This window comes from Parambassis ranga, chromosome 6 (assembly GCF_900634625.1).
Source record: "Parambassis ranga chromosome 6, fParRan2.1, whole genome shotgun sequence".
Lineage (NCBI taxonomy): Eukaryota > Metazoa > Chordata > Actinopteri > Ambassidae > Parambassis > Parambassis ranga.
In genome coordinates this window covers 10,316,547-10,445,195 of record NC_041027.1, presented here as the reverse complement: position 1 = coordinate 10,445,195, position 128,649 = coordinate 10,316,547, and the positions used below count along the sequence as shown (strand labels likewise).

At 42.3% G+C, this 128,649-nt stretch overlaps 2 protein-coding genes across 3 annotated transcripts; one reads left to right on the top strand and one right to left on the bottom strand.

Annotated features, from left to right (window-relative positions):
• Positions 1-65,090: 65,090 nt before the first annotated feature.
• shisa9a (shisa family member 9a) lies at positions 65,091-100,431 on the bottom strand. The gene is made up of 4 exons (XM_028408408.1): positions 99,917-100,431; positions 99,116-99,222; positions 71,370-71,585; positions 65,091-66,008 (listed from the first exon to the last, which is right to left on the bottom strand). The coding sequence occupies exons 1-4, from the start codon at positions 100,429-100,431 to the stop codon at positions 65,155-65,157; spliced, it is 1,692 nt and encodes a 563-aa protein (XP_028264209.1). The 3' UTR covers positions 65,091-65,154.
• A 1,447-nt stretch (positions 100,432-101,878) lies between these two features.
• cpped1 (calcineurin-like phosphoesterase domain containing 1) lies at positions 101,879-124,803 on the top strand. Of its 2 annotated transcripts, XM_028408476.1 has the most exons (7): positions 101,879-102,095; positions 104,482-104,700; positions 112,078-112,250; positions 112,490-112,615; positions 112,757-112,889; positions 122,165-122,433; positions 122,553-124,803. In XM_028408476.1, exons 1-6 carry the CDS (start codon positions 102,032-102,034, stop codon positions 122,389-122,391), a joined length of 942 nt encoding a protein of 313 aa, XP_028264277.1. In that variant the 5' UTR covers positions 101,879-102,031; the 3' UTR covers positions 122,392-122,433; positions 122,553-124,803. The 2 variants fall into 2 exon arrangements, with proteins under 2 accessions (XP_028264277.1, XP_028264276.1); XM_028408475.1 differs by having other exon boundaries at positions 122,165-124,803.
• The last annotated feature ends 3,846 nt before the right edge of the window (positions 124,804-128,649 follow it).

The following is a 128,649-nucleotide window of genomic DNA, read 5'->3' as shown; positions in this document are numbered from 1 at the left end:
GAGGCCCTTGAATTATGCATAAACTCTACAATTTATTTTAACTTCATAATGAGAGATCATTTAAAACATAACAAAACTTCAATACCTGGTTTCAGGTACACAGAACAGAGGTGTGCACTATATATAAATTGCTAAATCTTGATGGAAAACGAAGTTGAATCTTCTCTCCATCTGTCGCTGTCATTGTTTCTCTTATAGAATACTTTTATTAATCCCAGGGGGAAATTGCTTACATTTAGATTTTTCATCTCTTTCTGTTTAGCTGCTGTGTTTCCTGCTTTCATCCATCACAAAGACACACTTTGCAAATCCAAAGCTGACTTTGATGCACACACACACAGGCTCTCTCTCACTAATACACAGCTATGTGGCTAATGATGGAGAAATGTTAGAAATGCGTTATGTGGCGTGATGTGAGAGGGAGAGACCTTCAAAAGCGTTTTAACTGCACCGTGAATATCTGCTCTGCTGTGGTTCACTCCTGTAAGGATGAAACACACCAGCTGTCAGTGGAGATCAGGTAGCAGGGGAAATGTGCGCACCCCATACTAACTGTATTACACGCCGAGGACTCTCAGTTTCATGCCTGTTAACATGTCTACACACACACACACACACACACACACACTTTTTTAATTGATTGACAGCTCAGAGAGAACACAGCTGAGGTTGTCAGAGAGCATCTGCTGTGCTGTGGATTTATGTTACGAGGGGACTTACACATACCTATCACATGTAGCAGCGGACCTACACACACTAGTGAGATTATCTGTGCTAACACTTGACTGACTTCTAAGGCAGTTTTCATGCCCGTGCTCTGTGGTTGGACTGTTTAGCTAATCTCCTGTTGGGTGTGGACTCATCAGGAAGGTGAATCAGTTAAGCTCACATCAAGGTGTAAGTTTGAACTTCAGCGTTCTCCACATGAACCACAAGTTACATCTGACAAGACAGGAATGTAAACTAGCAGGCCACACATGCTGATCTGTGTATTGTTTTGCTGTGTTTTCTCTGTCAGGAAGCCAACTGTCATAAAGTATAAATATTTTATTTTGTGTTGACGTGTCTGTTTTTCTGGTAACACAAAGAAAGCATCTATTAAGCATCTATCCGGGGATAACTGACTGGTAGTAAATCATCACGGGGTGGTTTTCGGTCCAGACTACAGTCATAAGGCCACAAGTCCATAGCTGAACAAGTGGCAAGATAGATCTCACAGTTCGTGAGGCACATGTTAGCTCCTGACTAACCTGGGTAACATGTGCAGGACAGGAATCTGTAATAGTGTCCTTATCTTAAATTGACATCAGTTCTATATCTGCAATAAACAAATAGAGAGGATAGGAGTCATACATAACAACATATTTTATTTTTATTTAACCTTTATTTAACCAGGTAAAAACCCATTGAGATCCAGATCTCATTTACAAGGGTGACAAAGGTGTATTTGTTGACAGACGATCTGGTGCAGAGAGCGCGCTGAGCTGAGCTACATATAAAACAGTGGCTGGGTCTCAGGTGCAGGCACATTGGAAGCAGGAGTGTTGAACTGAGCACCACCCTCAAAGACAACAAACAGAAGCAACATGAGGGAGAAGCAAAGCCAGGACCACGACAGGACTATTGCTACTGCTACAGACTGTTATTATTCTCTGCAAATAGGAGAAGGTCGCTTGATAAATGCATCCATTTCTATAGGAAGAGAATTCTTTACCTCACGTCGCCTCTTCAGGGTGTATTTCTCAGGACTTTGATAAATCTGAGCACTACTTTCATACCTTGTTATCTCTGCTTTAATGAGGTCACAAGGAGACAGAGAATTTCAGGATTGATGTTACCTCCTGTTCATTCCGAACAGTGAGGCAACATAATGTGAAAACTGTAATTACATTTTTTTTAAACTTCGACTCAAGGTCGATTTTTCCACGGTAGAAATTGTTTAGTTGTGAGTTGAGTTCAGGATAGAGAGAGATTACAGATGGTGAGGATTTAAAATTGACATTCATGTAAAGGCTCACGAGCATCATGTGAGCTCCTGTCACAATAGCCGAGGGCATCGTTGACCCCTGACACCGCTAGCTGTGTCCCTGTGACGCGTCACATCTATGTACATCTGCGTCCCTCCTGTCAATAAGTTAATGAGGCCCTCCCTCTCTGCAAAAGGCTTGAGGCGAAACTGTGCAGCTGTGTAACCTAACAATACACAAGAGGCTACACACACCCTTTAACCAGCTGATTTGTCAAGGGTCAAGCACACAGGCTAAATGTTCCTAAAGGATTAGACAGAACGGGGGCCGGAGTGATGACATCAAGACATGATGTTGTCAGACCTCCAGAGTCCAGCTGTCAGCTTTTCCTCACCTCAATTGGACGTTGCGATTTTTGTCCAAAGGCGCTCGGCTTTTTCCCCCTCTCCTTTCTTTCGCACTTGTGTCACAGACAGGCCTCACTCACTCACTCACCCTGGATTTGATCAGATCACTTTATTTCAAGGCCATGAGTGGAGAATTTACACTGCGGTTTATAGGTGAAACACTGAAGCGCCTTTAACGACGGCTTTAAGTCGCCATTGCTGTTGTTATTAGTCGGTTTTTGCATTCTTTTCTCTCAAATCTAAAGTCAGCCAATCGTGAATATTTGCAGTGATGTATTATTTAAATGACAGAAATTGTTACATAAACATGATGATGTTTACACAAGGGAGAAACTGCAGGATGAGAACAATGGTTAATGGTTGTCTTTGATGCAAGACATTTGATCTTACAACAATGGGACCTGAATGTTTGGATTTTTTATTGTTAGAGTGTCCTGAAAGGTGATCATATTAATAAGAAAACATGGCACTTAAACCAGTACTATATGCCTTTGGCATTCACCACCATCTGTACACACAGAGAGAGTGCTGAGGCTGCCCTGATTAATTAATCAGAAACTACAAAGTGAATTATTAACCAGGCTTAGTATGTTGTGTTCACAAATTATGCAATATACATGTTTTGTGCTTTTAATTATGGCAAGGAGACATTGTGGAGGTCTTGTTTGAGCATTCCTGAATTGCCTGTGATGTTGCATGACCAGGACCCGCAGCTCGGTGAGTGTTGGAGCGCGGCATCCAGAGCGCTGCCTCTTCAGCCCCGCTGTGGTCCGGTGTGGGCTGACTAGGTGGAAAATGTTGACCTTGTTTTTGTGTACCAGTGCTGTCCACTCTCATTTAATTCACTGCAAGTTAAATCAGAGCTCAGGTTGATGTTCATGTTTAATGCGATGACCTAGGAGACTTTTTTTATTTCAACTCTGTATCTTATGCAGTGCAGAGAGTTGTTTCCAAGAAATATTGACTGCACACTTTCCTGCTTCTAATAAGTAACTGAATTGCTGAGACAGCACATTATTATGCAAATGACAAGTGTGACCTGAGGCTTTCATCGCATGATGTCCTTAAGTTTGTCACAGTGGAGACAGGCACCACAGCAGGAGTACATTTCACTGTAAACACACATTTTACAGGCAGGATCAAAGTCTAGGTCAAAATATCGAATTTCTGTTGGGTGTAGATACTTTTTCTGAGCAACATATAGAAGTAGTAGATTTTTTTTCCTCCTCTAGATTAAAGGTAGGGTAGGAGATTTTGTGAGAGTCAGCCAGATTTCAAAAGTAAACACACACCCCTTTTTCCTGGAGTTCACCCCGAAGCCACGCCTCCCAATCACATGGACGCGCATTACCTGAAGACGAGCTGCGGCCTGTGACTTCGGCCATCATGCACGTACCTCTCTGGTGCGCGCAGAGCAGGAAGAGAGTGACAACCAGCCAATACTCCACGCAGGGTCCACCCGGAGGATTGGCTGATGTTTTTAGCATTTTATAGCTTCCACAGATGATTCATATTCTTTGTTTTAAAGCGAAACTGCCGAACTAATCGGTTGCTATCGGATTGTAAAGAGAAGTTACACTCATTTAACAAAAAGTGCATCAGAATGAAATCTCCTACCCTACCTTTAAGCTGGCTGTTGAGCAGTTGTGTGAATCCTGACTGCATATGTGACTACTTAGTGTTTCCCTTCCATTGACAGCTACTCTCTGCTCCTTATCTAAAAAAGTGACATTTAGTTGTGTGTGTGTGCCTGTGCATGTACCGTTCAGTGTATATAAACTGACACAACCATTTCTTGATCCCATATCATGGTCTATTTCATTTCATCACATGAGTAAATATGCAGCTGATAAGCTCGCCTATAGGAATGTGTCTCATCTTGCAGAACATGTATGACCTGTCGAGGTGTAACAGGAGCAGGAATGACACGAGAAGGAGTCCAGAAACCACATATAGAACCCTACAACACTCAGAAACATGGACGAACCTTTTGTTGCCATTTTGATTCTGCTGTGGGAGACTTGTTGAAGCTTGAGTTGCTTTAGCACCTGCCTGTAAAGTAGCCATGCCCTTGATTGTGTGAAATTTTAATTCTTAGTGTCATTAAAATAAATGAGCTAGCAGCAGAATTTAGCATCAGATAAAAACATCATGAATGTATGAATGCACTGCTGAGATCCAGACGTCTCTAACAAAGTTAACTTTCTCCCGACCTTGAGCACCTTTGCTTGGAGCTAGCGTCCCTGGTTGCTTATGATAGGTGGGGCCTGCTCAAGACTTGTAGACTGACCAATCAGAGCTGAATAATGAGCTTTGATTATTGATCATTTTACAGTCAGTTATTCTACAGTGTTGTTATTTCTTTTGTAGAGCTGATGCTGTGTAGGAGACACAGGAGCAAACAGGCATTCACTCAGCTTTATATGATAAATAACAATAGACGTTTTCAGGCTCATGTGATCATAGTGGTGTGGAAAAGAAGACAGGGATAGAGGGAGGGGGCAGTGTGGATATGAGCAGACAGATGTACGAGGACAAGAATCGGCCTTGTACCAGCATCAGTATGCCACAGTGGTTTCTGCTCTGCCCTCTCGTTCCTCTCTGCAAACAAAGCGACAGCACCTGGCCTCTGCAGCCCTTCTCTCTGTCTCCACAAGAGGATGAATCCGTCATGATGTCCATTAGCGTTATTACTGTTCTGACATCCGTGAAAGCAGTCAGGGTGTCCCTTATTGTGTTGACATTGCATGAAACCGGCGCTGGCATGCACAGCCTAATCTGACACATCAGATTTATCCGCTCCTACCCCCATCTGTTTTACCCTGCTTCCTCCCCTGCTCTGTTAAACACACATCCACTACTGCAGTCAACCTCTTCAAACACTCCCTGGACTTTAAAGTCTATTTGACCACCAGTGGACTGGATGTCATCTGGAAACTTTTTCTTTCAGTTTAAATGAGCAAACTGTCCATAAATATGTAGGCAAAGGCGGCTGAAGTTGTTGTCACCACACATTTGGTGACTTTGGGATTCACACACTGAGCCGCAGACTCAGCACAAGGGTTCAACACTGTAAGTGAAAGTGCTAATGGGTGTCTTTAATTAGTCTTAGTCTTGCCACAAGGTAATGTGTGACAGAAGTTTTCTTATTTTCCAGGCAGATCTTGTAAGTTTCTTTTTTTCTGTGTGTCACATTCGAGGATGAATTTACCATTATTTTCTTGCTATTTATTAATCATGTATTGTCAGTGCTTTGATTGGAAATTCCTTTTTGAATTGGTGGAAATCCTAAACGTTCTCATATTCTTCCCATACTTGTACAGAAGAAACAAATGTGTGTTTTAAGGCAGAACAATTAAACTCACTTGGGTCTTGGGATTTTAGATCAAAGAGAAGCTGTAGTTTAAAAACAGAAAAATGTTGGCCTCCTACAACGGCTGTTTGTTCCAGTCCCAAGCATCAGGGAGTAAAACAGAGCATTGCCCAGGCTTTGTTCTGAGCCTTGCTGGATGCTGATTAGCTATGCTGGCCCCAGCCATGTGGCTCTACGCCTCTGCCTCCAGAGACCCTCTGTGGAAGTGGGTCTGAATGCTCAAGATGACTGAGTTTCACCAACATCAGAAACAAAATGACAGTATAAAGAGTATTATTAAATGTGTTATTCCTTAAAAAATACACAGTCTTTTGTCAAAAATCAGAGGAATTTTGATTGTTTATGCTGTACAAACAATAGACACCAATTCTTCGTCTTTTACAAAGTGCTTTTTTAGATTATGTGTGCTGCTATTTCCTATTTTTTTATTGTTAAAGGTAGGGAAGGAGATTTCATTCTGATGCATTTTATGCAATTAGTGTAACTTCTCTTTACAATCCAATAGCAACCGATTAGTTCGGCAGTTTCGCATTAAAACGAAGAATATTAATCATCTGTGGAAGTTATAAAATGCTAAAAACATCATCCAATCCTCCGGGACGACCATGGCGGAGTATTAGCTGGTTGTCACTCTCTTCCTGCTCTGTGCGCACCAGAGAGGTACGTGCATGATGGCCGAAGTCACAGACACAGGCTTGTCTTCAGATAATGCACGTCCATGTGATTGGGAGGCGTGGCTTCGGGGTGAGCTCCGAGAGAAAGGGGCGTGTGTTTACTTTCAAAATCTGGCTGACTCTCACTGAGTTTTCAAAATCTCCTACCCTACCTTTAATGTACAAGAAAATTATGTATACAAAATCAAACACAGCGGGTTAGATTGTTCACTTAAAGCACCAGTTTGTAGAATTTAGTGACATCTAGTGGTGAGGTAGCAGATTGCATCCAGATAAAAAGTGTGTGGGAGAGCCTACAGAGGCCATAAAACACAAAAGGTGTCCTTTGTAGGCTACTGTAGGAATGGTAGCATCAGGCAGCACTAACCCAAAACACTGTTTCATTGTGGGATTATTTCTACCATCAGCCCCTTTTCTCAGACTCAAGCTATCTATGTTTACTGTAAAATATTGATCGTTACAATGCGACAAAAAGAAAACTGCATATTTTGACCTCAGGATTTCAAACTCACTCCTCTCTCTCTCTCTTTCTTCTCACCGTGTCTGCAGGATGCCAAGTTTGTGGAGGAGAGGAGGAAGCAGCTGCAGGGCTACCTTCGCATGGTGATGAACAAACTGATCCAGACGCTGCCAGAGTTCACAGCGCGGCCCACCAAAGAGACCCTGCTGTCTCTGCTGCCTTTCTGCCTGTAAGTGGACACACACGGGCCTGTTCGATACAGAATGACAGCTTTAATGTGAGCGTGTGGAGTAGTGTGCGTAGGTGAGATAGACTCAGGAAAGGGATGCCAGCACATGTGTGCAGGTGCTGTGCAGGGTTGGCTGCAGTGTTACAAGCAGCAGTATTCATAGAAACAGACAGGTGTGCTAGAACAAAAGAAAAACAACAACACATATATATATTTAAATCCTGCCTGTCGGCTTTTGGCATTGGGTTGTGTGTGTTATACCAATTTAATGTACAACATTTTTGGAAAGAATTAGCTGTCATGACTGTTGTTGTGTTGTAGTTATTACAGGATACAAAAAGGGAGGATTAATGTCACTGGAAATGCCAAATCCCTTGTAAACAAACTTCAGTGTTTCCCTGCCTTTTATTCACACACAATGTACCGTATATGTTCTCTCTCTCTCTCACACACACACGCACATTAAGAAAGCGTGAATATGTGTGATTCCTCCACTACCCTCCTACTGACCGGACTACTTCTGAAAATGAGATGTTTTAGTCATTTCCTGTCAATAAGCACATCAGTCTCCACTTGCTGCGATCGGTCACTCGACTGGAATGTTTTAGTTTTTCCCCCCACTGTGTGGTTCACTGTCACTACATGTCTTATTAGCTTCAATGACTAATACGCTGGATGAAAAGGTGTGGTTTATTTATGAAAGCTTAGAGCAGCCTGTTTTGGTGGATTTTTTTTTTTTTATAATAAACTGAATTTATCTGCTGATAGTGGGAGCTGTCAAGGAAGCGATCTCCTTACCAATCTGCATAATTATCCAACACTTTCTTACATTTTCTTACTGTGGTAACCATGGTAACGCATCAGCATGTGATTGCAGGGATTTTCCCAGATGCATCAGACAGAAATTAAGTCCTGTATCTTTTTTTTTCCCTGTGTCTGCCTCGCTGCAGTCTTGATAATCAATAGTTTATATGAGACGATAAATCAGCTCATGAGTAACTTTATAGTAAGTCTTCATGCATGACATCAAAACAATGTCGAGGTGAACCAAATATTTTTAGATAAGCTTTTAAGATATTAAAGGACCAATCTGTAGGACTTTTGCCACCTAGTGGTGAGGCTCCAGATTGCAACTTTACTTTAAATGCAAAAGCCCTCTCAACAGTCAGTGTTTCGTCCTTCCTGTCTGCCTTCCTGGGCCGCTGTGGAAACATGGTGGTCTATCATGGCAGGCTGAGTAAAAGATCCCCTGCAATTCTCTCTTTGCACAGGTAGCAGGTTGACAGGTAAGCCTCCACAGGCAGCATACATTAGAATAGGAGTGGACACTTATTCTGTGTAAACCCCCAAAATACAGACTGCTCATTATTTAGGCGTCCCCGAGAGGCTTAATCATCACCTCTCTCCTTCTCATATCTCTCACCTGAAATAGAAACCTTTCTGAATAGCATGAAATATTACACTGTCAAGCCAGAACAACCTGGAACTTTCTGACTTCACTTTTTTGCTGTTCTTCCTCTGGTTCTACACACATAGTTATGACATTTGTTGTGTGTTTATGTACCAGGAATAGTATTTACAGCAAGGCAACACGCTGATCTAAATCTGACTTGGTGTAAAAAGTTGATCTAGCAACAACAAATGCAACTTGTGAACATGTCTGATGCTTGTTTTAAATCGTAGTGACTCAGACTCAGGAATTTCAGTCCAGATCAATATATCATAACATTCCTGACTCACGAGCGGAGTTCACACAGGTCCTTGACAGCCCTTCAGCCGTGATGTCATGATGTCTGACGGTTTAACATGATGTTCCTTCATTTTCCCTCAGCTCCACAACTGCCTGATCAGACTTCAATTTCTCAAGGCTTATAAAATAGAAATATATTCAAGCGTCTCTTCTCCTTCTCGATGGCTGGTGTTTACTCTCCATTATCTGTATATAGCCAATTATCCTCTGGACTTCCATGATGCCACCAGATGTTATCGCTGGCAGATTTGTGACATAATGGCAAAGCTTATAGAAGGGCGGAGAGACTCAAACACAAGATGACAGATGTTCTGGTGCTTTGCCAGCGCATGAAGAAAATGACAGGAAGTAAGGAAGATAAAGGGGAACTGAACAGTGAGGGATGGACGGAAAGAAAGCTCGCCCGAGGTCAGAGGAAGAGAAGGATAAAAGGAGAAAAGAGGGGAATACAGAGCGGGGCTTGACACTCCAGAGCTCCTGCTGAGGCACTCAAAGACCAGATGGAGCTCAAAACTTCTTAATGCTGCCATCATCATGACCTTATGAGAGTAGAATTTAACCTAAAAATAAGTCTCAGCTTTTAATATGAGTCCCTAGTCCTTCTCTAATGGTTAGGTTTGTTGTAATTAGACTCTCAGGCTGATGAGAGTTGGCAGAAAGAAATGGCTTCACTTTACTTTGACAGAAGCACTGACACCAGACGCTGCTGTTTGATCACACGGATGAGAAATTAAAGGAAGAGTTGTTGTCACCTCGTGTTTTCAGACGATCACATAACCGCTCCCAGGAGGAGACGACGTGGAACTGGAACTGAACCTTATCTAATCTTATCTGTAGTGTATAGAAATTATTCACTTGTATACTACAGCTGTATGTATTTAAATATGTAAAGCATAATGATGGCTATCAAAGAGAGAGTTTAAACATGTCTCGGGTTATATAACAGCTGAAGTAGCTGCAATGAAACACTATCAAAATGTAGATTACACGTGGTGCATTCAAGGACCATTAGAAAGTCTGACGATCAGGCCTGTTTTCACACTTTCTTTCTATGATGAATTTTAATTTATTTATGTTATATTATTATTTAGCATTTAATAATGCATTGTTTTAATGATGAAGAGTAGCTACCTCTATATTTGTGTGATGTTCCAGGTTTGTTCACTGATCTCTGTACAGATCTCTTTTTGTCCCTCCACACACACACACACACGCACGTCTTCGGATTTCTTTGCTGCCACTTTCCTCACTTGTCTGGAACAGTGACGCGGTCACACCTCTGCCTAGATTTGCCACCACTTAGTATGCAGCTCGGCCTCACCACTTTTATGGTTTACTCAGAACACAAAGTACACACACTCAGTCTGAGCTCTCGCCTTATTGACCTGCTGCATCAGAGGCAAAGAAAAGTGCTGTAACACATTCGTGGAGAGCAGTTTGAGGCAGTTACAATAAGGACGTAACCTTTTTATGGTGTGAGTCTGAAATAATTCATCTACCTGTACATATGTGTGTGTGTGAGGTAACCCTACTGTTAGACGATCATTTCGATACATGCCTGCATTTTTGTACCTGTTTACTCTAATTAGTTTCCTCTGGCTTCAAATTATTAATATTCCAACTGTGCCTGGGAAAGTTATTATCCAGCACAAATCAATATCATGGGGGACAAACACATGCTGGGAGACAGAAAAAAAAATCTATAAGCCTAATTAATTTGCTACATTTCAGTACTTTACTCAGTTTGATATGAATAAATGAGGTGGCTTGCAGATTCAACTCTGCACGCTGCCCTCAATTTAGTATGATTTTTTTCCTGATATAACTCCCTGTCGCAGCCCGTTTGGCTAACCTTGGTCGAATTCAAATGGTGTGACGGCATTTGATGGAACCTGCCTGGTGCGGTGGAGATATGAGGATAAGTGGCGCTTGAGCTAAATGTACATTTTGTGCCAGAGGAAAAACGAGAAACGTTCGCCATATTAACTAAACCAAGGCTGGTTGCACCATTCCCACCTCACAACTGTTTGAACTTGATGGTTATGACATAGACACTTAGAAGACATGCATTTTTTATACTTAAGTTTGGATCTGAACTCGTGCTTACAAGGCTGAGTTGTAACTGCCTCTTCCTTTTTTTCTGCCTAGTTTAACATGACAGAGCCTCTTTGCGCTCACACGGCGCTGCTTCAAATGAAAGTTAACCGAAGACGTGATGATGAGCGACCATTTTTTTAGCTCGAATCGTTCAAGTTCAGAATCAAAGTCTCAGAATATTGGACATCAAGCAGAAAAAAAACACACATGCACCTCTGCTGCTGTTTTTAATATTTATTGAAAATCCCTTTGTCAAAGAAGCACTTGAACTCGCTGCTTCATCAGGTTGAGGGGTCACTTCAGGATGAAATCTTTTGAAGCAGAGCAGGGGCAACACGAGACCCTTCACGCAGCAAGAAAGCGTTTAACTCCAGGCATTCAGTGCCCCTGCTTTTCATTTCCGTCCTTTGACAAGTGCCTCTCGTTCATCCTCGTTCATAATCAGATAAGACTCGGGGATCAGCCCGGCTCACATGTTTTGAGGACGGTCGTCACGGTAACTGCGGTGGTGATGTCATCAAGTGCCCAAAATTATTTTTCCCCTGAATAATGGAAAAATCAGATTGACTATAATTTGATTCTGTTTGTCAGAAAGGATGCTTTCCAGATAATTAAATATTACAGATTTTAAAAAATTGATGCCATGTGATATTAAAGCAAAATACGCACTTACTGGAGGCAGTGACGTTTTCGGATTAAAATGTAGCGTGGCTCAGCGTATTTGTTTCCTGTTCCTATGCTGCTTTGACTAATGCCTGCTTTTCCAAGGAAAACTCATCTTGTGGCAGGAGGGAAATGATGCATTTAGGCCAACAGATGTGGCGTCAGTGGCGTGTTTGAATAATAAACTTGCTAATAAACGTCAACAGATGTTCATGTAAAGTCTGTGGCATCTTTCCTTCTCATATAGAGACACGCCCCAGGCCAACGACGGCGGAGCCAAGACACCGCGGTCCAAAACTTCATCCCGCTTCCCTCGACTAGGCCGCAGCCGCCACCAGGAAAGCAGACCAGAACCCCAGAGTGGTGACCTTTAACCTCGACAGCGTTCGAACTGTACACTGAGGATGACTCAGAGGCTCACGGTGTTTGAGGACATTTATGGCGTTTAATAGACGTTACAGAAAAAAAGCCGCAGTCGGGTAATGGAGATGGATAAGTTCACATTGCGGGCCTCTCAAGGAGGATATGTAAATGTTCCTGTGTGCTGCCTGCCTGGCTGAGTGGGGGATAAATGACACCCCTCAGGCTGCCTATAGATGGACCCAATCATACAGCACCTCTTACCTCACCAGGAGACCTACAGACTCTTTATAAACTGCACATGGACTCGCTCGCTCCTGTCTGAGATGATTGGGACATGTTTTTTTTTTCCTGCTCAGTTTTGTAGTCAAAGTGCATCATGGTCACAGTGCCTACAGTGTTTTGTAGCTGCTTTCCTGCTCTGGATTGGGAAGGAGGGGGGTGAAAGCAGAGAGGAGAAAAAAAAATCAGGTTTTCTCCTGGGGAGTGAACAATGTTTTTTTTTCAGTTAATGTGTCAGCAATATGGTGCCATTACATTTTAGACGTGGTTTCACAATCAGTGGCGTGGACCACCAGGCAACGGGCATTCCTATTTGTTACTTCTGTTGTGTTATTATGGATTTTTACGGATAATGTGCAGAGTTTAACATATCGTAACATAAGCAGGGATGCAGTAATTATCGAAAAGGTGCCACCTAATAGTCATTTTAAAGGATTTGGTTCAAACCCAGGAGACTGTGCTAAAAATATTCAGCTTAGCAGGGAGTGAAGAAGCAACACAATCCAAAGTGTTGTACATGTAGTTAAATACAGTGTGTGTGCATTAACAGAGGAATAATGTCTAATTTAGGCTTTTAATATGAAATTTATCATCAAAATACACAATGTTTTTACATAATCTGCCACCTGTGTGTCTGGTTGACACTCAAGTAAATGATAAAATGTGTTATCATGAATTCTTACAGTTACAATAATCATTTGAGGAGAAAGATCAGAACGATAATGATTCTTTTTACTGTGAAAAATTAAAATCTCTCTTTGCCTCCTCCATATTAAGGATGACACAACAACCTGGGTAAGTAAAAATGAAGAAGGCCTTAAAAAATAAAAGAGGAAACGAAGCATATTTCTCTCACTTAATAATGTTGTGGACAGTCTCTTATTGTGAAAGGGCCTGATTTATATCCTGTTTCATGCTGTGATGTATATGATCATTTTCTTTCATAAATCAATGATCAGAAAGGAAGGAAAATATTTGATTACACTTAAAACAGAATGGCAAGCCTGACTCCTTTAATGGTTCTTCATCAGAGGTTTATCGACTGTGCTGAAAATTTCAGTGTTTATTGATCGTTTAGCTCACGTGTCTTTGAATTTAATTCAGCTTTATGTTACAAATGAATGTTTTAAAATGACTAAACTCTTGAAGATAAAGCTGCTTGTTATAGAGTGTAAGGGAAGGGCTGCCGAGCATCAAGTGTGTGTAAAACAGAAGCTCATGCATATGTATGGATTACCCAAGAGTAGTCAGAGACTATGTTCAAACGAGGAGTGATTGTGTTAGAAGGGCTTCTGAAAACTTGAATCAAAGGGTCGGCTCACAAAGTGGTAAACACTGCTCAGCGCTCATGACGGGAGGTGAACAAACAAGGCTTGTGGGTTTTAATTAAGTTGTTGTTCATACTCTGAAATGACCCACACGAGCATCCAGCTACTGGTAAACACCGCACAGAGAATGCCCTCAAATATATAATATATATATATTATTATGGCACCTTTTACACAAATATGATTCTGTCTGAGTTACACGTGGCAAACAAAACACAAAGATACACACTTTTTATCTCAGATTGATAAAAGGCTCTACTGTAGCTTCGTATCCGTAACAAATAATGTAATTTAAACATGGATTACCAGTAGAACTGGTGGTATTTTAGGTGTGCGTGCTGCCTTATCTGCCAAACGGATTACTGCTGTTTCATTCTCACATCATTGTCAGATAATCTCTTCATTACAACAATGAACTAGTAGCCTTTTTAACAGACAACTCTTATACAGTAAGGTTTGGTTTGTCTCTAATGTAGCCTCAAGCTGAGATGAAGGGAGCACCTTTTGATTGTAAAACACGCTATATGAATAAATGTCTGAATTTAAACTGACTCCACGTCCTCAGTTTAGTTTTTACAGCTAGATCAAATTTCATTTTGACTTGGTAGGAAGCAGTAGCTTGGTAAGACTAGCCATGCTAAGCTAGCTAACCATTGCTTGCCATGTTTCCACCATGTTAGCTCTAGCTATCATTGTTTTTAGGGTTTCCATGACTACTTGTCTGTCAAAAATGATTGGCAAGAGATAAACTTTGTAAAAGAATTAGCTCTCTGTGCTGCTGCTTCTGACTTGTCGTCCCATCTTGTGTGACAGAATGTTCACATGCTAACTTCAGTAGAAATCTCTCCAAGACGTATTTGACATGTCAAGTTCTTTAATTTTACAGATTGGCCCTTTAATCTACTGCGTTTCTATGAAGAACTTTTGTTCCTTGGTGCACCATTAAACCTGAAACTTGGCAATGGCAACTTGGCCGTTGCCCTCAAGGGACCTGTTTGTTCAGGAGCATTGTTTAAAAGCATCTCAGGTTCTCAGGTACTCTTAAGAATGCACAAGTAAGTTGTTTATTGATAAGAAAGAGAGGGTGGACGGGTGCTTCATGAAGACATACAGCTGCACGTCTCTGTCTCGGGGTGCAGTGATGATTACAGACATCAGTATTCTTCCAAACGACTGTCCTTCCCCTGTAGTCCTTCAGACATTGGATGAACTGATTTGTACCTTGAGGGTAGTAACCAGTTTGTTGGGATGCCGCCAAAGTGTCCTCTTTCACTGTCTCTTGTTTTTGTGTTTTCTGCCCTTGACTTAGTCTGTCTCCAGGCCTTATCTATCACTGTCACAGCAAAGAGGTGGACAACAATAAAGGACGGTGTGTACAGTAGTTACACTACCATCGCCTGTGTGTTGTCTTTGTTCACCTTGCTGCTTAATGGATGAAGGCAAAAGGCCATTACACAACTGTGCTGCAACAGTAAATGCTTGTCAGAGCACATCATGCATGTGTATGTATGTATGTATGTATACAGATGGTAGGTGTGTGCTAAAGCACACATGTGAAAGTGCTCGTTGTCCATTCACCAGAAAATTCATTACAAGCCCAGTTAGGATATGGATGGCTGCTTTTGTCATGTGTAGAGAATTTAAAACAGGCTGCATGCAAACCGATGCAGGTCTGCACTCAGTTCATCCTTAACCTGGAGAATTTTTGCCCCGAGTTGAGACTCTCAGGCAAAGCTCCATCCCAGGTTTCCCTAATTTTTTGAATGTTTTTGAATTTTGAAATACTTTATTAATCCCATCAGGGATTATTGCTTAAGGCTGCCCAGCAAAGAGCGCCACACACCAGTGAGTGCACTGGAGGCAATGCGGGTAAAGTGCCTTGCCCAAGGACACACAACAATGACTAGGGAGGAGTTGGGATCGAACCACCAACCTTCCGGTTATGTTCACTTCAAGAAATGCCTGAAAATAAGTTGCAAAACAGCAAAGAGAATGAAGTAGTTTGACCCTTTTATTCGCTTTAAATCTGAATTTTATTCTAAAGGGGTGTGTTAAAAAAAATAAATCCTTCCTCATCCTCTCTTTCTTGGACCAGACTGTCCTTGTGGCGGTGTCCACCCGTCAGTGTATGAATAAATGTGCCATGTTTCACCCCCCTAGTGCCTGCCCACTTTTTCTTTGTCCCAGTCTCCTGTCTGTCTTTGAATGTACGGAGGTCCTCCTTGGCTCATTTTACAGAAGTGTATATAATTACCAAGCTCTTACCTTTGTGTGAGGAACATCAAGGAGACAGGGACCCTGGTTTAAGCAAGGTCACTGTATAAGCAGTCCTGCTATCTCTATACAACACACAAAGCCGGCTTGGCATCCGGACGCATGTTTATTATAATGATAAGGAAGAGGCTGACGGCTCAGGCGCCCTATAGACAGAAGGTCCTTCAATAAGGAGCTTCCTAATAGAAACCAAGATTAGCATGTGCTCCATACTGAGGCGCACAAGAAGGGCAACAACAGCAGATGGTCCTCAGAGAGTCGAATCAGCTTTGCTGAGCTGCATCCATCTGAACTGCTTGTGTCAGTAATTACAGTAACTTCAGCCTCTGCCACTGATTGTTGACATTTTGCAACGAATAAGTCAGCAGGGTAAGTTTGCATGTTTGACATGATAACACTGTAATCTCCACCCAAGCATACAGATTTATTTATGGTAGCCTGGAAGTACCAAAAAATTGTATCAATGTACATGTTATATATTATTATCTATTGGTGCATAATTCTTTGCATGAAACTTTTATATTGTATTTATTACATTATCTTCCTCTTTCCTTCATTACACACATGAGCGTGCTGTCATGGGGGTCAACCTGTTTAATAACATTTTTGGTACTCCATACTTGCAACCACGGGGATTAGAGAATGAAAGAGCTCCATCCTGAAGCCTGCCGTTTGTTTTCCTAATTTTTCAGGTTGTCATTATTTGTCAGAAAACAGGACCATGGATCTGAACATGCGATTTTTTTTGTTGCATTCGCAGCCTCCTGTTCTCCAGCTGGCAGAAGCTGAGTTGAGCCTCATTGTATTCCCTGCAGATGGTTCGATCCTCCTTCAACACACATCTTCTCTGTTCCTCAGTGCTTCTCTCTTCTTTGTCTATTCCAGCCCTCTTTATCTCCCCCCTCTTCCATCTTTTCTCTTTTTTTTCATCTCTTTTTTTCCATCTTTCATATTCTCTGCAGGACTATCTCCAGCCTTCTGCTTCCTTTCCTTCCCTGTCTCTCGCTCTGCCTCTCTCACACCCTCATCCTGCCTCTCTCTCTCTCTCTCCATATCTTCTTGCCTCTGAGACTCAGCCTTCTTGGCACATTGTATTTACTCAGCCAGTCACTGGCTGCCACTGTTTATTACCTATTCAGCGATGAGGCAGGAGAGACAGAGAGAACCAGCCCTTCGGAGGATTTTCCGTCTGTCGCTGAATCTTAAAATGCCATGTTGGAAAATTGATTGTTTCAGGGGCTTTTTTTTCCCTTTCATCTTTTTCAATTTATTCTGTATCGAGCGCCAACTCTTGCCTGTTACACCAAACAAAGTTCACCTGCCTATAGTTACAGGGGAGCAAAAGGGGGGGGTGGATGGAGAAAATGGATCACCTAAGGCTCTGAACAGAAGATACATTTCTGTTCTGTATCTTATCTGAATGAAATCCCAAGTTAAGCTGTAATGGATTATGTTAATTAATAGGCTATCAGTTCTGGGAACATGGGAAATAAACTGTGTGTGCTTTATCCCTAAGCTGTTTATAAACTTCTTCAGTGTGAAGCCAACATGCTGCACTGTTAACATCAACTTCATTAGATAAGAGATGTGCTGATTCTCACCATTCTGGGGCCAGATAAGAGCTGAGGAGCAAATAAGTGTGTGACATGGCATGTTCATTTCAAGATAATGGTGCAGATAGACATGTAAGCTGGACTACAGTGTCTCCTCTTTAAAGCTCCAGCATAGGACTGCACAAATATGTTCTTAGATGTCAGCAGGCTTTCCTTTGTTTTTGTCTTTTGACTTTGTTTCCTTTGCCCGCATCCTTCACAGTGCAGTAGGATTCTGAAGTGAGCCGCCTCCTGCCTCTCACAGTCGCCCTCAGTGTTCTTTTGATCAGTCCAGAAGCTTGATCCGAACACCTCAGCTGCTTAAACCACAGCAGGGGAGGAGGTGCAAGGTGAATGGAGGTGTGACGTGGTGGGGAAAGCTCAGAACAAAACGGATTCATTGACATCTGGTACACGTCAGTTCATCACATACTTTTTCTGAAATCTCAGTCCTGCACTGCTCCTGAGTGTTGAGGAATCCTGAAGCGTTTCAGTCTTCATTCAAAAATTTCTCTATCCGTATATAATCCTATCTGGGGTTTAACATGGGCAGGAGCCAATCCCAGCATCCATTGTGCTGAGGGCAGGGAAGCACCCTGCAGGTGGTGACTCCACACAGCCAGGCACACACAGCATGCTCTGGTAAACTGGCTGGATTCACACCTTTGGTTTTCAAGGTCAGACGGAAAGCTTAGAAGATGTAGGAGACGACCCTCGCTGCGTGTACAAGAAAGCATGTGTCCACAAAACCACCACGCCTGCTTCAGGCACTTCCACTTCCAGTGGAAGCGTCACTTCCACTTCATAGTGTAGTTTTTATTTCATCATTTTGCACACAAGCATCTTGCTGATCCGATCACAAGCGGACAGCTTTAAGAATGTGGTTTCACACCTGGTGAAGGATGCTTCACCGCATGCCATTCAAGATCGAATCACACGTTTGCTCTATATGCAAATAAACACTACATCATGTCTGTTTTGCAAAGAGCAAATGTGTTGTTCTTAAACATGCCGCAGTGCAAGTGTCTTGTCTAGTCTTTTAGAAAAAATCCTCTGAGGGCTTTTCAACATGTTCAGACTGATTATAGTTCCTGACATGCTCCTGTGAACATACCAATACCAATGGCCAGGTGTTTGCAATGAGGCACCATGTTCAAGATATCCTGCTTCCACAAAATAACTGCTAAACTCCCATGATGCCCCTCAACAGCTCTGCAAGAAGAGCTGCTCCACTGTTTCCTTACCAGGATGGACTCGGAGGTTTGATAATCAGCGCCTCTTCTTAGGACAGGCCACAGGAAGAAGGCTCTGCAGAACGTTTTAGGGGTTCACATGAATTTTTTTTCCTTCCCATTGGACTTCATCAATGACGAGGTTGAGAGCCGCACAAAGAGCGTGATTTCTGTGTAATGAGCAAAAGGAGGCGTGGGAGGACAATGGGATTGTAATTGGCACTTAATCACAGGAAGTGGTGTTTTACAGCCAGAACTGATGACCCTTAATACAAGTGAGGATTTGGATGTAGTGGTGGAGGAGGAAAGACGAAGAGGAAGACTGTCTGTGATGACCCTTAAGCTGCATGACTGACCATATTAGTTGAAATGTAACAGGCATTGCAAAAGAAAAAAAAACTGACTCCCTGGTGTTACCTGGCTCTGTTTCCTGGCTACAACATGACATTTTTTGTAGTTTGCTCTACACAGAATATGTTGACCCTGGACCGTGACCCCTATCATTACCACTGAGACACCATGTCTGTTCTCTGTTCTACCACAGGAAAGCAAAGGGACTGAATGGAATATGAAGGTAGATGGTAAAGGAGAGGAGAACTGTGAGAAAGGATAAGGAGGAAATGAGTGGAGAGGAGGAAAGTAGGCGGAGGGAGAAAATTGAGATCACTAGAATAGGACAAAAGATGGAAAAGACATGGACATGGAGAGCAGGAGAGCAGCTTCCCACCTACTACGCTCTTCACAAGCGGAAATGGAGCGTACAGATGAGACGGAATTCAAAGCAGCGCCCGGCAAACACGCCGCAGCGGATCTATCTCATGTGCGGCGAATGAAGGTCAGGCTCATTTGTTCTTCGCAGAGACAAGAGGGTCCTTCATGGGATGAAAGGGAGAGAGGAGGAGGAGGAGGAGCATGAAAAGGATGAGAGATGAGACCGTCCGCAATGGGAAACATGAAGGTTGATTCCATCTTGTGTGCTCTCGTCACCAGTAGACACACACACAGTTGACAGAAGAGAACACATTTGACTGTCAAAGAGGTGCTTCTCATGAATGTGTAATGCTGTTGGCTCTACAGGCCTGCATATGTATAGACAGTTTGATCCTGCATAAGTTCTTCCTCCCTGGCACCACAAGCTGTGTTGTTTTCACCTGGCGTTAACTTGTAAATTTTGTTTTTTAGTTACTGTTGGATTTGGTTACATTTTAAGAGACAATTCATTTCGGCTATTATCTGGATAAGCACCTAAAGATGCGACCAGAGTAATACTCGCCTATGTTCTGTTTTCAAGGACTGAAATATTAACCTCATGTTACATTTTCCTGGTGAGGACAGTCTGGCTAAATCCAATAATGTGTTAGTGAAATTGTTAGGATTCACACAGAGGGAGATCCAGGTGCAGGTTAAGTAAACAGTTCTTTAATGATAGATAACAAAAAACAAGCTCTAGGGCGAAGAGTGATGAGTCCAGGAATAAATAACTAAAGGCAACCACGAGGGCGAGGAATTATGAGTCCAAGAAAAACAACAGTCCAGGTCCAGGGCGAGGTACGGCTGGCCGGCGTGGCAGGTGGCCTACAAGAAACAAAAGGTAAGTCAAGGTTTACCTAGGAATAGTGAAGTCAAGGCTGGTTGCTTACAATGTGGATTACGTGAAGAACTGGCGCCGAGGAGAAAGAAGGCGGCACTTAAATAGCAGACGGGGCGACAGGAGATGGAACACAGGTGAGTAGCCGCCACAAATCCACCCAGCAGAACCTGCGCACCTGGAGGGAGCAAAAAGAAGACGAGCCAGGCAGGAAAAACACACAGGAAGATCACAGGAGAAGAGTAGACCACATCACAGAAATGATGATTGCATATGGTAGTAGCACCAGCTGTAGATTTCTCTGCCTTAAAGTTAAGAAATGTCCATTGTCCATCCATCTAGCTTTAACAGATATATCAGCAGACATGCTGTATGTTTCACACATCAAGCATCACTGAATGTTAAGTGTATAATCAGGAGGTATATTTATGCACAGACAGTTACTTTGATGCCTGGACTTGACAGATTTTCCTTTGGGAAGAGCTCTGATGGCAGAAGTTTCCAAAGTACTGAGTCACAGGTGGAATCCTCGTGATTTAGCGCCATGAAAGACGACATGCTAAGCTGTGAAATATCACACTCTTTAATACTGTAGATTTCCTCCTCGCCTACATAAGGGTTCCCTCACATGCCACCTGTGTTTTGCTGGAAGAAGGTGCATCGTTGTGTGTTTTCTGTTGCTGTTTTTTGTTACTTCACTTGTGTGTGCTAATAAAGATTTTATATTGTGTGTCTGGTGCTAATTACCTTTATTTCTCTGTGGTGACTGTGGGCAGCTATTTTAAAACAAGTGCAACAATCACACCATCTCAGGTCGATCAGGCAGCCCGCCTTTTTTTTCACAGGTTATCTGCACATTTTTATTTAGTATGCTAATTTAGCATTAGCATGGCTGACAATTGGCTGCTCAGTTCCATTTTTATCAGGCTGCTTTCTTTCCAAACAGGTGGCATTTTCACACAGACAGGCAGGCGACAGTGCATCTAGCATGCATTAATGCATCTAAATCATGTCATATCCCTCAGCACTCATATATTTTAAGAAAGCTCTATTTGCAAGTCAAACCGCGCTAAAACTTTTTTTATCCCTGCAAAGGCAAAGCTGGGGGGAGGGATTGGAAGCTTTTTTTTTAAAAAAAAAAAGTTTTATTCAAAATACATTATGGACCAGAAAGTTAGAAATCTTAGTGCTGAGAGAAGCAATCACTGGGTGATTTGTATTTTCAATCCCTAAACAGGAGTACTTTTTAAAAGTACAGTAGCTCCACTGTTTAGCCTTGAGTGCACACACCACTCCCCTGTGTGTGGGAAGTTATATAGTTCTGTGTGGTATTGTTTGTCTAGCCCCCCTTTTTTTCTGGTCTTTTAGATTACATAAGACTCTCGCAGTGCTCCAGGAAACCTCCGGGACTCCCAGCGACGCTGTTGTTGTTGTTAGTATGAGGAAATCTGTGCTTGTGTGAGTGTGGACCAACTGGGTCATACGAAACTGAGGGAGCTAGTGTTGTTGTGGTTTATTATTTATGTGTGTGTTTGGTTTGAAGAGAAAAAAAATTGTGGGGGGGTATGGGGTAGTCAGTGAGACTGAAAGAGAAGGCAAATCTCTGGCAGCTTCTCTTGGGATTTTCATCATGGGAGTAATTACATGTGGCCCGGGGCAGAGGGTGTCATCACTTTGTCTGATCTGGGAGACAGCCACCGCTCCACCTACAGCTGGGAGAGGACATTAATGCTCCAACTTTCTACCGTAAAAAACACTCACATGATGCCTGGCTTCTACAAGAACATGAGGTCAACAGTTGAGTCCTTGAAAAGGGACTTATGAGTGTTTTTCTCCAGCCACATTACTATATGTACATAGGGCCTGAGACTGGTGACTCTATGACAGGTGCGGGTTAAAGCTCACCTTAACCCTTTACAAAACAGCTCGCAGTGTTAGTGGATGCGAAGCTCAGACTCCAGAGGGAAAGTGCGCCTCTTTAATACCATTTAACGCCTTACTCTGACCTTCGCAGTTTCATCGGTCTGATATTAGTGGCCAATATAATCACATGTTTCATTAACCATTCATGAAGACACGTTGTGGTAAAGTGGTAAGTTGTGTTTATAACAACCTATTTGAAGTCTGTTTTATTTCTGCCTTGGTCTTTTTTAGTTTCATAATGTGGAAAGAAGAGAAAGAAGCTGCCTGACCACAGTGCATTCTGTACCTCACACATATATATATACTCTTCTCGTGTTGAGTTTCCTCCTCCCACTGATTGGCCGACCCCGTCACCTGGCCGCCCAGCTGGTTCCCATGAGTCATTAGTCACTACAGTGCGTATAGCTGGCAGCTCACACCTGTTGCTCTTTACATCATATGTGTTCGCCCTCTTTGTATTATTAGCATGCCAGCTCTGCTCTTTTATCTCCTGCTCCAGGTCCAGACCTGAACCTGTATAATGTATCAGATGCTCTATAGATACATAGGCTGAGAGTAAATATGAACTGCAGTCTTAAACAAACTTTAATATATTAGCCTTTTTGGTTGTTTAAAAAGTTGTCTAAAATAATTGCTTAGGCTACGTTGACAGATACAGACAGTGGCTGACTAAATAAAATATATATATATAAATATTTGAATTGGTTTTTGGGGGCACAGATTTTAATTTAGTCAGTTCCATTAAAATAAATGTAAAAAAAAAATAAAATAAAGACCTCTCTCAATATTTAAATACAATTTTCTTAATATTTTTCTATTATTTTATCATTTTTTTTAATTCCTTGTATAAAGTAAATTGTTTTGCCCGGTTTCAATAAAGGTAAACAACCACAACAGTGTTTTTAATCAGCTTTCCTTTGTTAGCACACCTCTTGTAATTCTTGCAGCCTGTATATGTGTGTGTCTGACAGAGAGAGAGAGAGAGAGAGAGAGAGAGAAAACCTTCTTGTTGTACCCCAGGAGATCGCTTCTGAGTGTGTTGACAGTGTGTTTAGGGAGCTTTTAACTCAATATACGCCTCAAACCCCATGGCATCCAGTCCTTTTTATTTCTTCACACATCACCATGGTAACGCTGATGTTCATCACATTTCATCCTGTGTTTGGACATATTAAGTCAAAATGAAAAAAGGGGAGCCTATAGTCAAAAAAACAACATGTATCCACCTTCTCATACTGCACATGAATGTCCTGTTGGAGGTTATCAGCTGAATTACACTTAAGTTTTGGGACATCCTGGATCTGCACACACACAGGGAGGGCACAGAGTAGATTATATTGTGTTTGAATCCTGCTCCGCTGTTTCACTGTGGATCCAGCATGACACACATACACATGAGTGAACAGTTAGCCACGGGAACATTATGGTCAAGCAGCTGAAAGGCCGACTGAGATGCCCCCTCGGGAAAATCAATTTCCATATATCTGAAGTGGATGTGGGTTTTGCTGGGCAGATGCATCCTTGTGTTTTTATTCCTTTCCTCTCACTCTCAAAGGAATTGTATTAACTTCTGACAGATGTGGCAACTGCAAGAAAGGACTGTGTATGTGTATGTGTAAAGATGCTTCAATAATTGTATATGGCCAGGAGAGGGATCCTCCACATTCTGTGCACATTCATTTGCATTCATTTGTACAGACATATACTGTAAATACATACATACACCCACGCATGGCTCAACCCACACAGGAGCAGAAATGGTCTCCTCTTCTCAGCTGTCCTCGACTCATTACAGTGAAGCCACACTGCAACTGCAGCTGGGACCCTGGGAAGCCATGTTTATCTAAAAGAGGATAGAGACAGATTGAATATGTAAAGCCAGTAGCCAGAGGAATCCCATCACACTGATTGCCTCAGACCAGCTGAGAGTCTGAGATGAATTCTCTATTGCTTTCTAACTGAGGTTTAGTGGGACAGGAGCAGGGCTGGGGTAAACAGCAGGTGACAGTGTGTGTGTGTGTGTGTGTGTGGAGGTGGTGTTAGAAATTGGCTGGGGAGAATAATTCGTCTGCATTATACCTGCAGCATGTTTGTGGTCACAAAATATAGACAATTGCTGCACAAAGGAGAGCGTCTGAGAGTGGGCAGGAGAAGCTAACCATGTTCCACACTCAATCTGTGGAGCGTTAGTGGGGGGGAATTACACAATAAATGTAATCAGTGCTTACATACATGTTTTATTGTTGCTTCAGTACTGGTAGTAGGAAGTAGGAAGACCTGAGCGTGCAGCTGCTATGGTGAACATCATCATCCCGGGATGAATGTGTGGACAGGAGAGGATGTGAAAGAGTGCAAAAGGCAGAGATAGTGAGCTGGCTGTGAGCCTGAGGAGGTGGGATGATGAGGATTTACTCTTTAGGACATCACAGGGATGCAAAGTGGAAAGCCATCAGAGGAATAACGAGAAATGACAGATGATTTGTTACCCAGGAATATGTAGGAAGTCTATCAAGGGAAGAAATAAGAGGCCACCTTGCTATTCCACAAACTGTTGTCAGTCCGGAAACAGCAGTTTAATAATGTCCAAGGGTTTAAATTGATGCCTTAAAGGTAGGGTAGGAGATTTCATTCTGATGCACTTTTTGTTAAATTAGTGTAACTTCTCTTTACAATCCGATAGCAACCGATTAGTTCGGCAGTTTCGCTTTAAAACAAAGAATATGAATCATATGTGGAAGCTATAAAATGCTAAAAACATCAGCCAATCCTCCGGGTGGACCCTGCGCGGAGTATTGGCTGGTTGTCACTCTCTTCCTTCTCTGCGCGCACCAGTGAGGTACGTGCATGATGGCCGAAGTCACAGACTGGTTGGGAGGCGTGGCTTCGGGGTGAGCTCACTGAGTTTTCAAAATCTCCTACTCTACCTTTAATTTAAACTTGTTAAATTAAAGTGAGAGGATGGTTGAAAACTGGTTTCAGTTGGGGAACAGAGCAGTAATGTTGTAGTCTGAACTTCAGGAGTTGGCTGGAGCAGCAACTTTGATCCTTAATTAGCTGAGGAAATCCTACATCTTTTCCCCCCTTGTTCTCATTATGCATTGTCCATGTACAGTGTTTTCAGTCATATACTGCCACACAGCTAACATTACATGTGCAAGCCTTGCTTAAATTCTATATCATCCTCAATTACAGCCTGAAGCGGATTTCCTTTTGATGTAAACATTGAATTACCCCTGAAAGGAAATGCACACATACATACACATTCTAGGAGCTCTGATTATAATAGGTTTTTTTTTCTTGAATCCTATTTCTAGAGTGAAGAAGCATGAGAATCCCTTCACCATTCATTGAGGCTCGGCCTCTGAAGTATAGTCAACAGCAGCATGCGGTGATTAATTAGAGATTTGTCTCGATGAGGGGAGGTTTGGGAGGCAGAAGGATAAAGCAGGCAAATCTGCTGGCCTAATTAGGGGAATTTAATTTCTCACAGGCTCACATTGACTCAGACCTTGATGAGGCATTTTTTTTGGGATGGAGTGAAGAAAAAGGGAGTGGAGGGAGGAGAGAAAGCAGCTTGTCCCTGATGTTACATGTGGTAATAGACGGGTGATGAGAGATTGCCAAAGGGGAAGTGCGGGACACTGTGAAATCATGTAGTGCCTCGACAGTAGAGCTCATGAGATGTGCTCATGTGCCGTCAGTGAAGGTGTTCTCTGCTCTCTGCAAGGCTGCATGAAGGGATTTTGTTGCAGCTTTTTAGAGAGACAAGAGAAAGTTGTTCACTTGATAAAGACATTGAGTTGTAATGAATTTTATTCAATGATTAAAGGAACTTTTATTGACATGCCAGCTCACATTTACATGTTTATGGTATGAAATTAGGCCTCAGGTCCCGGTTTAAAGTCACAAAAGAGAGCACAGTATGAAAAAGTATGGGCATATATACATCTGTCTTTATAGCCAATGTGGCAGTCCATTAATCTACATTTTGTTTACAGCCTTCAGATTATAGCGAGTAGTTTGATTGGACAGAGCTAGAATTGCTGTTTCTCTTTATGCTAAGCTAGCTGGAGGCTTTAAAGAGACCTCTTTAAAACTTTCAAACTTTAACTTTTTAAATCGTCTTACTTTTGCAATCAGTGTTGTGTTTCCCTTGAGCTGGAACTCTTTTTATTCCTCTTTATCCAGTTTACCAAGCACACCGACATGAATGAGGTTTTAAGAAAAGGAAGACACCAAAGCAGCAGGAGAGCATCTCAGAAGTCAGACTCTGCGCTATCAGGGAGATAGATCTTGATTAGAACCGGAACAAGTGGTTTGTTTGTTGAATTGAGCATGGTGCGGCGGCAGTGGTGGTGGTGGTGGTGGGTGGAGCAGACAGAGATGGAGAGGGGCCAACATCAGCAGCATCAGGAGGAGCCCGTATTTAAGAAAGAAACTTGATTCATCTGTTCTTAAATGTCAACTGGGAAGAAGGCAGCAGCACAGAGAGGTTAATCTGAAGTGACACTAGAGCAGCTGGGCTCTTTTTACTGGAGTAAACAGCTCATACTGCAACAGTTAAAGACTGTAATTAATGCAGGTCCACAAACAGGCCTGACCCTTCTTCACATCATTTGCCCATCTGTGAAGATGAGTCACACTAAGTGTGTGTAAGGAAGCATTAATGTGATGCAGTCAGTCCATATACGCACGACAACAATAGCACCTACGGTACATTCTCTATTAAAGACTATTGGCGTCTTGTGGCCATTTGAAAGGTAACCTAGCATTGCTCTTGCCTTGTCTCATCCTGTCACACACATTTGGAGACACACACACACACACACACACACATATGCAGACTAATGTGTTCTCAGCCTAATAGCTCTTTCATTAGTGCCAATCCAGAGACAAATGGATTCAATAAGCAGCCCAAATCTATCTGTCTGTTTGGGTTTAGAAACACCCCTGCTCCCTCACTCCTCGCCTGGCATTAATGTACTGCAGAGGAGAGAGAGAGAGAGAGAGAGAGAGAGAGAGAGAGAGAGCATGGCAAGAAAAATGGATGAGAAAGTGGTTAGAATAGACATCAGATTGACAAAATTGGGCATAATGATCTAAAGAAGGGCAAAAAGCGACAGCCTAACAGGCTCTATGTCAAGATGTTGTTAACAGGGATATCGACAAAACCATTATGAACAGTCAGATGAGGATTGTGAGCCCTGTTTGGGTGGTGTCCAGGATGATTTTGCAGCCGGAATAACAAGGGATGTTATTTAGTTGAACAAATCGGAAATAATTCTAAGTAATGAATGGCCTCTATATGAAAGGAGCGGTTTAGATGTCCGCGTTCCCATGGCTAGAAATGAATCCGCTAACCTTTGTCCATGGTCGTCAAAGATGAGTATCATTGGTGCGTGTTAATTACAAGCCATAACCACGTGCAGGGCAATGTAGCATATCGGTGACACGCATCCGTGCGCGCCGGCTTGCAGGGTCTCTAATCAAGTCTCCAATTCCAATTTCCTGGCGATGCCCTCTCTTTGAACAGGGGTCAAGTCTTCCTCGCTAATTTGTTTGCCTGCTGGAGCGAGAGGGAGTCTGGCTGGCACAATGCCAGGAGGCGGCCTTGGCAAGTGTCAAATATCAGAGAGTGATGGGTGTGTGTGTGTGTGTGAGAGAGAGATATTCCCTTATCGCTGAATGGCTTTGTGCATCACTTGATCCTTAAAAAGCTGCTAACTGAAAGAGGAATTTCACTAGTCTGAGTCTTAGTGAAGAGTTTCATGTCTTAACACTGATTTGGAGGCTTTCCCAACCTGTCGAGTGAAATTTCTGGAGGATACATTGATTTCTGTGTGCATGTGTGTGAGTGGTGGTGGTGGTGGTGGAGTGGGAAGGATGGTGGGTGGCAGCGTGGGAGAGGGATGATTGGTGTGTGCGTGTGTGTGTGTAGGAGGGTGGTTCGGCTGGTTGGTGGGAGCTCTCTAAATAACAATGGTCTGTCTGAAAGCCTGGAAATGAGATACATTCCGTCTCTCCTCCGTGTGTGTGTGTGTGTCTCTCTCTCTCTCTCTCTCTCTCAGCGTATGATGTGACAAGACATGAACAAAAGGATTTGTTTAGAATTAGTCAAGGATTAGACATCTATTTTAACGTCTTTTGTCAAGTCAAATGTCTTATATACCCAGGAAAAAAAAAAAAAAAAAACACGAAGTGGGCCAAGCCGCCGTGCTGCATACCAAGCGTTCTTCGGTCTAGTGAAAAAGCTGAAAAAGCTAATGCATGCCTTTCAAAGCAAACGCCCCACCTTAGAGGGAAATCAAATAAACTTATTCATGACTAGTTGATGGCATCAAATAACAAACTGCTTACTTGTTTCTTTTCTGATACAGCTTTTTTTTCCTGCAAGTCAGAACCTCTCATAGCATTCATTTTATTTTATTTTTTTCGCATCCGTCAAAACTCTTTGCCCCTTTTGAGGGCCTTGTTTCTATAGCAACAAGGGATGGGTGTGTGTGTGTGTGTGTGTGTCCAGCTCGACTGATGCTCACAAGCACTAAGCTGTGCCTCAGAGGATATATACATATATATATATATATATATATATATATGTATACACACAGCTTCCACTGTAGACAATAAACACGTGTTAATACTCATTTACAGCTTCAGTTCAGCCCGTTCAGTTGGTGTTTTCTTGGCTTTCACCTTGTGATTTTATTTTCTCAGTGATCAATGCAACAGCAGCTTTGTTCTGCTGAGCATCATGTTTACACACCACACTCAGTAATTTGGAGGCAGAACAACATCGCTCTCATCCTGCCAGTTATCACAGTTTACTGAGCAGAGCATCTCTTGCTGCTCGTCTTCCCCCTCCTTCTCTGAGCACTCTCCTTTTTAATCTCTATTTCCAGTCAACGTGCAATCCTTCACATGTCCGTCCAGTAGTGGTCAAACTGTCCTTAAATGGGCACTTGAGGCTGGCTTTGAACATGATGAAATCCCCTTAGACTCCCATGTTAATATGTCCTACTTAAGAGCAGATTTAGACAATTTACTGAAGCAGTTTTGATGCCTAGAAATTGACCAAAACCATGTCTGAAATTGAATTATAAGCTGTTAATTTAACCTTCTACTAATCTGTCTGTGTGAAAAACTTCTCCCACTTCTCCTCGGTGTCAGTTTACTTCCCCTGCCTATACATCCTCTATGTGCAGCTCCATTTTTAAGCCTCCACCTACTCCCCTACATCCAGTCTCCCAGACAGAACATTTGTCACCTGCATCTCCTGTTGATGATAACATCTGTCTGTTGATAAATCAGTCTGCCGCCATGGATCAAAGTGCGGAAAAAGCTCTCAGATACAGGTAGCGATCGTTGTCATCCCTCCACCTGTCAAAAGCCAGCCCTCCCACCACCTCCTTCCCGTCCCTCTTCTCTCCTCTGCTGCCCTTGATTGCTGACACTAAAGTCAGAAGGATAGCCAAACATACAGAATAATGCAAACACTGAGGCATTAAACTACATGGTCAGAGATGTTTTGCCTTGTCAAATTATGATCTTAAAACAAGGCAAACAAAGTCTGAAGCAGGAGTGCAGCATGAGGCCATAACCAGATGCCTACAAATCACACACTTGGCAGAGTCATTGTGCTGCTTCTTGTTCCTCATGAGTGACTCTTATTTCCCATGACCCTCATTTTGTGCTGTGAACAATCAGCTTGAGCATGAAAAAACAAAGGAGGAGTCCCAGCAAGATCATCAGGTACATTTACAGATGCTCACATTAAATCTGCGTGGTCCATTTCAGCTGATAATTATCAGTTAAATGTGAGAAGGGATGTGGGACTCTTTTTTTGTGCTGAAGCCCTGATGGAAAAATCAGTGTTGTTCACATAATTGAGATGCATTGGCAGGGCACAGCGTTTTCCCTCAGCCAAGCGCAATGGGGTGTAGCTGTTTTGGATGAGCCTGGTATTTGGCATGCAGGTGGTCCTGAAGTCCCACACTTGGCGTGTAAGTTAGAAACAAGCCAGGCAGTGTGACAATTAGGCTAATGACAGTTGAGAATGAGCTCAGCGACTGGCATGGAGTTTGACTGTTGTAGGACTGGAGGAGGAGAAACAGGATGACCATGGCGGGGATTTAAAGGTAAAGATCCCGACCCAGTCAGGTGTGCCAAACAGAGCGGAACAGTTGGCCAGGCATGGTGGAGAGTCTGGAACAGCACAGCTTGGCTCAGGGGCTGATGTGACCTGCTGCCACTGCTAACAGCTACATTGGGAAAATGAAGAGGAGGAAGAAGAAGAAGGAGAGGAGAGATAGCAAGGAGATGTTTTGGCAGGGATAGGAGCAAACAAGAGAGGGATCAGAAACAAAGAGGAAGACAGAAGTGGGAGGAATTAGAAGCAAAGGGGTGAGTGCTGATGAGAATTTAGGAGAGGTTCAGGAATGCACAGTGACCGGTGGAAGGAGAGGAGGGAGGTCATCACCTCTTGCAAACTGCAACAAAGCCTGATCTGAATTTCAATAACTCACAACAGAAATACCACAAATGTTATCGAACACAGAAGTGTGTCCATAATAAGTTTGAATTTAGGAACTAGTTTAGTTGTGCCTGTATTTGATCCTAAACCAATTACATGCCCACCAGTCTGAGCTTTGTTCTGTGTTTTTAGCTAATTAGTGAGTGGGGATGGGTGCAAACTCGTAACTCAAAAGTCATATTCTAAACAACATCATCATGCACTGATCGAATTCTTATAAATTAATAAAACACAGAGGTACATTTCCCCTAATGTTTTCATATCCAGTCATTATGAGGGCTGCAGCTATATGCGGCACCTGTTTTTGTTGGTTTTATTTAGGGAAAAAAAAAGGGATTCATCTTGTTTTTACATGTACCTCTCAAGAAAAAAAAAGCTGAGATTAAAATATATTTTCATAATTTTGAAGAGGAGATTTTCTGGATTCAGGCAATATGATGAAAACAGGGAACAAGGGAATATCATTTAAGTAGTAGAAGTCAGAATGATCGATTTATAAATGATTTGAACACAGAATATTCGCAAATAAAATAATCAAGCACGTCGCTCTAACGTAAGACATTAAAATGTAACTTTGAGATGCGCATGCGCATGTGGCACAAGCCGCGCAGGGATCTCACTTGCGAAAGAACTTTTTGTTTGTTTTTCATTCCAAGTGGAGCCGATGGGTGGAAACGCGGATTTTTTGCGGACGCTCCGTCACACAGACGCGCAGCGACACCTGAGGGGTAAATCCTGCTCTTTGTTTTTCACGCGGCCTGCTGTGAAGCTGTTCCTGGGGTGAAGTTTGATGTGTGTGCGCACATGTTAAGGGCCTCATATGGAAGCTAGCTGGGTCTGCTGCGTTTCGTATATAAAAATTATGGAAAACTATGGAAAGTGGAAAGTGGGCGTGGAGAGAGATACATTTGCGTGCAGACGGTTGTTTTGTGTAGTTTTCAATATTTTGTCACACAGACGAGCAGCTGATGTCTCTGGAAAGTAACCCTGATATCTGAACGAGGCTTTACAGCATATCATTATTGTTGTGATGCATTATTTACATCTCATTTATTGTGAGAACTTTTCAGCTAAATTACCATCCACAACCATTTTACACTTACCTGAATGTCTACTTCTGTATGCACTGGATGAGGCAAATTAGTGCTATAACCATACTCTGTAGGAGACTGGGTGGAGTGCACCACCGCATGAAGTCATCCTCTGGAGGGACACAGGTGGTTGTGGGATTTGGCATCTCCTTCATCCTCCCCTTGTTGATGGTGTGCAGCCTGCAGTGGCGTGAGGCAGAAACATGTGAGCCTGCCGTGTGTGATGATCAGCAGAATTGAATTAGCTGTGAGACACCGACTGGACGCAGGCAGGAGATCCTCTGCTGGGTATTCCTGATTAGATGGAACATTTGCTTTCACCTCTTAAAAACACTTGACATGTTCACCTAAGAGTAAAAACCACTGAGAACAATGACGAGCGGTGCTGAGCGTTTAAGTTTGACCTTCATTTTGTAGGCTCAGATTATTCAGATATCTACTGACAGTCAACCTTTGTGTGCTAGTTGTGTGAGGATCATTTTTGAACGCAGCCAATCTTGTAGTGTCATCTGGCTGATGGTTATTTGCATTGATGTGGGCTGTTTGTCCACTCTTTGAGTTGATGAGGCTCAGAGGCAGCTGTTCAAATGAGCTCTGATAGGAGAGGACTTAGTATAAACAGTGATACTGTGGATTTTTTTTGGTGTTCTGAGCGAGCCAAACGAATGACACCGGAGTCACTCGTTTAAAAGTGAACTTGCATCCAACTTTCTTGGCAGAGGAAATAATGACTTTAAAGCTGCATGGGAATGGGATTCTGTGTAATTAAATAATATTGAACACATCAGAGGAAATACTCATGAGATGCAGGCAGAGTGGTGACGATTGGAGTTGAAGGGAAGACGCTGAGCTGTGTGGAAGTGAGTTTGCATTAATATTAAGCACAGGACAGGAAAAACCATGTAGAACCGTTCGGTATAGGTGTCACGGTTCGGGGCGTGTGTGTTGTTTGCTTCAGGACATGCAGCCAGTAATGCAGGGAGGCATTTTTTCCCACTGGCACGGAGACGAGTGTTACCAACTTGGCGACTTCCGAATTTTATTTTTTGTCAAAAGAGACTAGCAAGAAATTAGGCGACTTCCTCTGGTGACTTTTAGAGACTGACGTGCTTATCGTTCTGCAGTTACTGTCCTCAATGAGCTGAAAACCGTGACCTCAGAACTGTTTTACAAACCATGGATTTTGTGAATTGTTCCACTACTAATTAATATCCTCTGAAAGCTTTGAGGAGAACACATTGCTGCAGATGGTGTGGCTTAAGGAATATCTCCCATTCCTTCCTCTTCCTCTCCACACGATCATCTCTGTGTATACCTGCGCTCCTGAAATTCTTAGCAAGAGTTTCTGTCTCCACAAACTTTATTCTTTGTCCAGATCTTGAATTATTTAGGGGGGAAGTTGAGGCTCTCTTACTGCATTCAAACTTTTTTTTTCAGTCCTGGTATTGGAGGAGGAGGAGGAGGAGGAGGAGGTGGCAGCGAAGGAGGAAGAGGCTGTTTTGGGTGTCTGCGACGTGTTATTTTCTCTCAGCCTTGCCACAAGCTGGGTATCTGCGCCGAGAGCTTAGCATTAGAATTAAGGTTGCAGATATTAAAATGATTAATTTGGCCTCACCAAGCTAAGCGCCCATTTAGCCCGACTACTTTTATGTAGCTCTCCTCTCCTCTGCTCATCCTGAAAATGTCCTATTCATGCAGATGTTCCATTATGAGCCTCCTACACACAGGCAAGATGATGGAAGCACAGAGGGTGAGTGTGTGTGTGTGTGTGTTTGAAAATGATTAAGATTCTGGCAGGAAAGGGTGGAGAAAGAGAAGGAAGAAGGGAGGGGAAAGGCGGAAGAGAGCACACACAGAAGAAAGCGAGAGTGGTGGTTGTATGAATTCAAGACCTCCAACTGTCACACACACCATTTACAGACCTATTCTCTCCCAAGTGAACAATGCACAGCCTAGCAACCCATTTCATGCACACTACAGTACTGCTGTCTTCCAAAGGATCAACAATCCAGCCCTTTGTTTTTTTGACTTTTCATAAAGGGAACGGTAACCTGAAAAGCAAAAATGACATGCAATATGGAGGGAGGTGGAGCGTGGAATACATACAAATCAGCACTAATAAATGCATTGATGGTAAAATGTTGATTGTGAGGAGGAGCCCATAATCAGTCAGCAGCCCCCCACCCCTTAACAACTCCATGCTCTGATTCTAGGACTCTTGAGATGCCTGGATGGAGGCTGTGCCTACTTCTAGTTGGATTAATAAACCAGAAGATGAGCGGGATATGAGATACCTTGTTTATTTACCTCTGCAAAAAAAGAAAGATGATTTTAATGATGTGAATGTGATGCTGATATTTACAGATGATTTTGTGCAGAAAATACAGTAGTACTGTATCGGTAGGTTGCTGTGCAAAGAAGTTTGCTTCTTTTGGCTTTGCAAGCTTGAGCTGGACAGATGTTGGATATATGGTGCAGATTGTCTTGGAGTAAAATATTCCAGTCAATATTATGCAGCATGAAACAAGTTGACAGGGACAAGAACATGATAGTTACATAGTTAATGTTATTAACTAAGCTGCTACATCTGCTGTAGACAGGCTTTAAGTATTGTAAACAAAGGAGATGAAGCTCTAAATTACCCTGAGCATTGTTGTTTCTGCAGTCTGTCCTCTGGCACACTTGTTTCTGCATCGGTGTGTGTGTGTGTAAGGATTGCACTGTGATGAAGCATCATCGGCCCAAGTGTACCAGTTATACATGCCCCAGGAAAACTTAATGAATAATAATCATAATTTGTACACGTCAGGAGGTTTTTCTTTAGCCCAATCTGAAACTGGTAGCTTCCATTTTGCTTTCAGAAATATGGATAAAGGTCACAGGCAGACTTTAAGAATCCTCCATGATGTAGCAAACATCAGTACAATCAATATAAAAGTCAAGATATTTCATTGTGGACTGCAAATGGCACAGAAAAGGAAAATCCCTTAATCACCAGAGATGGTGAATAGTGATTGATTTTAATTGGGTGAAACAAAGATTGCCGCACTGTGTGACATTATAGTCTTCATTACTTATCATGATGAGCGTGAGGCGTCTCATTTTGTTGTTTTTCTCCATGCAAGAAAAACAAACAGTGTTTTTAGTGGAGTCGTTAATGACTGTTCCAGAGAAGTTGCAGCTGATGTTGGAGCAGTGTTTAACAATCAAAGACATGCGTGTCCCCGACCTGTAGCCTCATCTGACCCACTTCAGCTGTGTGCTGCACATTCGCTCTCCTAATTGCCCACCTGTGGGCACCCTAATTGGCTTAGTACACTGGTTTTAATCAGGGAGAGTACCACAAATAAAAACCCCAAGTTTACCACAAGTGAAGTTCAGACATGGACAGAAAGGCAGAGTGAGAGAACGACAGAAAGACAGACAGAGGATTTACCTCACACACAGTTAGAAAAGACTGTTTAGTAAATGAAAACAAAGCACTTGTGGCATTTTGAGCCACCCCACACACAAGCAAGTACCTAATGATGCGCATTAAAGCAGTGATTTATTAAGGAATCTGTAGAAGGCTATTAGCTGCGCCTTTGATTTATTCATCAGGGACTGAAGCTGCACAATAAATATGGAAATAGCTGCTGGCCTTTTCAGGCTGCAGCTCTGGGGAACACCCAGACAGAGTAGGAACTTGGATCCAGAGGGTGTCGATATCTTGTTGGGAAATGAGCTCATGATAGCTTCTGCCCACTGTGACATAATCACCGATGGCTCAGGACTGCAATAAATCCACTCTGCTGTGAACCAGTCTGCGCACACAAGCCCCCCCAATACAAACTGGATTATGTAATAATGCAATTTATAGTCATAGTCATTGTCTCTGCTCCACAAGCCACATGCAAGCAAATCACTCATGAGGTCAGTGTCACATAAGGTTTATGTTTATGTTGCAACCTTATTGATTAGTTTCAAATGATCATGTTTAGCTGATCATGTGACTTAATTTGTTTGTTTGTGTATGAGTAACAAACCTTTTTGTGTGGAATCACTGAATGAGCCGTTCAGAGTTCCCATTCAGAGCCTTATCCTGACCATCATCATCTCTTCCAGCATCACCAGTCCACACTTTATAGAGCAATACATCACTGTGACAGATCTCATCACTGAGCAAGGCAGCACAAGTGCTTTTTCTGTTTCTACTAAACTAGATAACTCCCTGCCTGCACGAGAACTGCTGCACTTTGGCTCTATCTTCAGCTTTATTTTACTTTAGTGTTTAGGAGGGGACGGATCCTACCTTAACCAGACCTAAGCCAGAAGTCTGGATGCAAATCATGGATACCCAGAAGTGCTTCCTCAAAAGCAGATTTTAAGCACACGCACACACAAAAGAGAGCTGGGGCAGATGAAGTATAACTAAACATGTTTATTTCTGCTGTAAAGTTGAGCTTTTTAGCCTCTAGGTTTTTGGGGGATTAGCTTGGACTTTTGGAGCCAGACTCAAGTGGCCATTATTTTTGAACACCACAAATGCAAAGCACACAAAAAAACGTAATATCAGTTGGATGCCATAATCTCTAAAATCCACTCTCTTGTACATGATTAAAGATTAAACCACCATTAACTATAACATCACAGAGGGGGGGCAGAGCCAGATCAGCTGTATAAAGAAATCCAGAAGTCTCACATTGATCTGTGTGATCACTGCATGACCTCTCTGAAGAGCTTCTTGGCTGAGCTCACTGACAGTTTTCCAGTTGCTGCTCTTCAAGTTACCTTTTATAAGACTTGCAGGAGAATTCTCTGGGCTGTGTACAGAACATCTCATTGCTTATCTTTCACATGTGTGGATCTCAAGAGGACAGAGGAACCCTCCCTGTGTATGTTCCCCGCAGTCATTTGCATTACGTGTGTGCAGGCATGTCTCATGTGTTCCACAGAGGATCTTTCCTCAGTGTGTAGTGTCTCTTAACACAGCACACACCTCTCCATATGTCTCGGAGTGAAGTGAAATATAGTGTATAGGGTACTCAAACACACTTGTTTGCGCATGTGCAAATGAACGTGAAGCCTGTCCATTTGATACACATATATTCTCATTTCCCCTTCGCCTCTGAGGAAATAACAATAAATAAATAACAATTCTGTGTGTAATAATGCCAGTAATGCCAATCCACACCAGAGTGAGCACAAAGCGTCCTGTGGGAGTGCTGCTGTGCACACACATCAAAGCTATAGCACGCAGATTGCTTGCTGTGTGAGTCTGTTTCCGCTCAGTAATATGGACCCAGATTCTCCCATGTGAGGATCCCACAGGGTATAAACCCTAACTCTGCAATATTCAGACAAATCCTGGGTTATCAGGCATCATGAAGAGTTTAGGCCACAGCTGTGTAGTATGATCAGAATCATATGCATTATATGACATGTTGCATATCTACTTTTTGGCTTGATCAGTGTGGCATTTATCCTCAGCAGGCAGACAACACGACACATAACAACTGATAAAAGTCAGTCCGATATCACTGTTGGAGCAAACTGCAATATCAAAAAACAAACAATAGACCTCCAATTTCAAAAAGACAGAGGGGAGGGAGGGGACGTGTGAGCATATTTACACAGAGCTCCATGCACAGCAGCTACATATCTCTAAGCCACTGTTAATGCAGATAGAATTTACCAGCATTCCACTGCAATCGCATGTTTACATATGCATATTCAAAACACTGCGTGTCTCTCCAAAGCCGCCACCAGCTCGTGGAATGGGAATGGATCCAGCTGTTGCTCTCGGCTACAGCTGCTGTGTATGGTGTGTGTGTGTGAGTGTGTGAAGTGTATAAAAGTGTTAAAGAGCCGTACCTATCACTCAGACACCTGATCCACTCTCTAATACACCACAATCCCCTTTGTACACATGCACAGAGCAGATAGTTTCAAAGAATTCACACCAGTACAAAGTTTGCAGCTCACAACTATGACTATCACACATGTGTACGGACCATTGAGGAGTGATGTTTTGCTTTTTATGGTTTGTGATGTTGTATTGTCATAAGCAGCAATTTTTCATCAAGACACTGTGACTGTATGGAGGATTTCTCAGCATGGTTATGAAGCTAGAATATTTCATGCAGTAAAATCAGAGCACAGAGGAACAAAAGAAGCAAAATTCAGGGACAGACAACATCTCCAGAATGTCATTATTAATCTTAAAGTATTTGTTGAGAGTGTCTGATACATTGTTAAGGAGATAATGAGGAACTCCTGAGTAACTTCCACCATTAAACTCGAAAAGGACACAGAGAGGATAAGCAATCATAACATAATGACAAAGTTTGGAGGGACTGTTTAAACACGTGAATGTCGCTTTTGCACAGTGTGAACTGCAACCATGGCAACAGTCGAGATGGAGAGCAGAGAAGTTGATTCAAAACCTGTTTCTAACCTCCATCTAAACCTGTTGCATGAGGTGCACAATGATCCAAGTTTAGATTTTAGAGATCCATTGTTTTCCTCCTCAGCATCACTTGTCACCAACCCTCCTGTGTCCTCACTTTCACGAGCAGGCGTGCGTGCGTGTGGATAGCCTCAAAGTCACCTTTATCCCGCTGATCAAAGATCAGTGACTGCGGACCAGCGATGTTTGTTGTCCTCATGGTTAAAACTCCCTCATTGTGTAGAAGAAGACTGCGTGTCTGACAGCAACAACACATAGCCTCCCTGGTGATTGCGCTGCATTTCATCATGCACGAGCTTTGTTGGTGTCAGTTGAACTGCTGTAGACTTGCAGATAGACTGAGAATAGATGATTAGTTGATTAGTTATGGCTGTGTGTGGATTCTTCAGCTGTCGATAAACAGGGTGGTGGTGGTGATTGGACGTTTCAGCTGTAACAGTGTTCATGCTACATGAAGGGGGAGATGTGATCGCTGTGTTCTGCACATCTTTCTTTGTTCTGACTTTGACTGGTTTTATTTCACTGTTCTTTGGTGTGAGTGGGCCTTTTAAATAGATTCCCCTTTGTAGCACAGTTCTGACACAGATGGAGCTACATACAGAGTCTGATAAAGTGTGATTGCATTCATTTTGTTATTCTGTGGGTATCCTGCACTTCTCACGGTGAAAGTGAAAATCCCTCCACTTAAGATGAGGAAGCTACTGTGTTTAGCCTCCAGTCTCTGCTGGAATGATTCAACTGTTTCTGCTGTAGGTGTCAGAGCCAACCTGCTGGTGTCAGGTGGGTTATATTTCACAGGTTAACCTGATAACCCGCCAACAACCCTCTCGGGATTTGCTGTCACATTCAATTACCTCACCTGAGTGGCTGAGTGTTTGTATGTGAAAGCGGGAGAAAAGACAAGACAGTGAGAATAAGAGAGAGAGAGAGAGAGAGGATGCTGGAGTTGAAGGAAAGAGATTGATCCACGTCTCTGTGCTCATGTTGTTTGCTTTTATGTGTGAGTATGAGTGTGTGCTAATTTGTGTGCGCCCATGCCTGAGTGAAGCACATCCCAGCGGTGTGTAAAAACGCTGTCAGAAAGTTAATGTGATTTCTGCCGCTGACTTTGAAGTCAGTCGTGTCTTCCTCATCACGTCGTGACTCATCATCATTCAGCGTGTTTGACCTGCGCCGGATCATGAAAAGCAACTTTCTCGTGTCACATCTATGATCAGGAGCACTTTTGATGCTGTGTGACAGTGAAGGATATCCACTTCAAAGAATGGCTTTTAACCTTCAGCATGAATCTCTTGTTTGATATCAGTTGACTTAAGCTGCGGACACAATACACAACTTTCTCAGTCTTAACAGATTTTGAAAAGACTAGGAGGACACAGTAACAGACTGGCTTTTGCAGATTTTTGTATGATGATGGGGGTCGGATGCTTAACAACTGCTGCAACTGCAAACCAACTACCAACTCTTATGCCCGGTTTACACTGTGTGATTTTGGGCTGCCCCAGACGAAAGACTTACGTCGCACTGTGAGACAGGTTCCACGACGGCCGTTGTCAGCGTCTTGCGACCAAAGACAAGCTGAGATAAAATTCTAGCTGTGTCAGCAATTTAGGATGACTGACTCACAGTGTGACAGCTGCTACGACCTGTCACCTGCATCCACATCTTTCTCCTCCTCGCATGTTGATGTACGATGTAACCTGTGATCGCCTGCGATTCAGTGAATGGTCATCATACAATCTGCATGCATCAAACTTGGCGATCGTACCAAAGTTTAAAGATTCACGTTGTGTAGTGTGTCATGCAATGGTCTTATAAGATCGCTAAAAATCACACAGTGATAGAAAGGCCATTAAACATGTCTTTGCAGTAGGGTCGGTGATCAGTTCATGTTGCCCGACTGCGTCCAGACTCAGCCTGTGTTTGAATGACTGTGATGGGGGGTCGGCTCGGGTCTGTTCCCCTCACACACTAACAGATTTTAACCTCAACTAGTGCAGACTTTGCCTGACTGGGAATCGTGGGTAAAATTGGGTGAATAATCACATGGTGTGTCCCCAGCTTTAGCGGATGCGGAGTGTCAAAGGGATGTTTATGATAACTGGTGAATCCATTCATGAAGAAAGAAGAATGATTTGTGAGCAGAAGAGCGGCCCTACCCAGTAATCAAAGATGTTCTTAATAAAATGCTTGCCGACTGTGAAGTGTGTGCACACAAAACCATTTGTATTCATGTCCTTGTTTGCACGGTGTGGAGCTTCCAATATTAATAACACCTGTGCACACATGCAGATGTTTTCAGCTATTCTGGCTAATTAGGCTTCTGCTCAGATTGAGACCGTCAGATGATCATATGCTGGGAATGAATAATTTCATTCCACAAAATACGAAAAAACAGAATGATAAAAATACAAGATGCTCTGTTCAGGGAAATAATCAAAGGGTTATGTCAGTGAAGCACACTCTGTTCTCCTCAGCACAGTGCTGAGGAGATGTCTAATAAAGCAGATATATTGAAAACGCCTGCTGGCTGGAGGTTTTTAGGAAAATGACATATAGCCACTTTGACTGATCCTATATTGTCCTATACAAATCAATCTAAACAGGATGTAAAGATGAAATTATTATATATGCTTTTGTATGGAATTATTGTAGTAGAAGATGTGTCCAAAAGTTACCCAAATGTTTTTGTGGGTCATTGTATAGGTGCCACCTTGCCTCAATTTAACACCCTTAATTATACATAACTTTAAATCCTAATCCATATTAATTCAGGTTTAAATCTGGGCTGTTTTAACGTGGAGGTTTATGTATATTGACTCGCTTTTGGAGCCAGCCTCAAGTGGCCATTTGAGGAACTGCAGTATTTTGGCACTTACAGCTTGTCTCTCTTTCCGGCTCATTTTTGTGATTCTCACTAATACAATAAATGATCTGTTTGATAGTATGATTGTGTGATGATGGTCTATATCTGAAAACATAACATGTCCAGAGTATTTACAGCTATCAGGACAAGCCTGTGGTGTGAAAGAAAAAAGTTCCGCACAGTTTTATAAATTGCAGCTGAAACTAGGCTTGTACAAAGTCGTATCGTGTGCAATTAATCGTCAGAAAAACATCCAACTACCAACTCTTATGCCCGGTTTACACTGTGCGATTTTGGGCTGTCCCAGACGAAAGACTTACGTCGCACTGTGAGACAGGTTCCACAACGGCCGTTGTCAGCGTCTTGCGATCAAAGACAAGCTGAGATAGCAAGCGCGCACATGTGAGCCCACAATAACAATAATGGCGGAAGGCAGTGGTGTTCAGGTAAATGATGCGAAGCAGCACGTTCCTAACAGAGGTTCAACGTCTATCACCATAAGCCGGAGCATGAAGAAAGCCGAAGAAAGCGCGACAAGGCCGCAATGCCGGCTACAGCTGTAGTATATAGTGCTGCGCAGGCGTACGCAACACGCATTAGGTGTGAAGCGTGGCGCGTTGGTTGTTGCCAGGAAACTTAATGTTTGCTTGTATAAGAAGAATGAACTCCGACTGGAGAAGCTGCCTCCCGATCTTTATTTACGGACTCCACAGCAAGATAGGAAAACATTTAAACAGCGAAGTCTCCTCCAGCAGATGTTAGAAAGAATCCGCGGTACGGTTAGTCATCGTGCTCCTTATGACCAAAGTGTTTGTTCTTTCTGTGGCTGTTCTACAGTATGAGTGAAAACATGCACTAGTGTGGGACGTATTCCAGTCACAGGTTAATTTGCACAGACACATTTTTAACTTTAATAATCACTGATGTGACTTTTTTCTGAACGTATTTGTCCTGTTTAATTTTAATGTTGATATGCACTGCTCTGTGACCTTAAGATAAGAACATTTGAAGGACAAAGTTACTAAATGTTTGCTTCATTATGATTTTGAAGCAGTTTGTGCATCTGTTATCAATACATATTTCAAACATGGCTGGTTGGTGCCTAATAACTACCTGTTAGAATGAAGGAGTTAACTTGACTGATGATTTGTCAGAATCATTTTAGCACAATGTGGCGTCAAAAACATGTCAGTGCAACTGTCATCAATTAATCGTCAAATTAATCGTTATCGGCTAAATGCCACAATTAATCGTGATTCATTTTTTGCCAATATCGCCCAACCCTAGCTGAAACAGGATCATACTTGTCAAATTCTCAGCGGGTAAAGCAAAGGTAAATTAGAGTAATTAAATCCACGCTTACATTTAATAGTTTTTTTGCTGGTATTATGTCTGATTCATCACCTCATCCTTTTTATCTTCATTTTTAATCATAGCTCGTGTCATTTCTGTGGCTTGTTTTAATGTTATAATTGCATCAGGGTACACGGGCTGCTCATGGATCAGCCTGTCTTAATATGAATAAATGGATGTTTGACTTGCGGGAAGCAACAGATGCATTTCAATATTTTGCCAGCCAAAAACATCACTGTTATTTTACTTCTAGTCTGACCTGCAGCAACAGATATACTGACGTATACTTTGGCCTAAAAGGTCTTAATTTTTTTGTGTTTGTGGGTCAGTAATCGTATGTTGTGTGTGCATACGGTTTACACACTTCATTTTAATGAATGTGTAACGTCCTCCAGCAATCTTCTGATAGGCTATTTACAAAAACCCCTAAGACAACACAAAACAAATGTTTTCTCCTCCCTGTTTTCAGAGCTGGGGAATTACAAAATTTACCATGACACTGACATATGCTGCTGTTTTTCAGTGGCTGGAAAATGGGGTTGTTTTTCCCCATCGATCAAAGCATTATTGGCTGTAATTCATAAATCTGTACTCTGAAAAAAAACCCAGAGATAATCTGTCACTGAAGAACAGATGTAATGCTTTTGAAGACTCACATCCATTTCTAGGACGGAGTGTGTGCGCGCCTATCTGCGTGTGTGTGCGTATGTGTGTTTCGCTGGAATATTGCCACTAATTACCCTGAATAAATCCAGTCCTTATGGCATTTGACTGAGCAGTGTGAAAATATGCATGATAATCTTCTGCAGTTGACTTGGTTAATACTGATGGCGTTCTGTGTTCAATGTTGATTGCTTTGCAGCGGCGCTGATGAGAAGAGTGATGCAAATATAAATGCACACCACCATAATGGTGCACATAATTTTCAGAAATTAAATTGCTTCTGCGGCAAACTAGTGACTCACAATGTGTGTTTACCTGCCCAGTTCTGGGGAAAATGGATTTTCTTAGTAGGCTAGGCTAAAGCTAACCTCACACCACCTGTGCTGCTCTGCACTGTGTGTGCGGGGAGGCGCTTCAACATGCCCTTTGCTTTTATATGTCTTTTTTAAAGTCTATGTAGCCCTCACCTGTTGTACAGGAAAACAGGGCCCAGATTTAAAAATACTATAACCAGGTAATAGTTCATCTTTGCTGTATGAAAACAGAGCACTTTGCACTAAACTGAGTAAAATAAGGAGCCTAGTAACAGACAAAAAGGTCTGAATCCTGTCAGGGATTACCAGTAAATGTTTACTGATAAAGTTTTCTCAAAGAGAACCCTGAGTAAGAGAGGGATTTTGAATTATTTACTCATTAGACATGAACACTGATGAAAGGCTTTGCCAGAAGAGAACACTTAACCTAATTAGCCTTGTGCTCATTATGTGTGTGTGTGTGTGTGTGTGTTGCTATGTATCTAAAGGTGTATTGAAAAAGAGGCATTTAATAGTTTGCAGTCAGAGCTATATGAAGCCGGCAGGAGATCCGAGCAGAAGCAGAAGACCTGAGGTCAGACTAAAAGATTTCAGCTCCATTTCCTCCTAAAGCGAAAAGCCAACTTATCTCCCCCCACTGTTTGGTGACCCATCACCTTCCAAACCTAATAGTGCTGTGAGAGATCAATACAAATTTCAACACAGAGGAGGATGAGAAAGAAAAGAGAAACTTTGCAGTACAAGGTGAACATACAATTTTTCTGTTACATTGTATTTATTCCAAGAGGCAGGGAACAGGAAATGGCTGTAATTAGAAATGAGTAATCTAATTACAAGTTTGCTGTTTTGATACATGCACCAGAGCTGTGTGTGTGTGTGTGTGTGTGCAGCCATCCGATTGGCTTTGTGACCCACCCAGGATATTATACCATTTCCAATCTGGGAGCACCCAAGCCGCTGAGCACCTGAAATTATCCAGGTGTATGTGGGTTGCCATAGCAACAGATGTGTGTGTGTTGGAGCAGAAATGTTAAGGATCCATGCTCTGCTGTAAGAGGCCGAGTCTTTGTATCAGGCAAGGCATTTAATGAGTTTCTACAATGACAGCGATGGTATAGAAATGACATAAAGGAACTTATCTGAAGGTCTCCTAGAGGACACGCAAAGTAATTACTCACGAGTAAACATCTCATAACATAATCTTCCACCCACCCTGGAAACATATGCTGAATCAGAAGGAAACACACATAGACTCACACTGTATTTCTGTTTGAGCTTCTGCCTCCAAGATGCGCTGCTGCTGCATCTTTCTGATTCAGTATTCTGCTGAGCAACTTTGTTTTGGAGGAGGTTACAGCAAACTGTAAATTCACCCACGCAGTCATGCATAATCGGGCATTAACAGGCAGAGATGATGGAGGGAATAAAGAGAACATTGCTATGCGGCCACAAACAGCCCACTTCTCATCAGCAGCCCGGACCACCTTGTACTTGACACCACTGAAATCAGAAATGTGCTGCGCTCATGATTTCAGATTCACCCTCGTAGACGAGAGCGGCTTGAGTGCGTGTCCCTAGCCTCTGCGTTGGTTGGATTCCCATAATCCTTCACTTGTGTGTTCGCAGAGAGAACCATAAATCAACCTTCAGATGTGAACTTTCTCTCATCCCTACTAAACTTCTCTGGATTGTCTTCGTTACCATGGTGACCCCCACCACTGCCATGTTTTACATGCACTGTATGACCACAGGAGGGTGCTCTATATGCTCAGCCGGCCACTTTTGCCATGTACTACATATTCACTATTTATTTGAATATGTTGTCAATATATTCAACACTCAGAAAGCCACTCAGAAGGGTGCATTACTTGCTGGCTCTCCATCATTATTTCAGCAAGGCTGTTGCTAATAAACTAATAACTCCGCTTGTGCCCATGGCATTTTAAACAGTTGTAATAAGATAAAAAATAATAATTTTTGCAAGATAAACACAGACTCGTGTCTCCTGCTGTTTTAAAAACATTAACTGTACACAGTTGGAACCTTTGTTGTATACCTGTGGCTCTTTTTTTCCCCTTTAAGTCAATGAGTCTTTGACACTCAGTGAAGCTGATCTGATAGCAGTTAGGGTGCTAACAGGCATTCACATTTCACTGGCTTGCACTTCATCTTCCACTACAGCAATGGAACTGTGCCCGGAGCGATAGGGACGAGCAGCGAGGGGCCTTTAGTGTGAATGCTGATAATATTAGTGAGTGGGTAATGAGGGCACGTTTATATTTTACAGAATTTTGCTTTTTCGAGCTCAGGTGGCATCAAACAACATCCATTATCCTCTTCCATGTTAATTGTATTCTGTTGATATTCAAAAATATACAATGAATATTCTTACAACATTTGTAAATTCTCATAATGGGAAAGGGAAAATAAGATCAGGACAAACTCCAGTGTGTCCCCCCCGTCATCGGCCTCCTTCCTTTAGTTTGGTTTCATTTATCACCAACATCTCCTGTCACCTAAAATTCCTCACCTGCCCATAAGTCAGCACTGATTGGTGCAGCTCCTGACAGTCACCTGGCATCTGCCTCCCCAGCTGCTCCCCATCACTAACCAGTGTCACTTTATATAATGAACAGTTGACACTGAGCCATCCATCCCCTTTGGTTCTGCCTTTGTCACTTTTTTGTTTGTGTTCTTTTAAATCGGTTTGTCCACCGACTCTTAATGAGCATGGTGACACCTTGTCAGACTTAAGGTGCTTGATTAAAAAAGCAAATCATTAATTCCAGCAAAGTAAAGGCAGTCGTGCTTATTCTTCTTCACTAATCAACAAAATCCTCAACCTGAGTCAGAAGTTAGTGGAAGTATTTGTTCAGCTCTAATTTGCTTGTAGTTTGACAGTGTGAACATAAGATGACACAAAAGCTTGCAAATTCATCTCCACACTGCTCACTTTAAACCAACGATTTACTGTTTTTTTTTTAGGATGTGCTTCTTTAATTTGCCACGTCTCACCTCTCAGCAGACATATTGACAACATCCCCAGGCAGTATTTGTAAGCTAATGAGATCAGGGCCCGATCAGTGACAAGTATCATAACAGCATTTAAAAAGGTGGGAACATTAAAAAAAAACAAGGTTTGAAAAGTTTGCAGCAACAGAACTTCACTTGCAGCTTAATCCAGGATGCCAACGTCAACAAGTGCCAGATTATTTCATGTTGGATACATTTTTTTTCAGATTATGGCAGGTCCATGATCTGTGGCTTTGTCATTTCAGTTGAAATGTGAACATATGTTTTTTGGAATCTGTGACAACGCAACCATCTTGTTGTTTGGGCCATGGCTTGTTGCCATAGTTACCAAAACAGTGCAGAGAAGATGGTAAAATGCATGTTCAAACTCCTTAGTCACTCAGATGTGCTGATGTGAACATCTGTTGTGTCTGCAGTAGGTGAAAATCAAGCGACGGTGCTGTTTACGTGTGACGATGAGTGGCGATAATCTTCTGATTTTTCAGCTTTTCTTATGGTCTGCATCACTCTGTCTTTTTTTGTGTGCCGTCAATCAGCTGATTTCTGTCCTGCTAAATGAACCGATAAACAACATTGACAACAGTACACTCTTTAGAGCTAAAAATAAGGGCTTAAACACACATACTATGTAAGATAAGAGAAGACTGGTGACACAGGGAATCTCATCCTTCCATCACCAAGTTACTGACTTGTGAAGAAAGTGGATGACGGAAAGTGAGTGAGTGTTGACTATATGAGTAATAACTGAAAAAAAAAGCGAGCAGACGGGAGGATAAGTTTGAATTCTTTGCTCAGAGGTTAAAATTTGCTGTAGCAAAGATGTAAAATAACTTTTATCAGAACAAGCTGCTCCATATAAAGACCAGCTAAGCCTGTTGTTGTGCCTCTCATCAAAGCATTCTTAACTTTTTGTGCAGTGAGTTCCTTTCTTTTACCTCTCATTTCACGTCAAGCCATGTTTCAGGCCCTCTTTTAACAGGGGACCTGAGGAGTGTCTTATGATTGCTGGATTCAACTGCACTTTTACTTCATGCTACTGGCATTAAAACAGGCCAAGTAACACTCTGACTTCTTCACAACACACAGGAACTCCTCTGTCAGAATTTTCAGGTTATTGTTGCGGCTGTCAGGCAGGAAATAATATTGAGCTGCCTCTCAGTAACTCCTGGCTGAACAGAGACACACAACACCCCACAGTTCAGAGTGTCTTAGAGATTACAACAGCTTCTGTCTCTAAGTAGCTATTCAAACATTCAGTCTGTACTCTCTTATTTTCAGAATTATTTGTTTAAAATTGTCAGACTATGCAACAGGGACATCTATTCAAATGTAATATATTATTATCACGCTTCGACTTGACCGCTGGTTGCAAACGGAAATCACTTTGTGTCATGCAAATGATTTAAAGCTGCTTTTGCATGTTAAAATATGCAGAAGAAGAAGCAGAAACCTCTTACTGTAGAAGTCTACATATAGCACATGTAAATGCACTCCTGGCTTGCATTTAAGAACCACCATACGGAATGGAAATTTGCATGCTTTTGTAAATAAGGCATTTATAGTGTTTGTGTGTGTGTGTGTGTGTGTGTGAAAAGGAATAAACTATGAATTTGTGCAGTCTACGCAGCTTTTGGTTGTTTTCTCTGCAGGTCTCGGGTGAAAACGGAATCTCATAGCTGAGTCTGTCCACAGATCAGCTCCACAGACAGCAGAGAAGGTCGGTCTGCAACGTCCGCTGTGCAAGACTGAGTTTTAGACAAAGAGAGGGAGAGATGATGACAAAAAGAGCCACTTTGGCTCATTTATATGCTATATGCAATTGATCATATTGATACAAGAAAACAGGAAGAAGATGATAGGATCTGGTTTTGGCTGATGGTTTAATACAAACTATTCTCTGTGTAACAGCCAGCATCCGGCCACAGTGTTATTGATTGGAAGCTGTGATCCTTCTTTGTAGTTGAGCTTGAAGAGACAGCAGGAGAGACTTCACCGAGCTAATAGCCTTCACTCACTAACCTCCCTGCGTGCAGTTTAGAATACGGAGGTGTGTGTGTGTGTGCGATAGAGTGAGAAGGGTCTCTGTTGGAGTGCGGTGGACTGTAGTGTGAACGTGTGTTTTTGTGATACAGAGTGAGTGAGTACACATGTGCAAATGTGTGTGTTGGCACGCTAGGAGTTTAAGCGGTGTGATACCTCCCGGTGCCTCTCATTCACCTATCCCCTAATCTCTGCTGACTCCCAAGTGAGATAACAGAGCTTACTGACATTTGAATATTCTCGGCTGGAATATCAATTAAGACTACGGCGCCGCTCGCAGCTCTTTCTCTTTCTCTCTCCTTTGCTTTCCTGCTGTGCTCATTTCTCCTGTCACTCCAGAGGCCTGATTATGTCCGGAAAAGAAAAAAAAATTGCACACACTTCATGTGGGCAAGATGAATGTTGACCAGTAATTTCATGATGTTTATTCTGAGCTTGTTCGAACGGATTGTCTCCAGGCAAAGAGTAAAGACTGGATGCAACACATACCTTCCATTTTGTATCTTCCCATCAGTCTGTGTGCAATTTCAGAAGAGGATTTGATTTGATTCAGTTTCCCTCTAATAGCTCCCTCATGCATGTTATAATGTGTGGAGCTGCATAGGAAGTGTGTGGTGATTAGAAATTTTCCAGTTACTTTGAGTAACGAGAGGGAGGGTTGCATAAATCTGCATACATAACTCAACTGTAACCAGGAGCATATTGAAATAAAGTCGTTCGTCCTCTCTTTGCCAAGTCCTTCTGTCCACTCACCCTTTTCTGGCCTCGCAAGAATGTAAAATGACTGTATTATTTATCATATTTCTTGTATTGCAGATAAAGCTGCGATTGGGCCACATATCAGTGTGTTTCTGGCCTCACACATACATGCATTTTTCAGCTTGTGCAGTCCGTTCAAACCAAGAACAACAGGAGTTCACAAGTTATGAGAATAAGTTCAAAAAATAGATTGGACTTGGAGGAAAAGAGAAAAGAAGGGGGTGCAAGAGAGGAGCAGCAGGTGTAAAAGTAAGAAAGAGACACAGAAAAGAGAGACAGTGGGATTGTTGGAGCAGAGCTCACCAGCCTGCAGACACGCAGCAGGTAAAAGCACTGTTGACTTATTGTGTCCTGTTTGAGCTGCCTTCTCAAAGAAGCGCTGCTGCATCCATCTGACTCAAAAGAATCTGCTGAGTAACTTTGTTTTGGATGAGGTTACAGCAAACTGTAAATTCTCCCACGCAGTCGAGAATCATCCAGCATAAACAAGGCAGAGATGGAGGGAATAATAAAGCCTGAGCTCCCATCTCTGTGCCTCAAACAGCAACTCATCATCCCTTCTCCTTCCTCTTCTCTCCTCCTGTTATTTTTACTCTTCCTCTTCTGCCCAGTCTTCCTCTTTCTTCCCTTTTTTTTTCCTTTCTTTTCTTCTCTTTGCCAGCTCTCCTTTTCTCTTCATCCTTCCATCTCTCCCTCCCCACCTATCCACAGTTGTTGCCTTGGTAACAATACAAAGAGATTTTCTTTGCAGCTCTGTCACCGTGGCAACGCTTGGCTTTCCTCCAGGCCGTTGTTGGAACCGCGCCGCTCTCCGGTCCACTCCAGCCGGCTCATACTGACCACAGCCAGAAAGAGGCCATCCATCGGCTGGAAATCACTCAAGTGCTGCTGATGCATCCATCAGGATCAACACGGAGTGTCTGAGGCGGTGAAACTGCTGGAGACTCAGTATTTTGACTGTGTCAAGACAAGCCTTTAAAATTTGTCTGAAGCACAGGCGGAGCAGCAGTCATTAGAGTGTCTGGAGTGGAAAGGGTTTCGTCAAATTTGATTAGACTATTATTCTCTAGCCTAAAAAAAAATAATTCTAACATCGTTTTCTTCTGTATTTCTTCTGTTTTTCTCTGTAGAAGCCCATTCTGATTGGAACATGTCAGAAAAATGAAATTAATACTGATTAAGGCTGATTAATACTTTGAAAGAGGGAATTTTAACCTAAACCCTGACTAACCTTTCCTCTAAAATAGATATAATATAATAAAAATAATATATTAAACCTAACCTAAACCTAACTAAGCACAATTAAAAGCCACAAAATATCTGAAAAAGTAAACGGGGAGTAAAAATGAAAAATAAAATAAAAAATAAATCCAGCCTCACATGGGAGTCAAACTCATACCTCCCAGATGGAAGTGTAAGGAGACACGTCACCACTCATTCCTACCTGCAAATGCGGACTTTTGTCAGCCTTTGTACCTGCTGGTAAAAGAGAAAAATGGCAAAAAAAAGTAGTTTCTTCAGAGTGGTGGAGACTATTGTGAGACTGTGAGTATGAGGCATCACAGATTAGCTTTCAGATAAGGTAAACGAGTGAGAACAAGTCAGAATAACAGATAATTCTGGCATTACTAATGAGTGAAAGATTGCAATGCCTAAAAAAAATATTCATATGCAGTGATGAGCCAAATTTTAAGGCCTTTCAATGATAAGGTCTTTTCCAAGTTGTGACTGCAGTAAGCATTATAATAGGCACAGTCTGATCTGATACCCAACAGTGACAGAGCCAGTGTTTGACTTGTGAAGAAATATCAATGATGATGGTCTCGAGAACAGAGCGTCTACTCTGCATAGGTCCTGTAATTGCTTGCTTTCACCCCTGCTGGTGGAACGCAGATACTGCTGCAAACGCTAATGCTGCACAGCTGGTGCTGAAACCGAGCGCCACTTGCGAGAGGCACAGCAGCCAGTTGGCAACTGAGAGGCTTGTTACAACACTAGCGGGAGACTTGACATTTTGGATGTATTGTGCCAAAGAATAAAATGCACTTTGGAGATGTCATACTAATGGGATTTGTGTTTTGGGACCGGGGTGGAAGAATTTAAACAGTTACCAGGACAGGAGCTGGCATCAACGCCACGACAACTGATTACACTTAGCGAGAGTGTCGGTGTGTTTTGTTTGAGTTTTTGGTCTTTTTCACATTAGGACCTGTTGAAAACATGCCTCTGGGTGCAGGCACAGAACTTTAATTATAAGAGTTTATAAAAGAATAACAGGACAGTGATTTTATTACACTACTGTACAATGGAGTTGCATCAGGACACAGTTGGCGGCTGTACGTTTAGAAATGCCCCTGTCACAGCTGGCTGAGAAAGCAGCAGGAGACTGCAGTGTCACTAAGCCTCAACAATAAATGAAAAAATGTGTTTATGAAGGCTGGTCTGTTCAAAGCAAAGATGAGTCAAGTCACTACTTCAGCTCCCGAACTAAGGATGCCAGTTATGTGCTATTCTGATCTAGGTCAAACACATCTTATTGTGTTTCCTGTTTTTTTTTTTAATATAGCGTGTATAGACTAATAAACCATTGAAAATTGAGGTTTCTATAGTGTGTATTTGTGTATATAAAAGCTGCCTAAGTGTGTATTATTGTGCAGCCTTACGAAGCTGCTTACAGTGTGTGTCTGTGTGTGTGTAAACGGTGCTGTCAAAGTGTGTGTGGCGAGGTCTGGCAGGGCACTTGGGGACAGTTGGAAATAAAGAGCCATCTGACAGCTCTGTGCAGAAATGCACCCTGGGAAAAGGAAAGAGGAAAGCAAGAGAGCAGCCCATTTGACAGCCAGTGTACTGCCTGGTGTGTATGTGTGTCTTAGTGTTCAGGTGTGTGCAGCAAGTGTAGTTTTCTGTATGTATGCTCGGTATGACACAGGAGCAGCAGTCCCTTTGGGTGTGTATGCAAACGTGTGCGCAGATATGACTGGGTTTGTGTGACTGTAAAGTCAAGTGTGTGTGTGTGTGTGTGGTCCTGTAGTAATTAGGTAACAGTCTGGCCCTCAGCAATCTATTTCCTGTCAGTGAGGACAAAGAGAGACCTGCTGATGAACCATCTGCTGTCCAGGTGCGTTACTCTCTGTCTCTCTTTCATTCCTGTTAGCACTGTCTTTTTAAGGACATCTGTCTGTCCCACTCACTCCTAACCCCGGGAAGCTGCTTGACCCCCGGCGCCAGCTTGTTCCCAGCTCCTTTGTAAAATCGATCTCATCAGCAGGAATGATAAAGTGTTGTTGTGTAGCCATCCATTCTGTTCTGGACTGCACCGCTCGGCTTTGTACTGTGCTTCATCTATAGAGAATAAGAATAATGTGCTAGCTCAAAGGCTAATTTGCTAATGGAGGAGGTAGATGTGGAGCCAATCTGTTTCTATTGATATGGTCTAGTTTTAAGTTACGTCAAATTTATAATGCTGTATAAATGAAACCTGTTCATCTGTTGCAGTTTTACCCCTTACTTTTCTACCTTTTTTTACCTCTATAGTGTGCTGAGAGGCTGTACATTCTATTCTATTCTATACATCTGTGCTCATGCTGCTTTTAAGAAAAAACATCTTATTATATATCATTAACCTATAGATTTAAAGTGCATAATAAAAATTTAAGAAATGGTTTTTGCCTCCTTTATACACCTGCTGAATGCTTCCTTCAGCCATACTGCCTTCACATAATGCAGCTGCTTTGTTGAGATCTCTCTACCTCAGTTTAAGTGATCTCCTCTGTCTAACTTTATCTGCACAAGGATTATCTCACATGGAAAAATACTCACAAACAAAATATAAACTGCACTCCAGTCAAACGTCTTTCATTGTAAATGAGAGAGAGTCTGACAAAGAGGGCTATAAAAAGAACTTCTTCACATTATATAGGGTTCCTATAAGCGTGGAGCTTAGAGCCTTTCTGCCTCTCTGTTTGAATATTGCTCTAACTTGACACACAGAGATTGAGAGAGAGAGAGAGAGAGAGAGTCCCTTAAGAGATTGGCCGGTCAATCCTTTTGACAAGATGACTCATTGAACTTTGTGTACTGCCTTCTGCATATGATAATTAGCTGTAGCGGGGATGTGGAAACGTTGACGTGTACATTATGACAGGCCTGGCTCTGACTTTAGTTACGCTGCGATCACACTGACACGTATGACATCGATGTCTTTTTATCAGCAGTAATACGAGCTGCCAAGAGGAGGTGAAGGTTGAAGCAGCGGTCGCTCAGTCGCTTTCATTCATATGTGTGCTGTCAAACAAGAAACCTAGTGGATATTCTGGCCTAGGTGTTACAGTAAAGGATGTGTGTCTGCAACAAAAGCCTGTTATCAGTACAATAATTATGGCTTGTAGGACCATTTAGATGCTACCATTAGGCCAGAAGGTGTGCCGTCATTCTGCTAAATGATATGGAGAAACACATGAGAGGGGAGAAAACATCTGCTGGGACTCGACACCCAGAAAAAGGAAAAGGTTACCATAATTTTGTGTTAAAAGACAGGTAAGAAGGTGGATAGATGGCAGCATTATAGCAAAGATCAAACAGATTTGCACAGGTACATACAGCTATGTTTTGGCTTATTAATGTGATTTTTACTGGCTATTTCATGTCGATCTTAATTTCTCTTTTTCAGTCATATATTTCTGTTTCCTCTTTTCACTCTCAGTATCAGTAGAAGCCTCGTCTGTAGTGCTTGATCTTTTCATAAAACATGTTCTAATATGCGTTTTCCTTCTGCTTAACTCTTCTTTTTGATATATCTCTTTTACTTGTAAAACCTGAATCGTCTTTAAAATCTCTTTTTGGCTGTAATATTCACATTTTTCTTGGAGAGTTTTTAATCTGCAATGTGGGATAAAGGATCAAAGTCAAAATTGGGGCAAAAATAAGCTTTAAAAAAAAATACACAATAAACAGCGTAAAAGACGACAGAGTGAGTCCCAGCGTCCCTGTCAGTGGTATCCCTCCAGGCTGTACATCGCTTCCTCTTTGCAGATTAGAGCCTGACTCCTCCTGGTCTGGGGCGTTAGAAGGGAATGGTTCATTTTCAGAGACGCTGATTTCTGCCGCCCTGGGCCATGAGAATAACATATGCAATTTCTGGAAAGCTCAGTGCTGTTTTCAGTATGAAAATTGATTGCGCTGTGTGGTGAATGCTTCAGCAGGCTTGTCAGACATTCCAAAGAAGAACACTAAAAGGATCATATGACTTATGATGATCAGCACAGAAGAACAGTTGTTGTTATTGCCAAATATATATGACACTTCCAAGATTTTGAAAATAATTTAATCATGTTTAGTTGAAACATATACGTTTCCAGATAAACAGAATGAACCCTGAGCACACCTGAACCATATCAATATTTTTTATATCTGTAAAATAAAAATGGATGTATGCACTACATACACAGTTTGTTTCCCAGACACTTGGCAGGTTGGTCATAGGGCTGGGCGGTATACCGGTTTGTACTGAAAACCGGTGTTTTTTTGTGTTATATTATTAATTTTTCATATTCCGGCAACACCGGTTTAAATGGCCTAAAATGTCTGAAAACTCAGTGCAGTGGTAAATTGTTTCACGGGGGATGTTTTTCATTGCTGCACCGCTGCTCACGCATGGAAGTGTGAAAAGACAGGTCCAAACGGATTTTGTTCTTATTTCTGCCACCTCAGGAACACGAACAGATTTCACGTCACTCCGCCTCCTTCATCTAGTCTGCGGTCACTCGAAGCCACGAGTGAAGCTGAGTATAACTTTACACCCCCCCCCCCACACACACACACACTTCATTGGCAATTATTTTTAAAACTATAAAAATGATCGTTCATTAATCGTAATTGAGGAAAAAGCGATCACGATGCTAATAACCCACAGCCCTACTGTATTACATGTAATACTAATGTGGATTTTTTTTGTAGTAATTCTCATGACTGTGGAATAGGGTAACCACTCTACTGCAGTAATTCTTCTCACAATCAATGCAGTTAACACGTCATGCATGAGGAGAGAAAATACCGTCAAATACCGGAAACTGTTATAAAATATAAAAATACCGTGATATAGAATTTTGGTCACACCACCCAGACCTAGTTGGTCATACCAAGCATCTGTGGATTTAGGTTGTCTCACTGTCTTCTGTCTCTCTCTCCCTCTCTCTCTCTGTGTAATCCTAGACTGGCTCCAACATTGTTGGGATCAGGTCTCTGTGGTGGTCTTTCCATCTGTTGCTCCTTGTTCTTCATATAGCTGCAGACGCTGTGTTTGCAGCCGCTGTCTATAATAAATCCCAGAGACAAAGTTTTACTCTGAGACCCAATACGAGGTGGACACATTTTCTATTTTTAAAGGTGCATTCACTGTCTTTCAGTTTTTTTCCTGGTTTTATAGCCTGATTTAGTGGACAAAGGAGTGTTTGTGTCGACTGTTGACCGATGTTAGACATCATGTATGCTGCCACCTGGATAAGCTGTAAATCTGATCACTCTGACTTTGCTTTGCTGCTACCTTGAGTAAAGTGGGTTACACCTGCATACACATCTGGGTACCGCTGCTAAAAATATCAATCCGTTGGTGAAAAACTAGGTTTTTCTTTTAGCTTTGCTACCCATGTGTGATATCGTTTTTGTGTATTTTTCACAAATAGATGTTCTAATTATTGTCATGATCACAAAAAATGTTGGGGAGTTGACAGTAGGGGTGACTGAAGGATGATGATAACAATGTTGATAATGTTGTATTAATGAAGCAGAGCACTGACAACAAAAACGACAGGAGAAAAATAATGGTGGTGATTACAATGATGCCCCCAAAGGCTGAAGCAGCAGTGCCAGATGGCTTTAAACACACAGATAGCTTTTGTTGTGCAGCTCCGCTCTGCTGAGCAGGATTCAGGAAGGTAGAGAGGGATTGGCAGGGGAACGGGAGGAGAAGCAGGTTTCGCTTTGTTTTACGTTAAATTCCCTGGACTGTTTCCTCTCTGCCAACAGCACTGGCAGCCGGAGTAATTAGTGTAAACTCACATGGCGTGAATGGGTGTGTCTGTTGTGGTGTGTATTTGTATTTCTGTATTTGTGTGCAGTTAAAAGATTTATCTTGCACTCAAAGTTCATTTGAAGGCAAAAAAAAAGGAAACATTTACAACCGAAACAGTGGGTTTGATTCCGTCTGGCAGCAACACTGACTCACAGAGAGAGAGGAGATATTTTCACAGTTTCTAAATTTGCATTTGAACGTGCACATTTCGTTTTATCTCTGAAGTCAAATTGACAAAACCAACCTCACCTCAACTTTTCCTCATGACTTCATGCAACGTTTTAATCTGATCCGCAGTCATAACCACAGGATGCTAATGTAGCTCTCAGCGTAAGTTCAGTCATGAAGACTCTATTCCACATCATCCACCTCTTATCTCTATCCCCTTCCCTCTTCACCATCCTAGCACTCTCCTTCACTGCACTGCACTCTGTCTAGTGACCTCCCACATAGTCAGGTGTTTAATAGATGGCACCTCCCTCACCAATCAGCTGTCGATCTGTCCCTCTCCTGCCCAATCATAACGTAGCAAGAGATTTAAAAGTCTCTGTCTCTTCTCCAGCTGTCTCCCGATCGAATCCGGCAACCCTCCTTCACCCCAAGCACCTCCTGATCCATGCAGTTCAAGGTCTCCCCTCTCCTGCTCTCCTGCTTCTACACCACCACCAGGTCTAGACCCCGGGAGGTCTTCGGATCAGCGGCCTCTCCGCTCGAGCTTTCCCCCCTTTCGGACGTGGTTCTCACGACGGGGTCTAGGACGCCAATGCACATTCACAATTATTGTATTAATAAATTCTTTCTCATTCAGTTTGCTGAGTCTCTCATGATTGAAATGTCTTTTTGATGAATACTGTATAAGCCACTCAAGCTTTTAATTTCAAGTAGCAACATTAGAGGTTTGGTTTGAATTGTATGCAACTTTATTTTGACTCTTAGGTGCACAGTTAGCAGATAAAAAACACTGTCAAAGTCTTTTGGTCAGTTGTTGTTACTGACCATGATGTGAGGAAAATCTTTTCAAGCTGGAATTGCTGAAATTTGGAGCATAGTGAAAGTCACCCATGAGATCAAAGTTTCAGTCCTTGAAAATGGAACGTGTATATTTCTCTCTTGGCTGCATCTCTGCATGTTAGTGGGGGTGGGGACTCAACGAAAAGGACGACCGTGAGCATTCTTCCCCGTTTTCCATGCATAACCTTATCCAGTTGTTTTATTTATGGTAGATTAAACACAGGGTGAAAACAAAACAGCTTGCAGTGTCAGGGGAACTCGAACCTCGGACTCCTGAGTGAAAGCCATGCAACATGTACCCTGAGTCTACCTGCTTACAAAACTATAATAAAACTATACGTCTCATTAACCTAAACATAACACGTCATTATGTTCTGTTAGCATAAACGTAACCATGTGTCGTGTTTGGGGGATGCATTGTTGGCCATGTGACATTTTTTTTTTCATGAGGACGTGTTGTGTCAACTGTAGCTGCAATATCCGGCTTCCATCCATGATCCACAGCTCCATTTAGGAATATTTTTCAGACTCTTGTCAAAATGAGTTCCCTGGTCACATTTCTGGCAACCTTAAAGATCAGGTTTATGTGCAGGTTTGAGTCCATGGATCAGAATACTTCTGAGGACCTTAGAGATGAGGGATAATGAGAACAGGGTTCATGCAGATGGTAATGTGTAATTCAAGAGGTTCAGGAAAAAAATCTAATCTTGTGTTATTCACAAAAAGATTTGGCACAAATACATTTGAATTATTCATCAGGTAGTGCTCTTATTGGTGAACCTGAGGCCACACCTCCACCCAACCGGTGCAGGCTGTCACGAATAATGCAAATTTTATGTAAATAGATTTAAAAACATGCCTCCTGGAGGAGAAGATGGGTTTAAAGGAAAAAAACAACTTTTAGTGAATGATATGTCACCAATATACCCCTTACTTTAGTTTATTTACTTAATTTTATTTTAGTTTTTATCTTATTGCATGTTAATTATTATATGTTCTTTGTATGCACCAATCACTAAGGCAAATTCCTAGTAATGTGAACCCCCTTCACTTACATGGCAATAAACATGATTCTGATTCTGATTCTGATATGTCGATGTAAATATTGCGTCACTTCATGCACATGAGACAGAAATAGGTAGACCAAATTTGGGATTCGTCACGTCTGTGAGACGTTTAGGTGTCGACCTTGAAAGACAAGGCAGGAAACAGCTGTGATGTGTGAACGTTGTTTCAACTTACTTTGCCGCTATATATAGACAGGATTCCAAAGTTAGTCCAGTCCATCCTAACAACATTGACTTTACATCAAATGTTTGGTGGTGAGTGGAGAGCCAAGGGACCCAGAGGAAGAGGGAATAAGGAAGAAGTAGGCACACAAAAGAAAGGCAGAGAGAGAGCGCTTTTACAGAAGTCATCTTTTATTGCCACGTAAGAAAGTCGTATATAGAACAATGGTGTTATACTGTCAAATGGCAAATCAACAACAAAAGAAGAACAAAAATAGCCCAATCATCCCTGCCCAAAATAAAGAGAAACAGACAGTCATATAGCAACAATATGGTAATATATTTCTCGGACAAAACGTCTGCTATATTTCTTTTTTTTTCGTTTGTTAACAATATTTGAATAGTACCAAAATACAGCTTTCTCATAACTTAATTTCACAAATTATAAAGTCAGTAAACAGTAAGAGGACAATGGGGCATCACGGTGCATATTATAAGCTACTGTGCAAACAATAGTGGGAGATGGGTTCTACCATAGAAAATATGCTTTACTAGTCACGCATAAATGCAGTGTTGGGGCCATATGTATCCATATACACATATGCATAAATACCACAAACTGGTCTGGACATCAAAAATATAAAATCGGATCTCATATAAGTTTGTATGTAATGCATGATTAACACCAAAATGAGTTAATCAATGAGTTATTCTATAAAAGGTTATGCTTGCTAATGGATAGCAGTTATATCGCATATAGCTTATTGATTCTTCAATGGAAAATCCCTTGGCTCTGGATACCATAGCAGAGGTCAATAACCAGAGTATACCTTGCACATCCACTGTGATGTAAGTCCTTCTGTTGATTCTAATTTATTTAATATGGGCTCATAATAAAAAATCTACATATAAAATACACCATAGGAGCAACAGACGTAGAGCGTTACTGGGCGAGAAAATAAAAACCACTGCATCTCCGCTGTCTCTGTGTGCATAAGTAAGTAGACAGCTCCGGATCGGTGAAAACACTGCGCGTAAAGATTGATACAAAGTTGTAAACATGATGAGAAACCCTTCAATAATACAGTGATTTGTTGGCTGCAATGTTTACAACGCTATCAAGTCCAGCAAACGGTAAACAATAGAAAACAGTGAAGGGAAACCTGCAAAGAAAGAAGCTTGTGTTTGAGCCCTTGAGTGTCATTCTGATGAGCTGTACATATTCTGCAGCCACCCTGTCACTGCACCGTCTATGTCTTCAGTGTATTATCTGAATTTATTAAAGGACTTTTTGTTATTCTCCACCAAGAAATGAATATTTACAAGAACTTTCCTGATTCGGACGGACAAGAACAATCCATGCTTCACATCTTCAGCTTAATACAGAGTGCAAAATAAAAAATGTTTAACCCAACAGTTGCTGACAGAGTGTTCCAGTGTGTGTTAAAAGTAGCCAGTCTGCTTAAACGATTGATAGCCTGCAACATGAAGTCACTGGACAGGGAAATGTGTGTGTGTGTGTGTGTGTGTGTGTGTGAGCCAACAGCTGATTCACAGCTCTCTAAGTGCTGTGCAACATTTTTCAATATCAGTAATTCAAATCAACTGTTGACTTTCTCCTCGGATTTTGTGTGCCACCGTGCACCTTGAAGTCCTTGTTGAAGCCCCCGAGCCTCCTCCTCATATTTCTCTAGGTTTAGTGATTAAAGATCACAGTGAGGCCTCATAAAGGCTGCTCTGTTGAAGAAGAGAGTGGTGCAACTTCTTGCCTCTAACCCTAACCCGTCTTGTGTGGGCTCACAGGAGAACAATGGTGGTGGTGGTAGGTGGGAGGGTCTCTTAGGTTTTCCCCACTTTTTGTGTCTCTTGTTTAGTCATTAAATGTCAAAATGTGCCGCTCTTGCTGTTTGTTTATCTTTGTGCCCTTATTAGTTTGACACGAGAGGTGCAGCCAGCTCACCAGCTCCATGAATTTATTTTAAAAGGACTGATCATTGCTGGCTGCTGTTGACTGTGGGTGGATCAATAAATTAGTATAATGTAGCGACGATGCCACTCTACAGTACATGACGGCGGTGTCTGCTTGGCAGTGAGAGGTGTTCTGCTGGCTGATGCAGGGTTACAAATATTTAGCCTCTGCCAACCTTCCAGTGTAAATTCAGTCTAAAAAAGACATTATAATATGACTTGCTAACTTCTGGTCATGAGGCTAAAGCAGTTTTGACACTAGTGTTAACGCCACATAACTTAAGACTGCATCCTGGACTGGCTGATTACCGATTTCCTGCCTCTGTTCCTGATCAATGCACCAACCTCTCGCTCTGATTACTATAATTAGGTCAATCGAACCTTCACTCTTCATCGGACTTTCATTCAGCTATGAAAGGAGCAAAACTAGTAAAGGACAACCTTTGAGCTGTGGCAGGCAGTGTGCCTGTAGGTGCAATCAGGACTAAGAAAATTCGTGCTGAGCAGTCATTGCTAAATGTTGACGTTATTTGGTAAGGTCATGGATGGTGGTTTTTTTGGTGCTGAGACTCTAAAACTGTGGGTAATCATGGGTATATTTTCAGCTCCGGCTCTGATTTGCAGCGATAAAAAAAAAAAATCCTGGTGGACGCAATTTTCTGTTTCCTCTGTGCAGACATCATTCAGTCAGCACCGAGATAAAAAAAAAGTCTGATTTATGTGCTGCTTTTGTTCAGAAACTCTACCTTTCTGGTGATTTTGTGATGTCAGGTGAAGCACACAAGCCTTCTTAGTGAGTTTATCAACCCTGAAGATGCCGGTTTGGGTTGTTGTTTGACCATAAATTGATTGACCTTTACTTTTTCACACTGCAAGCTCCTTTTATTTGTTGTATTAGCCAGAACTGACACTAATTTCAAACACTTTTTTAAAGAGTGTCACAGATTATCATTCACTGCTCCAGAGTTCCTACTGTCTGTGTAACTCGACTGTGAACTACCTGTGTCCTTTTGCCACTGTTGTCCCCCCCACGCACACACACTTTTTTTTTGTTTTACTCGTCTGATGAAAAATGTCAGACATGACTGCCTTCTGAACCCACTCATCTGTGGTCCCGACCCTATCAGCCGTGCTTTCGATCAGGTTTATTTTGGCTGTTACGGTGAGTGATGAGGCCTTTTTTTGTGTGTTTACCAGCTGTATTCCACTGCTCTGCCTGCTTACCAATTGTTCCGGTGGCTGCTTCTGCAGGGTTAGATGGGCTTTAGGGAAGAGGCGGTGGGAGGGTGGCAGGTAGGGTTCATAATTCCACATTTCTGCCTTGCTGGATTAAGTCAATTGGGTCTGATAATACACATCCAGCAAACACTGACCTGCTTCTCAACACTGTCACAAACAAAAGCACCATCTGTCAGGACAAAGAGGAAGTAAATACAAGGAGGAGGCCGCAGAGGATTCTCATTGGGTGCAAGCCCCATGTATATATATGATTGACTTTGTTTGGTTTGTTTGACCTCTTCAGAGATCATAAGCTGGATTCACACACGGAGACACACAAATGTGTAAAAGCACTCGGTGATTAAGAGGACATGCACGCTTTTGGCTCACAGAATCAATCACTTATTATGTTTTTTCTGCTAGCACAATGCACACAAGGGAAACCGATCACGTCTTTGGAGGTGGGGGTGAATCGTTATTACTCACTGTCTCGTCATGACGGCACTCCACTATCACAGAAAAGATTCATCACAGCTCCTGCTTTTTGTTTCACTCAGAGATTTCTGCTCTGAAGGTCTTTCATTCAGACGTGAAGGGAGCGGAGGGTGAAAAGAAGTGTTGAAGAAGGAAAGGTGAAAAGAAATATAGATCAAGAGAGAAAGGCTATGTACTGTATATTTATATATTTATATAAAAAGCATAATGTCAGGTATCGCTACAAAGGGCCAAGGTCTGGAGTTTCACAGTCTTTCATGTACAACAGGCGCACTAACAGTACTGACTCTTTGTCTCTCGGCTGTGATGATACCTGCCGCTCGGCACTGTGGGAGCACGAGAAAAGTCCACCCTGTTATATATTCTGTGCGAGTGTGTGTGTGTGTATAGATGACACATTTTAATGCTCTGACGGCTTTTTAAATCCTGTTCCATGCCTTCAATCTGGTCTTAAGTTTCCAGTCACATGACCCCCACCCCCCTTCAACAAGGCAGCAGGGGGTCCCACCGAATGAGGCAAAGATATCCCACTTATAGATGCCCTTATGTTACGCTCAGCTGGATGATTGGTTTCTTCTCTGGATTTAGAAGCCTGCACCTCCAATCCACACACAGTGTCTGGATCCAAAGCCAGACTGCATGCGTCTCGGGCAGTAAAATGTGTCACTGTCTTAATAATAATATCTTTTCTTTCTGTCTCTCACCAGATTGTCATGTGCACCTCTTCTTCATATATTCTCAGGCTTTAAAATGGAATATTAACACCTTCTTTCCACAAATGTCTTCGCAATCTGTCAGTGTGATGCTGTCTGAGCTGCTTGTGCTTCAGTCGGATCTACACACAAATAACTGCGTTTGCACTTCTAAATGATTTTTTTTATTACAATCTGATCGCTTAATGTTCGAGGTGGAAGCAGCACTTTGGATGACAAGGTCAAAATGACAACAGCGGCCGCAGCTGCTCACGTTAAAATAAAAACATTTGGCCTATTTGTCAGACTTTATTTTTATGTTTGAGTCATGTAACCCAGATTTTTTCTTTTTTTTCCAAGCTGGTTGTGATGTTTTTTTTGTCTTTTTTCTTTTTTTAAACGCTTGAGTACAGTGAGTGATCTAATCAAACCTAGTTTCTCGTTGCAGTGTCTTACCAGCCCCTCCAAAAAAAAGTCATTTTTATTGGTGTTAAACCCACTTTCCACAGCAGAATCTTATTTTTGTCATCACAAACTCAAGAAATATAACATCCTATGCAACATCTGTGCAGAAACGACATGTTGAGAAATCAAAACTTACATTTGGTCCACTTAATAAAATAGTGTAGGCATATATTTGCACATACTTAATGTGTGCTGTCTGTGTTCACCTTAATACATTGTTTATAGTTAAAAAACAAATAGTTTTGTCCAGCAGTAATGAAAGGCCCTTCCTAACCACAGCTACACAGCTTGATTTTTGCATGTTTTTTATTTGTTGTTTTAGAGGAACAGTTTGTTGTCAGGCAATCTAATGTGAAATTAGTCTGGCACATAAACCCAGCTTACAGTCACAGGAGGTCCTTTTTTTACACTTTCTTGTTCTCTTTGTTTCCACTATTTCTACTCTATCTGTAGAATCAGAATCATTTTGCAGAGATAAAAGTAACAAATGCCAAAATACAATCCAGTCTCACATTGAAATGTGTAATGGCTACGTTAATCCACATACTGTGCACTCTTTTATTTATTTTTTTGCCCTGTGACTAGGGTTGGTCAACTTCTTTCACACCTTCAGTCCCTGCATGTGATAATACACCACCAAAAGTACCATCCAGCCTTCTTAAAAATATAAGCATCTTATGTTTTCTGAGCCTTTATAATGACATGATGGCTGATATACATAGCTGTTGCACATTTTATGTGAGACCAGTGATTATATTGTGGCCTATTCCAAATTATTACCTTTCATTCAATTTGGGTTGGTGGCATTTCTACAGGATATATTTCATGTGTGTGAAAATGTGTCTCTTTGTGTCTGTGTGTCTGTGTCTCTGTGTGTGTGCATTTTTGTATGAGCTTCTCTGCTAGCTACAGCATCTCCCAGATGCTGCCTCCCTGCCTCCCTTATCCCTCCTCTGGCCACAGCTGTCACCACACACATGAGATCAGAACGGAACAATGCCAGTGTGACAGCCTCCATTCTCTGTGCTGGAGCCTTGTGGAAAAGGGCAACCTTCAGCTGCAGAGCTTATGAAGGCGCTTCTGAATAGCCACAGTACAAAGCCCTGCATGTCTGCAGTCCAAAGCCCAGCGACCTCATCGTGTGTGTCTGCTTCAAAGCCCTCAGGAGATTTGGGTATGAATCATGAGGGAATGTTATTTCTTCCAAACCATTCAGTGCTTTGTTGGGCAGATGAGCGCACCTCTTATTGTGAGCTTTGTGGGTAAACTTTCTCTGTTTCTCCTTCCCATGGTGCTTCAGTGCTTTACACTTGATTCCTTATATTGCTTCTCAGGTTTGGTTCCTAAAGCAAATCCATTTTTATTATCAGCAGTTTGTCACTGTGTGTAGTTGCACTGTAACACTCAGATATTGTTATCATAACTAATATCACCACAATTGCTCTGAAGGCTCTTTGTTAGCATGGTTACAGATGCCTCTAACTCAGATGCCATTCCCTTGACAACAAAGGTCTGTTGAGTATTTTGATTGGTGAACTGTGAAATGAGGACCACTCAGACACAGTATACTAACGAGCCTTCTTCACACAAACACACATGTAGATCTGCACCTCTGAACACCCCAGGAGTTGGTGTCTCCGCTCAGAGATTACTTGTGTCACCACTCCACATGCATCCATTCCCTCACTTTGTCTGCCTGTCTTCCTCTCTCTCACACAGTCACCTCTGTCTTGCTGTTGGTCACAAAATAGGGCTGTGTGGGGAGGAAGTGTTGGCTGTGACTGTGGCCTCTGGTGCTGTGGAGCTGGTTGGGCTCCAGCACGGTACACTGAGGCCTCTTGTGCCCGTAGGTCTTCCTCCGTCCCACTGTCTCAGTCCCATCCCAGCCTTTCAACCCCAGTCCCATCGTATGCCCAGCTGCAATTGTGTTGGAACTATACGCCAATGGGCGGCCCATTGTTGCTGAGCTTGAGCCAATGACGGCCTCTGCAGCCCTGGAGATGCCCAGGGATGTGCCGCCTGGCATGGTCCCCGCCATGTGTGCCAGGGAGGTAGCCCCAAGTCCTGGCGGCTTGCTACTGTGGCTGTGACCATGAGTGTGGGAGCTGTGTAAGGTGTGGGCAGCGTAACTGTGGCCGCCTTTGGGTTTCTGGCCGTTCAGCTTGAGTCCCCCTCCTCCTCCTCCACCGGCTATGTGCCGTTCTGTTGGGAGGGTTGAGACAGAGGAGATGCTGGGCATCTCGGTGACATAGGTGGCCACTGGCTCTGGAGTCAGTGGACCCAAGGAGGTCATAGGAGTCATGGAGGTCATCGGAGTGAGCGAGGTCATGGGTGTCATAGACGTCATTGGGGTCATTGAAGTCATCTGGGTGATGGTATGGTTCATATGATTGGAGGTCATAGGGTTTGAAGCCATAGGGTTGGTGGTCATTGGAGGAGTCATGGATGACATGTTTCCCATGGAGGGTCTGGAGTTGCCCATTGGCTGGAGAGGAAGGCCGCCTTTGGACGGCAGCTCTACCATCAGTCGGCGCTTGTTGTAGAGTTCTCCGTTATACTTGGCGGCTAAAGAGAAAGAAAGAAAAAGAGACTTTGTATTTCAGCTACAAACTAAGACACAAATACATAAAAGAACACACACTCTCAAGCAGGAATTTGGATAGATAACATCCCATTTCTTTTTTTTTTTTACTCCTACAATCCACAAAGGTCATACCAGAAACCCGAAATATAGTTTAACTTTGTTAGTCAGCCTCCCCTCCATCTAACTGACCGAACAGAGTGTCAGGGCTACTGTTAACGCCTGCATGTGGAGGCCTCTCATGTCACTGGAGGAGTGGAATCAAAAAGAAAGCCCAGAATGTCTCCTCCACCTCGCCTCTTCCGCCTTTGTAAAGCCAAGAAAAACCTTTTTTCTTTCTGCGTGTTGGGAAGTTGTTCAATAAGATAAAAAGATGGAGGAATAACCGGGAGAAAGATGTGAGACGACTGAAACATCCCGCTCTAACATATAGTTCAGATGACTTTGTTTTCACGCCGTTCCAGCGCTAGATAGAGAAATATTATTTATTTATGGAGATATACAAACATATACCAACATGCCAAGTTACAGACGGCCTATTTGCAGCACCCTCCCCATGTCTATACATTCTTCAGCCTGACATTCATTCCTCCTTCTGTCAGTCAGCGTCACTAAGCCACAGTCTCCCTTATCACTGCCAAATGTGACCTTTTTTCTCCCCCCACTGGAATCATGTTCACTGTCGAGTCATTACTCTTTAGCCCCTTCTTGCTTCCACATCCTTGAAGATAAAGTTAACACACTCAGCGAGTTTGCTTTGCAGCTGTAACTATAAATCTAGTTTATCGCCGTGCGAATGGCGAAGTGAAATGAGTAAGCGGCTCTGTGAAGGGATAGCGGAGAGAAGGTGGGGACCGCCCCTTGGGATCAAACTTGCTCAGGCGATAGGTGAATCAATCCGGCGGCAGTCACCTCGACGGTGCACACACCCAGCAGCATACGTGAGTGGAAACGCAAAGCGCTGCCGTTACGCAGTGTGGGCTCTGCACGCCTCTGCTGTGTTAGTCTCAGCATCCCACAGAGACCAACACACATTATGCATGAGGAGAAAAATTCTTCCTTCAAAGTCCCTCAGTGCTAGTAACATAAAAACCTTATTAGGGCTGAGATCAGTGTGTCAATCTTCTTTTTATTAGGCAATCAGGTTCTCTACTATCAAGGTGCTGGAGAGTTTATTTGTTGTAGATGTCTGTGTGTTATTTTGTTCAAAGTTCAAAGATCTAATGTATTCTCTGTTTGTTTTGTGTAAGTAAACACCATTAGAGTTTCAGCAGAGATTTTTTTGTGTGAAATAAATGCTATCAGTGGGTTTTTCTCACTCCACATACTCTGTCACCTCTACAGTTGAGTATCTCAGCGGTGTAATGCTGGCGTATAAAGATGTTGGCACAGGAAGTGAGGTGTAGTACTATAGCAAATTAGACTTAAAGCTGACCAAAAAAAAGGAAAATAAAAAGTATTTAATCAAATGAACGCACATTTTCTCAACAGAGAACAAAACATTATTTAACAAGACTTGCATCGATTAGCAGGAAAGTTTTGTGCCTCCTACTTTAAAATATTCTCGCACATTTCATCAACTCAGCAGGCCAAACAACAGCCCGTGACACCTCGTCCCAAGCCAGAGCCTTTTTGTGCCGATCACTAAAAGCAAAAAGAGTCGAGACACATGGCACCTGGTGCCCAGCGATAGCAGTGACCAACTTCTTGCATGTCATTTTGATAGGAACTAAAGTACAGTAGGAACCGAAGTTTCCGAGTATGTTCCCCCACAGAGCCACACGAGCAATACTGTACACAACATGTTTATGTTCCCTCTACTACTGGCCATAACTCTGCTTGGGGTTTAGATGGTTTGTCAGTCTGAACCAGGATGGTGTTCTGTACTTGCTGTATGATTGTGTTGTGAGAAAATGCAAGACAGTGAGATTCTATTCCCAATTACTAGGGATTTCCTTTTTCAACCAACTGTAGAGAACCTAACAGGCTTATGGGCTGTCTCCTCACAGTTTATGGCGCTGTATATTTGTACATTTGGGCCTTAATTGGTCATTTGTACTTGTAGAAGGTGTCCTCCTCTGGGCCCTGAAGTACGGGCCTCCATCCAGGGATGTTATTAGTTGTTTTTTTGCCTCAGTTGCTGTTAGAATTCGATAAAGTGACCTTATATGGATGTACAGAGGGACAGTGGAGATGGCTATTGATTGACAGAAGTGTGGCTTATCAACTGGATAGTAGACCATTGGGGAAAGTGGCAGAGGCAATTAAAGAAGAGATGGGGGGATCAGGCAGTTGTGGGAATATTGGGAATATGTGGCTGAGGTTGGAGCTTCATTTCTAATGAGGTCAACAGGAAGTGAAAATGCATGAAGGAGTCAAAAAGGCAGTTTGGTTTTGTTTCCCCCGCTCGCTCTCTGTCTCTCTGCACATATGTATTTATTCACAATGGTGTGTGTTCCTGATCACTGGACTCAGTAATGCCAGTTTGCCTCCTGTGCTATGTATCTCTGGACAGATTTCCAATCATTTCATAGGTGCCTTTTTGAATACCACTTGTGGAATGGAAATCTCTCAGTCAAGTGTGAGCCTGAGGGCGAGAGACCTCCCTTCAATTACAGAAATGGAATCAGATATGAGCCGCTATAGGGGAGGATCGAGATTAGCAGGCCAATGATTCTTTAAGGGGTGATAGGGAGTGTGATGGATTAAGGTGGGAGGGGAAGACAAGAGCAGCAAAAAGTGAGGGAAAATGTGGAAAAAGAGGGCAAGAGGGTGGATGATATGAAAGTTACAAAAAAAAAAGATGAAAAACAAAGGCAGGTGGGAGGGAAGAAGCAGGAGAAGAGGTGAAAGGAAATGAAGGGTACAGAGAGGGAGGGACTGGAGGAGGAGACGGAGGATGAGCGAGAGAAAAATGAGCCCAGACATTAAAGGTTAGGAGAGCAAACAGGAGAAAGGAAATGGTCTGGGGGGAGTGGTGAAAGGAAGATGAGGGCCATTTCAGATGTAAAAAAAAATACAGAGGTGAAAAAGTTGGGGCTGAAGAGGAAGAATATTGGCAGGCATGAACAGTTTGTACGTGTCTGCCTGGATTCATTTTGTGTTAAAAACGAGCCTAGTAAAAACCAAACTAACAGTGCACATTTTATCCCATTAAAATGGGGACACTTTACATCACTTCCAGACTACTTTTTTTTAAGATTCATTTTATCGCCTTTAGACAGTCACTGCATTCTGACCATGTCAGTGAATTATAAAAATCAACTTTTGGATTCTAAGTATAGGCTATATATAAAGGCTGCACTTCTCTCTTAGGTTTACATTTTAAAACTACTTGGCTAGGGTGACATAAAGGTTGTGGTTTTGGATAAACTGCAACATTAAACACATTTTACAATGGAAACATTTCACATGGCATTTTTGGATATGATGTAGACAACACATTTGACATATGCTTTATAGCTGGGCTGCGAACACTGACCTCAAACATTACATTCTCGTAGTAAAGACAGGATAATAAAGTGCTGCAGGACGTGTTAGTCAGCTGGTCATATTGGTGAGTTTGGGGCTTCTCTGATGTTTTTAGGTGATCATTGGTCTGAATGAAGAGTTGATGTGATTAGGTGGTTTGGTCGTTGTCAAAAGATCCAGTTATTTCTGCAGATGGGGTGATGCCATCTGACCACCAGTAGATTTTCCATCCACAGGAGGATGCATAGTTTCAGTTGTCTTAAAAATTCCATCTGTACTGCTGTTTTCCTGGTGACGACTGAAAGGATTATGAAGCAAACTTAAGTCTGCTCTGATTGTTTGTCTTTTCACGTTTGATTTGCAGATGGTAGAAAAATGTCGTGCTTCCAGGAAACTCTTTGAATACTGCCATAGCACACACAAACTTTCACTAACTTTCATTACCAACCTGCCTGCCTGCTCATCTGTTTTCCCCAATAGATAGAGATTTCATCCATTTCACAAAATGCCATCTGCAATCCCCCCTGAGCATGTGCTTCACCCGTTAGGTTTATGTGTGGTGAGATGGAAGGATGCAGAACCATATCATCACACACGCAGTTTTTCTCGTGCTGGGAAACAGCGTTGTTGCATCCCCACGCTCAAATCGCAGCACGTCTTGTGGTGGCGCTGCACTCTGATCTTTCTGAGCTCCACCATTCAGCGGAGAAATTGGCACATCTGCCTCTGCTATGATGGATTTCTGTTCCCCTTGTTGAATATTGGTGCGAAATGTTGAACCCCTTTTGTTCTTTGATCCTCAGACGTCTAGACGTCTTCTGTTGGCACTTCAGGAAAAACCGAACCATTTCTGCAATCAAACAGAGCCGAAGCTATGCTGAAAATATCTAAGACAGTGTCTGATGTCTATCTTTGGCCAGGTTTTTAAAAATAAGTTTTAGGATGACAGCGTTAATCAACATTCTCACTGATCTTCCTTTTAAAGCTCAAAAATAACATGCCTACTTGCCCCTTGCTATTTATTACTCACTCCACTTTTTTGTTTTCCCAGTTTTGGCTGGACATTACATAAACTGCTACTGTAATTACACAACTTTCTCTTGCTTCTGAGGCACAAAAACAAGCTAAAATCAATTGTGTCGGTGGATGACTCAGGGCACTCCACGTGCATTTAAAGCACAGAGGTATACAGTAGTCCATGTATATATTAGTCCTCTCAATCAGAATTACTTTCTGCTGCTGACATGCAGAAAAGCAGACAAGCTGTTCATTTTTCTAATAAAGGGCACAAACGCAGACAAATAGCACCATGTAGCTGTTTACACAGATGTATTTGTTGATGATATCTAGCATGTGTGGGCTGAATTCTGAATCGAGTGAGTGCAGGGTACCTGCCTCACATAAGCAAGCTGACAAACAGAAAAATTGGCATGTCAGTTTTAAATGAATTCAAGTTATGAAACCTTGAATAACATGTGGGCAAATTCAGATCAGCTGGCTCTGCAGTGAATTTGCAGTGGAAAAGGCTGATAAGCGCTTCCTGTCTCACGACGAGTCCAGTTTTGTTGTGCAATCAATAACACCTGTCGAGTCGCATCCTTCCTGGCTGCGACCTCCAGAAAATACAACCTCTGCTACCTTTTGTGTTTGGGTCACAAAGCATTCAGTAAGTCCTACTGAGGTAATTAATAAAAGCACCAGTTCCTTTTTTGTCAAGATTCACAGCCGGCTCTGGATGAATCATGGTGACTCGTCTAACAAGAGCAAGGGGCAGCCCTAAAGAGGATGTCGCAGCGTCCCCAAAACACTGCTGCACTCAGAACTGTAAATACTCCCCGCTCATCTGAAGGATAATCAGAAAAGCTGACACTCACCTACAGCCTTCAGGGAGGCATACTTGTTGAGATCCTTGTTCTGCTGCTGCTGCTGCTGCTGCTGTTGTTGTTGTTGTTGTTGTTGTTGATGCTGTTGCTGCTGCTGCTGCTGCTGCTGCTGTTCGTAGACATGAGCCAGCTGGCTGAGGGCAGGGTAAGGGTGCTGCTGGCCCATGTTGGAGCCCGGTCCCACATTGTTGTTGATCTGGCCTCCCTCTGTGGACAAAGATGGGACATGTCTTAAAGCTGCTTTCTCATTGGCAGGCAAGCAGCTACAGAGAACTCCACACTTCTCATGAACAATAACTGATGGACTCATGCCATCAGTGTACAGCTGCAGCCAACTGTGTGTGTTGCTGTCAAATGTACCTGGACAGCTTCTAGCATGCATGATGATAAGCTGCATAATTTTCTTTGTTAAAGTGTTTCACATTACACAACTCTTTCCACCCCATGGTCCCTTTTTTGGGGGCCTTTTGCAGTATGAATCCACGTCTAGGTAATGTGTGCCAATATTTAAAGAAAGTTGTACTTCATTGTGTCTGCTGTGGCCTCTCTGCTCTTCCATTGTCTGGTGTATGTCTGTGTGTGTGTAGCTCAGCCCCACCCTTGGTCAGACACACAGACCTGCAGCATTTCATTCATCCCAAGCAGAGAGAGGCGGAGACGGTGTTCTAACCTGATCGCTATAGTCGTGCTCTCACACCCTACGCTCTGTTACTGCCGGTGGGCTACACGCCACTGCCAAAAGGCCCAGCAATGTCAAGAATACAGCAAATCAAGCGAAAATACAAGCAGAGGGGATGCTGTTTGATACGTATACAGCCACTCACCTAACCTTCAAAATCAGCAAATCTATGCCAGCCATGCATGTTTTTTTTCCTGCATAACTGTAAAAAGTATTATACTACAGACTGGAAGTTATTGCTCCTCCAGCAGCAGGGGAAGAAAAATCTTTCACATGCACACTGTTGATTTGGGGATTGGAAGAATAGGGCCTTTGTTCTTGGACATAGTCGTAACATTTGGTTGAGCTTGTGCACACTCTGCTCCAAATGTTGTATTCTCTGCAATTCAGACCTACTGCTCCGAGGTAAGGAGGGTTCTCTCTGATCGGAGACATTTTCATACATTTCACAGTCTGCATTGTGAATGCATTAAGCATTAATGAGGTCTGAGAATAAAGGCACTATGTGGAGCTTCTCCTGGGTATTTTTATTTTATTTATTTATTTATATTTTTTTTTTTACATATCTTCACGTCAGATTTTGTAAATCGTTTTTTCCCACAGTATAAGCTTCTTTTTTTTCCTACCTGCTTGTGGTGTGGGATGTAACAGATGCCTCATATTAATTAGGATCACGGTTGCAAAATTGGCTAAGTGTAATGTCTTCTCCTAATTAAATAAGTGATAATTAGATTTCAAAAGATTTTCGGTGGGTTGAGCGACGGGGATCCACTCTAGAAGAGCTGCACAGTCTGACTTTAAAGCATGGTCGGATGTTAAAATGTAATGTGGGGAATTGTACTCTCTCTCTCTCTCTCTCTCTCTCTCTCTCTCTCTCGCTACGCTGAGCCTGACAGATAATTGCAAATTCCTGTTAGTGAAGGCGAAGGTATCCTTCTTGCTAAGTGAATACATTCTGTTAAAAGCCTCAACTCTGCCACTTGATAATTTGAGAAGGAAGAGAAATTTAAGAGTGAGACAGAGAAGTGAGGGGAAGAGAAGAAGTGAAAAAAGAGAAAAGAGAGGAAATGTTATTAAGATGGTTGGAAAGGAGGTGTGGGGAGCACAAAGGAAGCTAGACAAAAATCATTAACGCAGGGAGAGGCAGAGAAAAGATGGACAATCTCACACTCTCATTCTTTTCACCCCCCCCTCTTAAAGGTGCTCGTACAGATGGCCTTTTGTTGCTCCACAGCAAACACAGATTGGGAATTTGTGCAGCCACAACCTGACAATATTGATTTCTTACACCATTTTCTCCCCATTTAATCTCTGCGGTGCATTGTTGAGCCACAAGGTGTGCTCAAAGGCCACGCACAGCTCCACTGTCAAGGCAAAGCAGGTTGTGTTGTTACTAATTAAACACTTGGACCTGGTACTGGCTTAGAGCACACACGCACACGCACACACACACACACACACACACACACACACACACACACACACACACTGTGATTGACAAGGTATAGATAGGAGAAGGGGAGACAATTACAAAGAAGATCAAAGCAGGAGACAGTGTGAGGCCATGTAGAAGAAGGTTCCCTGATGTGATGAGGGGCTTCATGGAGCTTGATTAAAATGACACATATAATAATAATAATAAACAGTAAGTTTGAACAGAGTGAAGTGGAATGCACAAGTTGTTTTTCTGAAAGTTTTATTGCATTTGAACGCACCGTGCCTCATTGACTTGTGATTTGCTGTAATGGTTTGGCAATACTGGCTCTCTGAAGGCTGCACGAATTTACGCAAATTGAAAGTGAAGCTGTTTTGGGGGTGGGTGGGTGTGGGGGCAATGGATCCACAGCGGAGGGGGACGAGGGAGCCATGGATAGAAAAAGGAGCCAAAGGCATTGAGTCATTATGATGCTGAAGCCCTTTTTTCTCCCATCAATTTAATAGAAAGCAACAACAACATTCACTGCAGTCACGATAAAAGCTGTCTTTATTTTTTCAGGCCAATGTGGCTGGCATGAGGTCACCAATTTTCTCATTCTATAATGGATTTTCTCTGGTTGAGAAGGACATTTGTGAAACTCAATATCCCATCAAAGCACAGGTGCAACTCCTTCTTTTTAGGCACGATGCCATGAACTGATTCACAGCCATGGACAGGCATGAAAATGGCAGCACAGCGCCACAGTGAAAAGACAAAACCACCTCACATTTCTACTGTATAGCAGATTGTAATTCTTATGCAAATGCAGTGTGTTTCTAAACAGAAAGTAATAGTAGTGATAGAGAAAATCAAATGATCTCTCACAAATAAACACCTGGTAATAGCTGCGGTGTCTTTAACTTTTTGCAGTGGAGATTCAGAGAAGAGAAAGGGTTCTAGCTTTGCCTCATACAACAGACTGTCCCAGAAAAATGACAGTGGTCTACGCAACATCCACAAAACCAATACGTTTGTGTGGAACAGGCTGAGGACTAGCTTAGGTTGGCAACCATGAAAAATATTCCACAAATAAACGTGAACCATCTGTATACATTGTCCCTCTGGACACAGCTGATGCTGTTGAAAGGCAGAAACAAACACACTCTTATATAGTTCTTTCAGCTGCAGAGATATAGCATGGAGGAATGACAAAGGTGATGAAGATGAAAGGAACCTGAGGCACCTCCGAGTGCATCCTTCAAGACAAATCCCGCTTCTATCTGTGTGAAATCCCGAAGCTGTGATCCGGAAACGGCTGCGCACTCAGTGGCTCAGAGTGGGGACAAACCCTGATGACGTCATCCCACCATGAACCCATTCAGCGGCGAGACTGACAGCTGTCACCGGACTGTCCGTCAGGAGGATGAAAGGGATGATGCAGTGGGAGTGCTCCGGTGTGGTCAGAGTGCCCTCGCTAAGCTAAGCTGAGCCAAAGCAAAGTGATTCTCTGAGGTCAGGGCAGTCTTCTTCTACCACCATCGCTGACAGCCAGCTTTTTATTCCTCCAACTGAGATATATTTCCCCGAGATTACAACAAGCAGCAGAACACAAAAGAATGAGAAATAATTGGATCAGTAGTGGCAAGACTCATTTAGTTTCAGGTCAAACTAAATGGAAAACAACAATGCTCCTCCCCACACACCAATCTGAAAGCCACAGAGTACCTTCATCAGGTACTGACTCATCGACTGTGGTAAGTATATATATATATATATATATATATATATAAAAAAAAGGAATCCTGATGCGATTCATTTTTCAGTAGATCTCAGAGAGGAAACCACCGAAGTCTAATCTTCTTAGTAATTAGAGGTTTTCACAGCCTGGACAGAACAGGAGGTCAACAGAATCAAAGTTTCATTTGCACTAGAAGCACTCGATTGACGAAAAGACAGCATGTCCATTTAAACATATTAAGCTGGACCAATTAGTTTCACGTTATTTTGGTTAGCGCTTGTCTGTCCTGTTTCCCCCCCCTAGTCTTTTTTATTTAACAGAAAATTAATTTGAAGAGGATTTTTAAATGAAACTGATTTAGAAAGATCATATCAGTGCATTCAATAATAATAATATTTTTGTATCCTCTTTCCTTTTTTTTTTTTTTTTAAGTCAAATGAGATGTCGACAGAATGAAGGTTTATCCATGTTGAGTATTGTAGTTGTTGGGGTCACTAATCTCTTTGCTCTTGCCTTCAGTTTGCATCCATTTGTTTGGGTATTTATCTACTCCAGCTCCTAGCAGCAGTGACAGAAACGCCAATCTGGTGATCTCTCTGGCTCTAAAATAAGCCAGTGCAGTTCCTAAGAGTGGCCACTTGAGGATAGCTCCGAATGTGAGTCAATTGCCATGGACCTTCATGTTAAAAATGACAAATTTTACATCAAAAATTGACAAAACAACAGCTATCAAGCAGTTAAAGCATTAAATCTGTGGTGCTGGACTGTAATCAGATCCAGTCGGGTACATTGTTTTCACTGGTGAGCGTTCTGTCTCAGTCAGTCGTCCTAAAGGTCAGTTATTATGATTTTTCTATGAGCTGTGAGTTTGACAAGATGGACATCTGGGTGCTGACCTAAATGAAATATTTATCACTTCCTGTACACCGTTTCTCTCTCCCTCTCCCTGTCTGTATAAATATATTGTGTACAAGCTTAAGGTTGAATCACTGACAGGAATAAACAGGGCATTTATGCATATGAAGGCATCACAGACTGCTACTTGTTGAAGGGAAGCATCTGCATTCATTTGAAATATATGCCACCGTTTAATTTTAGCATTAAAGACATTTACATGACTTTACACTGCAGGGCAGAGGCGCTTGAACGTCAAGATTACAGTAAGTGTGACTGCACCGATGAGACAGTGTGTGGATGATGAGCTTATGACCGCCAGGTAGCAGACAGTGCAGTCAGCATAGCACAACGTGAGCGTGCGCTGCAGAGGCAGAGGCACAGGGAAACGCGCGGCACCAAAACACAGAGTGATTTTCAAAGCGGTGTTCACTCCTCCCCTCATGGGAAGCCAGACAACCAGCATGGAGCCATGAGGCAATCCTCCCGGGGCACAAACGCTATCTTTCTCATGTCCCAGACAAGAATATATTCTGTTCTGCTACACACTGAGGAGTTGACACACATCTGTGTAGCTGTGTGTGTGTGCACAAGGAAGGAAAAACATAAAGACAGACGGAGCTATTAAAAGAGGGCCAGAGCACACGTATGTAGGAGTGCTTCTATCTCATGCTTGGCTGGCCTCCATTGCTACTGGCTGTACAGTGTAATTTCACTGCTTGTTTGATTCGGTGCTGAAAACTGTAAGCAGCTGACTCATCTATTATTCCCTCTTTTTCCTCACTCTGCAAGTGGATAAACCCTCTTCTTGCAGCAGCACTGCTTCTCTGTCATTACTCATCTCTCTCCATCTCTTCTTCTCTCTTGTCATGGCAACAGTATTCTCTCATGTAGTATTTGCTCTGCAGCACGCGGCGAGTTCGCATTGTCCCGCAGTCACCCGCGCCCACATATCAACAGGCAGGCCGGCTGTACTGTACTGAAAAAGTCATTGTTATGCAACCTATGTTCTGCTGCCTGCTGCTCCGACTGTCCGTCTGTTCAACTCTCTCTCTCGCCACCGATTCTTCACGTGTCTCTGTGGCTCTGCCTCCTCTGAGCTCCTTCTAGGTCACATCCACAACAGCTTTGTCAGAAAAAAAGCACACAGGTTTTATTGAAAGACGTGCTCTAGTTTGGTTATAAAAAAAAAGAGGCAATTTTTGTGAGTCATCTTTGGGTAGAGCACTTTGACGTTGAATAGATGTTGACACAAAAGTCTGCACCGACAATGAAAACCTGTGTAAACAGAGCCTCAAAATAAATAGATGAGATGCTTGTGTAGTTGCCCAAAACTGCTGCTTGTTGTGTTGTTTTGTGAAATCAGGACTGACAGTAAACATCTTTGTGATATTAGCTCAGAGGAGCTGTGTGGATATATTGAGTCATAGATGGCAAATAAGTGTTAAATTGACAGTTCACCCCAAAATGAAGTCGCAGAGATATTTCCTGCACTGTTTTCTGTATTGTACTGTAAATAAAAGGTACTCGGGTTGTGTTTCCACAGAAAATGTTTTGTCTCCAGGAGTCTGTCATCATGGATGCATGCTGACTTCTGCACAGGGCTGTTGGGTGTTAGTGCAATTGTTCAGGAATTCTGCAAAGAGATGCTACTGTTGTGTTTTTTAAATTTTAGTTTGAACATACTTACAGTTGATTTTGGGGTAACCTGTCCCTTTAAATCCTCTTTAAAGAGCCCCTGACTTGTCGAAGATCATACGCACACCCTCATGTTTGAGTGGGAGCGTGTGAGGTCCTCTCTGTTTCTCTGCATGTGCATATTTAGTCACAGAGAAAATGGTAAGCAGGTTATGTGTGAGCCAGTGTGAGGCGAGAGTTGAGAGCTTCCTCTTTCTTTGCCCTCCTGTCTGTTTACGGCACATAAGAAGCTGCATCTGTCTTGACCTCATCCCTTTCCGCCCCGTATCTCTCCCCTGCAGCAGCGGAGGACAGGGAGGATCAGAAGGCGAGCGGAGGCCTCGCTATACAGCCGCTGATCTCACGGGAATTTCTCAGGGAGCTGGCTGTAAAATCCCCTTTGTATGGTGGGTGGAGAGGTGAGGGGGTTCATATGGAAGCTTGAGTGAGGGAGTTTTTGGGGACCGATCTGCGTGATTGCAGAAAATTCATTAAATGTTTTTTTGATATATAAATGAGAAAGTTTGCTTGGATGAGAGAGACAGACAAGCAAGCGAGAGAAGAACAGATGTCTGAGGCTCCATGGGTCTTGCTACCTGCTGGCGCTGTCAGCAGTGGGAGGCGAGTTTGAAGAGTCAGGGCCAAAAAGCTCACAGATAGAAAGTATTTGACTTCCCTGCTTACACTTTGAAAGACTGCCAGCTTTATGGGAGTAAAGCTAACAGCACACAGTCTTTAGAGGTCCTTCAAAAGTCACCTATTTTAAAGCAGTGATTCCCAACCAGCCATCCCAGGGGTAATTATGCTGCTCCAGGGGTATACTGTTCACGGGAAACCACAACACTGAAACTGCTTTGTTTCAGTGTCTGTCCCCCTTATGCCGCCAGCAGATCTTTCAGTCCTGAAACCTGTGATGTGGGACTTCATGGATTGGTTTTGTTTTTCCACGTCAGATCCTCAATTGGTCTGAACAGGGGTCAGCGTGGGCGCCCTGACTGCTCTGTGGCTACGCAGCAAGCACTGATGCACAGTAGCTCTGCTGATTAGACCACATGGGCCCCTTCACCCCCCCTCAAATGTCCTTGTTTGTCCTCCCTTTATTTTTTGCCTTTAAATATATATATATGATGCTGATGGTCATCAACATCAGAGGAGGATTATTGGAGGTAGTTTGCATGGTTACCATGGTTACAATGATCATTCCCTGTCTGAAAAGGAGCAACTGCCATTGTTATCGAATCTCTTCATGCCAATAAAGCACATCTATGAGGTCAATCGGAGCCTCCTTTAATGTGACACCTTCAGAGACTCACCAGGCGCCTGTATGTGACACAATCAGAAGGAGACCAACCTGTCTCTGCCTGTAGCACAGACTCAGTCATCCACCTCAAACCTTTATGCTACCCATTTTCCTTCATCAAACCACTTCAAGGACTGACTACTATATCTTTTCAATGGGTTCCATTTTAATTCAGTAATTAATGAGGATTTGATTGGCAACATGCTTGAAAACTATTGATACATGGATGAGACAGAAAAGCCTTTAAACTGAGACAAAAACAAAACTTTACGTTTCAACACCAAGCGCCAAATGCTATGTGCAGAAGGAAAAGAAGGATCTTCTTATAATAAAGGATGTCACTGGCATCAGCAGCCATTTATTTGCCCAGAAACGGCGCCTTAAGGACTTGGGCATGCATGGTCATGAATAATATATCCCATGTAGCTTAGCCTTAAGGCTGCAACACAGAATTCAGTGCACAGCACTGTCTGTCTTCTCTGAAGCAATGTGTCAGTTCCTCAGCCTTATATATTGCCTTGTTTTCCAAACATTGTTCATTTCATTACCATCACCATATGCTGCAAGCTTTGTCTTCACTCATTAGCGCATCAGTACACTCCCATTTAGGCAGCGATAGTAAGAGCAGGGGGAGCAAGGCAGAGAAAGAGAGAAAGAGAGAGGAAGCTTCATGGTATGCTTGGGAGATGCAGAGAAATGTGTGCAGCCAACTCTATTCCCAACCTGATCACATATCTGAGTAATTCCCACGCGGACTGACCATTAAACTGATAGGAGTGCGATGCAGAGAAACAGTATTATTGAAAAGTCTGTCAAGGGAAATGGCACTGGTGGGGGGGGGGTGTATGATAGCAGATAGAATAGCTTATCTACCCTTAATTGTTCCTCCCTGAGCCTTTGAAAAGCACAATGACTTCCGCTGCACCATTTTATGATTACAGCTTTCCGTCATACCTTCCTCATCTTGGAGAGCTATCGATTCCTATTGTTCCTTTCTTCTTCTTTTCCGTCTCTTCCTTTCATTTGCTGCACGATTCAACAGCTGTCTCCCTCCAGCATTGTCTTGTCACAGGACACAATGCATTGACTCCTCCGGTCTCACAGGACATTGTTAAAGGCAGTCACTGAATATATATAGTAAGATATCACTTGAAAATATCAGTTGTGTTTTAAAGGTTATCTTCCACACCGATTACAAACCTGTCCCATCAGACATGACATTTTACTTTTAGGTTGTTTAATTACTCTGTTTCCTTTCTGTGTATTTTCTGTATGACACAGGGAAGCCGCAGTAAATTTGTAATTTAACACTTAAAGGGACACTTAACAGCAATATCTATTTATTTATATAGTATTTTCCTGCGGCCGGCAATGCTATGGCATGAGGCTGTGCAGTTCAGGTCAAGAAATAGTTCTCATGTCTGGTGAACTTTGTCTTTAAAGATAAAATAATCTACCTTGTGGCATCCGCATTGCATGAGTGGGTGTAGTGTGGGTTAAAACAAACAAAAAAAAAGTTGTTGGAAAGAAAACAGCACAGGTTTACTGCCTAATAACTGTAATCATCAAGAAATCAAACCCTACATTATCCCCATTGTGTTACAATCAACAGTTTAATTTGTTTTAATTAATATATCAGCAGCATGACAGGAAGGTGGATGTAAGTGGGGCAGAGGTCTCGGGTGTATCAGATGTCTGGTTGGACTTTGTACCTTCACCTGGGTCAAATAATTCTTTGTTGTTATTTGGTCATGCTGGTGCTAAGCTGCTGACTTAGCGTTTCGTGACTGGACTCATAGATGAGTAACTTAAAAAGCATCTCCGTGAACTCTGTGCAGTTAATTGTGTAGTCTGTTTTTTAGAGATCAGAAATTTCACACTTTTCTGTCTACACGATCTCTGTCTGATAAGAAAGGAACCTTGGGCAGTCGGCCTCCGGTGGCTACAGACTGGGTGTTCTCCTCCCTGTGGCAGAGCTCATCAGTCACCAAGCCACAGACGGAGAGACAGACAGGCAGTGAAAACACAGAAATAAATACCTGCTCCACTAAAGCACATGATTGACAAAGAGAAGGCCTTATTTATCATGATGATGGAGCACCACTTGAGGAAACAGAGCGTCCACATAACATCTGGGCTTATTGTTTTTCCCAAAGATCCGTCTCTTTCATGAATAAATGGTCGATTTTTAAGTCACAGCCTGATTATTTATGATTTGTTTTCCACACACAGAAGGTGATTATTGCCTCTTTTCTTTCTTCTTCTTCTTCTTCTTCTTCTTCTTCTTCTTCTTCTTCTTCTTCTTTCTCAGAGGTCCTGATTGGCAGGATGTTACTGCTGCAGTGCCACTGTGACTTGCTGGCCTGCACTCTTTCACCCCTCATCCAGTGCTGTGAGTCAGCAGTGGGACTGCCGCTCTATCAACTGAGGGCGACATGCTGTTAGAGACAAAGCGAGGCAGACAGAGTCAGACAGACTGGGAGAGGGAGGGGGGGGGGGGGGGCGCTGAGAGATGGTGATGATAATGAGGTGTGTCTCCACTGGAGGGGGGCTGACACCTCTGACAACATGTCAGCAGCGCCAACCCAGATACCACCAGAGAGGGAGACGGGCAGGACACTGCTTTGTTTTGCGACAGTCTGACAGGTATGACAAAAGTAAATCAAAACATATGTGATCAAACTGAGGGGTTGTGATATTAAGCTGAGAATAGATTTGTAATTATAGTCATCAAACAGCGCTGTATTGAGTATCTTTCAGAATTAAAGGGTACAGCATCGATTTTACACATGGAGTTCAGCTTATTGGTCAAGAGGAGTGATGTTCAGCGTTCCAGTGTTTGAAAACTAAACCTGATCTGTTTCTGTTCTTGTTTTGACATGCAGTAGTAGGTGGCAGGATTGTACCTTACTGCTAGCTAGATAGCTAGCCAAGAAAACTAACTACACAGAATGCATGATTGCTTCTGAATTTAGGAAGAGTACTAGAATTTTGGGATATGTTTTGCCATGAATGAGCTACCTGTTGCTGCCTTCCCTTCCAGAGAAGAAGGATGCATTTGAAGAAACCTTCAGCAGCTCTGATGAAGTGGCCTTTAAAAGATTTTTTTGAGTGAACTGTCCCTTTAAGTACACCTATGTTTTTGATAATGTAGTTGTATATTTCACTTTAATTCATTGTTGACACCTGGTTCAGGTTTTTAAAAGGGGCTAAACTGAGACACGACTCTCACCTTTATACTTAATCCACAAGAATGAGTGAGGGCAGGATTCCGGTAGCTGATAGCATTTAATTAGGTGTATCCCTCTGCATTTATTCCCTCTTGCAGTGTCTGACCCGGAGTCTGCTCCGCTGGCCCTGCTGAAGAGAAGCTTTATGTTTAAAAGCTTTAGTCTGCTGCACCTGGCCCTTGGGCTTGAATCCCTGGCAGGTTTAAGCGTTGGAGCACAGCTGTGAGGGGCTTTTTTTTTTTTTTTTGCCTGTGAAGACAAGGCAGGGCAGTAGGCAGATTTCCCCCTCGCTCATCCCTCCTCAGCTGGCCTAGGGAAATAAGGATAGGGAATAGGGAAAGTACAACAGTAACTGCTGAACTGAGGTGGAAAATGTGAGTTTAAACTGCACATCAGATCAATCTAGCTGCATTTAACCGCCTCTTATTTTTTGTTTGGTGAAGAAAGTAAGGGCATCAAGGCAGGTGAAGTTTCCCCAGCTCAGCATCCTGCTCGTCTCTCCATCTGCGAGGTGTCTCTTTCCTCCTTTAAAAGCAGTAGTTGTGCCGTCTGTTTCCTTGCTGGTGGTAATCTGACAGGAGGCTTTTACTTCACCAAGGCTGTTGTGTGTGTGTGTATACTGGGCAGTCAGAGTATAATTTGCTTAAAATGAAAAAGGGAAGAGTGTGTTTTATGGTGGCATTAGTTTACTAAAGGGAAAAAGGCTACCGCAGGGCCAGATTGAAAGGCTCGGTGTTTGGAGTGATCTCTCCTCTCCCTCTGTCTCTGCCTCTGTGTTGCTGCCATATGCCTGTCTGGTATCAGCACATGGTAGGCAAAACATTCTTATCCATGAGCCTGTTTATTTGTGTACCTGTTTATCAGTTCCCTCTTTCTCCCTGTGCTTCCTCCTCTCTCTCTCTCTCAATCCCTTCTCACTCCATCTGTTCTGTCTGTCAAAAGAGTGTTTTTTTTGTCTATCTGCAGCTTAAAGTGAGCAGAAAGGGGCCAGCACACTTTCACTGCACTATTGAATCCTCGTGCTCATATCCAGAAGGGCATCAGATATCTCTCCACCACTTTCTTTCCACTTAAAGATGTGAGAGTATTTATTATTTCAGGAGTGATCCAAGAGGGATTTTTGTACTGAGAGAGACAGATTAGCCCCCTAGTGAATCACGCACTCAAACGCAGGACCTGTCTATTCATCCACAAAAATGCCTTGGTGACATTCTATTATTAGCAATATAAACTAAACACAGCTCTATATTGATGGCCTGTGCTGCAGGAATCGACTCAAGCAAGACATCCATACTCCCTCGGAGAGTTAGGGATGCAAGTGAAAAAGGATAGAGAGAAAAAAAGTAGGTTACTGAAGGAAGACCGGCTCCCTCGCTCCATTTGTAAGCAAGGAGCACAAGCATGGGTAAGGTGCAAAGCGTACAGCGCGTGCAGAGTTGTGTGTTGGAATGTGTGTCTGTGAGAAAGTCGACGGCTGAGAGAATTGTTAAGAACAACAGATCTGGCAGCATATTGGGATGTATGCGAGTAGATGTACTGTAAGAGTGCACATGCTTTTTGCACATTTGCTCCACTGAATGGGTGAGCAATCTCACATGGGTGTTTGCGCTTGTACAACAATTTAGAGCTGATTATTCCGTGTCAGTACCTTTGTCCCTCTACGTGCTTTTGTTTCATGCACAAATATCTGCTACATGTTATCTGATAGCTTTCATGTGAAGGATTCTGTGCAAGGCAAAGGCCCTGCAGAGTGGCAGTGTAACTGTCGGCTCTTCTCCGTCGCTCTGTGTCTTGGCAACAGGGAGTGTGAGGGAACCAGTGCGAGCAGACAAAGACACCTCCATCTGCCTGACGAATGCTGCAGAGCAGAGAGCCGTGCAGGCGAGAGATGGCTTCTGTGCAACAGCGTGGGGTTAGAAGTGGGTCATAAGGAAATCCCCATATGGACGACCCCTTCACTCGCACCCTGCTGGGCACTGCTTGCTCTGCCAGCAGCCCTTCAAAACTAACCCAGAGCCCTGAGCAAGAAGCACGAGGGGCAGGGGGGGGGGGGCAAATGCTTGGCTACACATGTACGCTGAGTTGTTTGTAAGGGACAATCTCTGCCTTGAATGGATTGTACACGTCAACAGTGGAAGATCGGTGTTTCTTGCTGCTATTTTAAAACGGATACAGTGTTTACATAGGCTAATAAAATTGAACCTTCCACTGATATTTCCGTTTGCACGCAGCTGAGCATGCTCCGGTTTGCAAATCCTTCCAACAACCTTCTGGAAAAGGTCACTTTCATAATTCATGATGTTAAAAAGCAGCTGTGTTTCTCCGTCCAACCAGAAAAGTGGGCTTCCCTATTTTGTTTCAGTTCCAAGCTGGTATGCGCACAACACAACAGTAAACAGGCACGAAGCAGCGTGTTGCGTTGCTACTGCTGCAACATACGGTACATACACTTTATGGATTCTCCTGAATTCTTAAATAAATAACTGCATTCAAAAGCAGCTGGATATATGAGAAAGAAAAATGGCAGAAAAGCTTGTTGTAAATGGGAGACGTTTAACTAAAGGTGAAACAAAAGTATCAGCACACCTTGGTAGTGGCCAAAATGGTGTAAAAGTTTGTGGCAGATGGTGCAAATTTGGATGTTTAATGCTGTGGAAGAGTGGTTTTGTACTCCTAGCTTGTCCCCCAGCCTATTTGTGTGCAGGTAACATGCTGATTGTTAGTTTAATTGATCACTTGAGTAATTATCAGCGGAATGTTGCAAAGGGCAAAATGTAATAGATTTACTGGTTCTCCCGGACGGTTAGGCTTTTTAATCACTGATATGCCATGAACGGTTTGAACAAAAATGCTACAGTGTTTGGATCAAAGGTAAATGTCATGAAACAGACACCCACAACCAGACACTTTTTAAACCGGCTCACAGAACCTGCATCTCCTCAATATCTCCGTCTGGCTGACATAAATCTTTTACTTTGTGTGTTTTTGCTGTGCATGCACAAACACCACCAGCACATGCACACACGTAGAGAATCTCCACCCACTGTTTCATACTCATGTCTTCCCAAATGAACTAAATCTAAACTGGTTAATTATGAGATTCATCGCTGTTAGCACCTGTTAGGTAATTAATGCCAATCACTGCCTTCTGGGGAAGAAAATTATCCTCCATAAAAACACGGTTTAGCTAGCTGCTCTCTCTCTCTCTCTCTCTCTCTCTCTCTCTCTCTCTCGCTTCTTTCTTCTTTTTCTCTCTCCCTTTGCTTATTACCTCCATCAACCTGTGTGCCCTGCACCTGCTGTTAGCAAATCATCCCGGGAAAAATAAATAAGCACTGCTATAAACAAAATGTTTCGGCAGTGGCCGCGCCAGTGGATGAAGCCGCCGTGGAATTCCATTGACCACAGATGGGTAGACGGTGGAGTGGGAGTGAGGACGTGGTGATGGAGAAACCTGAGATGTCAGCTGGCAAATGCAATCTGAAAACAGTAAATAATTTAGGGATGGAGCTAATACTGGGGTGGTTCTGCGCAGAATGCTGGTCCAGACTGCATATTGATATTCAAACCAGCTGAGTTCTATAACATCTTAAGTGATGTTACAAATTAAATTAGAATTCAACCGCTTGATATTAAAACATTAACTTCAGGGTTGCTGCAGCGTGCTTCAGTGTCTCTTCAGAACCAATATTGATCGGCTTTCATGTTGCAGATGTGCAGTGTAACAAGTTTCAGATGGTATATTGGCTATTAACCCAAAATGCAAAAGCAGATTAACACTTTGCAGCTCGGTTAGGCTGCACTGTGCTTTGCTTTATTTTCTGCTGCTATGTATTTTAGGTAAAATTGCTCATAAGCTTGTGGGGTTTGTGCTAAAACGTGATAAAAGAACAACTGTAAAAAATAATCGCTGTGGCTAACTTTGTAATTAATTAGTTCAAATCTCTATGAGCTGTTTATAAAGGATGACTTTTTACTATTTTCTTGCTTAGTTGCTTTAAAATGAGAATCTTAAAGGATCTTTAATTACATCCCGATGACTCGCGATGTTGTGCTAAAGACTGAGGCTAGATAGATATTTTGTGGATTTTTCTTTTTTGTTTTTCTCTTATATTTGTTGATAAAAGGGTGAAACAAAGCTTCTATTATAAAACTGAAAAAAAACACCCTCAAACTCTATATAAGCAGTGCTAAGCTGCTAAGCTGATAACTTTAGCTTATAGGTGAACTTTTCCCAACAAAGTAAAGAGAGAAAATCTCATTTTACATGCACAAAAAAAAGCAAAAGTAGAGGTGTGAGCGGCATTATAATTTACCCAAGTTCCAGGAGATAGATATTATGGGGTCAAAGGAGGCTCTCATACATAAATCTAATCTGTTGCATTGGCATTACTGCATGGAATGACTTATAAATCATTTATAGGTTTAAACCGGTGATCTTAGGGCACCGCAGCGCCTGGTGGAATGTACACAATCAGAGAGGAGGCGAGGATGAGAAAGAAAGAAGTATGACTTGGGTGGAAGGGGAAGACGCTGATGGTCGGAGGGGATGTGTTGAGGGGGCAGATTAAAATCAATACTAACATACAGGTAGACTAAATGACTCCGTTACAGCAAGATGGAATTCAATATGATGCTGAAATAACAAGAGGCAGAGAGGTAGAGTGAAATGTTTGGATTCCTTCATGTTTGCCCATGAACATACAAAAAAGGTGAATAAGACAAAAGACAGTGGCAGGTTGAGCCTCTCTTTAGGAGGGCTTTAAAATGTAAGTAAACAAATATACTGTGCCTGGTTGCCGTTCTGTTGTGTTAAGACTTGAATTACATTTGGCCTTTAAAATTTCAGAACAATAAAAAATTAATAGAAGAATGCCTGCAGGTTTAGCATAGCCTCAAACCTTAAATATTTCATTATTTAGACATGTGCATTAAAGGACTTTGGTCTCATGTATGAAGCAAGTTTTTTAGATGAGATGCTATTTTAAATGCTAGCATATAATTTTTATACACTTGCATTCCGACTTGTGGAGATATCTTTGCTACAAAGATAGAATACCAGTGTTATTGCTCACCATAGAAAAGTCGGTTTTGTGCACTTTTGCATGAAGTGTCTCATTGTCATGTCATTTTCACACCAACTCAGCTGAGCTACTGTGCCATTAATACTAGTTCAAACCATTGACAGTATAAAAACTGGACGCAACTTCCGTGACGTCACCCGAAGCGCTGTTTTGTGGCTCATTGGGAGGCTCCAGGATGCTCTCACCATCGCCATGTCGGCATCATCAGAGTGCGCCAAAACTCCAAATACGAAGTAGGGGTGGATTGACTCACTACATGAGCCAGCCCCTAGAGCAGGGGTCGGCAACCTGCGGCTCCGGAGCCGCATGAGGCTCTTTCATCCCTCTGTTGTGGCTCCCAGGCAGCGAGCTCATTTTCAGAAAAAAAAAAAAAATAATATGAATAAATAATGGCCGTTTAATTTAAATGTATTTTATTTTATTCATTTAGTTGTTTCATAGTAATAGTTGTTTCTTTGGAGATTGAGATGCTCTTGTGATATCAAAATAAAACTTTTAATATTTTGTCAAAATATGCGTCACGGTTGCGTCCTGTGTGTGCGCAGCACCTGTGACACCGGACAAAGTCGTGTTCGACAGCCTACATGAAATGACATTCCTGACACTTATATGAACATATATGACACTTATATGAACATGGAAGTTTGCATTTGGAGTCCTGTTGATCTTTGGACCCTCATACTTGTGCGAGCCGGTGTTTTCCATCATGAACTACATTAAAAGTAAACACCACTCCAGCCTCACAGATGAGAGCTCAGTCCTTCATGAAAATCAAAGTGACGTCTTACAGCCCTGAAATGGATACGATACGCTGTGCAGTGAAGTTCCAGAGCAGAACTCACATTAACGAGGTGAAAGAAATACTTACACTAGCTGTTATTCTTAAAATATATATTTTTATATCGGACCCTGAACTACGTGTTTCATAATTCAGGTTGACTGTAGCCTACGGCATGGAGGACATGAATGATGGCACACTGAAATCAAAATAACATATTTGGCATTTTTTGTTCAGATAAATATTATATCTATCTATATTAGGCCTATATATAGATTAATATTACCTTCAATTTAGTGGTCAAATGGGTGTAGATTAGTAGTTAGGGGTTTGTGGCTCCGAGTGTGCTTTATTCAGTGGGAAACTGGCCCAAATGGCTCTTTTAATGCTGAAGGTTGCCAACCCGTGCTCTAGAGGCTGCAGCATGAACTTCCATTTTTAACACTTCCGCATTGGCTTCAAGTCTGAGCCCCGGGGGTTTGCCATGTGTATATGTGTGCTCCTCTTTGCAGCATCAAACATATTTTCTGTCCGCCTATTATCCAACCCAAAACAAGACATCTCTGTCCTTTATCTTCTGCTAGTAAACTATGCACGACTGACGCACCTTCCACTTTCACATCAATACTGTTTGTTCACATTTGAATCACCAATACGACAGCAAATGGGGATGCAATGCACATGGGAGCTTTTGACCAATTAAATGTCAAGGAATCGAAGCCACATTGCCCTAACAGAAGAAAGTTTGCCCATTGTGTTTCTTGACTGTGAAACACATCAGGGAGCTTTGTTTGAATCCTATCTGCTCTGTGTGTCTCCTCTCTCATACCAGGAGAGGCCTGAAAGATCGATGTCTCACATATAGATTTCCAAACACGTCACAATCTCAGCTCTCTGTCAGCTCCATTTTTCGTTTTCTTTTTTCTTCTCATCTCTTGTCTTCCAGTTACAATTCTGTTCCTTCACTTTTATTTCTCTCTCTATCTATATTTCAGACTTGCCCTGTACAACAATCCTCTGTCTGGCTCTCCTTACTATCAGAATTGGAGTGGGAAAAAAAAGACACTTTCAGATCCCCTCAGCTTCTATTTCCCAAGATTCCTGAGGAGGGCTGATTCAATCGCTGCCCGCTGGTGAGGGTTGACAGTGACATCTAAAGGTGCTTCTCCCTCTGGGTGCCTGTCTATTACCACTAACTATAGCACTGGATGCTATTGCCATCTCTGCATGGTTAAAAAAAAAAAAAAAAAAAAGTTCCTTTCATGTATGATTGGAGATGGTTATCCTATGTGCAAAGAAAAGCTGTATGATTATAGGCTGTAGGCTAGGCACTCAAGGGAAGTATTAAATCTGCATGTAGCTCTACTCGTGATAATAGACCTGAATAGAAGTTGAATGCTTCATCACAGGCAGAGTAGTGTATATTATACATTACTGGGCAGCCATCTAAATTAATGTGCTCGCTGATTTTCCAATAAGGTAAGGCCCGGTGGGATTATGAAGCTCATTAAGTTGCTTTGTGTGCAGACACAGTGTCATGCTGCTGCCTGTGATCTGATGAGAAGATACCCAAATGGTGCATTTGCATAGACGCTTGAGAAGGGAATACAGCGGCCAATGAAAGGGCAAGAAAACAATCCACATCCACCAACATATCAACTTGGAAATCACACAAATGTATTTACTGCTATGTTCTTGTGCTGCTCTATTTGATAAAGGAAAGGTTTAACTTATAAATTTTTTCTCTCCTAATTACTACAAGCACAAAACAAACAAAAAGAACTGTTTCATGCGATTTTTGGATACTTGGGGATCAAAATTAAAGTGTTTGGAGTATATGCTGAGTGTACACATGCACCAACCGACCAGGGTTAATGTAGCTTTGGGCCCTCCTGTGGTTGTCTGAATCAAAGTAATGTTACAGACTGGTTACCATGGTAGCAAAGCAAATGATGGAGAAGCTGGTCGTAGATGTGCGAAGTTTTCTTTGTAGATTGTGTTGTCGGTCTTTACCTCAATCAAACCATGTCATTGATGAGCTGTTGAGATGAAGATGGTTTAGCTAGATGGTTATGGATCTTCCTTCGTACTCAAGTTAAAACCCCTGTTTAACCTAATTTCTTACATAGTTACAGCAAGGTTGCCAGGCAACCAGTAGCTGCTAACGCCTGTACTCAGCCTTTAGGTGAATCTCAGTTCAAGGGCTGCATCCTTCGAAGGAGGCAATTTATGAAGGAGTGGCCTCTAGGACTGAATCCAGTGCTGTCAAATTTGACTAAGGAAGATTTCTTATTAGCATCCGCTGTCATGCAACCGCCTTTATGTCACCAGGAAATCTTATACATCTGAAAGCTGTTTGCAGAGTCTGCTCTTTGATGCTAATCGTCGTGTATTTTTAGAACGCATTTGAAGTAGGATTGTTGCACCCTTCAAAGGATCCATGATCCAAGATCCATGGTACGACACATATGCTGGGATAAGGCAATCATTGTTCAATTTTTTTTTTTTACCCAATCAGATTTACTTCTTAACATGTTCATGTAGGACTGCTTCACCTTGCAGTGACTCACGTCCGACCAGGATTGACATTCAGATTCCTCAGTCTTTACAGACCTAGAAAAATGTGATCTGAGTCATATCGCTGAAAAATGCCAGATTGTCTGAACCAGAAACTGAAACCTTACTTTAGCAATGTGAATGGATTAACATAGTGACCCTCTGTGACAGCTATGAAGTTCTTTTCAGAGCCTCAAATCCTTAGCAGTCAGTAGACAAGGTTGGTTATGACGTTAGTTGAAAGCCTTTTTTGCAAATGTTATGTATTCAGTCCGCGTGTTCCCCCCGACTCTCCTCCTCAACGCTGATGTGATTCTGGCAGTGTGTTGCTTTTCTCTAACAACGTCAGGTTGGGCAAAATAAATAAAGACAACATCTGACCTTTCCTGAAAGAAAAGCTCTGTTTGATCCTCCAAAGAGAGAGAAAGCTGTTTCTCAGTTTCAGACACTGCTCGGTACACATGTAACATTTTGAACATGTTCATCGGTGTCTTCCCATCCCATTGCATACACATACTATAAACTGTTGGAGAGACACAGGACAAGCCACAGAAACAGCATCGGGAGTGCAAAGAACAGATTCTGTAACTACTGCCATAAGAGTCGAGAAATGCAAAATCAAAGCAACAGTGACCAGAAGCAGAGCGAAGCTGAGAGCAGGGCGATTGCTGCAATCAGTAGGGTTGGAAAACAAAACTCCTTCTCTGTTTTTGTGAGGCGTTCCAGGCTGGTAATTTGCAGGCAGGCAGACAGGCACAGGATCTGTCGGAGTGAGAGCCCAGCATCGTGACGCATTTCGCTCAGCCACATGTCCCCTATCCACGGGCCAGCGCCCAGCAGGATCGGGGAGGGTGCTGGTCATGGGAGCAGGGTAAGGCTGTAAGCGTGTCCGCGGGTTTGTGAGTTTTACTGTTTGTGTGTCTCCATATGTATGTATGAGGATGGGAGAGTGAGCGGCGGGAAGGCTGCCAGTGTGTCTTGACCTCCTCAGGGCAAAGTGGTAAGCAAGCCAGGCCATACTGAAGCCCGGAGGCAAAAGAGGGAGAAAGAGATGAAGCTCGCTCTCCCAAGACCACCAGACTGAGTTTGGGGATGAATTTATAGTATGTGTGTGTGGGGGCAGAAGGAGGATGGTGGCGTAGGGGGGTTGGTTCATAAATGTGCCATCAGTATGAGCTTTCCCTGCCTGTGACGCTGGTGGCACCAGTCAGGTGGCCAAGTAAATCTGCTGCCTGCCCCTGGGCTGTGTCAGACACAGGCCTGGAACAGAATTATTATATGGAGCTCATATATGTGTGGAAGCCTTTTGGTGACCATATGCATGCATGCATGCATGTACACAAGAAATACAAAAGAAAAAAAAATATTACTTGGGGATGTGGGGAAGGTCTGCTGCTTTGGCCGGTTCATCCACAACAGACTTATTCTCTTTTAAAGCCAAGACTTTCAAAATACACACACACAGATAGAGGGAGAGGACTCCTACAATGCTGCAGTTATTGTACTGAAATTTACTCAAGCAATGTTGAGTCACATAAACTCAGCCGCACCAGTCATATAGAACTAGGCAGAATTTTTCACATTATAACAGCAGGCAATAATCTTTGCCTTATATAATATTTCACAAAATATTTGTCAAGTTTAAGTTCATACTGCTACTAAAAAGCTAGAACACACTGATCTGAAGACAGTTTGAAGTTGATAACGTTTAGTCCATGTAGTCATCTGCTACAGCGGTTTTAAGGACTTATCACTCAGAATGAGGATGTGGACCATCACTATCAATAAGAGGCAGCAGAACAGATTCTGTGAGGTCTGCAAGCATGGTGTCGGTTTTCATGGAAGAGGATCTGTTGAGACAGCTAGAAAACCAAGAAGATCCTGGATGGATGATCTTATGCCAGGACGTTAGTCCAACCCACATCTCCATAGTGGTGATGTCTGCCATCCATGGGTACAAGTACTCTACTGTTAGTAGTATACTTTAACATGCTATGTTGTTGGCATTATAAGGACCCCATTTTGCCATTAGGAACAGTAGGAAAAAAATGTGTGAAAATAGCTGCAGATTACAGAGGATTTTACACAGTGGAAAAAAACACTCATAATGCCACTATATGAGATTCAGCCTGCTTCACTGTGTATCCAACACTAAGCTTGTTATTGTTATAAGGATGCATAGCTGTTTTCTCAATAGCTCTTCCTGTGCATTGACAAACATGAGGATACATGCATTGATCACAGTGAAGATTTCAGCCTTGAAAAGGCTGAGTTTACAGCCATTCTTATCAATAAATAGAAATCTGTGTGAATTCATAGGACAGGAAATAACCCAAATATTTGCGAAAGGATCGACTCATTAATTTGAATAGCTGATTAAGAAGAGTCAGTGTAGCAGTTAATTAGAAAGCAGTGGTGATAACCACCTGTTCAAACATACAGATGGAAAGTCTGTCTGCTTATCCCATGACCGGCTGGGTGTGCCGTATCATTACAAATAGTCACATGTAAATGAGACTGAAATATATGAAGACGGATGGATGTAATATTCCCCACAGGTTATGACATGACACATGCACAGGCAGACGCGGAGTGTATACGATGAGCACGTGAGCGAACGCAGACGTGAACATGTGCACGCCAGCAAACACACAGACACAGACATAATTACCTGTCAAATGCAAGATGTGACTTCCTGGGAGTAAATGAACTGATTAATATTCTCAAGGAGGGGCGGAGGGGCTGATTAGAAGTTAAGATATGTCTCTGTCCCTGTTGCATCATTTCATTACGCCACGCTGCCAATGGAAAGATGGAAAATTGCACACTAGGTGATGCAAAACACCAAGAACAGAACGAGGATGGACGGCATGCATGAGACCAGTCATCAAAAATACAGTTTGCTTTCTTCTAAATGTCTGCAGAGTGCTCGTTCCAATTTGCGTTACCTTTCACACAGAAGCTGATGCTCACTAACAGGAGCAAGACGCAGCTTAGTGTAACCTGCTACTTCTTCAAGAAAGGAAGTTAAAAACACACTCTTCTGCTTCTCATTTACTTAAACCTTTTTTTTCCTCCTTCCCCTGGAGTTGTTGACACATCCTTGTCTGGCCTCCCTCTGCGCCTAAACTGAGTAGAAATCTACAGTTGGTCGATGCTTTTTGGCTGTGTGGCCCCAGAGCCCTAATAAGCACAAGTCTAATGGTGTCCCAGGGTTGCCGAAGGGGCCTCACATTAGGATAATTAGGCAGAGAGAGGGTGCAGGAATGGGGCCTTGGAGAGGAGGAGGAGGAGGAGGAGGAGGAGGAGATGCTTGTGCACTCTCTGGGAATCTGTGACTTACTGTTTCTTTGCTTTGTTGCTCTCTGTAGCCTGATTTTATCTTATTGCAGGGCTTCAAATGACTCAGAGAGACAGGATTTCTTTCAAAGAGAAACCAGCTAAATCATCTTTAATACAATGTGTGACAGAGAGACAGATGCAGATGTCTGACAGCTAGCAGAATAGCAATTGTGCCAAAGAATGAAAATGCAGTTCCACTAATGACCCATTGACACAGCATTAGAATCTCAGCACTTAATATGATTTTTTTCTAAAGTGTTTGGTGGCAGTTTTGGCATCTGCAGTCCATTAAATAGATCTAAAAACTAAAATTAAAGAAATGTTTAGGGCATATTTGTCTTGACATGCATCTCAGTGGTTGGTGGTGGTTGTGTGTTGCTCGATGTGCCGTTGCTTTTACTAGAGAAATATCATAATATTAAACCTCTCATATCTGGTAATTGCAATGATAGAATCCGGAGAGGATTAATCCATGTGGCCCAACAATGGGACATCCTCAGAAGCTTTGTCTCTGTTAACTCAAGCCGTGACATTTTCCAAATTCACTTCCAAGTGGTTTAGTTGCATGTACATGCAAGTCAACTACCATTTGACACACCTCACAGTGCAAGTCGGCCTAGGTTTGTATAGTATACCGCGGAGCGACGGTATCATCAATAAAAAAAATGCAATGTACTTATATAGAAAATAAGGATCAAACATTAAACATATTTTATTTGAGGCCTTGTGTGGTTGAATTTCTAGTTTTACTTCTGTAGTATAATATATTTTACTTTTGAAAACATTTGATAAAGTTTATGAACATGACGTGACAGCACGGAGAAGCGAGAGAGAGAGCTATAGTCGCACCTGTGACCTGGTCCTTTAGAAGAATACGACTTCTGCAGTTTAGAGGACGAGCCAGAGCTAAGATGGTATTTAGTTTCTGAAGGGTGTAGGCACAAGCCATTACGGTATTTCCGTACACTGGGGTAAAATGTAAAGGTTGACAATATCAAAATTTGGATACTGCCCAACCCTAAGTCGGCCTATTCTGTTGATTTTGTTGTTTACGACGGCAATGGTGATGATATAAACATCCACTATAATATAAATAAATAGAAATCAACCACTTCTGCTCCCCGGCTGGCTATCAGCATGATACTTCATGGTTCTCCCTCATGAGTCGGGTCCTACTCAAGCATTCTTCTTGCCACTGTTGCTCTCAAGGGGGTTCAGGCTCTTGGTTTCGTGAGTCAATTCTGATTGTAAAAAGCGCTATATCAATAAAATTGAACTGAGTTGAATTGATTATCATATGAAAGACTTTGTATCAATTCTTGCATCTTATGCTGAAGAACACAACTTATATATTAATATATCTGCTACATTTGTGTGATAATCTAACTAAATGGGAAAAAAATCATTTCCCTCTATGGGTTGGATTAAAGGAAACTAGCTGTAGCTATAGTGAGAGCTTTACTGTCACTCCAGCAGGATATGAGCCTGAAAGACAAACCCAGGGATGGAACCCTTTACTGCGCTTTTCTTGCCTGTTTGAACACAAGGACAGAAGCTGAGCTTCAAACGGAGCCGGAGCTGGAGTGACGCCTCACAGATAACTACCTACAGCTCTGTCATTTTCTCTTTCACAGCCTCTCTTTTCTTGTTTCTACAGCCTGCGTGTAGGTTCGCCAGCTGAAGCGCTTCTTTCCGCTCTGACACTCTGCAATCAGATGTGACATGCTGAAGGCTCGGATGACAGCCCGGAAGACAAGGTCAAACAGTCACCTACTTTTAACGAAGGATGTGTACAACTCTTTTTGACAGGCCTGCACTGTGCAACACATTTGCACACTGTGCATACACCTTCATTCACTCACACATACATACACACAGTCACAAGGTGGAGCGGGAGTATTTTGCAAACAGGGCTTTTTCTCATGCCTCTGCAATCTCTCTCTGCAAATACCTATTAAAATTTCATCCTTCCCATCTCTAAATGTTTAGGAAAAGATTATAACTACTGGGGATGCATTAAGCTTGCAAATGGTGTCCTGAGTTGTGAACACAGTGTGCTCTTTGTTACATAAGTGTGTGTGTGTGTGTTTTGTCTTAATGAAACTAATATTGCTGCCCACCTAAAGCTCTTTAGTGTAATAAAAAAAATGACAATTCTGCTATGATATTGAAGTGGAGGAACTGCTCGCTAATAACTTTCAATTAAATTTCAGGTAATTATTCATCAGATTATACCATAGATGTAATAATGACATCAGTTTGATGATTTGCCATGCCAAAAACAAGTATAGCAATGAATACAGACACAAACTTTTACATATCTACTGATATTAGCCGACCCATATCATCCCATAACACCGCTGTTAACCACAGGATGGGACAGTGAGTCAGTGTGTAGCCTCAGAGAGCTCTTTGTGACCAATTCAAAGCCCTGCCCCTAAATGGGGATCGCCGCTAAAAATGTGGATGTTGCCACAGAGATGATTTGACTCCATCCCCGCTCACACCTTCTCTTCTTTTTTTCATTCCTCCCATCTTTGTCTCTTCCACTCTTTGATGCTCAGAGTGAAGAGACGTGGGATTTTCAGCCTTTTAAGCATTAAAACAAAGTCTCTGAGTTTTGGGATGGCATGAAAGTCTGCAAGCCTGTATGTCCAACTGGGGAATTTGTGGGCTGACTGGTTCTGGATCACATAGAAAGTTCTGCAGTGTCCTTTTTTCTTTTTTTTTTTAATATGTAGCAGGTTGTCGGGGCCCCAGCTGGATACACATGGTGGGCCCATAACAAACATGGCAAACAGACTTCAAGCGTGTGAATCACTAAGAAACACTGCACATCCCTTACTTATGCGCTTCATGTAATGATGATCAAGACACAGCAAAGCATACATTGGGAATAGAGCTGTGTCTGTTAACAAATATACTGAATAAAATACCTGCTTATAAATGATAAAGCAGCAGCGGCCATCAGTGATTCCTCTTCAGATAAATAATCTGGCAGTCTCACACACACACACACACCAGAGAATTTTCTCCCTTTATATAAACAGCAGAGACCTGACAGCCCAGATTCATTGATGCCAGTAATAGGACAATCTGCCCATAAGCTATAATCAATATTTGCTTTGCACTAGAAATAGATTTTCCAGCACAATCCTGCACTATACCCGAACAGACTCCCCCTGGTGTGCATTCATGCACACACCTTTAACCCGAACACTTATCTTTACATTGAAATCACCACTCTATCACTCGCCTCTCCTTTGCATTTACAGTGACACTCTTAATGAAAGGATCGCCTCGGCCCCTTTTCAGTCTATTTATCATCTGATAATCACTTAAAAAAATACATCCACAACCAACAAATCCATATCTCATTCTTCCTCTCTCCTACAACTGTGATAAATCGACTCCCTCACCGGCAGGGGGAACCGTAAACCAATCAGGTAGTTGTCAGGGAGGATCCTGCCAGATCACAGAGGTTAATAACATTCCACATGATTACCCACAAGCCTGAGGATTAGAAAGGTTCTGGAGAGCAGGTTCCACATTGGAAATAATAATCGCTATTTCACAGCCGCGTCCTCCTGCCCACTTAGGTGAAAGGCCACCCCGCTATCTCATCTCTCCCACAGTGAGGAGAGGGGGGGAAACTTGAGCCTACACTGACACCTATTTATCTGTTTTCTCTGTTTTGAATAAATGACCCCCTTATTTTTAAGGAAAAAACTTTTTTTTTAATGAATGCAACCCTCTCTTTCTCTCTTTGTCCCACCTTTTCTATGAGATGCGCTCTTATCATAATGTTGATGGTGCCTGTGGGTGTAGTGCTTCATGCTGAGTAGGGTTATGTCACCTTGTCCTTAGCCAGGGGAGCTGTTGTAGGATCGCATATTTATCTAATTCTCACAAACAGAAGTAGTTATTCAATCCCCCCACCTTTGTTCAATGGTTTGTGCGCAACATAACTCAACAACAACTGTTAATTGAGAAGAAGAAAACAGGAATTTAAATATGCTATTGGCACAACCTGTGCTGGCTGTGCATTTTCATTAAAGATATGAGGAATAATGTCATTCAACTGGAAAATTGTTTCACTTTTAGGACTTGAAGTGATGAAATACACTTGAAAAGGAAAGATGCAGTCTGGTATAAGATGACATTCGGCTTGACAGCGGCATGAGAAATGAGAGAGAGACAGTCCTCTGTGTCTTAAACACAGCGTTTATGGTGAATATCAGCGCAGATCGGCTTTTTGTTTTGGACTGGTGATGCAACTTAGAATCTGAATGCTGCATACTGACTGTTTGTATTGTACTGTATGTGCATTGTGTGTGTGTGTGTGTGTGCATTCATCTGTTTGATCTTCAGTGTTAAAAACACAAAGAAGCTTGGTACTGTAGCAGCCCACGGGACGCCACAGAAATAGATGGCATTCATATGCTTTGTATTATACCCCCCCTAGCAGACCACCCCCACCACACCCCCTTCCAAAACCCTACACAAAAAAAACACTACCATCAGTGCCACATCCTCGCCGACTCACACACACACACACACTCCCACTTTCCTCTTTCTCTCTCTCATTATATCATGTGGGCATGAACCAAAATAAAACAGTGAATAACGGTTGGATTTGAAAAGCTGCAGAAAAGAGAGGCAGATATTCTCTTTCTAGCCTGTTATGAAATGGATGGATATCTGGCCGGCACCAGATAAAACAAAACCCAATGCTTGTCATATGAAGCAAAACAGGAACAAGCCCGCGGGGATGAATGGTTTCTTACTGTGCTCATACTGTATCTTTGAGAATTTTCTGCACCAGATGAGCTTGATTTAAAGCATCTGAAGCCAGCTGAGGTGACTGACTTACAACATACTCTCATCCCTCTGATTGACCTCATGGCGGCTTCTGACATCAGCCCAAACATGCTTTAAATATGCTGCTTTTTTTGCTGACACACACCCCCACCTTCACAGTTCACAACAGCCAACATCATGAGCTGTCAATATATATATATATTTATAAAAAAAACACTCACGGAGGGTAGTGGCCCTGGAAACATAGTGTTGCGAATGCATCCCTAGGGCTTCCTCACCCCGATACTGTTCACCTGGGCACCCGCCCTGCAGCACACTGGCGACGGCCCTGTCAGACAGAGTGGAAGGGGAAAGGAGGGAGAGACAGAGAGGAGATATGAGGAACTGTGCATAACATGGTTAATTTAATTATTCAGTTGGGCTCACTTGTGCACACCATCTTTTCATGAAACTGTGTGGTGCAGCTGAGTGGGGAAAAAATGAGATTCCCAGCTGGATGGAAAGGATTTGGTTTCATTTTGCTGCAATCATTGCACAAACACTATTTAAATTACACTGTGAAGGTGTTTCTAGTGGTCTCCAGTCAGACAGATAAACAATGGAGCGCAATGCTCCATAGTGAAATAAACCGCCCACGCCAGATGAAAGCTCACATAATGTTATGTTATACCACAATGGATGGATGGGCAGGAGTGGACAGAGCACGCAGTTTCCACTCCTCTACATGAAGATGTCATAAGTTTCTGTGGTTGCCACAGTAACCGATGGCAGTGTGTGAAATGTAATGCGCCTTGAAAACAATTTGCGGTCTATATATATATATATTGTGATGTTGTCATTATACACTTCCAGTGGCAGAGGAAGAGCAGATGCACACGTTGCGCGCTCCAGATCACTGCGTGCGTAGGCTACTACTGCAAGTCTCTTTGTAAACAAGCGCACTGACAGAAGCAGGCAGAGAGAGGGAGAGAGAGAGAGAGAGAGAGAGAGTAGGGGAGGAGGAGAGGGAAAGAGACACTTACCTGGACATGTTCTCTCTCTGGGGTCGGTGCGCCTTTTCCAGCCCCAATTTAGTGAAAATTCCCACAAGAGCCATGATGGCCACTACTCCACAAATGATGTAAACAATTAAGTTCGTCTTGTCTTTGGTGCTGTCATGCATCTTGTTCATTTTATTGTAGGGAGTCTGACCGGTCTTCATCCATACCGGAGTGTCATAATTTTTACAGGTGCTCTGATCCAGGCGCGAGTGCTTGTAGGAGCAGCAGAAGCGGAAGCCACAGGTGCCGCAGCAGTACAGATAATTGCCCGTTTTGCAGATGAACGGCGGGTCCCACTGGCCCATTACGTCGTAGTAACCCCGACATTTGTCCTCTGTGTGCGGTGTCTCCTCGGACACGCTCTCCTCCTCCCTGGAGCCGTTGGAGGTGGCGATCATTACGAATCCACCGAGCAGTCCTGGCTCCCCGTCAGCCTTGCACACAAGAGCCATAAGTTTTAGCAACAAGAAGCCGAGGAGAAAGTATTTCCCTCTCATTGTGTTTTTTCCTCCGTTCAACTTCACGCGGAAACAAAAAGACTTGGTGAGAGGAAAAAAGGCGCACGGTCATGGTATGCTGAAAAGAAACATACATCCGAATGGCAACGCACCGACGTCCGCGCTGATGAACATCTTTACTAACAGCTCATCATCCAGAAGAAAAAAAAACAACGCGCAGAATAAAAACAGTCTCTGAACTTGACTTGATCTAAGTAACTGCTCTACAATGCGTGCGCATCCAAGGTATACGTCTATCCAGACAGGCTTTTGCAGGCTCCTGATGATCGCCTTTTCAGGAGTGCATCACTTTACATGTCCATTGGTGCGCTCTTACGCACAGGAGTAGGCAGAGACACAAGCCGCACCGAGGATGAGAGCGCAGTGAGCGAATAGAAGAGCCGAGGGTGGGAGAGCCTGGTGCGCAAAAGGAGAGGAGGAGGAAAAAACAGGGGGAGGGAGTGAGACTGCGAGGGCTGAGGACAACGAGGGAGAGAAAGAGCCTTTATTGTGAAATATTATCATAAAAGCCCCCAAATACACACATCACTATTCTGTTTTGCGAGTAAAGACGTGGGAGCCCCCCCCCCCTTTTTTTTGGCCACTCTTGTTGCTTTTCCAGTCGTAGGTTGCCATTGTTTGAGAAATCCTGTAATCACAAGTAGCTTAATGTGTTACAATAGGCAGTGGCTGGCAGAGCTTCTAAGAACAGGGGATTCATTTTGATAAAGAGCCATTATACAAGATGTGATCCCGGAACATGATACCTATAGGGACTTAAAAACCAAAAGCTCGCAGTCAGGCCCTCAGTCAGGGATACGTTCATATATGTCACAACCAAATAAAACATGCCACCAATAGTAAAGTTTACCATGGTGGCCTCTGGCGTGAAATATCTACCACTCAAAAGAAGTCTTTGAAAACTCCCTTAACTAAAATTGAACTTTAATTTGTTCTGATTAATCACGTGGACAGTCGTCCTTGATGGGGATAGATGTCTGGTTCCCATTGATGGCTGTCAGTATTATGTGTAACCTGGTTTTGTTCACTGCTTTGAGGAGGGCGCGTCATGGAATGGAAGGGTTATATAGCCGTAACAATCGCTCTCCATGGTGCTGAAAGGTACGAGCCCCCCCCCCCCATTCATAATGTGAACCAGGAGCTGTGGTCGACAACAAAACGCTGGATGAGAAAATACATTACTAAAGAATGTAAGTGAAAGATGTGTGTTCTAAAAGCACATTTCTGATCAGTATGGAAAATAAATGTGTTCATTTATTTTGTTTATTTATTTTATCATACCTTATTTTTAACACCCTTGGCTTTCCAGTGAACATTCTGGTAAATAGTTTAACAGTGGAATAGTCTAATATTCTTTGGCTAATCGCTAAGTGTGTGTGTGAGAGAGAGAGAGAGACTTTGGATGTACAGGTGGTGGCCGGTGCAGACAGGCTGTATAGTCGATCACCGATAGTTTAGATCCTGAGCTAGCCGGAGTGACAGCTGGAGCGAGAGAGCAGTAACACAACAATCCCACTCGGTAGCACGTCAGCAGGCTTACAAGTCACGCATTTAGTTTGCTCGAACCACGGTGAATGCTATGGCTGAAAGTAAGGACATTTTTCTCAGGGCGACACATCGCACATTCAGCGGACTGACTGAAGGTAAACTACTGTTTACTGTTAGCTTCTTTAGCCTCGCCGGCTAGCAAACGTAGAGGCAAAAAAAAAATCATTACCCAACGCTGTCAAAGTTGTCAGCAACAGACGTTGTTGTTACTGTCTGCTGGTGTAACACTTAAGGGACTTTGTGAAGCTTTGTCCTCATAAACGGTTCGTCCCTGCCACCCATAGCATAGGGTGGCTAGCTTGTTAGCCTGTATTTACACAACTATGAGTAGGCAGTGTTGTTCCCTGTTTTAGCAGTACGTCAAACCAAAGCAGTGAGTAAAGTAGTAACTGCTTTGTTGTGGGTGTTTCGGAAGCGCTGCACAAACTGTGAGGTGCATATGCAATACTTTCTATAACTTATCTACTTCTCTGTGTGACGTAAACACAACTTTACACTCACAAATCTGGCGTGACACGTAAAGTTTTACAACTAACCTTACTTGACAAAGTCACTAGTTATCAAAGTGACTTTTTACACATCACAGTACAGTTGTCAATACTACTGTGCTGCTCAAAAGTTTGTGAACTATGAACTGTCCTGAAAGTAAAATAAAAAAGGAGAGAGAGAGAGAGAAGGCAATCAAACAAATAAAACTGAAATGTTTCACTGTTTAATTTATTTATACAGGAAATAATCCAGGGTTCACACACTTTCTAGCAGCACTGTATGTGTTCATCAGTCTCTACCCCTCAAGTCTGATTAGTTTATTAGCACCTCCTACTGGAAAGCCTTGAGTATAAGTGAACTCATGAAATTGAAATCCTCACTGCTCTATTAATTGCCTTAAAAGCAAACCCACTTGAACATTCATCTTAAAAAATTGAAAGAGAAGAATGTTTTGTATTAAGACCAGCATCTGAGAAATTGGAGTGCTGTTTCAAGTCACCATTCTTGTCTTGTCGTTCAGTGTGACAGAAACCTACAGACTGTGAGACACTAACATGCATGTTCATGTATATAAGCACATTTGCTGGATTTGCACATATTCCTTTGCAAAGAAGAGTGGATCTTATTAATGGGGTGTCTATGTTAGGAGATGAATGTTAAATAAGAATGTTCTTATATTCAGAGATTTTTTACTGCTGTGATAAAATTTGGACTGCAGGAAACTTAACTGCACTGATCCTGTCGTGTGGTAAAACTCAAAATTCATCAGCAGTCGCCACTGTGTAGTCATACGGTAAGATCAAGGCAGGGCTAGTTTGGACTGAAGGCATTCTAAAGTAATTTGGTTGAAGTGATGATGATGATAATCATAAAAGTAAAATGTGTTCCCCTCATGGTTTCATAAATGTCAGTTACACTGAGGGGATCATTGTTAAGCTGTTACTCCTCTTGTTCCCAGGAGCAAGACACTCTGTCGTCCTTTCTTTTCCTATCTTTGCTCAAGTTTCTCTGGAGAAGAGAATTATCATAAACTCATTTGGGAGACAGATACATGAAGAGCATGTTAAACACAGAGGATGCTGAACAGCTACTAGCCCCTGCTGAGTGTGAGTGAGGGGATTTGTGCAGAATGCAGATGCGGACTCTCCACGGTGACGGCAGTGCATAACTACAGTGGCACGGCTTTCACATCTTCCGGAAACTAAATGAGCGGTGTAGAAAGCTGTTGTTTACACCTGCTCCTAGCATCTGTCCATTTCCAAGCAATAATGACACTCCATTTCCATATCACTTTGCTGGGCTTTCTCTCGTGTCCTCCATGTCGTACCTTGTCATTACCATCAGTCAGGCTACATTGAGTGTGTGCCTCTGTTCTTTACATGGAAAAGCAGCCTGTTTGCCTTTGTTAATGAATATTTGAGAATAATTAGATTGTCAGGACCTACTGTTGCATAATATCAGGATTATGTAAAACACTTGTTCTTTGCCGTTCATTCTCCAACATGTAGCGCTTTGTTAATTATTTAGCACTGGTTACTCATGGAGCGAGCGTGTACATCTCCCCCCCCCCCCCCCCCCCCCCCCTCTCTGATCCTTAGCTTCCAGTTCTAAATCATCAAGTGTTGTGCCGATTCCAAGAATGAATATGATGATGAGGTTTGTACATGAAGATTTCACAGCAGGCCTTACACCACTAAATGACTAATGCTCTGATGGCACCTAATCCAGAAAGCTTTTATGTTTATGCTTATTACTGCGTACCTTGTTTAAAGTCTTCCATAATATCACTTAATACCCAGCAAATAAATCAAAAGGTTAGCAGATTATATATTCTTGAGTCACCAGAGGGCAGTGTAAAGAGACAAAGTTGGCTTTTTACATGTCCAGCAGATATTTGGCCACATTGCACTGCACAAAAACAATTATCTCAAAAGTAGCTAAAATTGTGATTTTTTTTTTTGTGGATAACCTTTGTCTCCGATCTTGTTCTAGATACAGAACGTGAATGGACTGGACCATTTTGCTTCATCCAAGCTGCAGACCCCCAGCTTGGACTGATGAAGGCCTGGAGGATTGGCGACTGTGATGGCGGCGGTGATGAATGGGATGAGGAAGTTGAGCTCACTAAACTGACCGTGGAGGCCGTAAACCAGCTCAGACCAAGACCAAAGTTCATGGTGCTTTGTGGGGACCTGGTCCACGCTATGCCAGGTAGGCATGGAAAACACAGACATAGACCTCATACTGCTCTTTCTGTCTGTGTCCACTGCTGCAGCTTTTAAGATATGTTATTAGTAGAAGCAGAGAGAGATGTCTGACATTCATCAGTCTTTAAACAGAATGGAATATGGCGGGTATGTATATATATTGATTAATGTATTCTCAGCTGCCCTGTGAAATAGTTCTAATCTAATTAATGCACTCTGTGAAGAACATCAGCCTTGGAATGGCTCAGCCTCAGCATATCCCTCACTGAGGTAGGTTTGAACATTAGCCTTCTCTGTTTCCAAGCCAAAGAGTGTAAACAACGTTTTCCCAGATGACTGCAGCTAATATTTATCTATGAAAAGCTGAGGGCTTCTGGCTCTTCCCAGGCTAATGCTGATGAAGATTTCAGCTATTGATCAGACCAGACATACTTTAAATTCTTGTCCAATGCTAAAAATCTATACAAAGACAGCTGCTGCTGTGTTTTTTTGGGGGGGAGCTGCTGTAGCTGGAGCTGGCAGGCAAAAAAGTTAGTTGTCTGCCCAGTTCATAAAGTCTAGTTTGTAAACATCAGCCCCCCCTGTGACAGCTTGCAGTATTTATCTGTAAAAGCACCTGGTTGCCTTCAAGCTGTTTGCAGGAAGGCAAGATTTAGTGGGTTTTTTTGCCTACTTGCTGATGGTGAGTAAGAGATATTTCCATTCTATAGCATCATTTGTAAATAATAGCCATCAGTTGGGTATGCTGTTTTCATCCATCAAGGAGTTACAGAAGACATGTTAGATGTTGCGGAACCAGGACAGCAAGCCAACTTGTTTTGTCACAGTGGCAGCTGGTTTCCCACAAAACACCAGATGCTTTCACTGTTCAGCCAGATAAATAGATCGACTGCATAGAACTGGGTTTGAAAATAACTTGTTACCTCCACAAATGGATGTGTAAACAAAAACTGTTCATTCCTGCTGGTATTGAGCCACTTTGTTTGGTTCAGTAATAACAGTTACTAAATTATTATTACTATTAATTTACCTGTAATAACCTATAAATACAAACAAGTGTGTTTATAGCAGGAATCTTTTATTTAAAAATGAACTGAAAAGAGCGACAGTGGTGTGTTTCTTGATTTTATAACCGGCTAAAAGAAACTGGCTGGAAAGACCCACTGCAGAGTTAATGTTCAGCGAAAAGAGCTGCAAGCCACCAACTAGTGCAAACTTCCTTTGCATGACAATTACAGAGCTAGCATGAGGTGCCTGCCTGGCTGACTGGCCTCAAGGAATGGGCACAGAAAGAAGAAAAGAAGTCAGCAGGCAAACCTGTCGCTCTCCATCTCTGCATGTCCTCGCTCTCAGTGCTCTGTTGACATGTTTAATTAGATTGTGATGAAAGTTTCTATGAGCTTGATCCTGAGGACTGGGGACAATATTAAACAGAAATAGAATAGTTGGTAATACGTATTGCAGTATGTCGTCTGTAAAACGTCCTTGGCTTCCTGTTTCTAAAATTTAACTCTAGGCGAACTATTCATATTCAACACAGATTTGGCTTGGCTTAGTCACAGTGCAACTCGTGCTTTCCTCTTTTTCTCTTGGGTCATAATGACCACCAATTGTGGCTGCACAGCCATAATATGAATACCACTGGCTCTGCTTTTCCCTATCATCTCCATGAGTACACCGTTTATACCAAAATATGCCCGCCATCCATTTTCCACCACGCCGTCCCTGTCTCCCTCTGATCCCTCGCATTTAGAGGTCAGAAGAAGATCCATTTCACATGCAGAGGGGCAGTAGATAGTGTAAGCATGGGGTATAAACCCCAAGGCCTTGAGGACCTTTAAACGCTGCGGCGTCAGCCTTCGTTACTGTCATCCCCAGCAGAGCAGGTTGTGTGTGCCATCCTCATTACTTGCCACGTCCGTCACTTGCCTGGCAACTAGGCTGCTGCATCGGTGGGGAGGAGATATTATAGCTGGAGCTGCTTCTTCTGTCTCTCGGCTGACATTTCCCCTTAAACTGTTTATTTACAATACAGAATGAATGGGTGGCGGCCAGGGGAAGCTGGCTGTCAACCGGCATTGTCAACACTGCTGCCTGTCGGCGACAGGAAATTGGCAACTATATTCCTGTTCCCACGGATTTCACCCTCAATCTCTCCTCTCCATTACTCTCACATTCTCTTTTCCTTTCTGTCTCTTTCCTTTATCATCTGTCTGTTCTCTTTAGTAAACAGCTGCGGTCACGTGCCTCATACCTTATTTTGCCAACCTTCATTTGCAAGTCTGACACCATGCACAAACACACTAATTTATTCCTGCCTCTGATGAATCTATTTGAAGCATCTATGTGAATTAAATCTTGTGCCGCAGAAGCAAAGGTTCTCTTTGTGCTTTTAATTGTTATTGGTAAAAAAAACGATCAGGTCATTGTGTGTGTCACTAACCACTTTGGGCTTTACATGTAGATTAAAAGGCAGGAAACTGTTGTGATGACTTCATTTTATATCTTCTCTTCCATATCAAAGACTTGTTGGTGATCAGAAGCGCACAGAAAGAAACCCTGATGGACTTAAAGGCGCTCATGTGCATCCCATAACAGTGGTCCACTAGAAACAGCAATCAGATGTCAAACATTATTGACAGGCGTTCGTCATCCAGATCTTTACTGAATGTTTAGTCAAAGTTCCCCATATCCACTTCAATCCAAGCTAACCCCCAAGAGATGCTTTCTCATGTCAAGGAGTTCCTTCAGTCTTTTTCTTCCTATCTATTCCTTTCCCTCCCTCGCTTTCACTTTCTTGTGTCTTTCCTTCACTTACTTTCAAAGCTGACAAATGAAGAGGATAAAGAGCAGGGAGGGGGAGGCGGCGGCAGAGGGATGAGGTGGCGGTGGTGGATAGGGAAAGAGCGCGATAGAGAGCTGATTAGATTAGAGAAACACGCTGGACTTGACACTCTCCTAATGAGCACTACAAAGGATTCAAGCTGTGTCTCTGGGGGTCCTTGAGGGATGTTACGCATTATACAGCAGGGAGAAGAGTTTAAGTATGTGTGTGTATCCACATGTGTGCCGCATGTGTAAAAACTCACAAAGGTGACAGAGAGGTTACCTTGGGAATTGGCTGTCCCCTCACTGTAGCTGGGGAAACCTCTTTAATTACCAGTGAAGGGAGATATAATGGGGCTCTCAGTGAGGGTTGGGAGCAGAGGAGAGTTTGGAGGAAAGACTGCCTTTGGAGAATTTGTTTTTTGGACACGTGGAAGCATTTTGGATTTGTTTCTGGAGGTGGGAGAGCAAGGTCTTATGTGTGTTTACCAAATGGTAGCTTGAAGGGCTGTTAATAGGTTTCTTTGGGGGTTTTGGAACTACTAGGAGTGCAGAAGTTTATAAATATGTCTTTGTTTTGTAGAGACTCAGGAGATACATGGTTCAAATGTCAGTGTGGAAAGATCCTCTTAGGTCCAATTCATAGTTGCTGTGAATGTCCAAGGAGATGCTGACATGAATTTGTGTCCTTAGGTGTCAAGCCTGCTGCCTGGCTTTACTCTACAGTCAGGGGTCTTTGAACTATACATAGTAGGCTCGAGAAAACATAACAGCAGCCTCCTGACTGCAAGAAGGTGTTGTGTCGTCTGACTGTGTCAAAATTAGGTGCCACTTTTGTGAGTTGTAGTCCAGACATCCTGTTGATTTTCTAGGATCTCAAGACTTGCTTGGACAGAACAGCAAGGGCAACAACGATCTGTCGCACATGAACAGTTCTGGTGTGTGATTGTGGCCTTTCAGAAGAGCTTCTCAGTTCAGTTAACAGTTGACCTCTTGCTCTGCATTCAGTCTGGAATCCAGTCTTTGGTTATCTAGTTCGTCATGCTGTGCCAACACTCACATTTAGCCTCTGTCCAAGAGAATAAAGGCTGCAGGCATTTGTTACTTGACTTTAGGTGAAGATATGGCAACAAAGGAAGAGCGGCACAAGGTTCTTTGTATGTTCCTCTTGAAGAAATTATAATTTGGTCATAATATACATTTAGACTACCACAATAAATGCATAATGAAGAGCTAGCAATATTTCACATCTATTCAAAATGAGAAATGTTATAGTTCATGTCAGAAACTCACTTGAATTTCTTTCACTCATGAAGGGTGTGTGAATGGCTGTAGCATCCATTTAATGACTTCCTTTCTGCTCAAACCTTGTCATCAACTGTAGACCCGTGCCATATCAGCACAAGCTGACAGCACACGCCTGAGTTATTCACAAATATAGAGGTCCCCACACGTTGAAAATGCAGTTGTTTAAGTGCAGGAAATGTATGCGACAGCAAGACCCCACGCACTTGAGTCCGCTGTGCAGTCTTTTAGAGAAATTGAGAAAAGTGCTTACAGTGTTGGACAGGCTCAACTAGAACCTGCCAAAGCCTCCTGTCAGGGTTTCGAGAATCAGTGTTGCAATCTCATTAAATGAGCAAAGTCTTTCAGTCAGAGCCCCAGAGAGAGCGCAGTGCAGTGTGTGTTTTTATTTGCGTATAGTATACTCTGTGCATACAATATGTATTGTTAATCCAGCAGAAGAAAAGATGGAAAAGATCCTTGGGATTCCCTGTTATTTCTCCCACATGAAAAATCGTACTTGTTATGAAATATGCTTCTTTGAAATATTTTTTTTTTCAGCGGAATATGTTCACATCACAAAAACCCATTTTTTTCTCGTCTGCATTTTTCTCCCTGTGAAACACAATTGACAGTGAAAAAATGTGTGGCTGTTAACCAGGTTGAAAGGTAAGTGAACACGATAGGAATGCAGGTTTACAGTGAATAAGCAGGAGGAAGACGGATGCTGTGGCTGTTCTCATTGGTGCCTTTAATGCAGGTGAAGTTTGGTTGAAGTTCGATATGAGTTGTGAGGTACAGATCCATGGTTGATTCGTGGTTATGCCATGTTAGCAGATGGTTGTAGATGAGGGCAGGCAGCTGGTGGTGTGAGGAAGCAGAAGGCAGCACAGCATCCCTCCCGCCATTTGTGCTATTTGTTCACATTTATTTATCTCTACAGTAAGTTAAGTGAGGCTATATGCTTTTGTTTAGCCTCGCTCTGATTCACAGTCACTTAGGGCAGTTGTTAATCTGTGGCATTAAGTTCAGCATGTTTATGACGAGTGAACAATGCATCATGCAGCTGGGAACAACGGTTTAAACCCATTCACAAGAGGCAGACGTAGGTCCGGACCAGGTGTATTGCGGCACACTCTAGTGTGAAAGCTAGCTGTAGCAACACATACCCACATGCACACTTGGGTGATCTCAAGCATGTTCTTAGCCTCCATGCTCCTCCAGTGAAGCAAATGACAAGGTCAGGTGCTTTGCTAAAGGGTTATATTGATAGTGTTCAAAAGAGGGTAGAGAGCTTCATCATTCACTCATCTGTCCAGATTTTCATAGCTACGGTGGTTGAATGCTGAAGAATTCTAACCATACACAAATATAAACTGTGAGTAGATGGCCATAAATCAATTTGTCTTTACCAGCAGGGTTAGCTGAGAGCAACCAGCTGCAACAATTGTCTCAGCAATTTAAATGACAACCCCTACTGACCCTTATTCTCCATCCCAGCTTCATTAGTGAGGCTGCCATTGTTTGTTTGTGACCGTGACGGCGGTCAAATATTGTGATTGCAGAATAATGAATCTGTATTGTTGTAGCTTCAGCTGTCATCTTTTTCATCAGGATTCTGCTTCAGCTGTCACCTCCCCACACAACAAAGCAAGTGTTAGGTTTTTCTGGAATTGCTCTATATGCATCATCCAGTAGAACACATTGCTCAGCCCACTTACCTTGTTATTGATAATGGATTGGTACACTGTGAATTCATAACTGAAATAACTTGATTTAGGCGTAACAAAAATTAATTTGTCCTTTTTGTTTTATGAAGTGCCAAAAAGTCTGTTGTGATGTCTGCAGTTTAGTCTACTTTTCATAAAATAGGATAAATAAATCAATGATATCCACTGTGGTCTAATGCCAATACAACTATAAATAAAACAAACACTTTGTTTTGGTGTGAAACTGACTTAGGATACATTAAGCCAAACATATTGGGGTGATTGATTTGTTTGTGTCCTGCCAGCTCTGCCTTTCGTGTAGTATCTTTGTACCAAAGTATCACTTCTTTTGACATCCCTGTAGTTTTTGCACATGTTCTATAGCTCAATAGAACATATTCTAATAGAGATTTGGAGCTAGAGCCGTACCGGCAGCTCAACTATTCATTGAGATTTACCCTCAGCTGTCATCAGCCTACATTGGGTCAACTAATCAGGTGCCACACTTCATGAGATTGTTGACTGCTACTGATGATCTATAAACATTTTATTGTGTCTGCATGTGTCATGAAATGAAAATATCGGATGCAGTTGCTCCTGTAACATGATTTCAAATGCAGAGACTGTTTTGCATTACAAAAACCATCTTAGTTTGTCTCTCTGTATTTGAGCAAGTGTTTTTACTGGTGTATTGGCAGCTTGATTTCTGACAGGCAACTTAATTGTGGAAGAGCGACAGTTGAAAACAATGCTTTACTGTCTATCTGCATGCTTTTTAAACTCTATATTTTCTTCCTCTGTCACAAGATGTTCTGTCAAGAAAAAAGGCTCTTATGTAATGATCCCTATCCAAACATCCAAGGAAACGTTTGCTCCAAAAGTAGGCCAGTAAAATAATTACTCAGATGAGTAAAAAGGGAAAAGAAATAAGAGAGAAGGGGAGAAAATGGAATAACTTACGAGCAGAGGCTGATAGGTTGTTTTATATAAATTATTAATAGATTTGAGTCTCACCCATTCTCTGCCCTTTACCCACACTGGAACTGAATTCATTTAAATCAAAACACACTCATTTTTGCATGCTACTCCTCTTTGTAAACTCCATTCATGATATCGTAGTGTGCCGGATTTTAGCAAACAATTGCCAACATTGTGCAAATAGCCCTGCGTATCGTGCACCACTGAATATGCCTAGTGTTCCACGCAGCTGTGCCCTGCAAGGTTGTCTTTTGCTGTGCAGACCGAGAGTATCCCACCAGAAGTGGTACTCATCATGTCAGTAACCATGGTGATATGAAGTCGAGCTGTACAGAGCATTGATCATACGCTGAGCTGTCATCATCATCCAGATAATCCCCCTTCCTTTAGCCAACTCTCCCCTGTAGTATCCTCCATACTCTCAATCTGACAGATTTCAACATTAAATAATTATTTATCTTCACCGCACGTTACTATAATTAGACATCTGGTTTTCAGTTCCAAATCAATATTGTGTTATATTGATACCTTTATGTTGCTGAGAATTACATTGCGCTGTCTTTAAAATCTCTTTTCTCTTCCAGACTCACAATTCAGAGAAGCCCAGGAGCGTGACCTGAAGGCGGCCTTAAAAGGGACAGATCCCTCCATCCCACTGGTATTTGTAAGTGGGAACCATGACCTGGATCAGGTCCCAACTGTAAACACTGTGGAACAGTATTGCAGAAATTGGGGTGATGACTATTTCAGCTTCTGGGTAAGCGAACACCTAATACTGGACTAATATCATAGCCTGTAGAATTGCTGGCTTATTAAAATCGTCATACATTCATTACTTCTACATTTATTAGTACACCCTTCAGGTGATTAGCTCTTATTAGCAAGTGATGACATGTAATTTAATTAAAAATCTTAGGCAAATAAGGCATGTGGATAGCAGAAAATGTAGTAGTAAAACCACTTTTCTCTGTGTTTCCTGCTCTCTTGCTTTCCCAGGTGGGTGGAGTTCTCTGCCTGGTTCTTAACTCTCAGTTGTACTTCGACTCCTCAGCCTGCCCTGAGCTGAAGGAGGCTCAGGAGATCTGGCTGGAGGCGCAGCTGAGCAGGGCCTCCTCTTCAACGGTAGGATGGCATCGGTGACATCACTCGAGTCTGATGTGTATGAGATGCCTTCCTTTGCTGCTGCCAGTACCCAGGGGATGCAGCATTGTAATCTCATCTTGAGATAGTAATGTTCTCTCCTGTTCATCTGCCTCTGTTCAGGGACCCAAACCCAAACACATCCTGATATTCCAGCACATTCCTCTTTATGTAAAGAATCTCGATGAAGAGGACACCTACTTCAGCCTCCAAAGGACAGTGAGGCAAGACCTGATGGATAGGTTCAAGAAGGCAGGTAAGAGAGCAGGAAAAGATAAATTACAGTATTATATTTTTTCATGTTACTGTGTGTGGACAAACTTGCAGTTAAAGTGTTTGTCCAGTGTTTTGCTCAAGGGCACTTTAACATGGAATATTATTTAGAAACCACTTTGTCTTTTTAGGCCAGTTTAGTTTGTGTTTGGCAACAATTAGAAGCCACAGAGGAGATAAATCAAAGTTTATTGTTTTTGGAGTCAGCCAGCTGCCTCTCCCAGGGCTCAGAATTTTTAGCAGTATTTTCATGCTGCTGGATTTAGGCCACTGTGAAGTGGTCTTAAGTTTCTTAAGTTTCTGTCTTAATGCGTCTTTGTTCATTTTCCTGTTAAACCGGTTCATCTCCAGCATATCTAACTGAAGCACAGCTAAGATCCCAGCCAAAAGGATTACTATACCATTATCCAGGAGCACAGGAGGACTTCTTGGCACACACACACAATACTGCATTAATTTAATTAATCAATAAACACCTCCTCTAAGAAGAATAATTCTATTATCTGTATCAAGGAAACTTTTACAAGGACAGTGAATTCTTGAGAAGGCATTAACATACAGTATTTATGTGGCTTATTCAGGGGGTTCAGCACTACTGATTGACAGCACCTCTCATTGCACACGTGCTATACTTCTTAATATGCATCAAGGAGACTGATGAGAGATGGTATTAATTTCATTATCCTTCCATTATTCCAGCCTGTATTTAACCATATTGGCCTGTTTTGGGCTGATGACCCGTCTCTCTCACACTTGATTGCTATTCCAAGGGAGCTCTGGTTAAAACATTTAGATGGCAGTACATATAGGCTTTTTATATGCAGGGATTGTCTTTATGCATAACATCTTCTATGAAGAGGGTCCTCTCTTGTTCACACTCTTGTTCACACATGCCCTGTCAGAGATTATAAATTCAAAGTACATACATAGGACATGCCCTGTATGAAATATATACATCCTGTATATACAGTAAATGTACATGGACATTAATTATTGATGCCAGACATGCTGCTGCTCGCTGTAAATCTGAGAACACTACATGACTTTCTCTTGTTTACACGCACATACATTTAGATATGATTTGATTACAGCAAGAGAACAGATGTGATTGAAGGAGTATTCATATTTTAATAATGATATTCTCTGCCGAGTCCTGTATTTTACATAACGGGAATAAGCTGTATCTTATGGATTTTACAGTAAGAACATACTACATCTCCACATGTTTTACACAGATTTGTCATCCTGAGGGAGCAGTAAAAGAGAAATTCTGTATAAAATGATGAAAGAATAGCTCAGCTATGTTGTTAGTATAATTCATCTGTACACTTTAACACGATAATTGAATGACTTGACAAAAAAAGGAGCTTCTATCAAAGAAATCAGACCCTTATTGCTGAATAATAGAGCCTCCTCCTCTGATCCCTCTCCTCACTTTCATGCTCTTTCTCCTTTCTCCTTCATATCCTACAAGAAGTGACTGGTGACTGATGCTGTAACATCTGTATTCTCTGAATATACTGCAGTCTATCCTGGAGGCATGCTTGTAAAAGAGACTGACTGTGATCATCTCTCGCTCTGCTTCAGTTTTAAGATGGAGCTGCTAGTGTGCATTTGCACCAGATCATTATGTAGGTTCACTGCCAGGGTAGGAAATAATACAGTGACTGAAGAGACAATATTGTTTAAATGACCTAATAGAAGACTTACGTTCTTTATTCAACATGTCAGCTGGAAAATGAATAAACTGTAGAAAAATGTGCAAATATTCCAAAAGAGTGACTGCAGGCTTTTAGAGGAAAAACCAAGTGAGGCAAGAGAGGAACTTCATCTGACTAGAGTATGTTATTTAAATGGCTGTCAAGTAATAAAAAATCTTAATCATGATTAATTGCTACTTATTTGCTGCAGATTGACAGGTTAATTGTGTTCTGCCGGACACTGTTGTGCATATTGTCGTATATTACCCAAGCTCAGGGAGATGGCATTAGATGTGCGTTGGCTTTCATGTTATATCAAAGGATGTACACACAGTCCTTAGTTGTCATCTTCTTCCTTTTGCCATCTTATTTGTCTTCTTCTTTGTCCTTTTTTCTGGTTACCATAAAGGAAAGATTAAAGCAAAATGGTCAATTTCCGCAACAGTAGTTATTTGTTGGGAAGCTAGGGGAAGGTGTTTTGTTTGTCTGTGTGTTGAGGGCCTGTGTTTCCTCTCCACGATCATCCATGATCATCCATGATCACCCCCACCCCTTTACTTACACATCATTGGCCTCTCCTGTTGGTCTGTCCTCATCACTGCACCCTGTGATCTGAAGCCTCCAGATGTGCTCTTACACTGTGGTGATCATTACTGTCATTACAGTAAATGGCAGCATCATTAACCTCAGAGATATGCACACCTCCTTTCCTGTGCCTTTTCCACTGGATGATTCAACTAAGCTAAGGAAGGTTTTGGCATATAAAGCACAAACATCATTTTTCTTCTGAAATTTTCATTAAGTATGCAGTTGACAAGGATAGGTTTCTGTCTTATGTTCGTGCAGCCGGCTCTCATATAATTTTGCAGGGAAGACAAATGTAGCTATATCAGCAGCTGAAGTATTACACGTTTTATTGGGTAAAAGTACTGGAGAGCTCCTTATGATACTCTAACTCTAAGTTTTTTTTATCCAGTAGCACAAAGCTATTGTTCAAAAACGGGGATATTTGATAAAGGTGTTCCGCTTCATTGGCTGCCTCAAGGTTCTTATGTGAACATAGGAAAATAGCAGTCTAGCAACAGCTAAGAGGTGAAATTGGACAGCTTTCCTTATTTTTTGTGTAGTAATTCTTTATGCTACTGAAAGCAGCCTTGGAGTAGGATCACAAAACTCTGTTTGGCAGGAGATCAACCTTTGTAAGAACTGGGTTCCCTGTCCACTCCAGAGGTGTCTCTCTCTCTCTCTCTCTCTCTCTCTCTGTGGTGTCAATTGACATACAGCAGCTGAAAGTTTGGCTCAGCAAGCTGTTATTGCTGCTTCTGTGTTTTCTGCAGCCCCCACACTATTCCACTGACATATGATGGAAAAAGAGTGTGTAGACCCCTGCAGACAAAGAAATACATTTAATTGATTTTTTTTCCTCGCAGAGGTATTTTTCTATTTCTTTCTTCCTGCCTTCTTCTTGGATCTCATAGGATACATGTGCTGTTAGTTGTTTGAGTAATTGCGTACATGTTTGTGTGTGTGTGTACTCAACTTCTGTACGTTTTGCATATAAATTATAGGCAGTGGCGCATGTCTGCCCGTGTGATAAATTCTACAGTGAGTATCTATATTTTATCTCAGCAGCACAGCTGCACATGGGAAAGGTGCAATACCAATTAGCCTTCTTCTGGCTCATCAGAGCGAGCAGCTCCACTCTGGGAACTGTTGACTGCATTCCAGCTCTTATTAATGATACTCTGTCTCTGTGATGACCCCCTCTAGGGTAGTATTGTGCAATCCCCTTTTTAATTGCATAAGCAATTACTACGGTGAGTGATTTTTACGGTGATTTAGTTTATGTTAAATCATGACATTAGACTTTAGACTTTAATATTTTTGGACTGTTTCCGATGCATAAATAAATAAGTACAGTTTGTACTATGTTTACTTTTACTTGGTGGAAGACCTCCCAGTAAGATTAGTTTGTTGGTAACAATCGCACAAAGCCCTAAACACCCCGGAGGAAGTTCTTTACTCTTGTTATGGGGTACCTCTGTGCTTACTCGTCAATGTCATACCCATAATCATAGTAAGTAATGCGCTCTCAGGCTTCTCCACTTGCCCACTCCTACCTTGGCCAATTTTTCAGTGTATGAATACAACTCGGCCCGCATTTATTTACTGTGAGTAGAGGAGACAAGACATGGTTGCATGCTGTTTGAGGATGTTGAATTTAGAAAGAACAGGTTTTTACACACGCACAGAATCTCCTCAGAGAAGATTGAATTCACATGGCTGGGGACTGGCGTCTGCTTTCCAAAAGGCAAGTGGAGAAGCAGAAATCCCAGCAGTGCTCTCAGCTTCTCCTCTCCTCATAGATGGAGTACTGTAATTAGATTTCTTTGCCCCTCTCTCCTCCTTCTTTCTCCAAGGTTTATATCCTAAATTCAGTAACACGTACAAACAAGGACGAATGAACGCACAGACAGATGCACACTTCCTTTCTGCCTTTGTTCGCCTCCAAACCCTGTTTACGTATTTAAAAAAAGAAAAGAAAAAGCACAAAACAAGAGTGCAGCTGAGAAATTCATTGAAATTTCCAACATTGCCAGCGGCTGTAGAGTTGTACATACAGTAAGTAATTAGAGGCAAAGATAAGCCGTGTGCCGCTCTGCATAGTGTCTCCTTCTTTCCCTCTCTGTCTCTCACTCTCTCGCTCTCTTGCCGCCGGTTGTCTTTATCAGCAAGAGTTCTACTCTGTTCAAAAGCGAAGACACATTTATCACCCACTGGGGATTTGATAAGAGGCCGTGGTTAAGCCTTTAACCCCATTGTTTTAATGATGAGACTGAATAAGGTCTCTGCTTTTTCTGTTTCTTGCTCTCGTGCTTCGTCTTTGTCTGCCACTGCAGTCAAAGGTGGGCGTTGTTGGGGATGTCTCGCTGGGTTATTCAGAATGAAAACATGATAAACCCAGGCCAGTTTAATATATATATATATATATATGAAAAGGTGGAATGAAGAAGCATTCCTTCTCCTTTTCATTGTAGTTCCATGTAGAAATTCTTCCCAGTTTTCTTCTTATCGTTAATAAATGGTTATCCACAGTCCCTGATGGCACATCTGCACCATCATTCACTGTTTGTCATACTCCAAGAAGCATAAGGAACATAACTTCAGGTTGATTAGCTACCAGGTTGGGGACCAAATGGGCAGAAGTCATGCATACTCTTAGGAATAGACAACATGCTGACTACTTTCATTTCCTAGTTGGCTTTGTGTTTGTAGCTGGAGGACACAGGAAGGGGATGCTTCATGGTGACTGATGGCTGAAAGTGATTTATGAGGAACCCGGGCTGCAAGATTCCTCACCACGCTACATCATTTTGTATCCCTCTGTCATGCAAATTATCAACAGCCACCATTGCATGATGAATTATTTCCCAGACCTGCACTTTAATGACAACCGCCCTTCAGTACAAGCACGCACGTTGGATGTTGGATGTTGGATGTTGGATGTTCCCTCCTACGCAGCCCATTCTCACAGATGTGCAGATGACAGCTTTGTTCAGAACTGCATTAGGAGATTGTGTCAGAAGAGAAAGCTGGAGGAAAAGGTCTGAATGAAAATGACTCTCCTATAGGATTTCATAGATATCAGCAGCAGAGCAGGAACTCGGTCTCTCAATTAGCAAATTCACTTTCAAAGCAGTTCATATCAGTGACCGCGAGATGAAAGGGCGATCGTGGTTAAGTTAGAAAGGAAAGAAGAGGAAGGCAGATTGGAGGAAGGATTGCAAACATCAAATCTAATTAGATGAAGACGGATGCTCCTTTACTTGTTTTGTTCCTTTCAGCAAAGAGTTGCATTTAAACAGTGAGAGGTGCTTTGGAATATTCATATAGATCTACCAATTATGTATAATGTGGCTGAGATGATTGCAGCACATCAGAATCATAATATACACCACACTGGAGGGAACACCACTTTCCTGTCGGTGCATTTTTCTGCAACCCCTGACCAGAATTCAATTTGACTCTGGGTAATTTTCCCCCGTTTGCATTCAATATGTTTTCATCACTCTGACTGCTTACTCTGGGTATTTTCTGAGCGCTCCTAATACCGCCCCCTACCATGCTGCCTCCCTTCCTCCTTTTCCACCCTCCCCACCTCTGTCTATCAAAGCAAAGGCCAGTCCCCACATGGGAGTCTTTATCACAAAGAAAAGCACAAAGGAACCAACGCTGTTTCAAGGTTGACGGGTAAATGGGATTTCCGCAGGGACGGAGACAAGACGTAGAATTATCAGCACAGAGAGTGCATGTTTTCGCGAGGGCACCCACTCAGCAAGAAAAAAGGGAAAGGGAAGAATGCAGCAAGGCATGGAGAAGAGACGGAAAACTGGGCGAAATTGGACTTAACAATCCTACAGAGAGTGTGATGCTGCTTTTTAACACTCTCTAAACACTTACCGTGCCTCCTGTCTGTGTACAGCTTAGTGGGTAAAGCAAGACACTTTTCATGCTTATATGATCCATTCTATATATGGTTGAATGGGTTTAGCATGGTGTATTGGCAGTCTGTATGCAGAGTAGTGCTGTAAAGTACCACAGTTAAGAGTTTAAGGCTCAGCAGGCCACCCTGAATGTAAGACACTTTGGTTAACAATGCCCAAGAGGAGATTCTTTGGAGCGAAGGGAAGGGAAATCAGTATTATATTGTATTTCATCACTGTCAAATCAAGGGAGTTCTCCCAGGAGGGGGCCAGCTGTCACTATCCTGGATAAAGCAGTGGCTTACAGCAGCCTATAGAAGTTCACCATCTCTCAGGATTTTGTTCCTTTTTCAGAGCATTACTTCAAATGTTTGCACTTACACCTTTCTCTTCCTTGCTGGCGGCTGTTAATGTTACTTAAAAAAGATCCTCAGACCCCCTTGTTTAAGTAGAACTGGGCTGACAGGAGCTACCTAAGTTTTGACACTGATATTAAAAAGCTTAGGTACAGCCTGACATTGTCAGCCTGACTAATTTTTCCTTTCTGCTGCAAATAAATAAATATGCATGTCACACCCAGCACCCATTTCTCATGTGGTTACCAGGGGTCTTATCTTGCATCTTGCCTTTTCTTTTGTGTCTTATTTTTTTCCAGTTTCGTGCAGGCACTCTCAGCCTTCGCCCATTCTTTTTCTGGCAGACAATTTCAGAGGTCAGCTTCATCTTCTGACTGCATTACAAAAAGAATAGCGCTCCCAACATCTTTATTCTATTTTTTTTTTATTGTTTATCTTTTATTCATACAGACAATCTTTTTGTGATTGAAAATGCTTTTTCTTTCTCAGACGGGCCGTCCTTTTTTTCCTCTGAAAAAGCCTTTTTTTTTAGTAAACAAAAGCTCAAGCAGAGTGGTTTGATCTCTAAAACCACATAATGACACCGCTCTGATAGGGACTCAGTCAGATAATTTCTAGTCAGCGGAGGTCACTTGACCTTTGCTGTGTTGTTCTTATGAAATCTGAAACAACCTGATAGTGTGAGTATGTCTAATAGGCCGGCCCACTTCTATTTTCAGCCACACTGTAGACCATTAAGGACAGTGTAGTGTGTGTGATGGACTTTTGGTACTATTGGGAGCAGCTGGATACTCGCTAGTTATGTTAGATGCATCTTGCCAGTATGACAGGTAGTTCAGACCTGACAATGGTCTACTGACATGCTAATGGTTAGCTTTCAAAGAAGTCCTCAGGGGCTTGTTGTTTAGCTTAGCATAAATGCTGTTGACACGTTTTTATTGGCCGAATTTGACAATAATCTGTTTTTAAGTGTGGAAAGTCTATACATTTATCGCCACTCTCTGAAAAACGCAGCTTAGCAATGCATTTTTTAACTTAATTTTCTTTTTTAAACTACGCATCAACGTTGAATCATCACAAATATGTCACATACATATGGGGGAAGCTCACTGCTGCTGTGTGGTGGTGTTGTGCGGCGTGTGTGGGATGTGGATAATCAGAGACATGGCGACAGAACTCAGACGCATTTACACGTGTGTACATATGCACACTTGCACACTCCCACGCGTTTTATTTGGCGCGCATGATTAAGCATGGTATCTTTGGGAGTTTCAGAGACAGTTCAGAAAAACCATCTCACCTTCAAAAAGACTTTTTTTTCTGCTGCCAGTTTATTCATCTTTATTTTTACAGGATTAATTCTTGTCTATCACTCCTTTACTATTGCTGTCTTAGCGTCTTCCTCCCACTGCCACATCTCTCTGATGTGACGAAGAAGTAGCAGCATCTCATGTGGATGCTGTAACAAATCCAACATTTCCACTATCAGCATTGCTTAACTGAGTCATCAGGTGAAATCATCAAGTAAAGTAAAAATATATATATTGAAGGACTGGCTGCACAACAGAACACACTCACAAACACACACAAAATAATGAGCACATGTGTTGGCCTAAAGGCATAGAGACCCTTTGTGGCCTTGTGACCCACAGCTAGAAACAACATCAAGGACACACACACGTTAGTCAGTTGGTCAAGTCACCTGGAGAAGTGGCAAGGTTACATGAAAGGCTAATATTCCAGGCCACACAATGTTATAACTACAGGTCACAGAAAGCTGGACACACACAGTGCTGCCTCAGGTTTTGATTAAATATAGATCTAGCCCAAGCATACACTCATACTTTACAAGCCTAAATCATCAATTTCCATCTATGGCGGATTAATTATTTAATTTAAGTCCAGCATGTGCGACCTGCTGTCCTCACAGAGCTCTAAATATTAATATAAATTTAGGTCACATTTGTATTCTGCTGCTGTTTGATTATGCAGAATGGCAGGCTTGTTATTTCAGGGGCAATTTCATGGTGCTGACATGGAAGTCGTATCAGCTGTGGATACATAAGACCTGTTTTTGTTTTTTAGACGGATCTTTCTTGTCTTTTTTTTTTATTGCCAATTTTCATTTTATTTTATTTTCTTCTTTTTTTTGGCTGGGTGTCTCTCTGGAGATGAGGCTGCATGCAGCCACACTTCCCATGGAATCAGTTAGGAAATAGAGCAGCTTATGTTCTCTGCCAAAAATGCTGCAGTAATGTCACATACACAAGTGTTTTTGAACACCAACATTAGTGTGTTATTTCAGGCCTCCCCAATACTTACCTTCACCATTACAAAAAAACATAAATAATGATATTGATGTTTTTTTGTAATTGAGTTTCAAATTGAAAACTTGAAGCCATCCTAATGATGGTTGAATGAATGTTTGATAAATATAAAAAGTTCTTCTGTCTTTTTTTTCTGCCACTAGCTCTTTTTTAATTTCATCCCTCCTGTTTCCTTTTTCTTAACCTTTAGTTTATGCTGTCACTTGCTGCATATTTGTAAAGTTGCTATAACAATCCTTGAAGACACATTGTGTTTGTGTGTGTGTGTCTGTGTCTGTTTGCATGCTATTTATAGAAATATCTAAATTTAGATCAGTGGATTTATTCATCTTTGCTGCATTAAGTTCAGCATCTTTTTCTCTAACTGTCTGTCTGTCGCTCCTCTCCACAGGGGTGAAGGCTGTTTTTTCCGGCCATTATCACAGAAATGCTGGCGGCACCCATGGTGGCATAGACATGGTTGTGACCTCAGCCATCGGCTGCCAGCTGGGCGACGACACTCACGGGGTCAGAGTGGTTGTAGTGACTGCCGACGATGTCATCCATCGCTACTACAGCCTGGAAGAGCTGAAGGAGCGAGGCATAGACGAGGACCTGAGGAAACTACTGCAGCCCTGAAGGGGCGGTCGATGGGAAACTGTTTGAATCATCAACACAAAGGCAGGGCATTCTGTTGATTAATTTTAGCTTTTGAGGCTTTTTGGAGGAGAATTTCTGCAAATTAGTGGATTAATCAACTCAAGAATATTAAAATCATGCACACTCTATATTTCTTATAGATCTCTTGGTCCAGAATGACAATCTCAGGATCTTCCAGAGGCAGAATTGAGTCTCTAGATGACATCACAGCGGAAATCATTTTAGAAATATAAACAGCTTTGTTAAATTCTTGCTTGCTTGATCATTCACAGCATTCTATAGGCTGTTAGTTAGTAATAGACTAACAGGGGAGGACCACAGCTAATCAACCTCTAACATCTGGCAGATCGGTTTTTATGTAAAATTATTGTTTGCTGTAATTTAACCCCCTCCGGGTGTTGCAGGACCACAGGAGGTCTTTACTACACAGCGAATTCTGAACCAACAAAAAACAGACTCCATGCCATTCATACATCATAAAGTTATGAGAAATTAAACATTTTTCTGGGACTATTTCTTAAATAAATTGGAAATAATGTCAGAGAACACTGAATGTGTTTTCAAACTAGAAGTAGCATTACATCATCCTGGCTTCCCCTGTCTGAACACTTCAGGTGTTGTCTGTGTAGCTTTTAGCAAATCCAAAGTTTTCAATGTTAAAGGACAATTCCACCTCTTAGAACAATGAAACTTGATTTAAAGCAGTTAGTGGGGACACTTTCTGTAGTTCCGGGTACTTTTTTTACACATTTTATCTAAACACATAGTTCGGCTCTCCATCCATTAATGTTCTCAGATTGGAATGAGAACATTAAGCTAATGATCTTAAACTGTTGAACTACCATAGCTATTGTATTTGTTCTAATGCCTTTGTTGGTCACCCTATGCAAGCTGTCCACAGTACCACAGTGTCTGTGTGTGTACACTTAATGTTAGCATGACACACTGTTTGACTGACCTGAGCTGAGTGTGTTCAATCAGCATACTGTTTTAGACGATCTTCAGATGTATGCTGACTCGAGAGATCTATCTAATTTTAATTTATTAACCTTGCAATCTGATGCAGATTTTGATATAAATATTGCCATGAGCAACCCCCTTTGTCAGCACTGACCTTCATTACATATACACTGTGGCAGCTCCACAATAAGTCACCCCTTGCCCTGATCAGACGGAGGGTTTAGAGAATGAAAGTGATCACTGAGGCTGATATCTGATAAAATTAAAAACTTTAACACTAGGTGTGTTTAGGAAATTTAAAGCCCAGTGAACCTCACCACTAATGAAGAAATGTCTTAGATGAATCAGTAATTACAAACTAAATTGAATGGGACCATGAATGTATCAATAAAGAGGTTTCATTTAATGAAAATCTGCACTACATCAGATTGCAATATCCTCCTAGTTACGCGGTTATTGCAGCATAGATAAAAGTGAAATTTATGATGCATCACTTTGAGCTAAAAGCACACCTAAAAAACCTCTGATCCGCACACATATCGGATTCTTGCTGCGCACAAGTAGCTGCTCAGTAAATAAAACGTAAAGGGTAATTATCATGGAGGTGTCACACTGATGGAGCACAGTGGTAGTGATGTGATGCGATGGTGATTACTGGAAGGAGGAGGACAGTATTTCCTGGCTGTTTAGTCAGAGCAGAAACAAACTCACAGTATTACAGTCTGCTAGCTGCAGGCTAATTTGGGAGCTCACAGTCCTGAAATTGTCTTTAAAATGGACATTTCTGCTACAAAATGAATTTCTCTGTGAGCCCTAAATGACTCTACTCGATTACACTTTCCACACACAGACTCTCACACTCTCCGTGACCGACTGGGAACGTAAGAGAGTTGTCATGGCAACCCTTTAGCAACACATCTGTGTGTGTGTGTGTCTCAGGGAGAGACTGCAACTGTCGGACAGAAAGTGTACTCCCTTTCCCTTGTGTGTGTGTGTCCGTGGTCTGGTGGGTACTGTAGGTGATTTTCCATCAGCGCCGCGATCGCTGACCTCATTTCACACTCAGTAACCCCCCCCCCCCCCCAAAAAAAAAAAAAAAAAGTCAGCATGTGATGGAGGGAGGTGGGGGTGTCTGAGAGGAAGAGATAATGAGTGTGATGTGTGAAAGACGACTCAGTCCATCTCCTTCATTTCCTGTCTGAGAGCGAACCTTATGTCCTTATCTATTTTTATGTCCTCATGGAAGCCGAGCTCCGTCACATTGTTCTTTATCTTCTTATGTGTGTGTGTTCAAATTTATTTTCGAGCACATTTGATCTGGGACATCACACATTTTGACTGGTTACTGTCTTGAATTGTAATGAATGACCATACTAAACACCTCACGACTTCGACAACTGCTCGTGTTTTTATAATAAATGTGAATTTTTATCTGATGGTGGCACTTTGGTCATTTGTTTTCTGGTATTTTTAATCTGGGCTGACTTTTTTTTTAATACAACATTTAATTAATCATCGAGTAAACATCCAGGGCCACTCTGTTAGTATGCTTTTCACTTGAAAGTGTTATTGCTCAAACTTAGATCATCATTATTGTTTTACTCTCTCTGTGATGTATACTATAAATGTGGCAGCACTGTGACTGGTTCAGGTTCTCTTTGTTTTTACTTGGTGTGGTCTATTCTCATTTTTGTATGTTCTGTGTTTCAACAACTAGAATGATTAGACAGTGTTTTGATTTTAGAAAATCTGAACATAGCCATTGCAAAAGGTGCTTTTCCATTCCAGAAACAAATATTTCACCAGTGGCCTCAGCTCTCGTACTAATATTTTTCCCAATATATATATATCCAATATGGTGATATTGTCCACTTTCTGTAGTGGAACAAATACATTATTATGAGAAATGATAGAATGTGACTAGTTCCTTCTCACAGTAACTACTGCCTAATGTTCTGCATATCAGATTGGACTTTCCTCCTGTGTTTACATTCTCACTTCTAGCTGAGACCAAAGGAAAGAATTTTAGATTTAAAAATGTGTGATCTTACTAAGTAATCCTTGCTCCCTCTGCGTTGGGCTCATGTTTTCACAGTAAAACCTGAGTCACACTAATGAGACACCCCTCAGGTTAAATAGAAATCAATCCATGTTATTTTGTGATGTTCACTAATCACATTTGAACTGGGCTACTAATATTTATCTCTTGTTTGTTTTACAATTTATGTGACACAGTTTTTGTGTGTGTCTGTGTGTTTTTTCCCCCAAAAAAGGCTCCCTGGCTCCAATCAGGGCCTGTCTGTCAAAACAGACACTAATCTGGAGGATCATCAGCCTGGAAGAACAAACAGTCAAGGCAAATAATGCAAAACAAACCAAATCATATTTTCATCCTCAGCTAAATTCAGGAATGCTGCATGTTATATGTATTCATATTTTTCTCTCTGTGTCCGTGTTGAATCAGGGATTAAGTGCAGTGTAGCTGGAGGTGAGTGACCAGGTAAGGGACTGCTTACTCAAGGACTGCAGAGTTGAACAAACGCCTGATACTGGACATATCGGCAGAGAGTGAATTACAAGTGTCTGCTTTATTCAGTCGCACATCAGCACACCTGCAAATATAGATTTCTGGCTTTATTGCTGCGTTGCAAAAAAATTGCTATCCCTCTCAATTCTTTCAAAGAACATGAGTGCTCCCTTTTGACACTGTGAGCAAATGCTGCAAATTTAGGAAGAAAAAAAAAATCCTCCAAAGATGGCCGCTCTCTGAGGTCAGCGACGCGGCCTTTGCTCTCTGCTCCAACAGGAGACGTATTCTGCTGTGACCGATGAAAGCTAGTTCCTGTTTATTGATTTAAAGTGCTGTCGCTGTGTCCTAGAGTGCTTGCTCGGGTAAAAATATATATATATAGACGTACACATGCATATGGACGCGTAACAGACACAACACTTCCATCAACTGACAGGGTGCAAAATGAACACCACTGATGTATTTACCCAGTGTTTCTGCAGCCTGCAAGTGGATGTGGAGGACTCGGGTCACGGGTCATCTGCTTTTGAATGCTCAAGAGAGGCGTATATGGAGCCTGGTAGCATGAGGGGGATGTTGTGTATTTTTGTGCGTGTTTGTGGCTTTTTCCCGTCCTAATAGAATCCAAGACGTTATCGTTACAGGGTTGGCAATGGTCATTAGATATTTTTAGACTCTATGCTATTAGGAAAATTAAAGCAGACTTCAACGTAGGTGCAGCAACCAGTTCACAACACACAGAGTGATATGAAGCACAGCACAATTCATCCGGCTTCATCAAAGTTTTCCAGCTCAAAGTAATGACAGCTGAGACAGTTAAATTACATGCTCCATGAGTTAGGACTCCCATTCCCATTGTTGGAATAGAGAAAGTAATTTCACAACACAAATCTTCTACATTATAATGCCCGAGGACTTAAATCCACTTTTGTTTGGTACACTCAAATTGCCTCACACTGGGGTCCACAAGGACTCGCAGTAAAATGGGAGATTTGTGTGGTAAACAATGACGCCACTGAGAGCTTTATCAAACGTTACACCCAAACAGAGAATGGTTCTATAAATGGATTTGTGTGGCTGCAGCATGCTTCCTGATAATTTTGTGATACGATTATTAGCTTAAGTAGAATTTACATAAATTGGATATCTGGTCACAGCTGCTGTACTAGGAAGTGACTTATTGTTGCTGGTGGAGGTTGCTGCAGGGTCACAGTGTGTTGTCAGGCTAAATTACAGAAGTGGTGCAAACATCCAGAAAACTGTAAAAGAAAGGACTGAAAATATCTTAACCTAAAATTTGCCTAGTGACCAACTCTGATTGTGATGGGGGCGGGGGCTGATAGTCTTTATATGCATAACATAGTAGGCTCTATTACCAACATGTCTGTAACAGGCTGATTGATACTCATTCATTTATCGGATTCTAGAGTTGAATTATTAGATGTGTTTGTCACTCTCCTCTGAATTATGGACGTGTTAGTGGAGAGAGGAGGACAACATGTGGCTGTAGGCTGTAATACCCCGTTCACACTGGGCTAGATCAATCTGGCTAGAGTGGGATTGGGGCCGTATCTGGCTATATCCTGATTGTATGTTTCTGAGTGTGCACACTGCGAATCCAGATTTGAAAATAGGTCTGAACGTATCCAGCTTAAAGACTATCCAGATACAATCCTACTCTAGCTGGATTAACTTTCTCCAGTGTGAACAGGGCCTAAGTGAATGTGGCCACTGCAGAAGCCTCAGTTTCTCTGGTGCCCGATCCACCAGGTGAGCTGTCTTTGCGGCCCGTTCACATCAAATTCAAAGCAATCATGAAAAATGTGAATATTTCACCACAGCGGGGCAAATTCAATCTGCAGACGGGGATGCTGCAATACAACTGAAATCTCCAGCTACTAAATGAACCGCATGATGAGACAATTCTGTCAACTTCTGTTGTCCAAATCTCATCCATCAGCCTTCAGTATACAGTTAATATTCTCATTCCATGTGAATCTTGGCTCTCAAGCAGATACAAGAAGAGGCACACACACTTGGCCGTGCTCCAGTACCACCACCCTTTCATTTCTCCACGCAGTCCACAGGTGTTGGGGGGGGGGAAGCAAATGAAAGTTGGCGTATCCAATCATGGCCTGACGTCAGGGTGCCACCCATTATGGCAGCGAGCCCGCTGACAGAGAGGGCCATCTGGGCAGCAGAGAAGCGGCGACAGGCCCATCCATTCCTGTGCCCTGCCCTCTGGGCCTGCAGCCAGTGAGACAGACTGGGACTGCTGGCGGGGATCAGCGCTCCTCACTCACTCGCCAAGCTGGAGCATGTTTTGATCATTCTAGCAGTCAGCGGGGTCAAAAATGTGCATGATTCACTTTATTTAATGCAGCAGGCTGATTTTCAGCCACAAAGGCTGACTGGTCACAGATGTATTCCAACTGTTGCACAAAATATTTCTCACACTTTTTATACAAATATGTTTTTATTACCAAATAATATAAAATAATACGGATCGGTGTGTACACTGTTTCTGTGACTGCTGTTCAGCTGTAGCTCAGTCACGCAGCAGTAAATACCTGTGAGAGACGTGCACATTTGTGCACAAGTAGATGATTAGTGAGAGGTGGAGACGGGGCATAAAGGGAAAATTTAAATGAGAATTGACCCTTTGTTCTAATGAAAATGGATTTTTTAAGGTTTAAATTCAGGAAATAAATGTGTGATGGAGCACAGAAGGATCTCATGACTTGCAT

What these genes read in the sequence shown, in the direction of transcription:
- cpped1 (XM_028408476.1), top strand. Translation starts at nt 102,032, where the DNA reads ATGGCTGAAAGTAAGGACATTTTTCTCAGGGCGACACATCGCACATTC. An exon ending in ATGACTATTTCAGCTTCTGG is followed by an intron (nt 112,251 to 112,489) that starts GTAAGCGAACAC and finishes TTGCTTTCCCAG; the next exon opens with GTGGGTGGAGTTCTCTGCCT. An exon ending in GCAGGGCCTCCTCTTCAACG is followed by an intron (nt 112,616 to 112,756) that starts GTAGGATGGCAT and finishes GCCTCTGTTCAG; the next exon opens with GGACCCAAACCCAAACACAT.
- shisa9a (XM_028408408.1), bottom strand. Translation starts at nt 100,431, where the DNA reads ATGAGAGGGAAATACTTTCTCCTCGGCTTCTTGTTGCTAAAACTTATG. An exon ending in TTCCAGGGCCACTACCCTCC is followed by an intron (nt 71,586 to 99,115) that starts GTGAGTGTTTTT and finishes CTTTGTCCACAG; the next exon opens with AGGGAGGCCAGATCAACAAC. An exon ending in TGCCTCCCTGAAGGCTGTAG is followed by an intron (nt 66,009 to 71,369) that starts GTGAGTGTCAGC and finishes CTTTCTCTTTAG; the next exon opens with CCGCCAAGTATAACGGAGAA.